General features: G+C 39.4%; 4 protein-coding genes and 1 long non-coding RNA gene across 5 annotated transcripts in view; 2 read left to right on the top strand and 3 right to left on the bottom strand.

Moving 5' to 3' along the window:
• The window catches only part of LOC117299385 (neo-calmodulin-like), a 12,250-nt gene extending 8,349 nt beyond the window's left edge, over positions 1 to 3,901 (bottom strand). Inside the window, exon 1 of the mRNA XM_033782923.1 lies at positions 3,781 to 3,901. Coding sequence (XP_033638814.1) covers positions 3,781 to 3,843 — 63 coding nt within the window. The 5' untranslated portion in view covers positions 3,844 to 3,901. The remainder of the gene's footprint in view (positions 1 to 3,780) is intronic.
• Positions 3,902 to 32,672: 28,771 nt separating this feature from the next.
• Positions 32,673 to 56,235, top strand: LOC117299655 (GDNF family receptor alpha-4-like). Its single transcript, XM_033783203.1, has 14 exons — positions 32,673 to 32,745; positions 37,799 to 37,933; positions 39,169 to 39,333; positions 44,225 to 44,281; positions 44,557 to 44,640; positions 46,317 to 46,641; positions 47,581 to 47,789; positions 49,625 to 49,729; positions 50,804 to 50,868; positions 51,850 to 51,958; positions 52,621 to 52,707; positions 53,589 to 53,722; positions 54,277 to 54,360; positions 55,932 to 56,235. Exons 1-14 carry the CDS (start codon positions 32,724 to 32,726, stop codon positions 56,169 to 56,171), a joined length of 1,821 nt encoding a protein of 606 aa, XP_033639094.1. The 5' UTR covers positions 32,673 to 32,723; the 3' UTR covers positions 56,172 to 56,235.
• An 18,980-nt stretch (positions 56,236 to 75,215) lies between these two features.
• On the bottom strand, positions 75,216 to 77,546 carry LOC117299520. Its single transcript, XR_004520083.1, has 3 exons — positions 77,455 to 77,546; positions 76,964 to 77,026; positions 75,216 to 75,578 (listed from the first exon to the last, which is right to left on the bottom strand). It is a non-coding gene; the product is annotated as an uncharacterized LOC117299520 (long non-coding RNA).
• A 1,009-nt stretch (positions 77,547 to 78,555) lies between these two features.
• Positions 78,556 to 123,044, top strand: LOC117299601 (DNA-binding protein RFX6-like). The gene is made up of 17 exons (XM_033783149.1): positions 78,556 to 78,568; positions 78,906 to 79,101; positions 80,069 to 80,192; positions 84,776 to 84,837; positions 87,246 to 87,323; positions 90,579 to 90,606; positions 104,230 to 104,337; positions 104,685 to 104,762; positions 105,229 to 105,392; positions 106,249 to 106,408; positions 112,097 to 112,238; positions 113,588 to 113,682; positions 114,619 to 114,736; positions 115,924 to 116,046; positions 116,877 to 117,620; positions 118,196 to 118,510; positions 119,762 to 123,044. The coding sequence occupies exons 1-17, from the start codon at positions 78,556 to 78,558 to the stop codon at positions 120,013 to 120,015; spliced, it is 2,802 nt and encodes a 933-aa protein (XP_033639040.1). The 3' UTR covers positions 120,016 to 123,044.
• Positions 123,045 to 123,875: 831 nt separating this feature from the next.
• On the bottom strand, positions 123,876 to 141,893 carry LOC117299393 (U11/U12 small nuclear ribonucleoprotein 35 kDa protein-like). The gene is made up of 5 exons (XM_033782933.1): positions 141,768 to 141,893; positions 139,022 to 139,182; positions 129,496 to 129,594; positions 127,660 to 127,873; positions 123,876 to 124,795 (listed from the first exon to the last, which is right to left on the bottom strand). Exons 2-5 carry the CDS (start codon positions 139,136 to 139,138, stop codon positions 124,092 to 124,094), a joined length of 1,134 nt encoding a protein of 377 aa, XP_033638824.1. The 5' UTR covers positions 139,139 to 139,182; positions 141,768 to 141,893; the 3' UTR covers positions 123,876 to 124,091.
• Positions 141,894 to 144,179: the final 2,286 nt, after the last annotated feature.

Below are 144,179 nucleotides of genomic sequence, written 5' to 3'. Positions count from 1 at the left end.
AAGTTCTTCAGTTGTCGTGTTTTCTCGCTCCGGTGCACGCGAGACTTGCACAGTCTATTTTGTGCATATACTCTCTTAATTTAATAGAGTGAAAGAGCATATGAAGGACAACTCATACAAGAGTATGTTGAGATACACCAAGTGAGAAGACTGGTCTTTGACAACACAAAAGAGACAACATCTTTTCAACAGGAATCATTTAAGAATAACCTAATCGCTTACTTTCCGAACTAACCCCCAACACTAACTATGAAGTTATCGAGTAAGAATTTACTTTCTGATGCTGAAGTTTTGATGGTGACCCATATCCAACTTCGCGGCATGGTCATCCTGCTGGTTGTTTAAAGGCAGTGGACACTATTGGTAATCACTCATATAGTATAAAACATTGTGAGAAACGGCTCCCTCTGAAGTGACGTAGTTTTCAAGAAAGAAGTAATTTTCCACGAATTTGATTTCGAGACCTCAAGTTTAGAATCTGAGGTCTCGAAATCAAGTATCTGAAAGCACACAACTTCGTGTGACAAGGGTGTTTTTTTCTTTCATAGTTATCTCGCAACTCCGACGACCAATTGAGCTCAAATTTTCACAGGTTTTTTAATTTATGCATACGCTGAGATACACCAAGTGAGAAGACTGGTCTTTGACAATAACCAAAAGTGTCCACTGTCTTTAACTTCAATGCTGGAAAGTGGTTGGTCTACTGAGCAACAATGCTTGACTTTCCATTGATGGACGACAGGACAATACTGCTTCGACTGGCCTGGCATAGCTAGTTCATTGAAATTGAATTTGACTCAAAGATGAATGGTGCGAATGAAATAAACCAATAAATCAAAAGTTACAATGTATGAGTTTATCACCGTGGAAGGTCAATTTTGAAAGCATTCATCCATGACAAATACCTTTAATACGAACATTTCTAAATGTCATTACAAACGGTTACAGACGCGTTTTATAGACCAACTTGTCCGACCCAAGGCAACGTGTTCCTTATTTTTTGTTTTCAGAGCTTTATTCCTTACTCGCTTTGACGTGCACGCATCAGGGAGCGGATAGGGAAATGGTATTTTGAGTACAAGTCCGAATACCTTGTCAGTTTAGTATCGAGCAGGGAATTTGAGGAACCCGGGCTTGTCTTGCCAGCCGGGTACGAGTTTGAGTACAAATTGAGCATTATCCAAACATGACTCGAATCAAATTAAGTACCACTTTATAGAGAAGAGTGTTTCACAAGGATTACAACCCCGCTGCCTATTTATCATATAGGATTCCAACACAAAAAACTGTGCTTTGAGCATTTTGAACATGAAAGAGCATTATGTTAATAGTGTTTCTATGAATAACTCTACTACATTACATTGTATTGTCATTGTAAACTGTACGGCAACCCATGTCAAACGACGTTTCCTGTCAGGTCGAATTGAAGTAAATAGTGCTGGGCTCTAGCTGGGGTATGATTGCCTTTTTGTGTGACAGCCTTGGGATCGGTGTTATAGCCTTTGGTTACATGACATTTACATAAATGACAATGTACACAACTCAGCATTTGGATTGATACTGGTATGGAGTTGGCGCATTGTGCTTTGTTGTTGGTAGCCTTTATTCAACACGGCATAAATTCAATGCTTTTATGTGTAGACCGTACAACATACCATATATTGCTGTCAAGGTAATGTAGGCCTACACGTTTTGTATTTCCAATACAAAGATTTTGCAAGAAGCCCACAAAAGCTCTAGAAAACATAACACATTTTGAGAAACATTTCAATTTGAAGTTAAGCGATTTTGTACAAAGGTTACAATCTGAGAATTATTACGTAACGTCCCCGACCACTTTTTAAATGATTTTTGAACATGTTATTTTTATTGTATTGTAGGAATAAATCGAGCAAACTGTTCCAACAACCAAAGGTACATGTGCTTTGTCATGAAGTTGCAACCAAAGTGGTACACACACAGTGATATACACACAGTGCTGGGGACTTGTTATTAAAGCCATTGTACACTTTCGGTACAGAACAACAACAAAAGTTCACAGATTTACAAATAACTTACAGGGTTTACAGAAGGTAATGGTGAAAGACTTCTCTTGAAATATTATTCCATACTATGCTTTACATTTTGAGAAAACATTTAAATAATAACAATTCTCGATAGCGAGAATTATGAATTTATTTTGAACACATGTCATGACACGAGGAAACGTGTGGAAACAAAGGTGGGTTTTTCCGTTAATTTCTCCCGACTCCGATGACCGATTGAGCCTAAATTTTCACAGGTTTGTTATTTTATATAGAAGTTGTGATACACAAAGTGTGGGCCTTGGACAATACTGTTCACCGAAAGTGTCCAATGGCTTGAAGCTATTCCATTAGCTGAATAATGTGTGTTTGGCAACCTTGCTGGGACCTTTGTTCCATTGGGTAACCATAAGCTGAATAATGTGTGTTTGGCAACCTTGCTGGGACCTTTGTTCCATTGGGTAATAATGTTCCCAAGAGGACTGCCTTTACCTATGCAAACAGTTCAGTTGTAAAAAATGTTCTCAGTGTTTGTTTGTTTTGTAGCCTTAATGTGAGTGTGGGAGTGTGCACGCAAACTATTGCGCTGCAACCAGCACAACACAAGAAACTAGTCAAAATTAAAATATGACTGGATTAGTTTCTTGTTTTGCTTTGGTCGCAGTTCCATCTTCAACTAATTCAACATGGAATAACGGCTGTTAATACAAGATTGTTGACCGCCTTCTTGCGGGAACCACTAAAAAATTCAAAAGTTTATACGTAGTTTTCCCCGCATATTATTTTCTTCGTATACCGGACCGGGGGGGGGGGGGGGGGTGGCGGCTAGAGACACCGGCTGTGCCAAATAAATGGACAGTAAGCTTTTTACATTGTGAGAAACGGTTCCCTCTGAAGTAACGTAGTTTTCGAAAAAGGAGTAATTTGCCATGAACTGGATTTCGAGACCTCAGAATTAGAACTTGATGTCTCGAAATCAAGCATCTGAAACCACACAACTTCTTGTGACAAGAGTGTTTTTCTTTCCTAGTTATCTCGCCACTTCGACGACCAATTGAGCTCACATTTTCACAGGATGGTTATTGTATGCAAATGTTGAGATACACCAAGTGAAAAGACTGGTCTTTCAATTACCAAGGGTGTCCAGTGTCTTTAAATATTACAAATGCATCATTCATTGGAAGATAACATTTACTGATAATGCCAACGATACCATTGGAGCATGGCGTTGTAGTTTCCTTATTTTGGAGAATAGTGAGGGGTAAAGGATTCATCCAGACACCAAACCGTATTTCCTGTACATTATTTGCTGGAAATTTTTCCCTTTTGCAATCTTTCCATTAAAAGTTGTTGCGAGTTTGATGCTATCCTTCGCATAATGAGATTTACATTGAGCACAATAATACTACGAGGATAACTATACACTAATCAATGGAAAAGTAATTTTTCTACGTATTTGTTCGCGACAATCAACATCTTGGATTTGACACTTACCTTCGGTGTCTTTGTCCCTGGACGCAATACAGAATTGATATGAGCCTTATTAAACTGAATGGTTGCCGCTTGTTTCTAAAATTGAGTTCGTATGACCATATGCTTGACTAATTATATTTAGGCTGGTGGTAGTGCTGCCATTGGCCATTATATTAATCGATTGAATATACCCTCATTCAGGTGTCAAACTGGTTTTGAAGTTAACACCACCACACATCCAACGAACGAAACATTATTTGAGTATTTACTGATGTTAACTTACCATGTTTCCAGTGGTTGGTGCTTTGTTTAATTCTGTCTGTACTACGAAATATTGACATATCATGTAAACGATGTATATACCCTGGCTAGTACCAGCATTAGTGACAACCTGATCAGTAGTATGCTTGACTGCGCACTGTTGGTGATGCCATTATTGGACTAGTATCAACCAGGAATTAAAGGGACGGGGCTTTATGCCAATAATATGGTTGCTGTTCTAAGACCTAAATGTTTATTCAAGTATGAATTAAAGTGTTAGGGAAAAGAACTGACATAAACAATGGTTTAATTTTTGAAATAGATGACGCTATAAATGGTGTCACATTATTGTTGATATAGAGAGCATGGGGAACAAGAAAAGGAAACGACACATTACAGAGTTGTTAGACGGTCTCATTCAGCGAACTGAAATGTGTCGACGAGGCCTTAAAGGATTGTTTGAAACCGGCAGATTGGTGGCCATGTGATAACTCCACTGCAGCTTTGCCTGGGTAGATTCATGTGGAAGTGTCGTGGTCGAGCAGTTAAGATCACCGAATTCAAACTCTGGTGTTTCTGATCAGCAGAGTGTGGGTTCGAATCCCCAGCCGTGACACACTGACACTTGTGTCCTTAAGCAAGACACTAATTGACCATTGCTTCGTTCTTCGGATGGGACGTACAGCCGTTGGTCCAATGTCTTGAGTAACGCATGTAAAAGAACCCAGTGCACTTTAATCGAAAAGAGAAGGGATTCGCCCAGGTGTTCCTGGCTGTGGCTGCAATGCGCCGAAGCACCAAGTTGTAAACCCTTATAAGGTGCTAACTAATTGGGTCTCAAAATTCATCACTGCAATAACATATCTTTCTGAAAGTTTGTATATACTCAGCGTCTTGAGTACTTTGTTTGGTAGATACGTGCGGTATATAAGACTTCGATATCAGGACTTCGATATTATCAAGAAAAAGGCTGAATTGGACATCCACCCGCGGTTCCCGGGGCGGGGGGGGGGGGGGGTGGGGGGGGCGTAGCGTAAAAGTATTTTTCATGCGTATAACCAAAGCGTAGGAGCATGAAATGCCGGGTTTTATTTTGTTCCTTGCAAATTTCCCCGCATGTTTCCATCCCCAAGACAAACATTAATTGACAATCATGTGTACATGGGGGACCCTGTAGTTGTGTGGGTTTCTATAACTAATTTTGGTGGTTTTTGTGGGTCAGATTTGTTTCGGTGCATAGAGATGGGTTCCCGGTTTTTCATCTTCACTGTCATCTGATGCTGTGGGTTTTTCTTTCTTGCAGTTTTTCCGTGTGTTTACAACGTTACCACATGGTTACCAACAGGCAAAACACACATACACCGCAAGAAATAGAAGAAAAATGCCCGCGGCATCCGACTCACTACTCTACACTTTCGAAGCAGTTAATTGGCACTTTCCTGGCGAGTGAGGGCGCACAACAAAGCGGTGAAATAAAGCTCCGATTTAGATGCAGTTTTTCAGTGGAGTTAGCCCGGTTCATACTTTCTGCGAATGCGAATGCGAAGCGAATCTTGACGCCACAAATTCGCAACGAACAATTTGCAGCAGCCCTCTGCTCTACTCCCTTGCGAATAATCGCTGCGAAAGGAGGGTGTGACGTCAAATTCACGTCAAATTCGCTTCGCATTCGTGTTCGCATGAAGTATGAACCGGGCTTCGACGCGACGAAGGACTCGACGAAAGTTCGACTTGGGTCAAGTCTACATTTTATGGGAAGTAGAGTCGGGCAGCGCGTAGTCTTGGTTCCAAGTCCATTGGTGTTGCGCGGTCACACACAACCATCGTTCCGATTATGCACGGCAAAAACTGTACACGCTTGTAATGAACGAACGCCAGCGGGCGCTCTGTTTCTCTGATTTAGATCTCACCATGGTCTTTTGGAACGACGGGTCTTAACTTTTTTATTGTTTTTCGGCAAATCTCCCCCGACTTTCCGGTGGAGCCAATCAGAGGCTGCGTTGCGGTTGGCTCATGAATAATTAATCAGTGTTGTGCATGCATGCAGTAATTGCGTTGCATGACTTCTGCTATACTCTGCATGTGTGTGTGGGTATATGTTTTTATCGGAGTATAATAATGTCCAGATCAGTAGGATTTGAAACTTTGCCTCATGGTGGAAATACGATAAAGAAAGGTTTGCGGTACCACCACAAACCTTTCTATGTATAATATCCAGATCCAGACTACTGCATTGCCATGATGCAGCTTGAAATGCTATCGTGGCGTTATGCTCCCGACGTGCCAGGGCCTACACTGATGAAGCCTGTATTGGCTAAATAATTTGCTTATAGTTAGCACAAAATAGTATTGCTTAGCAGAAACTGGTTACCAGCCAATTTTTAATTAAATTTGAAATGTTGTAGACTTATGCCTAGTGCACAACTAAATTTTTGGATAGTAATGAAATTTTGCCAAACAGATATTAACTGGTGGGCCCTGTAGTGTTATTCACAGTGAAAGTTTTTTAATCTTGGGGGAAGGAAATCTTGAGGGATTCAAAAGCGTCTTTGTGAGAATGTATTTTGAAACTTAAGCGTAGCTGCAGATCTTGGAACATAAGCGTAGCTTGACTCGGGATTGAAAGCGTACTTTTTGATATTGTAGCGTAACCTAAACGTATCTTGGAGTGTATAAGCGTAGCTGAGAAGCTGCGTAGCTTGGAACGTAACAGTATCTTTTGGAGCGTAAGTATATCTTGGAACGTAATTCATAGCTGCGTATCTTGGAACGTAAGCGTAACTTGACATGGGATTGAAAGCGTACCTTTTTATATAATAGCGTAACTTGAAGGAACGTAAGCAGATCTGTAAGCGCAGCTGAGTAGCTGTGTAGCTTGGAACGTTGACATCTTTTGGAACTTAAGCATATCTTGGACTGAAGCGTAAATCTTGGAACATAAACGTAGCTGCGTATCTTTGAACGTAAGCATAGCTTGACTTGGGCTTGAAAGCGTACCTTTTGATATTATAGTGTAACTTGAAGGAACGTAGAACTAAGCGTATCTTGGAACGTAAATGTAGCTGAGTTACTTGGAATGTAAGCGTAGCTTGACTCGGGCTTGAAAACATACCTTTTGATATTATAGTGCAACTTGAAGGAACGTAGACCTAAGCGTATCTTGGAACGTAAACGTAGCCGAGTAGCTGCGTAGCTTGGAACGTAACCATTATAATATTTTTTGGAATGTAGTCGTTACAATATCTTTTGGAACAACTCATGAGAAATTGCGAATTTTGATTGCTTGTCGAGTGGCGACTACTGCTATTCAACTCCCAGTTATTTGAGGCGAATGGTCGGGTCATAAATTCCACTAGTTGCCCAGTTTAATCATTACCTCAAAAATAACTCTTTATTCACAGAATTAATAAATAATACTTTGTTTGGCAAAATTATGCTTTGAGGGAATTTTGTTTTAGCATTATTTTTATTTCAACCTTTTAAAGAAAATTCTCATAATTTTGTTAAGCTACTCACACAATAACACTGCCAATGTAACAAAATGCGATATTCCTACGTTTTGACATCATCAAAATTACCTGAAAACTCATAACAAAAAGAAATTAGGGGGCCATGAATCAAAATGGAGCATATTGGAACGTTCGATCATAAGAAACAACGGAGTCGACACCCGCAAGCTGGGAGTTCATAGCGCCCGGGATTTAACACCTCCAACCCCCACGAGACACGGCATGGGCGGTACGTGATATCCCACAAGGCTTATTTCACGTTCCGATTGCTCCACGCCGTGGGGCCATACAAGCGTCCGTTTCACGGACTCTCTGAATGCTAATCTTACGTTCGATTTTTTACCATTATTTACGATTTCAAATCGTCACGTATCCATAATCTGAACCAGTAGTCTATACTTAAAATTTCACTGTTTTCCTTTTAATAGGCCTATAATGACCACGGAATTACTCTTTGAGCAAAGATTATTAAAAATAGAGCGCCGATCATATTGACCTTTGACTCGATCTAGTTTGAATAGTCATCTTCAATTCGTCACGTGATATGAATATTGCATACATTAAAAGTAATTTACATAGTCTGGCCACGCCTTCAATTTGCAAATGTCCAAGACTTGGTGAGCACAGGACATGGTGAGATCCGGAAATCAGAGAAACAGAGCGCCCGCTAGCGTTCGTTCATTACAAGCGTGTACAGTTTTTGCCGTGCATACGGAACGTTGGTTGTGTGTGACCGCGCAACACCAATGGTCTTGGAACCAAGACTACTGCTTCAGTAGACAACATTGCTTATCTTCCTGCGAAGCAGAAATATACAAAATACCAGTCACAATGGTACTTGTAACATGGTAGTTTGGCAGGTAACCTTATCTGGTAGCATGGACCCAAAAAGTACCTTATTAGTACAACAAATTAATGAAGACTAACTAGTAATTGTGTAAGTAGGCCTAGTATATATAGTACATTAATCTAAATACCAACAACAGTTTTGTATTCAGTAGCAATCTGAGGCTTGGAAAACTGATGCTTTAAGTTTTTCTTGTTATTGTCAACATCATTCTCTTCAAACGACATTAAAATAAAGAAAATGCAGAAATTCATTGTGTTCTACGTTTCTTATTTTTGGTATTAAAATGTATATCTTTAAACTGTGTGGGTTGGTCTATAGCAACATAACCTTTTGTTTGCGATGCGATGCGTAGCACATTCCACCCAATGCATTTAGACAAATAAATTAATTTATTGACTCGACCACCCAGTACCTTAATTCTTTTTTCTTAGGAGTCTAGCAAATTGAAACCATGAAGTTGTGAATCGTCAAGGCTGACGAAAAGTGGTATGTGATGAGAGAAGAAATGCAGCTGTTCTTACCTCCCTCTCTACAACGTGTAATAATGCATACACACACTGTGTGCGTGTGTACGTGGACAGACCCAAATCAGCAACCAGCCAATGAGAGCGAGGTATGCAAATCTTGGCCTTTACCATCCTGGAATTTTTTTTTTCGCACCCCCGCCCCAATGTCACCCCCGAGTGCCCCACTCCACAAGCAGGGTAGACCCAGGGAAGCTAAACGAACGCACCCAATACTAATTTTGGCGGCCATCTTGGCGGCCATCTTTGCGGCCATCTTGGATCTCTAGAGTTTTCCTATCTTTAGTCGGGACACAATTATGGAAAACCTTAATAACATAGTGCCACTTCCGTCTTGAGGGCTGTGTTTGGTGAATGATTCCAGGGGATTATGCAAACGAGATTACTTTAATAGTTATAATGAGCAGATTTAAATTTGCAAAAACACACACAAAAATATGACAGTATTGTAAAAATGCGTCAAACTTGATTGGATAAACGTGTAGGCCTAGGCTTCTTCTTCTTTTTTTTCTCTCAAATAATTCACTTGTAAAATATTGATTACCTTTTTCTAACTTGAGGTGGTTTTAAGCAAGGCAAACTTTCATGCTCATTGTTTATGTTTACATTTTGTTGACTGGACAAATTAAATAAATAGTTACAACCTCGTCCGTTTGTGGTTTGTGAAATGACAAAGCTAATTGTTTGTCTTTTGGGAAACCCGGACTTCAATGTAAATACCGGTATGAAAAAGAATCAATAATTTGCAAAAAACTTAAAAGACGTAACTTTTTCAGACTGGAATGCTGAAATATAGCCAAGAAAAGTAATAACAGCTAAATTAACTGCTGGTTAAAAGACTACAACAGCTTAAACATCAATATTCATTTGTTTCGTCACACAAATACGGCGATGCCATTGGTTAAAAACATTTTGACGTCGAACAAAAGCGGTGACCCCGCCGCTGCTGGGGTTAACACGCTGTGCGCATGCGCGAGTTGAGCAGCGCCATTTTATACGTGCAGGAAAGACGTAAGTGGAACCAGCCTATCCGCCTAGTTCTAGGAGTACTTCAAGACGCAGTTCCAAATTTCACTCAGGAAAGGTAAATCTATTTTGTTTTAAGTTCCATCTGTCGAAATGCATTTCCGTAAAATCCGCTGTTCTGCGTGAACGGTGTTCTTCGGATATTTGCACCTAAATAAAATACATATACAAAAGCTGCGAATTTCCTTCAGAATCTGTGCTAATACTGTGATGACGACACTTCGTTCACTTGCGTGTATTTCACATGTACATTTTCATGTAAAGGACCTGCGTACACTTGTCAGGCGAACGGCCACGGTATTCAGTAAACAGCCTACCACTCAAGATTAATTGGGAGCTAGTATTTTAATAATAGAGCAATACGATGTTCAAAAAGGATTCTAATCATTCCAGATGTATTTAAATCATAATAATCAATAATAATATTTCATTCATTCATTGTCTGAATGATCTGAATGAATGAATTCTTAAATTGCCATCCCATCCACACAATCTTTATATACATGAAACCTATGGACACGTGTTTCAAAATTGCCATCCCATCCACACAATGTGCAAAGCTGGTGTGATGTGTATTTAGACATGTATTTGCCGACTCAACAATACAGAGAGATACAGATAGTGCCAAATAACGTCAAATAATACTAGAGTCCCTCCACTTCTTGTCTATCTCTCTCCATACATGGGAGGTGGAATCATTTTTTAATTTTTATTAGAAACACACGTTTTTATGCCGACCCCAGCCATCTTGCGTTTTTGAATCTTGTCTTAGGTTTTTCATTCTCCCACGTTAGGTTTTTCATTCCTACGTCAGGTTTTACAATCACCGGGTAGGAGGGCAATTCCCACCCCCCAAATTTTAGGTCTGGGAAAAGTTTCCATATGGCGCCACCACTTTTTCATTCGATATGAAATAATATAGTATCTAATTTACCTAAATGAAATATCCTTTTTTGTAAAAATTAGTGAAAAAGTGGTGGCGCCATACGGAATGTTATCCTAGGTCTGTGCCCCCAGTTGCCCCCCCCCCCCCAATTTTGAAATCTGAACATATTTAGACTATACCAGAAGATAAAATGTTAAGTTTGATAAATTTGTGAAGAGCTATGATGGTGTAAAACTCAATGTTTCACACTTTCTACTAACTTGTACATTTCCAACAGATTTTTTGCATAGAAAGTTTGTCAAACCTTTCAAAACTTCTGAGATTGTTCTAAGGAACATGTTTCTTTTGGCAGCTTCTGGTAAAATCGCAGCGGTTGTGTCTGAGTATTGCACCCATCCAAATTTCTCAAAATACCGAATGCGCATGGACAAAAATGTAGCCCAGGATAAAATCGTTGAACGCCCGGTCAAAACACTTTATGACATTTTGGAAAACACAAACCACCATTTCAATGAGGTAGTACAGGGTAGATTGATCTTTTTGTAGGCCTATGTAGCGTGCAGCGACTCAGGTACCCATAAGTGGGCTTTTTAGTAACGGCATTTTGCATGCATTTTTCTCTGTGTTGCAAGGCATCCTGACTACATTTTTTGTTGATGCACAGAACCTTGTGTCTAAGACCCAATAATTGAGTAGACCCAGCGGAATCATAATATAAATTGTACATTGTGCATGACGGGCCCGAGGTTGGCAATTCTTTGGACGTTGAAACAAACAATGTGGGTCCCCACATTGTTTGTAAATCAAAAAATATCTGGACATAAATCTAAAACTCACAATATCGGGCGGTCATGTACAAGATGATCAGTAGTTTTGTTCTTGCTGAAATTTTTGGCATAAATGATTTGCATAATCAGTTGATCTTGCAGGAAAACTTTGTGCAATTGCAGATAGTGCAGGAATGGTTTGTGCTATCGGCTTATCTATTGTGCAGGAATAGTGTGCGCAGTTGGTCGATAGTGCAGGAATCGTGTGCGATATATGCTGATAGTGCTGGAATAATTTGCGTACAATTGACAACAATTGTTTGTGCAATTTGACGATAGTGCAGGAGTGGTTTAGCACCCGGACAAAATTGATCCATGCAGAGAAGCCTGAATTAGCGCGGGGTTGACCCAAATATTGAGCTTTGAACCCTAAATTTTGCTCATCAGCTTGAAACAGGGTCAGGCTGCCTTCTTGGTACCAGCTGCTGCACACTATTTATATCAAAAGGTCAATCTACTAGCATGTTTAGGCGCATTGAAACGGTGGTTTGTGTTCATGCTAGGTCTTTTTTTGAGATCTTTTGCCAGGGTGCTCGTCGATTTTGTCCAGGTGCTACGTTTTTTTAACAGACACATTGGTATTTTGAGAATTTTGGACGGGTGGGGCCCGTGTGTGGAGAACAATGCCAGAGGCCTTTTTTGTAATATCATTGGCACTGAACCACGTACATGTAAATCTGATTACAAAACACAGGGGTTTTGATCGAAAACATCCTTCCTGATTAAAAATGTTGAAATATTGTAGAACCCATTTATAAAGGCATAATAAGTGCAGCTTTTCTCTTATGTGGTTGATATACTGCCTCTTGTTCATTACAGAAACATTAAAAATCCCAAATGGCCTATTAAATGTCTTTTGTAAATATCCTTCTGTAAAAATTGTCTTTGTTCACCTCTGACTTTATGCTGCAATAATGTTTTTATCAATAAATTATTTAAAACCATTTCAATTCAATTCAATTATGGAAGTTCTAAATACTTTATTTGCAGATGTTGTTGAGCTACCAAGATGCTTTGATCTGAAATCAAGCATTATCATTAATTGTGTCAAAACACAAGGTCGGATCTGCACTCAAGCTTGCAAGAAAAAGAATGGAATCAGGTCAGTGTGTAGAATGCATCCAGAAATGGATCAAATTGTATCAATAAACATGTATTCTGTTAATCTATGCAAAGGTACTCTTTAGTTAACAATAACAGTGCCAACTGTTGCTTCAGTAAATATCAGTAATGATTGTTGTTGAGCTACCTTTCCTATGTAATCACAATCAGGGTTAAAATTTTGTTAATGGTTTTGCAAAAGTCATGCAGCATCAACTTATTTAAGTCCACTCAAGATCAATGGCATATTTTTATTGTTTATGTGTAATCCACATGATGTTTTTCGAATGGACCATGCAATTGCTACAGATAACGTAGTATCAAAAATCATTGAGGTCTTTAAGTGTGTGTAAGGATCGACGATAAGTTCACGTCCTTTTTTTGAAAGAGGATGAACGAAGGCACGGTATGAAAGCGCAGCTAATGATTTACGAAACGTGCCAACGAAAACAACGTTGACGTTGTGCAGCACGAATCACGTACTGCACAAAAACCTGATAAGCTCTGCAACTTCGGCTCGCACTCATCATACACGAGATGGCGCACCCGCTAGAAATTAATTCTGCAAATGTAGCGGTTCTTGGTAGGCGTCTGCAAGTGTAGGTCGACAGAATTTAAGTCGCCTTGTGGTCATACTCAGAGGTGGATATGACCACAGTGGTGTCGTCCCTTGTAGTTGTAGGCTGACATGAAGTAGATGGATTGGTCTTGAGGTAGAGCTTAGTTGGCCGCATTCTTTAGCTTACTTTGGTTGGTTCTCTGGTAGTTTTAGGTTCTTGAAAGTTAGCAGGATCTGGATAGGGACTTTTAAGGTTAGGACTAGGGTTGAGTTCAGGTTAAGGTTAGGGTTTGTAGTTTAGGTTGACTGTGGTCAACACCTCTGACTTGACTTCAAGTAGACTGTGATTTTGTTGGCCAACACTTGCAGACACTTACCAAGAAACCCCATCTAGGCCATCAAGCACAAGATCAGCAACCAATCGCGCTGCAAGCCATCAGCACACGCATGTCCTGCCACCATAAGACCTCTGCATCTTCCTGCCTTGTTTCTAAGGTGAACCATAAATACACAAGCCCGATGTTACCCTCTATCCAATTGTGGCGTTCAGGGTTTCAACAACCTACAACGAGACCAGACATTTTAACCAAGATCCTCCACCCATTAGTCGGCCTCTCACACAGCACCACACACTTATAGACCTCAATGATTTTTGATACTATTTTATCTGTAGTAATTGCATGGTTCACTCTAATAATAATATTAATAATAGTAAAAATTAATATAGCTACATCCATCAAAAACAATGCTCCATGGCGTTAATACAGAGAAACATTTAAAATATAGATAATCAGCAAAAACAACAAGATATAAAATTAAGTTTAAAATCAGCAAAAACAAAATTAAAAAATCAAGCGAACAATGACAAGCAAAATCATCATATATGAATTATTTGTAACCAATCAAATTAGGTCAATCATCTTGAGTGGACTTTTCACAGGAATCGGGGAAAGTACTGCGCCTTGAACACCCAGCAGGGTGGATATGTGCGCATTACAAGTCTTATTATTATTATTATTATTATTTCATTTTATCACAGCATGCAAAAGAAAGATCTCATTTTCCTTTGTGCCGGTAACTCCTCGAGCCGGGCTACGTCCCGTAGCCTTAGATCTCAAGGGTCTTTCTCAGGATCCTCGCTGTTCCCAAAAGCGCTGCCTTCTGTAATAGATCTACCCTCACATTTGTCCCTATTTCATCTAGATGTTTCCCCAGTGCTTTGGGAATGGTGCCAAGTGCTCCAACCACCACGGGGACTACTTTTACCTTTACCTGCCAAATCTTACGAAGTTCCCTGGCCAGGTCCTGGTACTTCTCGATCTTTTCCATCTCCTTCGAAGCTACCCTTATATCACCTGGCACAGCTATGTCAATGAGATGACACATCTTCTTCGTCTTATCTAATAGCACAACATCCGGACGCCTATGTTGTATAACATGATCGGTCTGAATGTTAAAGTCCCATAGGATCTTGACCTGGTCGTTCTCTACAACTTTCTCCGGAACATGGTCGTACCATTTCGCAAGTACTTTGACACCATACTTCTTACACAGATCCCAGTGAATCACCTTGGCCAGCTTGTCATGTCTTCCTTTGTCGTTCAATGATCTCTAATTGATTTGATCATTAGAAATACGAATTTGCTGTTAATGACCTTATAGTTCTGAGCAATAAATAACTGTGCAAATGGAGTGAGAAAGTGTGTTGGCTAGAGGCTAAGTATAGTTTAATGAGTCTACACTTCAGAGTCTATTCTCTGACTTAAACTATTTCACATAAGCCATTGTTAATGAAATAAATTAAATGATTTTGGTATCTCAATAATAAGTGTAGAATCCTAAGATTACCCACGCATGCATTTTGTCAACAATTTTACAAAGGGCCCAAAAAAAAGTTGAGCAAGGTTTGAAAATAATGGTTTGAAGACTATTCCCGGTTTAATCTTTGAAGTTTTACATACCAGTGAGGTAAAGATCTAAAATAATCTAAATTCCTTTTAAAAGTTTGTCTAAAACGGTTTGGTAAAAGAGTGTTCATTAAATTTAAAAACAAAATGCCTCTTCCTGGCTGTAAAGTTGTGTGAAGTTTTTGGCTGTTTTTTCATATTTTTGGCTTTTTGTGAAATTGCTGATGATTATAGTCAAATGCTTAACTTAGCTATGTCAACATTCATTTGGTGTAAGAACTTCTAAGAGCACAATATGTGGACCAAGAGAGGCCTTCAGCAAAGCTAACTTTTACAGATTGTACATTATCTGTTCACCCTGTAAATTTCCTGAAATGTATCAAGAGTTTTATCAAAGAGTGTTTAAATGATTTATATACAGTGCAGGCTTGAATTTCATCTCTGAAAGGGCAAGGCAATTTTCATTCTACAAAGGGCACTTCTATTTCCAAAGTTTAAAGTCAATGGGAAACTTTTGAAGGGGCACAAAGGCCAAAACCAGGGGCAAGGGAGTCCATGGCCGGCGTGTATTCCAGGTCTGACATTGTATGATTATTTTAAGGCATTGGATACTATTGGTAATTACTCAAAATAATTGTAGCATAAAAGCTGACTAGATTGTCGTGCAATGGGATGCTGTCAATAGTATAAAACATTGTGAGAAACGGCTCCTTCTGAAGTAAATTTGTTTGAGAAAAAAGATAATTTCTCACTGAAATATTAAAAGACATCAGGTCTGAAGCCTTTTGAAGTCATCTGAAAGCACAGAAATTTGTGCTGAAGTAACATAGTTTTTTAGAAAGAGGTCAATTATAACGAAACTGAAGCCTTTTATTAGTCTTCTGAAAGCACACACACTTGTGCAACAAGGGTGTCTCTTTCATTTTTGTCAAATAACTTTGTTGTCCAATTGAGTCAAAATTTTCACATACTTTGTTATTTTATGCATGTCAATGTCATGTACAGTGAACATTTTTTTTGGGGATACACAAAATGAGAATACCGCTCTTTGACAATATTACCAAACGTTTCCAGTCTTATAAAATGCAGAAATATTAAGAAAGATTATCATGAAATGTCTGCTCAGAACCATATGAGGCTTAATTGCAATAAGTATGGGTTTGGGTCTTATGTAATTTCTTTTGCATTTTTTTTTAAAGCTCCTGTGGTGAGTTGGGTTTATTGATCAAGACCAGTCTTAAAGGTAGTTGTGTGGCAAAAAGGGACAATCATTTTCAAAGTCAATTATTCATTTTTGATTTGTTGTAACTTATATGCGTTTTTTTGTTGTTTAACCATGGTCATAAAAAATATGAAATTGTAACTAATGACCTTATATATGTCTGAGCAGCAAATCATTGTGCAAACACTTTTTAAGGAGAACTTTTGTGGATCGAATGTAAGATTCAATGGTGGGTACATGATACATGTACATTGTAGTGACAAATACTTTCAGAGTCTATTCTCTGACGACTTAAACTATTTCCACCAAAGCCAATGGAAACATTGTAGGCCTATAGTTAATGCTAAACTACTTGTCATCATTCATTTGGTGTCAATCTTCTGACAAGAGAACATTATGGAGTAGTCATGGACCAAGACACGCCATCAGGAAAGCACTCAGTACTGCAGAGTCTGTAGCACATTCAAGTACATGTACCATCTCTTTCAAGCAATGCACAGAGTTTGCATCTTCATCAAAAGACAGCCACATGTATCAGTTTATAGTATAGTAACATTAATATTCCAATTTGCATTTGATCTTGTTATTGATTAGTTTGTTTGAAGACACTGGACACTATTGGAAAATGTCAAAGACCAGTCTTTTCACTCTGTGTATCTTAACATATGCATAAAATAACAAACCTATGAAGACTTGAGCTCAATTGGTCGTCGGAGTTGCAATATAACTATGAAAGCAAAAAAACCACCCTTGTCACACGAAGCTGTGTGCTTTCAGATGCTTGATTTCGAGACCTCAAATTCTAAACTTGAGGTCTCGAGATCAAATTCGTGGAAATTTACTTCTTTCTCAAAAACTACGTTACTTTAAAGGGAGCCGTTCTCTCACAATGTTTTATACCATCAACAGCTCCCCATACTCGTCACCAAGTAAGGTTTTATGCTAATAGTTATTTTGAGTAATTACCAATAGTGTCCACTGCCTTTAACACATAATTTTTATTGTATCGTGGTGAATTGGTCATTGTCCAAATTATTAAGTGGGTATTTTTATTGGAGTGTTTCTAAATTGAAGTCATTTTCGCCCTAGTCTTGTGTTGGCATCTGCAGCTCTCCTTAAAAAGTCTTTAACAAGAAGATTTTTGTATAGAAATATTTTGCAGATGATTTTTGGAGGTCAAGCAAAGTTGAGCTCCTCCATTTTGTTTTATCACCTTTTTTAAATATTCAGTAAAAGCGTTATCAACTTTTGAGACTTAATTTTCAAAAAAGTATGAATTATTTACATTTTAGACACTCCTTTGACCAACATGTAGTTTGTAGGCAATGATCATGACCAGGGGGCATGGAGGCAATCACCTTCGTTGCCTCCATGAAGAATCAGGCCTGAGTTTTGGGTATGTCTGTTCACTCTCATAATGACTTTTTCTGAACTTCATGTAACCAATTTTGTGCTCTTTCCCTCATAGCAGTCTTAAACATCTGCAATTTATGCAAAACCACTATATTTGTACCCTTTGGATATACTAGTCATGGGAGAGCAGGAAAGACTTCAAGCCTGAAGCCCTTTTCTTGCATCTGAAAGCACACATAAGTGCAACAATGGTGTTTATTCTTTTATTATTGTCTTGCCACTTCGATGACCAATTGAGTCAATTTTTTCTGGACGTTGACAAATACCAAACAGGTAAAATCTTGGGAACAATTGGAGAAGCCTAAAACAACATGACATGTCCTCAGTGGCCTTTAAACCACTCATCACATGAAAAGCCCTCTAGACATTGCATTTCTTATGAAAGGGAACAGACATCACCCAAAAAATTCACTTCAGCCGTCACTAAAAACAAGTTATGTAATTGGTTGTTAGGATTAATAAAGTAAATTATTATGTCTAATTCTTTTAGTGTAGGCCTAATGCACATGAATAATCTGCTTTCAAATAAAATAGACATACGTACATTTTTCTCTTTTTGCTAGTGATTTTTATATCTCGATGTAGGCCTACTATATTTACAATTCAGCCATGTGCTGTGATTGTGAATAAACCTTTTATCTGTCTATAATCATTCTTTCTATCTTTCTTAGAATCTGTGGAGCGCAACAGCCAGCGGCAACGTATTTCTTGTTACAGATAACATATGTTAAAACCAACGTTGACATTAAAGTCCGCTTTTAACTGGAAGTAAAGGTCACATGGGGTCAAACTCTGTGTAGCACTACTTAGAGTATTCAAAGTCCATCATTTGATGTATAGATTGTATTTTTATATAAAACATTCGTTTTAAAACATGTTTAAATTTGTTATTCCGTGTGTTTGGGCCAAACAGTAAAAAATCAAAGATAAAGTATCAACCAGGATTAAGGCAGGATGGAGCTCATTTGGACAAAACAGAGGTACACTTGGTGATAAGAACAGAATTACAAGTATAGCACTTAGGAGAAAAATAACTTGATCAGTGTGTGCTACGAACAATAACTTATGGAGCAGAGACAGAACTGAAAGAACATAAACTCTGCAAAGCACAGAAAGCACACAGAGCAATGAAGAGACAATTGTGCATCTCAAATAGAGACAGGATTAAATGCACAGAAACACCAAAGAAAATTGGAGGAAGAGAATGTTATATAAGGACAATAAAACAAGCTAAATGGAAATGGGCTGGACACACTGCCTGAAGAAATGACAACAGATGGACAACAAGAATATCGGATTGGCAACCAAGGATAAGGAAAAGAGAAGAGAATGGAGAGATGACATCAGGGTTTATGCACGAACAACATGGACAAAAACTGCAAGAAATTGAAATGAATGGCTTTTACATTTGGAGGGACATCCTACACAGCCTAAATGATGATGATGAATAGTGACAGCACTATGATGTAGCTGAAGAATGTTCAGTTTCAAGTTTCTAACCCTTAACATAACCCTATAACATACCTACACTCATGTCCAACACTTACAGACAACTGACTACTCTAACCAACTCTTACAGGCACCAACTCTAACTTACAGACACCAACTAATACACTTATAGATACCTACCAAGAAAACCCCATCCCAGATATTGAATGTAAGATCACATACCAGTTTCGGTCTCAAGCCTAGATGTACGGTGCAGCGCAATGTGGCAGATTTCGCTATTGCTCTCCTTAAAACGTCTCTGTTTTCTCTGTTTTCTTGCTATATTGGTTGTCTACCAGTATGTGAACTCCTGACAGCGTTGACCGTGGGTTGCATTAAACACACGAAGGTTCAATTAACTGGCTTTTCTGTCCTCGTTCCGGAGCTTTGTTTACATTCAACAAGTCATACTGAATACACGAGAAGATAAAGAACCTTACTGGTGAGCAGATTTACCGATTGGCCTACAGAGGCCGCCAGCATCACTTGACGGGAGTGGTGCTGGCACCCCCTACTGGTTGATCGGCACCGCCTCTACACTGCCACTCCTAGGCCCTTACTTGTCACAGAAGCAGGCAGCGAGCACCATCGCCTTCAAGTGAAGCCAGTGAGAACAAAATAGGGGGAAACTGTCCTGGTGGTCCCCGCTGCACCTAAGTCCTGTGCAGTAGTTGTTTTCCTCAAAACTGTGGGTAACTCCTTTTAGAGATCACAGTGGCGGGTGGACTGGCAGGGGTCCTTGATGAATGTTGCCGCAACCTGGGTGCTGTTACTTGCGGCAGAGGCGGGTCGGTCAGTGCTCTCCTTCTGGGTGCTGTTATCCACCTGAAAGGATGGTTCACTCCCCGTCTGGCCAGGTGTTTGGAGTTCCCGTGTCCTCTGCTCCACCGGGACGGTCCTGGTCGTGGCTACCCTCTGCCGCTGGGTTAGGTGGTGTCAGAGGCCACTCCGAGGGGAGATGGTCTTCTGTGTTTGGCCCAACCCCCAGGAAGAAGAGATCCCTCAAGGGGCTCAGTTCAGGCGGATGAGGTGACGTTGCGGGTTCTTGTGCGTGTTTCCAGCCTCTGGCCGGTGTTGTCGGTGTTCATTGGAGGTTGCCTCCGCCGAGGTTACCTCATAAGGGAGGGAGACGGGGGGGCATTCCGAGCTGTCACAATGTCCCTTTACTCACTGTAGGCCTATGCTTATCTCCCTTGTGTTCGATGGAATGGTTGGAGGGCGCTCCTAGTGGTCGCAAACCTCCCCCACTCCATTAGCTCCTCTTCCAGTGCCGAGGTGATGGTGGAACTGGCTAGTCTCCTGTCATCCCAACTCTGGTTCGTCTCCAAGGGGATCTGTGCCCCTGACGTAGACAAGATGGGCATGCAGCGATGGCTGGATTGGAGATGTGTGTTGTGTGTGTGTGATTGATGTCGAATGGGGCGGTTCTGAGTGGATCCGAGCATCCGGCGTAGGTGTGTTTGTAGCCTTGAGCATGTCCGAGTGGAGATGTGTGTGGTGTGTGTGTGATTGTATGTCGGACGAGACGGTTCCGAATGGATCCGTGGGTCAGACATAGTGTGGGGGCTGCTACCAAAGAGAAAGTTGTCTCACCCTGGACTGCCCCCAGTCCCTGAGAACCCTATCAAATTACTGGAGATAAAACTTCCCCCTTGTCCTCTGTTCCCTCCATGGACAATATATCTTCAACACCGATGAACAAGTGATGAACAGTTATGGAGACCGCCATTAAATATTTCAGGATAAAACTTCCCCCTTGTCCTCTGTTTCCTCAAGTTTTCTTAGTTTTCTAAAATATACAAATATTTTATGTAAAACACTGTCTACTAAACACTGTTTCAAGTAATTATCTGTAGAACAATATAAACTGCTAATTAGCATACTTCTAATTGCATTTCAAAGTAATTGATGATGTCACAACATTAAATAAAAAAAAATTGTTTAAAATCTACTACTAATTAGCATACAAGGTATTTTGCATATCAAAGCACTTGATGTATATATATTAGAAATCTCGTTCGAAGTATGACCCCATGTGACCTTTTCTTCTGTTTAAAACCGGAAGTTCAAATCTCTTAATTCAAAGGTTAATATCACAGCAACCAAAACAAGTTTACACATGAAACTAAATTCATCTGATAGTATGTATGGACCAGTATTTCTTTGGGGACGATGATATCAGTGACGCCACAACGTTAAAACAGCGCAAGAGAACTATAATGCATACAAGTCCCTTATGGACTCACACACAAAGTGCCATGTAAGAATTTTTGAATAGGTTCGCTGCGCTCCTTTTCCACTTCCTCTTCTTACTTCCCATTCTCTCTTTTCAAGGAACACCTTTTCCAGTTTAGTTTTAGCTTTTATTTAGTGTAGGTAGAGTTAAAAGCGCCTGGACCCCAGAAGAGATAATGGTCAACACTTAATTGTTGTGGGAGTACACATACACACAGATCTCCTGCTGGCGGAAAAGGCGTATCCCCACACTGCAGTATAGGTATTGGTCTGGTGTTCCAACTTACTCTTTCTGTCGTGTTCCTCAACCCTCTTGGGCTATATTATTAATCCAAACTGTTCCAATAAAGAATGCCCAGTTGGCAGCACGATTTTTAGATTATACAAACATCTGTTAAATTGTCAATATGTTTCTTGTGTATATTGTGACGGTCAGTGCATTTGCTATGTGTTTACGAAGTTATGCAACAGCGCGTGCGCGAGCTGGTCGGTGACTTGCACCGATCTACGCATGTGCTGTAGGCGGGGCGACGGGTTGGCCGTCGTGTGTGCACGCCGTGCGCACACACGAGGCTAATCAGTCTGCTGCAAGATCCCATAGAAGCCACAGGTACGTGTTTTTTGTTTTGTTTACGGGGTGCTCTGTACAATTGCTGTGCGCTACTTTTGCGTGTGGTTGATGCCATAGAGGATCTTGAGCGAGAGAGGCTCAAGTGGTTGACTGACGTGTGTACCAGTTAGCCGTGAAGGTTGGCAGGGTTAATTGACGTGTGTTCAAGTTACCCGCCGAGAGTCAACTAACGCAGCGTGCGTTGGTTGACTACCGCTGCGTGCGTGATATAGCTGCGTACGTGGGGTATAAGTAAATCTAGTAGAACAGTGCAGGCTGAGGTTGACGGACGTGTGTACCCGTCAAGGCTCGGGTGTACTGGTTGACAAGGCGCGGTGGTGGCGTTATAGTGGTTTTACGGGCACACCTGGTTGAACAGGGACACAGTACATGGTTTACTGAGTGATTTGTTTCTTCATTGTTATCTAATTCAGCCACTGGTATTCTGTGAACGATACTTGAGAAGACCAATATAATTAAACTGATTGATGTTTGTTGTTCTTAATTAAACTGTCCATTGTGATTTATTTTGTGCATTGATTACCTGTTATTATAAGAGCTAGAAAATTGACTACGATCGGCGGTATATTTCCTCCAAAACGGACATAGCTCCTTAACGCTCAGTAGCTTATTAATCCAAACTCTGAGGGTGAATGTAGGCCCGGGATTAAGTAGTAAACAAGTCTAGTCCGCCACAAATGGTGTCAGAAGTGGGATGATTGTAGTCGATTAAGTCAAGCTCTTTGTAGAAATTATTCCTCCTTTTTATTAAGAACAGGAAGTAGTACACAGGTCCAAGAGTTGGCAATGCAAATGTGGATTGTTGCTGTATTTTTGTTGGTTTTGGCAATTGTTGTTCTGATTGTGGTTTGCCTGTTGGCCAAGACTCGTTTGGAGTTGAGACAGATACGGCGAACTGCAAGGAATCAGAGTTTGACACTGTTGCAAATCCATAGTTTGACTAGTGAAAGTCCAGCTACTTGTAAAGATTAATCCTCCTTTGTAGAAAGAAGAGGAAATAGAGCACAGGTTCAAGAGTTGGCAATGCAATTGTAGGTTTTTATTGTTCTCCTGGTGCTTTTTAGCTGCCTTATTGTGTATTTTTGCAGTGGAGATTTTTTGTGTGTGGAGTGAAATCCAGCAACGGAGAAGAGGTAACCGTTGGTTGGCAACCACACGAGATACTGCTGAGAGGGAGACAGCAATGTGAGTTCTGGCAAACTTGTTTGTGGTAGATTTAATAGCTGAGTGGTTTACTGGCTGTGGTGGTTGACGTCACGGTGGTTGACGCTGTTGGACTGGAGGTAGATTTGATTCTGTTTTGTGTTGGGTTTACTGGTCGCCAGTTGGTTGACTAGAGGTATAGTAAACCAACATGAGTCAAGGTTCCAAAGTCCAAGAGGGTACCCCTGGGGTTGATGTGCAATTGCAGAAAATCCAAAACGGTTTACTTCGTGCAAAGTTGGACATGGAACTTTTGCAGTGGGAAAGGGACCACTATACTGAGATGAGTAAAGATCCAGAGACGTTGACACATAGGCAGGCCACCGATCTCCCAAGACAAGGGAGCGGTAAGGCTGTTAATGAGAATAGTCGTGTGAGGTTTCAGGTGGACTCGGAGGTTGACTTCCAAATCCCAGAGAAGACTTCTGGGTATGGTTCTGGTATGGGAATGAATCCATTTCAGGATATGGTTATGTCCTCCCAGGTGAGGCCCCTGATGAAAGATAGGGCGATGGGAAATCGAGAGAGTACCCCCCTAAGAGGCTATGTTTCAGAGACACCCGCCCCTGCTGAGGCTTTTTCTGTTGACAATGATGGAGACGATGCACAGTCTTTTGTGTCTAATCAGAGTTTTATGGAACAGGGTAGACAGAGTACAAATCCATTTATTAGGGACACAGATGTGGTTAGTCTAAAGAGGTTGAAAAGTCCCAAGGAAGTGGCTAACAATTCTGCTGAGGGAAGAGTGCTTCCTGTGATGAGTTCAGCTGTAACGGGTACAGTGCCTTTGAAGAAGTCGAACGTTTGTGTTGTAGAAGAGGGTAAGATGTTGGAGCGTAACAATCGGCGCCCAAATATCACCCCTGATAGGTATAGTGGCAAAGTTTGGTGGCGAGAATATCACCGACATTTCGAGTCATGTCGAGAGGTCAATGGGTGGAATGAAGAGCAATCAGCGAGGTATTTGTCAGCGAGCCTTCAAGGAAATGCTCTCAGAATTTTGGGAGACGCTTCCCCTGGTCACAAGCGTACCTATGGTGAATTGGTTAAATTACTAGAGAGGAGATTTGGTTCTGGAAGACAAAGCGAGAACTATCTGGTAGAGCTGAGACATCGTCGGCAAGGGCCGAGGGAGAGCCTGCAAGAGCTTGGTCAGGCTATCCATGAGTTAACGCTTAGAGCGTACCCTGAGATCCAAGAGGAGTCTCGTGAGAGGTTGGCCAAGAATCATTTTCTTGATGCAGTTGATAGTCGGTCAGTAAGGGAGGGTATAAACCGGGCCCGCCCAAAGAATCTGGACGAGTCAATCCGGGCTGCTCTTGAAACTGATAACTTTGAAAAGGTGGAGCAGCAGAGGATACTTGATGGTAAACCTCCTAAGATAGCGAGGGCAATAGACTCTGGTCTGGATCAGAGAGTAGAGAAGATGGAGGCCAATTTGGAGTTGACGGCTCAGACTTTAAAGACAATGGTTGACTTGCTGGGACGATTTTCAGGTCAGTCGGTTGAATTGCCTGCTCAGGCAGAAGAGTTCCCCCAAGAGAGGAAAAAGTTTGCGAGAGGCAAGGGGAAAGATTGGAAATGTTTCAATTGTGACAAGAAAGGTCATTTTGCCAGAGAATGCAAGGAACCCCCAAAGAAAACGACTTCAGATCAGGGAAACGGCAACCAGCCACACGGTGGACCCACGGGTCGGCTGGAAGTCGGAGAGGGTCCAAGAGGCAATACAATGGCAACTCAATAGTTGACGATAAGAGAAGAAAGGTAGAAGATGGGCAAAGAGTGATAAATCTGCCTAAGTCGAGTGTTGATCCCCGTTATGCTTTCTTTGTAGATGGGCTAGTCAGGGCCACAGATTGTCGATTTCTGGTTGACACTGGGTCAACCGACACTCTAATCAGCAGTGAGGTTTACTACAAAATTCCTAAGGAGCGAAGGCCCCTTTTGGGAGAGGGAAGCATACAGGTGAGACAAGTGGATGGCAGTCCACTTTCAGTACTGGGCATCGCTGAGGTAGAAATTCAGATTGGTCGAACCACCCAGTCGGTCAGGGCAACTTTCACAGAGATGCGTTGTCCTGGAATCTTAGGGATGGATTTCCTTGTACCCACAGGTGGGAAATTAGATTTTCAAACTAAGAGGTGGAGTTTGAATGGTGAGGACATACAATGTACCAGCAGTGTCGGGGAACCGTTGTTGGTCGTGTGGTTGTTCTTGAAAACACGGTGATTCCTGCTGGCTATGAGGCAGTTGTCCCTGGTACCATAGTGAAGAGAAGTAATCTTTTTGTAGGTCCAGCCCTAGTGGAACCTTTAGAGAGTGGTGGTGAACTGGCAAAGAAAGGATTGGTACTGGCCAGATCGTTGGTAGAGGCAGGGAACGACATTGTTCCACTGCGAGTGTTTAATCCTGGTAAGGAACAGAGAGTTGCCCGACAACCCGATTAGATCTGTTGAACATGTCTGAAATTCCAGACATGAGGAAAACATAAGTGATTTTTGTTATATAATTTCACCCAAAGATTCATACCCAGCGGGTGAAGGGAAGCTTAGCTCATGTTATATCCTTTTAAGTGCATTAGGGTGTTCGTGAGCCAAACATCAATAGCCCAGGTTGAGTATACAGATTTAAACACATAAGGGAGAGATGGAAGGTACGAACTACCAAGACGGACTGAAGTGTCCGAGAGCCTAAATTAAAGACACTGGACCCTCTATTGGTATAATTGTCAAAGACCAGTCTCCTCAAAATGTGCATAAAATGACAAAGCTGTGAAAATTTGAGCTCAATTTGGTCGTCGAAGTTGCGAGATAATAATGAAAGAAGAAAAAAAATTGTCACACGTCGTTTTGTGCGTTTAGATGTTATTTACCCATACACCGATGTGTGTTAAGACTGTTATACTCAGTATTTGTCCCGAGTCCTGTGAAAAAAATATCACAGGCATGTTACTCGGGTGGGATTCGAACCCACGACCCTTGCATATCTAGAGCAGTGTCTTACCAACTAGACTACCGAGGTTGCCCGGTAGCTAGAGGCAATTCGAATCCTATGTTTTGGCAGCGGGGATAAAGAATATTAACTTTTGGTTTTACCCATACACCGATGTGAGTTAGCACTGTATACTCAGTACTTTCCCCTGAGTCCTGTACCCATACACCGATGTGTGTTAGCACTGTATACTCAGTACTTTTCCCGAGTCCTGTGAAAAAATATCACAGGCATGTTACTCGGGTGGGATTCGAACCCACGACCCTTTGCCTTTAGATGGTTGATTTCGAGACTTCAAATTCTAAACTTGAGGTCTCGAAATCAAATTCGTGGAGAATTACTCTTTCTCGAAAACTATGGCACTTCAGAGGGAGCCGTTTCTAACAATGTTTTATACCATCAACCTCTCCCCATTATTCGTCACCAAGTAAGGTTTTATGCTAATCATTATTTTGAGTAATTACCAATAGTGTCCACTGCATTTAATGGCAGTGCTCTAATAGTAGAGCAGAAGTGTGGCTAATTTATAGACCTTATGCACATGACGTCATTTCAGTGGGGCGCCCTCACCTATAGAGGTCAAAAGGAGGTTGTTCATTGGCCAATCCTGTGCGCCGCGCGTACAAATCTGTGCGTTTCGATTGTTTCGTCACCGTTTTTCCACTAAGATGGCCGCTGGATGACGTCAATGCATAAGGTCTATTACTAACTTGATTACTATTCTACTACCTATAAAACATAATGATCCAAACTATGTGTAACTCTTTGGTCGAGGCGGCCGCTACCCATGCTTTGAATATTAAATACTTATGAAATCAGATTGATGTGTCATTGTTATTATTATGTCGTCCGATATATGGGGGGCATCCGGTCAAATTTGACACAAAAAGAGAAACAAAGAGGAGAAACAAAAGTTGAAATAGAGAGGACAGGGGACGTGTATGGCAACATTATAATGTAATGAAACATCTACATTATAAAAGCGCTTAAATCGCATGGGCGCCACCATGTTGTTTTCACGTTAGGTGGTGCCCGCAACCTGTTAAAATGATGCGTCCTGGGGTCAATGGACCCTTCCCATGAAATATGCTATATACATTCACGCATGCGTACAGACCCTGTTGGTTGGCAAACACCATAGAGTTGTGCACTAAGCAGACGCGTCACGCACCCATTAGCCGTGTACAAAACAGCGCGATTTTTCCTCATTTTGCCATCCAAAACGTTAGTGCGCACGCGCTATGTGCAATTTACATATTTCATGGGAAGGGTCTATTTCGGGGTACCCGTGGGTTGGGGATATGTGTTGTTTGTGACGTCACAGTCAAAGCGCGAGCGTGTATAACTTTGTGATTGAAATGAGTGCAGGCGGTCCTTTGTGATGCCCCAGTCACAGCGCTAGTAACATCGCGCGTACACATACAGTAAACAAAAGTTCAATGCATGGGATCGAGCTAGGCACGACGCGACGACAGGACGAAGGCTGGAGGGGATGAGCACGTTGTGGGACAGGGAGAAGGAAGGGGCACGCAGTGTGGTACGTCTGTTGGAAGGGGCGGGGGAACGGCAGAAAATTAAGGGAACATAGTAAAAGGGCTGGGAAAATAATACGGAAAGGGGAAAAAGGGACAAAAATGATGACATTGGACACAGGGAACAATAAACTGGACAGAGAAAAATACACGAAACGGAGAACCACCTGACTGGCGGGACCCGCGCGGAACGGGGAAAGTTATGGGCCGTAAAAAGGTGCACAGAACAATTCACGGGCGGGATGTAGGGAAGGAAGTACGGGTTAGATTTAGGATGGGTACAGGAGGAAGGGGCACAAAGTGGTATGTCTGCGTAATGGGGGACGGGCGGGAGAACGTGAACATGGCTGAATGGGGGGACATAAATTATGGGACCCACGCGAAACTGGAAAATATAAGTTATGGGCAAACAGTGGCAAGCAAAGAACAATGCCAATGCACGGGATCGCGGGACGGGAGGCACGGAGGCTTGGGTTAGATATGGGACGGGATAAGGAAGGGGCACACGGTGGGACAGGGAAGTGGGGAAAATGAACGGGGCTGGTGAGGGGGAAATAAGAAAGGGGAACAAAATAAACGAAACGGGATATAAACCGGACTGGGAAAGAACCACTATCGGGACCCGCTGGAAACTGGCAAACACTGGATGGGATTGACAAATAATGCCGAAACGGGAAAAAAGACGGACAAGGGTTAGTGTACGATTTAACAAAGCACTAAGATTCGTCTTAACTTTGGATGGGTTGTTTGCCACAGTGATTTGTATTGTGACCCTGCCCAGCCACGTTAACCCTCCCCTGTACACAGCGCTACACTTGCAGCATTTTATACGTAGAGCTTTCTAGCGGGGTTGACGCGCGAAGCGCGGCATCCCGCTAGTAGTAATAATTGCTCAGTGCGCCTATGCTCCAATCAGACAACCGGAAAACTGTTCACTAATCGTTCCTCAGTAACTTTTACGACAATATATTTTACAAACGTGGATAAGGGACAATGATGTGAGGCGTGTGTGAGCAGTATGAGTAATAACTGTAGGCTACCGTATAAAGCCGTACTTGATGTTATCATGGAGTCAGACTAGTATTCTGGTAAACAGATGAAATAAAGCATATAATGAGCGCCTGATATAGGCTAATTGCTTCTGTTTAGGTATTGTTTTGATTAGCAAAGGTGTGCTGAAAGGGACAAGCCGGCTCTAGAACCGTTCCACAAAAGCAACAATTAAATCTTGCCGATTTTGAGAATTTATCAAACAACGGAGTTACATGATTGTTTACTTGGAGCTGTGAAAGTTTTTTATGCAGGGCTGCATGTGCTTTGTGCTTGTCACGAAACTCGCACCATTACGCTCGATTTGTTTAAGTCTGATAACTTTTCCAATCTCACATTGCAGTGACTTTTCACTTGAGGGCGCTATAACACGTATTGTATCTATGGTAAATTCACGTTATGTCTGTGGGTGCATTGCAACACACTAAAGGCGCCTTTAGGCCAAAGTTCATGCGCCAATTTATTTTGTATAAGTCAACGTTTTGGAGTTATGCAACTCATAGATTTGTTTAATTACAACAATGTTTCAGAACCTGGGGGCTATGAGCCTCAGTTTGTGAGGAGATTTGATAATTTAAGACTTTCAATTTGGTACTATTTGGCTTGGAATGGGGGGAATGCCTCGGGGAAACTGCTGGAAAAAAATACATTTGTTCAGGTGTGTTTTTCAAGGGGTATTTAGCAAAAAATCCAAACAACTGACCTACCAAAACTTGAACGGGAAATCTGGAATTTAGTTGTCTTCAAAATTTCTGATTGGTTTTCAAAAGGCTGAGAGACTTTATATTTGTTGAGTTTTGAATATTTAGCATTTAACATTGGTTACTATGGGATTTTATTTAGTGTGGGCACCCTATAATACAAAGGTGGCGCCAATGTAGCGTGTATGTTGATTGCGTGTGTTTTGTGGTTTGTTTTTTTTCTTTCTTTTTTTTTTTTTTGGGGGGGGGGGGTGTTTACTACAGCTACAATGAAAAGACAACTGTTTTGATACATCGTTCATTTGGCTGTAAACAGTTCGTACAGTAGAAATAGTGTTGTTCCCTGACGTTATTTACATACTAAACGAGGATTGTGTCTCCTGATTAATTGTATAAGAGGGTTAGCATACAACTACTATTTATCAATCCATTGAATTATTCATACTAAACAAAAATTACAAGAAAATACTAATTTATATTTAAGCTACTCTGTTGTGTTTTAGTTTTATTCTAAATCAACTGTTTATCAACCAAAATGTTGCCAAAGAATAAAACACAGCAAACTTGATGGATGATAGTTCCCAAATGAGCTGTTGGTACTCATTGGTACACCATTTTTATGTCAAACGCGCAGTTCCCAGAACCACATTGTTAAAGATGCTACGTCAGATTTTTGGCCCCAAACATTAAAAAAAAAATTTTTTTAGTAAATGATATTTCAAGGAGTATCACCCGCTCTAACGACAAAGAGTTTAACTTTTACTTGTAATGGTCAGGAACCATGACACAAATTTAAAACGTTTCTTATAAAACACATAAGAATTGGTCACGTGATATATTGTCGGGATCCCGACCAAAACTAATTTTGCACTTTATTTCACTGCTAATAATTGGCGGACTTTTTCGAACAATGGCTCAAATGAAACTTGTAACTTTCATTTTGTAAACCAAAATTTGGGGTCAAATCGGCCAAAAATCTGACATAGCATCTTTAACCCCGTCAGAAACCCCACGATTATTTCCAAAGTGGGGTTTGATTCTTGAGCAATGACCGTGCGTACATCGTGGTGACACACCAACAGTGCACTGGCATTGAACGCAACACGTAGTATTAGGCACTTGTTTTGCTGAATTCCTCTCCAAAACACAGCAAATTTTGTGAAATTTGAGTTTGTTGAGTAGACTAGACGCTGCGCCTACACATACTAACGCAACTCGGACTCCTACGCGATTATTAGCCATGGACTATTTGTACGGCGACATGCGGTTGAGAGTACAGGAAGGATGCACTAAAAAGTACAAGAAGGCGCCTACGCATTGCGGTCAAGTGAAGACTACATAATGCAACAAGACTACGTGCAGATAAAAATAACAGTATAGCATACATGTTATGTATAGTCCCTGAGTAACTTCAACTTGCTTACAGTTCTACGATGGTAAGTCCTGTGTACAGCCAAGACGCGAGGAGCGGCTTGTGTGTTTAGCTGCAGTTTCTTGAGTTACGGTCGTCGTCATTGTAAGAAACCTTAAAGCCACTGGACAGCTTCGGTGTCAAAGACCAGTCTTCTCACTTGATGTATCTCAACATATGCACAAATTAACAAACCTGTCAAAATTTGAGCTCAATGCTCATCGAAGTTGCGAGACAATAATGAAAGAAGCAAACACCCTTGTCGCACAAGTTGTGAGGAATTCTAGGTGCTTGAAGTCGAGACCTCAGCTGATGAGGTCTCGAGCTCCATTCAAATAAATTATTTAAGTGAGAAATAACTTCTTTCTCAAAAACTACGTTATGTAACCATTTTTGTTGTGTAACTGATATGGTTGGAAAGATGTTTTAAAAGTGTAGAATACAAGGATCGATACAAATTTTCCTCGAAAATTGCGTGGTTTTCCTTTTACTGTGCGAACTAACACGGTCAGCCCTATGGTCGACAGTGGTAGTCGACGAGGTAAAAGGAAAACCGTGCAATTTCAACGAATGTTTATGTGGATCATTGTATTCTACTTTTACAACATCTTTCTATACATATGCATTTTAAAACAAACGGTTACAAATGCTTTTCAAAGACCAACTCGATCGACCGATCCAAGGCAACGTGTTCTTTTAACATTTAAAATATTGTAGTTTTTAATTATAACAATATCATTAGTGACTTATATAGCGCACTTCTCAAGAAAACGACCAAGAGAAAATATTAAACAATGTAAAAACCAATAAGGGATATAATACAATCATGGTCAAAATAACAGTTTTCACCGAAACGGTGCAAGTCATTCGATTATCTCTATTTCCATGATAAATATGTAACTGCCTCTAAACATCGGTTAGTATGGTGGTGGTCCTTCGGTACTATGTTGTATACCACAATCGTAATAAGAAGACAGGTAATTCAATTATTTTGAAGTTCTAACTTGGTAAAGTAGGGTATAAGAAGAAACTAAATTGTATACAACACATATCTGTAAACCCGTCTATAAACAGTATATTTGACTACTACCGTGTCTTTGTGTGTCAAGAAAACTGAACATATTAAGTTAAATAATGTAAGAGTAGGATATGCAAAAGTCGAGCTAGACCGATTTATGTGACGTCACAGTTTAGTCTACCATAGATCAGAATAAAACTATAATCCAAATAAGACAACGTGTGAGTATACAGTGATAACACACATCGGTGTAGATCGGTACAGACCAAAATGAACAATAGACGACTTTAACAAGCGAAAGCGCTGCATGTAAATAAGAAAGAGAAACGCCAGTTGGCATCAGTTTTTAATAAATCTATACTCACTACTGTAACAATGCATACTAATTATGTAAGGCAACATGTCACATAGCCACATAATACCTTATTAATATAGTTAGTATGTTATACAAGGTGCAAATATTTTCAATATGCCTCGTCGATTTCTGGCTTTGAAAATAATTGGGTTCCTCATAATTAATACACGGCGTTATACACAACGCCTAGCATTTATATAACAATTATTAGCAATTTCATTCCAAGCCAAGGTATTTCCTGTGCGATGCAAATGATATTCTGATGTCTAAATCTTTGTGTGGGTTTTGAAGTCAAACCCAGCTTACTCCTACACATTGCTAGTACCATGGTAACAGTGCATGTCAGATCTCAGTGTGTGTGCCTCTGTGGATGCTTGTATCGTGTGATCTTTCATAGGACGGCATGGGACGAGACAGTGAGGACTCATAGTGCGTGAGTGGACATCATAGTCCGGATGATAGGTGATAGCATGTATCATTAGACCATCCTGACTGTATACTGTGAACCAGTCGAGTTTCTTCAACCATGGATACACTACAATTAACAGGTACTTTGTCATATTCTATTTTGTATGTCATTCTTTAAAGACACAAAACACTACTGGAATATTGTCACGGACCAGGTGTATCTCAAACAATGCAAACAAATAATAAACATGTGAAAATTTGAGTTTAATTGCTCGTCGAAGTTGCGAGATAATAATGAAAGAAAAAAAACACTTGTCATGTTACGAAGTTGTGTGCTTTCAGATGCTTGATGTCGAGACCTCAAAATGTAATTCCGAGGGTTCGACATCAAATTCGTGAAAAGTTACCTTTTCCTCGAAAACTATCGTTACTTCAGAGGGAGCGGTTTCTCACACTGTGTTATCAACAGCTCCCCATTACTCATTACCAAGTAAGTTTTTATGCTAATAATTTTTTTGAGTAATTACCAATATTGTACTCTGCCTTTAACACTAACTTTAATAACACGTCTGACAACATGAATTGAACGTTTGAATTGATACTTCGTCATGGTTTGTCGAAAGAACAGTATAGTATAATCACACCTAACGGAATTTAAAAGCTATTGCTATACTATATGAACAACCTTCATTCTTGCCATAAGTGTTAAAATGTTCTCGAATAGTGTACATCTTCGTTTCAGCGAAATACTCGTGATATACTGCCGTAACTGTTCAACATTTTGTCTGTAAATCAGTGCAGTTTGCGGCAATTTTGTGTTAAAACAAACCTATATGGTTTGTAAATATCTGGAACAAACAAAACTGAATCCTGAGTATAGGATAAACCATTGACGAGTCTTCTTTACCGTTTTGTGAAGTTTGTTAAAGTTGATTTCCCCCGTTTAAACGAACAAGGTCCTCGCCCTCCCATTATGAAGTCGAATTAATGCACAACATGAATGCTCTTGGTGCATCAAAATCCCCCTTCCCCAAACAAAAGGTTAGACCGATGACTTAAAGGCCCTAAAACTATTGTTAGCATAAATACTTACTTGGTAACAAGCAATGGAGAGTTGTTGATAGTATAAACCATTGTGAGAAACGGCTCCCTCTGAAGTAACATGCTTTTCGAGGAAGAAGTAATTTTCCACTATGATTTCGAGACCTCAGAATGAGATTCTGAGGTCCCGTTGTGCATCTGAAAACTTTGTGCGACAATTGTGTTTTTTCTTCGGTTATTATCTCGCAACTTCGACGACCAATTGAGTTAACAATTTAACAGGTTTATTATTTTGTGCATTTTGAGATACACCAAGTGAGAAGACTGGTCTTTGACAATTATTACAAATAGTGTCCAGTGTCTTTGACGGGTTCATATTTGACTAAAGCTTTAGCTTTTAGGGCCGTGGGACTGTGAGCAACCTGGATGTCGGATTCGTCTGAATATTAAGCTTCAGCAATCAGATAAACATTACTCGTTTTGGCCCCACCCCCTTCACCGACCCAAAACCTTATATTCCTGATGACATGTGCCTAAACATTGTTATTGATGAATCAAGGACATACTGATTGAAAGACGTCCATGAGTTCTCACACGTACATTAAACAAACGTTGGGTAAATTAGTCGCATTCTCAACGGCTTCATTATTTGTGTGCAAAAGAACAACAAATAGTTTTTGAGCTAAAACTCGCTGTAAAATGACTAGGTTTGTTTAGATATGATACGTATCCACGCCTTCAAGTTATGGTAGTTGTCCAACGCTACTTTGACACATTTTACAGAACTACATGAAAACATAAAAACAGAAGTAACTAACATAAATATGATCATTTTATTCTTTATATGCAATTTATTCTTTGATTATATGTAAACTCAAAGTGTAAGAGAATGAAATTATTCGAAAACCATTAATGTTTGTACAACGACTTTCTCATTTGATAATGTGTTGTTGGATTGAGTGTGTTTCGGTATGCCATTCATTTTTTACTGCAACTGTCACATCTCATGACTAAAGCTGAATATAAACGTACACCGTATAGAAAAGCTAGTTACCATGGCTGTATTAAGGAGACAACACATTGACAAAGACCAATCTGTGTATAATTAACCAACACTTAATTTTTAAATCTTTGCACAATTAGAATGCACTGCTTTGGCAACAAATACTGAACTATTCTCAACAAGTTAACTCTCTTTTACGCAACCTTGTTTTGAGCTTAGCTTCTGTCCGCTCTATATGTGAATAAAATAACTGCTTAACAATGGTGGTAGTTTGATGCTACATCGTAATACTAATAATTGTTTAACCTCGCTTCTTGTTTAATTAAATCTGCAACATTGTGTCAATATCAACATTGTAGAAACTTAATATCACTGACGGCTTGATTGTTTGACTTAAGTGCGAGGGGGATTGCGGAATAATTAATGACGTGATGAGGCGTATGATTGTTATGTCGCTTCATTACTCCATTGAAACAAGCGTCAGTACAACAATGGCATTGTACATTGGGCGTGCTTGCTAATTCCCAGTACGAGCTCCCAGATAATGTATGTTTGTTTTAGGTAAATATTGATATTATGGTTGGCTGGAAGCCACGAGGCTTTGTCCTTTAATCAAACAAGGGAAGATTTCGAATTCAATCTGTCGAGGGATTCTTACACAATTTTATACAAAAAAAATAATAAAAAAAACTTTTAAAACCGAAAAGTTTGCAAATTGAGTTTCTCCAATAACAGCTGCTGCAGCATTTGGATATCTTCTCAAGGCATATACACGCATCGATATAATCACAATTTGGGAATATCTCTGTTGTCTTTATTTGAGACATTATTAACGATCGTAAGCTCATCCCTTTGAGCTTATGTCAAAATCTCACTTGAGATTCAGTTCTTGTTTAAGGTATAAGAATCAAAATTGCTTCCTAACATTTCCGATGGCGACAAACAAGAATCAAAGATGGTTGTTGCAATGCGATGTTGTTTTGAGCTTTTCCAAACAATCACAAAATCTCATACGTCATTCCCGTACGTCTTGTAGAAACTATTTTCAGTTGAATACTACCCAGTTTTAAGTTACTTCAAAATGTGCGGAAAATAAACGTGGAGGAAAGAGTGACTTTGTTCGGGCGGAAATCCAGGCCTATCCGTTGGGGGTAAAGATTGTGCTACAAGTAAAGCTGTTTGTTATGGCATGTATATACACCAATCCGCTTAGGAATGAGTCTGGATTATACGTAGCATCGTCCATTGGGACATTGATACACAACTAGATAGACCATCATCCATCCATAGATGCGTAAAGGCGGACTCAGTGATCGCGTTTTTGGACACTCCATTTTAAAATAATTATCTTATACTATTCAAGAAGAATTGGTAACGAGTAATTGAGAGCTGTCTATAGTATCAAACATTGTGAGAACGGCTCCCTCTGAAGTAACGTAGTTTCTGAGAAAGAAGTAGTGTTTCCACTAAAATAATTTATTTCGAGACCTCAAAATTGAATTTTGAGGTCCCGAATATAAACATCTGAAGTCACACAACTTCGTGTGACAACGGTGTTTTTTCTTTTATCAGTATCTCGCCACTTCGACGACCAATTCTTGAGCTCAATTTTTCACAGGTTTGTTATTTTATGCATAATATGTTAAGATACACCAGGTGAGAAGACTGGTCATTGACAAAAATAATTACCAACAGTGTCCAGTGCCTAAATGATTTTACACTCAGTCACTATTTAAAATGATAACAAATAGTGAACTGCTATTTTAAAACATGTTTAAAATACACGAAAATATTCGAATGTCCGTAGTATTTTGTGTTTTTTACGACTAAAAGTACTGTTCTATTGCAACACTTTTGTTTAATATGCCTTTTTATAGTTTTTCATGGTAAAAGGCCACTTAAGGATGCTTTTAAACAAGAACAGGAAATGTACAGGAACCGGCTGTGATATTTCCTTTCAATCCCACTTGCACTTAAGACATGACCATTCGACTCGGTCTAGTCTAACGTCCAAACCACAGTGCGCTCATTCAGGGAGGTATGGTAGATTGTATAGGAGCGGAACGCAGTAATGCATTTACTGTAGAGTACGGCAGATTCAAACCCAGTACACGTCAGCAACACATCAAACAGCGAGGCGTCTCTTCAAATAAAATCTCAAATTCGTTTCATCTTTGCAACCCAGTCCCTTATGATGTCTGATTTATAAATATAAAAATTATTTGAAGAGCCTTTGAATGGATAAATCTCCCCGGAGAAAACTTACTCCTATCTGATGTGGCTTTTTATGTGATATAATGGTTTCAATATACTGTTATAAAACTCATAAGCCTCTAACTTCATTTGTTTTCATTAACAATGAAAGCTAGAACTTAAAGACTTATAAATAGTTTACTATAAATGACACGTGATGTAGATTGAAGATGTCCCTATTGGCCACGTAGCTTACCCTATTAGAACCTTTGGAGTAAGATTTAAACGTTTCATTGTGCATCGCTGTGGTTACATTGGCTGCGTTACTGGTACCCTGGTGTAGAAATGTGTGGTTAAAGACACTGGACACTATTGGTAACTGTCAAAGACCAGTCTTCTTGTATCTCAAAATATACATAAAATAACAAACCTGTGAAAATTTGAGCTCGATTAGTCGACGGAGTTGCGAGATAGCTATGAAAGAAGAAAAAAACACCATTGTCACACGAAGTTATGTGCTTTCAGATGCTTGATTTCGAGACCTCAAGTTCTAAACTTGAGGTCTCGAAATCATAAAAGAAAAATTACTTCTTTATCAATAACTACGTCACTTCAAATGGAGCCGTTTCTCACAATGTTTTATACTATCAACCTCTCCCCGTTACTCGTCACCAAAGGAGGTTTTATGCAAAACAAATTGTAAAAAAAAGTAATTACCAATAGTGTCCACTGCCTTTAAGACTTAGGCACAAGTCACGTTTTATAATTGCCAATACAGGTAGTTCCATTTGTTTTGTTGTCTCTGCGTGAACAGAGGGGAACTAAGACTTGAAAACGCTTTATAATGATTAGTATGATTATATCAGCAATACATGTCGTGGCAGTTTCTAACGCCGCTTTGGCCTTGGGACGATCACGAGCTAACAATGTCATATCGTATTTTGTTTCCTTGACAGCTCTCCCAATAGTGATTTGGATTTTAACAACGCCTTGTGGAGCTGCGGACTGTTTGTACGCACAACAAAAATGTAATGAGAACCGGACGTGTGCCATCATGCTGACTATGGTACCGCAACTGTGCGGGAATTCAAGTAAGTAAGGCCTGCGCTTAACGTCGCACTTTTACCGTGTCGAACTCAAATAATTGGAAAATGGTAGATTAAACTAGACAAAAGAGCGACGTTTAGCGTAAACTTTTTGTTTGAGTTCGACACTGCCGTGTAGCAAGCCAAGCCCGTGCTACACGGCAGTTGCACGCCCTGGTGACAGACGTTGCGATTTTGCCGTGTCGAATCGAATTAAATTCTCATCAGTTGGGCAATTTTTAGTAACACAGCTCGAATTGTCATCATGTCACATGGCTCTTTAGCAAAGTTTTTTTTATCGAACTCAAATGATTTTCACACGACAAAAGAGCAGCAATTAAAACGAATCGGCGACAAACGTCGAATTTATTGAAATAGTTTGCCGCATTTAAAAGAATTCAAAATGGCGACGCGGGAAAACTGTTGCTAAAGAGTCATGTGACATGGTGGCATTTAGAGCTGAAAAACTCAAATAGATATTGTTTTCCATATATTGTTTTCCGTATTTACGTTTTGGCCTCATTAATACCATTGTTGGTGATTGGCGTTCATCGTCGTTTTTTTTTAAGAGTGTCAACAAAAACATTTGGCTTCATTCTGAAGTCTACAATATGTTTGTTCCAGTCAAAAGTATGTTCCATCCCATCCCAAATACTCCCACATACGGAGAATCTTCATATTATGACTATGGATAACTGCACATAAAACTTTTTTCAAATATTTGCGCATGCGCATTCCCAAATAGCGTCACCCGGTTGAGAATTTATTTTGATTCGACACGGCAAAAGCGCAACGTTTCGTGTAACTCTATATAAAGCACGACCGAGCTTGGCGTGCTACACGGCACGCCCTTACTGTGTCGAATCGAATTAAAATCTCAGTGGGGCGATGCTCTTTTGGAATACAACAAGTCAGTCCAAAATATTTAAAAAATGGTTGGCATCCACAACAAATGTGCACCGAAAGGGGTGACCATTGGCTTGAGTTAAGCCTTTTTTACAATTTGTTTTTAAGCAGTTCTCATCGGTTGATATTGTAGAAAGTTGTACTGTATTGTAGACAAGATATTGCAGTATTCGTGCATTATAAATACTCCTGTCACAGATTCTAACCCATTCGGTAAATGAAAGTTCCTCGGGAAAATTTTCAATTTTCAAAACTTTCATCTCTTTAGATATTGGCCTTGCCTCCAGCCACCTCTGGCATCCATTTGATCAAGGGATTGATTGTATTAATACTAGGTTCAGATACGACATGCCAGGCACCGGAGCCATCTCAGTGTGACAGCATCTTAGAAATACTGACCCAGAGTAAAGTGTTTGAAGGATGTCAATGTGATCCTTTCCAACCGTATTTTGCTGAGTGTGATCGAGTGTATAGAATGGTATTCAAACAACAATGCACAGGTAAGTCATAATAATCAATGGTCATTACTCATTACATGTATCAATGTGTAAATTTGGCTGACGGGGCTGCATACTCCTCAGGAGTTGGTAGGGCTTAAGAAATGCCTTGAATAATGCAGGCTGTTGAACCGTTTTGAAGAAAAAAAACATGAACATAAACTTTCTTTTGTATACATGTGCTATATATAAAGATAATCGCGTATTTGTATTTGTACTAATTGTTGCAGAGCGTATACTTGATTGTTGGCAGTTTAATGACGTCTAATTTGACACATTGGGGCCACAACAGTTCGAACTTTAACCCCAAAACGGAGCCATGTTAGAAGTAAAATGACAGAAATAAATACATCTCTCAATAGTACACATGCATCTGCTTGTGGACCTCGTAAATCGAATACTTCTTTTCCCATTGATTTTACGTTTGTGCGACGTCCCGGTTAGTTTGGTACACACCACACTAAATCAACACCAGGACGTCAACCCCGTATGACGGAATCCCGTTGTACGTGTAGAGAAACTCACACAAACAATGTAATAACCCCCCTGGTGATGTCAACGGAGAACGGTTTGAATCGGCATCTAACCATAGATCTGAATTGAGCTCCCTCATGTCGTATGTCTGATTTCTGCACATTCAATTGTCTGTCTCAGGTCTGTCTCAGACGAACCAAAATGGAATCTGCAGTTTTAATTGGCCGGAAATGCATCCCCCAAGGAACAAAATGTTGTACCTCTTCATGTGCCCCCTTCACTATTACCTAACTTATGACGATATAGTATTCATCTATAGGCGTATTAAAATGACCTCTCGACAGTCTGCATTTTGTATTATTGGTTTATTTAAAAACTTCCAAACTTGGCAGCCAGAGGCTGAATTGCGTTTAAAATTACAGAGCATAAGAAAATATATATACTATTTTTAAAATTACAGAAAAACATAAGGATATAAAAATGTTTATTTAAGTACAAATACAAAAAAAAAGATATTCAAAGACTAAAATACAAAAATACTTTCCACTAGGGAGGCATAACACACCTCTTGCTATAAACTCTGTTAAGTGCTACTATTAATTTAATATTTTAAAGGATCATAAATAAAAGCACGAAATAAACAATGGCACAACAGGAGCATGCAGCAGGAGGCAAGTTAAAAATAAATAGCAATTGCACCAGAAACATGTACATAATACAAACAAGCAAGGTCAAAAACAGACCAGAAACATGTTCATAATACAAACAAGCAAGGTAAACAAATTATTGCTTATTCAAGAGAGCAGTCAGGTGTGGAATGGGTCTGTTCTTATATCGAATAGTACGGCATCTAACAATGGATAACGTGTTGGAATTCCTCAAATTGTTATTTCTTGCTAGAGGGAGCCAGTCTCGGTGCATGGGGGAGTTGAGGAGGGTGGTACCAAAACCGATGGATAGTTTTTCCAGCCTATCAACCATGGGGGGAATATCAATTAGCTGACAAGTGTCCTTATAGGATTGAGTGTAAAAATGGTTATCACCAAGGATGACCCGAAAGGCTTTTTTTTGCAGCTTTTCGAGGCAGTCTTTTTGACTTTTAGTTAGACCACTAAACCATGCTGGAGATGCGTACTCAAGTGTTGGTCTCAAATACTGTAAATACACTGTTCAAAGATCTGCCACAGGGATATTACAGCGTTTTAATTGACGTAAAAAAGAAAAGTTTGCGGGTAAAACCTTTACACATATTGTTAATCGGGGAATCCCATTTAAGATTATCCTGAATATGAATACCTAACAGTTTCACACAGCTACTTTGAGCAAGGACTGAGTCCCCGATATAAAAATAAGGTAACACAAATGGGCCTTTCTTGAAGTTAGAACAGAAAACCTGGCACTTGTTAGGATTGAGCTTCATCATATTTCTATTAGACCATTCCTGTAATTGATCGCAGAGGCCAATAGGCCAATAAGATTGAGGCTCCTGGTAATGTCAAGTAATATTGTCCAGTACCGCTAGCCCCCTGGTAGGGGTATTAACAACCTGGCGGAGGCCAGTTGTCTGGCAAATTAAGTCTGTGTTGGCTTGGTTAAAATCCCCGAGAATCACTACTCCTGCGTCTGGATATTTAATTTGTAGCAAGTCCAACGTTGCAGAAATAATATGTTCCATCATTAGAGCTTCGTATGGGGAGGCAGGAGGGTGATAAATAGTACATATTATTAGGCCACTGTTCGAGGTAGACGCCGAGGACGTACCCAAGCCCAAATAATCTCAAGTTCATCTGGGATAGCGATTTCAACAATAGTTTGTATTTGAATGACGTTTCTAATATAAAAGGCAACCCCATCCCCTCTCAACCAAATAATTATTCAAACAAATAATTATTCATTTCGATTCACCGTTAATTTCTGCACATTTTGATCCTTTTGTGTTGCGCTACGATGTTGTTAGGTGGGTTTATGGGCACTTAAGTGGCTTAAGGTCGATTTTCAAAAGTTGCAAAAGCCCCTATTCACCCCAATTCCAGAAGGTAATCGCTTAAGCATCACACACAGACAAAATCAAGACAAAAGACACAAACTCGTTTCGTTTACTTCACCATGAAATTTATTGCCGTATCTTTAACTCTAAAACTGCTGGTATCGTGTCCTCAGTACTTGGTGTGTCCTTCATCACTGTCCTGAACGGCAAAGAGTCGTCTTCTCATACACTCTCAATGAGACCTCTGATCTGTCCCTGGTCAATCCCCTGTCATTTCCTGATCAGGATGCGTCGCAATCCCTCGAGAGTGGTGTCAGGCTTGATGGACTTGTTCACTTTCTTCTGCTGCAGAAGTCACCCTCGGACGGCCAATCCTTGGCAGGTCGTCCACATTTCCCTGATTTTGGTAGCGATTCCACCATTTTACTGACTGTCGGTGGTGACGTTGTAACCTGATGAGCTGCAGCTCGCATCAACATACCGGCTTCTATCAAACCAACGATCCGTCCTCTTTCCTGTTTGGTCAGTTGAGCCAACTTTCATGTTATCTTGAAACACCTTTCACTGTCGTACCATAATCAGGGATTCTGGCTCTTAACCCAGATTGATGTATGCCTCCCATCTTTGACCCCTTTGCTTGGTTACTGAGAATTATTGCTGATGTTCATCGCAACCGATTTATCCAACACGCGACAAAATCGTTTATAATCAGCGGGTAAAATAAAAGCTGATCTTACTCGTCACAATTCAACGATTTAGCTTGAATAGGGGCTTTTGCAACTTTTGAAATTCAACCTTAAGCCACGTAAGTGCCCATAAATCCACCTAACAATATCGAGCGCAACACAAGAGGTGTCAAAATATGCAGAAATTAACGGTGAATAGTAGAATAGTTATTTTTTGGCATACTATTTCAGGTTCCGATATATCTGACCATTTGTAAGTGTTTAGATACTTTATTGGCGCAGTTGAAGAAAACCCGATCCTGACGTGCCGGATACGGTAGTAATTTTTTTTGGAATGTGTCGCCCACCTCTGCGGCTTCTCTTGGATTTAACTTTATTCAGTTTGAGCTCTTTAAGGGTATCACCTGGAACATGAGTAGTTGAGTTATTCGGTGGTTTTAGGCTCAAAAGTTCTAATCTTGAATAACGTTGTCGAGACGAAACCCCGTCGCCATTTTTGAATAACGTTGTCGAGACGAAACCCCGTCGCCATTTTGGTATGGTCTCCTGTCCAAAAGTATAGTAGTTTGAAACGCTGGATGATGAGCGGTGGGCAGGGCACCAGCGACGTCACCCATCATGCCTGCAGCAATCGATATATTGTACAGTAACATGCACAACACGTGAACAAACATGGTGACTGAAATATATTCGGTTCTCTCACGAAGGAAACAAGTTCAGAGTCTCCTGATGAACAAATCCTTGGAACTACGACTTTCAGCCAGGACTCAAGTAGACTAGACAATGACTATAATTCAGGACGATACAGCAAACATAGACTTAAAACTAGACAATGACTATAATTCAGGACGATACAGCAAACATAGACTTAAAAAATAAAATAAAACGTACAAAAAAATACAAAACACGGGAGCTGTATCAACTGCGATGTGCCCGCGCTGAGCGCCCTCTAATGTGCGTGGCTGAAACTATTTAGTCGTATTAAAGTATTGTACAACCTACTGTTTTGGTAGTCCACCGCCCGCCCTGCCCCGACCGGCCCCGCCCAACCCCACCCTTCCTCACCCATACTGACTGGGGTGGAAATGCAAAACCTTTATAAACCTTTTACAGGCGAGCAATGTGTAAATAATGAATGGATGTTTGGATGGAATCCTCATCATCATCATCATCAGTCGGCTGCACAGCAGGCGGACACAAAGCTTTTCCCCATACTCTCCTGTCTTGTGCTATTCTCCGAATCTCAAGCGGGGAGAGCAGAAAATCCGGTGACACTTTGATTTGATTTGATTTTGATTTGAACTAATTTGGATAAAATCATGTCAAAAATACATACACAACAACGGGAGATGAAATAAGATAAACCAAAAATAGAACATAAGATCAGAACTAATCTTGCGATGTACTATGCGTATAAAGAAGGCGCTGACGACCTTGTTTGCGCCGGCTATCGGGATGGGGAGTACAGAGCAAAGATGTTGGATGTTGGTAGGCTTCCGCAAGATGTGTCCAACCCATCTGAGTTGTCGTTTTGAATGGTTTGAGTTAATGCACTTTGGTGGCTGATATTGTACAATTTGGTGTTGGTAATCCTGTCAAGACGTGTTATTCCAAATATGATTCGGACGTTCACAATTATGGAGTGCTTATAATACATCCGTTTCATGATAAAACCAAACCCAAAGTGTTTTCCCCAACTATTGTTACCTGAGATAAATAATTGATTTATGTTGTTATGACATTACAGCGTCTAGAGACCAGACTAGTCTTGATCTACCGACTGAAACTCAACAAACCAAACAAGGTGAGTTCATGTTTAATTTATGACTAATACCTTTCACTTCACATACCCCGTTAGCCTTGATTTCACGATGGGCCATTTTTTGCAAGATCGTGAGTCCGAGCATGGAGGCCATGGTCCGAGTAATTGTAAGTCCGACATGAACGAACAATTAGCTAGACGTGCCCTATCAACGAATCAAAGGCGTTCACATAGAAAGAACTCTTTGTGTCTATTTCCAGTTGAGCGTTTATCGTTCTTTTTATTTGACACAAATATTTGCATATTACACGTTACAGATTACATTCCTCTGTATACGTGGCAATTTCTAACTGCAACTGACCATGAAGAAGTACCCCCAACTGGAGGAATTCAAAATGGAGGTAATCATTGTACCGTGTAGGCTGATGTACAGTCATCGTTTGTTTATTCGGACCTTACTCATCGTCATCCTATAGACCTTTATCATGCCGCCACAACAGTGTTTGTATTCAATGTACAAAAAGAACCAGGCTAATAAATTTTCTTCCATTTTCAGTACGGTTACATTGGTTTGAATGTGAGAAAATCAAGAGTGCCGACCCTTGATAAAGGTCTATACGGATGATCGGGTGGATTTCACAAAGTGTTAAAGGCAGTGGACACTATTGGTAATTACTCAAAATAATTATTATCATAAAACCTTTCTTGGTAATGAGTAATGGGGAGAGGTTGATGGTGTAAAACAATGTGAGAAACGGCTCCCTCTGAAGTGCCATAGTTTTCGAGAAAGAAGTAATTTTCCCCGAATTTGATTTCGAGACCTCAAGTTTAGAACTTGAGGTCTCGAAATCAACCATGTAAACGCACACAACTTCGTGTGACAAGGGTGTTTTTTCTTTCATTATTATCTCGCAACTTCGATGACCTATTGAGCTCAAATTTTCACAGGTTTGTTATTTTATGCATATGTTGAGATACACCAACTGTGAAGGCTAGTCTTTGACAATTACCAATAGTGTCCACTGCCTTTAAAGACTAGTATTATCGAGTTTAGGACGATTTACTCGTCCTAACTGGGTCATTCCATGTCAGACCAACGCACTTGTTTACCTCATGGTTTCCGATGTTGATACAAATTGCTGTGCTTGTAGGTCAGAATGAGCAATGAATGCACACCAATTTTTAGCCAGATCCGACATACCATGTGGTCAGGGCAGAAACCAGTCAAATCTGACATTTTAAGGGTAAAATACCACCTTTTTGGTAAAAAATGTCACAACCATTTCATTTTTTCACATATATGCAAATTTGGTATCAAAATGATGAGAATTGCATGCTCAAATTTGCATAGATGTGATGAGAATTGACATGGTTATGAGATATTTTTACCAAAAAGGTGGTATTTTACCCTAGAAATGTCAGATTTTAGTGGTTTCTGCCCTGACCACATGGTAAGTCCGATCGGGCTAAAAATTTGTGTGCATTTATTGCTCAATCTGACCTACAAGCACAGCAATTGTTATCAAAATCGGAAGACATGAGGTAAGAAAGTGCGTTGGTCTGACATGGAATGACCCAGTTAGGACTAGTTCTTAGTAACCACTATTTTGTGTGTGAAATCGACCCCTGGTTTACTCCCTATGATAAGAGTCATTTTATATAATACTAGGGAGATGCAACCATTCTCACTGCCGTTATGTTACAGCAATGCCAAATGTTGGCTGGATGTCGTGTAGCGCCATTCAATGTAGCGCCATTCAATAGGAGCATTTCGGAGTTTATCAAAATCGGAAGACATGATGTAAAAAAGTGCGTTGGTCTGACATGGAATGACCCAGTTAGGACGAGTCAGCTGTGTTCTATTCATGGGAGACCTTTGTGACGCTAGGTGGCGCCAGACTTACCAGGTAAAATCCATCGTTCCCGGTAGTGTACACATGCTCAGAACTACGTAAACAATGGAAATTGACCTGGTACTTCACTGATGTACAATTGAGTTTTAAAGGTCCATTGCTTCACTCTAGTGATTGCTGGAAACGTTACTAACATTTGTTATTGTTCATCTTAATTCTTTCAGAAAGTACTTGCGTACAAGCTCTTGATTCATGTACCGGTGACGTCACCTGTAGGAAGCTGCTAGCCGAGTATTTGTCCCAGTGCAGTAAGGATAGGCTAACCAATACGTGTAGAACAACCCAATGTAGGACTAGTATTCGCTTCTTCTTGGATCATGTGTCTCCTATCTACACACATGCTTTGTTGTATTGCTACTGTACTAGCGCTGATTCCCAATGTGAGGTATTGAGACGAGGTTTGAATGCTGACTGTGCCAACAAGGGAGGAGAAGTTATACCAAACTGTCTGGAGTTGAGTGACCAGTGCTATGCATCTACACTGTGCAGGTCAGTCCACACACTGACTAATTGGCAACTTTTTAGATTGGCAAAGTCTGGTACCTTGTTTCCATGCATATTTATATCCATCATGAAGTAACAAACTTCAGGAACGAGTACAGACTAAAATGTTCAGTTTTGTTGTCAAGAATAAAATACTTGAAAGTCACCTGGAAATGGAATTTCGTTTTCTTCAAACATTAGAGTATGTTTATGAACAGTAAAATAATTTCTGGAGTAATTGTTTGTAACGATTAATATGTTTAGAAAATAGATAAAGTTGTTTGGGTGTGACTCCGCCTACCCCTTTTGTGACGTCAATCGAGGCAAACTTTGCCTCGATCGAACATCGAACACCGAACACACGTACGTGCAAGTACATGCAAGTCCTAGTCGTGAGTTTGTACGGTTCGAAAAAAAAGTAGTTTTTCTTGCATTTTCCCGGCAATGGCGGCCATGTGGGTCAGTTTTCAAAGTGGTCCGGTCCGACGTCTTTTTCCAGCGCTCTGGGCAGCAAACACTTCGAGCCGTCGTGCTTCGAGAATCCGGAACACACCACCATTTGGACATGAAGAGAAAAGTTCTTTTCTAAAACATGACGCCATCCCAACAATTTTTCCAGCTAGTGGGAAGTCGAAGAAGGTACCTGAAAGACGTAACGAACCTAAAGTAGCATTTGCTTAACGTGAACAAAATCGGGTGTTGTTTCAACTTTGAGGGCATGTTTTTAGCTTGCGCCAAGCGTCACCATTTTTTTAGAACCTTAGTTAACGGTTTATTTGTATTCCACTCATCAAAACACATATTTTAGTGATAAAAAAGCTTTACTTTGACAAAATACCACTTCGAGGTGACTTTAAATGTCCACATAACGTGATATGTTGCTCCATTCACCAGTCCGTATCTTACAATTAGATTATTACTGAAGGTATTTTAATCAATTTTCAGCACCAATTTCGAAAACTACAAAAAGCATTGCGCCATCAGCGACACGTCTGGGACAGGTTGTACACGGAGCTATGGTGAATGTCGCAATGCCCGGCTTGGTATTCTAGGCACGGTAGTAGCAGCAACGTGTACATGTATAGGGAGTGAGGGATCAGTAGCTACGAGATGTAAGCAACAACAACACACTGTGTCCGATAATTCATGCTTCTGTGAGTATCTGATGTTTTGTGCATTTTGGGGAAAACTAAAGCATTGACAAGTTAATATAGGCCAAAACTACACATTTTTAACTTTTGAAATAGTATCCCGATTAGGGGTAAAATAATTGTGGAATATGCTAATTTGCCAAATAATTAAAATATATATAGACGGTAGCGGTCTCAATTGAGCGTCCGGACACATCGGAGCCATCAAGGCCCAATGTCGAGGCTCTTCTTTAACCACTATCTGCGTTTAAGATTAGCATTCTCTGCCTACGCAACATGTGCAAGCGCAAAATGTATGGGCGAGATATGAAAGCGGAGAATAACAGAACGTGGAGTACGTACGCGCAGAAAGCAAAACGTCCCTGCTTACCCAATTTACTGTGATTTTCATTTTTGGCACATCACATTTGTCCATCCCATGAACATAATGATGGATCGATAGATTTAAAACTTGCAAGGTTTTCAATCAAATTACAGCAACACTTAAGATAAAGTAAAGAAATCGTGCTTGACCTCCAATATCCGGTTTAAAGAGTCTAAGTGAATTACGCGTCCTTAGTGCAGCGTGGTACGGCACTACTAAAGCTTGACTTTGCATGTAATGTGCGTCAACGATCACCAAGATCGCCTTTTATTGCTTATGTGCATCAAAGAGCGGTTCTAGAATAATTTGACCGTAGAACCGTAACACCGTAGAATTTAAATAGCCGTTTACGATACATAAATTAAGTAAGGACAGTAAAAAATTGTTTCTTGCGGCATTGTATTGTCATGTCGAGGTGTAAAGTCATAATTTTGAGACTATCAGATCTTCACAATGTGGACGGCCTTTCCAGCTGTCTGTATGAAGTGTAAGACCGAATCCGAACTGGCGTATATGGCTACGGCTAAGGCTGTTGCTAAGTGTGTTGCTAAGGACGTCCCATACTTCATTGCGTGATGACGCGGAAATCTAGCCGTAGCCGTAGCTGTAGCCGCCAACTTGGAAACAGCCTTTGCCTTCGATGTATTTCTTACAGCGACTCCGTTAAAGGCGACGTTGCCTTGGATCGGACGAGTTGGTCTACGAAAAGCGTTTGTAACCGTTTGTTATCAAATGCATATGGTTGGAAATATATTTTAAAAGTAGAATACAATGATCCACACAAGTTTGCCTCGAAATTGCGTAGTTTTCCTCTTACTTTGCGAACTAACACGGTCGGCCATATGTTATGGGAGTCCAAAATTTGACTCACATAAATGGCCGACTGTGTTAGTCGACGAGGTAAAAGAAAAACCGTGCAATTTCGAGGCATGTTTGTGTGGATCATTGTATTCTACTTTTACAGCATCTTTCTATCCATATGCATTTTATAACAAACGGTTACAAACGATACTCAAAGACCAACTCGACCGATCCAAGGCAACGTGTTCCTTTAAAGGCAGTGTACACTATTGGTAATTACTCAAAACAATTTTTGGCATAAAACCTTTCTTGGTGACGAATAATGGGGAGAGGTTGATGGTATATAACATTGTGAGAAACGGCTCCATCTGAAGTGCCATAGTTTTCGAGAAAGAAGTAATTTTACACGAAGTTGATTTTGAGACCTCAGATTTAGAACTTGAGGTCTCGAAATCAACCGTCTAAAAGCACACAACTTCGTGTGACAAGGGTAATTTTTCTTTCATTATTATCTCGCAGGTTTGTCCATTTTCACAGGTTTGTTATTTTGTGCATATGTTGAGATACACCAACTGTGAAGTCTAGTCTTTGACAATTACCAATAGTGTCCACTGCCTTTATTATTGCTCTGCTGTCCTTTTTATCAATGTATTTAATTTGTTCTGTTGTGCAGTACGAGCAAGCTATGCGTACTACACGCCGGCTGATAATGTGGAAGTTGTACACACCACCCAGATGTCCAGGTTGCGTATCAACAAACGTGTTAATTCTAACCAAGGTAATTAAGCCCCTTCTTATAACTGCATGTCAAATTATTGCTGCTTATTCTTCTCAGGACATGGTGAACAAAATGCTTTTCCTAACGACGAATTACTGCATTTCGTACGTCATGAATTTCTGTCACATTGCGACAGGATTACGTAACATTAACTGAGATGGAAGACGACATCTAAGATTATTCCCGACTCCAACTATATTTTGTGGAATTGATCCCTTCTTTTTGGTGACATGTCATAGTCTCGTACGATAGCTATCGTTTATTAAATTATGTTCTCAAAGCTGAAATAAAATTAATTGCATGGTCCATTTTTCGCCGATTTATTTGCCTACTTTTTTATGTTTTCGTTTGAAAGTTAATTCGCTTAGTGACAATATTGTGACACGAATGAATTTTTCTGTTGTTACTGATAGAATTTTTTAAAAGAACATTCATTCATACCTAAGACAGTTTCTTTATTCCTATTGGTGGAGAGCGCGTCACGTGGGGTGTTTAAACATTTGATAATGACCAGTAAAAAGTGTTGAAACATGGGCGTGACACGCGAGCTTGCACCTGTGCTTATAAGACATTTTCTTCATTCCTATTGGTCGAGAGCAGCGGCCGGGACAGTTGTGCCACATCACGCGATACGCGCGACGCGCACAATCTCCTTATAAGGAGTTGTTTACCCGAGGGTCTTACCATTTGATAGTTGGAGGGGTGTTGTGTTGGAAGAAATCATTGAACAATTTTTATATTTTTTGCATTTATTTTACTTTTCGACAAAAAGTGTTGATGTTTTTGACCGAAAGGATATTTATGAATGGGAATCAAAGTGTGTTGAATCGGTTTTCAACTAGTAGTTTAAACCCGCCGAGGCCTGGTTCTTGATAATTTACCTCGACTTCGTCTCGGCGTCTCGGTAAAATTAACAAGAACCAGGCTTCGGCGGGTTTAAACCACTAGTTGAAAACCTTTTCACCACACATTGATTCCCTTATTAAATACATTTGCGACTCACTACCAAAGTATCATTCTTCTTTAAACTATTCAAAGATTTTAAAAGATTTAATCGTTATTCTAATTATTGAGGTTGTGACGTCAAGCTTGGGAGTGGTAGCCATGATGTATACGTCAGAGCAGGGAATGTTATCCGGGTAAGTATCCGTGTACAAACTAGTCTGGTCCCCTGACCAAGGATTCCTTGACGCCTCTCGTTAAAAATCTTAGGTCAGGTAATACCCACGGTTAAAAATAGAGCATGACGCAACATGTCAGGGTCGGGGGTCATCTCCAGGGAAACCATGTCTGCACTAGTAGTTGCGATAACGTAACCCTCCTCCCGACGGCCGCTAGGTCGGAGGGTTACGAGATTATTTTGATCGGCAATTAGTGACAATCTGGTTCAACACGTATAATTTCGACAGCTAGTCACCAGATTTGCCCCATTTTTACCACTTTCAAAAATCATGACACTTGATCCTCAATCAAATGTCTTGAACACTCAAGTCAAAACACCTTAAAAAAAAATATTTTTGAAGACAAAAAGGACAAAAACTTACCAGATCCCGGAGTGATTTCCCAGGTGTATATATTTTGAACTTGTCGCATCGCTTTGCAAACGCTTTGTTTAGGCACAACGCCTGCATTGGCAATAGCTGGCATAAAAACTCCTGGATCTACGGCCGACAGGACTGACATTACGATTCCATACCGAACATCAACAATACTGTCCGAATGTTGACGACAACACGTTCGGAACATTTCGGATAACTTCGAAAAAGGAGGAATTCCTCCTTTTTGGTCACGTGATTTTGGGTGATACCGGACCCTAAATTCGACAGAGCCTAGTCGGAGATTTTTGGGTCTGGGAACCAGACTATGTACAAACAACAGTTTCTTCTCATGCATTCATCATGTCGGTTTTTAGGCCGTTGTCCAGTCTGTTCTTGGTCAGGATGAACACACGAGTAGCAACAAACGAACACGCTGGTTCGGTTTTGTCTCATTGTATTTGTTTGTACTCATTGTGAGTAGTTTCTGCTGTAAGTTTGTTTTGATGTGCTATTAATATAGTATCCTTATTATCTGTACATTGATGATATGGTATAATTGATAGTATGTGTCTCTCTTGCCAGATACCCGATGAGCATATAGCCGATTGTACACAGATTTGCCGGTGCTTGAGCAGTGGTTTTCTATCCGAGTGTTTCAGCGTACTCTGCAATGTAACGACATGTCGAAAGGGTACAATGCCTTGATGATTTCCCACCCCTCCTCGTCATGTCCCCAATCACAAAATCACAGTATGACAACTGATTTACTTTATAATATAGTACCAGATTATATTTTCCGCTGGCCTCTATTTGGTTATTTGGTTGGCTTAATTTCAATGACAACACCGCCTGACGGATGCAACCATGTATCGGGTTCAATCTCATCACATGTATTTGTTGTTTACTATATTTTGTGAGAAGCCTGTGTACAAGTGTCAACCTCACATTAGAAAATGTCTAATTTGGTAAAACTCTCCTTTGGAAAATGTAGTTCCAGATTTTATCAAAAATGCTGGGGATTAGTTTCTATTGCACATGTGTTTTTTTGTTTTGTTTTGTTTATGGACATAAAAAAGAAAGTATCAAAGGCGTCGTGTGTTTTTGAAAGCGCATAATATTATGAGCTACAACTATAGTGAGTAGAACTTCAACTGGTCACGTTTTCACGAATAGTATTGTTTGTTTATTTAATTTACCTTTAGCTGTGCTTCCTCGTTTAGACAAATTTCTCGGGGGGTGGGGCGGGTTAGGAAACAAGTTTGTCAAATGTCGTTTATTGGGTGATGGTTCTTATTTGAATGAAGTGTGTTGTTTGAAACTGTAACTCACTGATTGACTGTGACTCCATTACAGATACATCTTCTGGATTCGATGCTCATAAGGAATGTGTGTGGTCAGGATGCCAACGTCTCTGCATTGATACACAATCCAAGTTATTATGTAAGTAATATAATATGCCATGCCAGGGAGTTGTGTTTGTAGCCCTCACCCTCCACCCCAACACGGCTGGTCAAGTTTGTTTTAAATTAAGGATATACAAAAGGTGTTTTCATTTCATTCGAGGAGAGACTAAATACAAAGGGGGTTTGCTACATCTAACTACTTGCACACAGAAAACGGAACGATACTCAGGCCCTCACAGAAATCTCTTGTTCTTTGATAATTGCATGCAAGATCAGATTGCCTTTGTCTGTTTGTTTAGCGCTAAATTTGGCAACACAATCGTTCCGTATTTTACCATCTTGCCATGCACTAGTCCATATACTTATCGGATCTGACATGTATGTAACGTCTAGTTGAAGAGTTGTTCACCACGACTAAATTTTGCAATCATTTTCCGTGTGTCTTTTATTTTGTTGAACATTGAAACCTCCATTGAGATATGTTCTTAAACCTCGCACAGTATAGACGAAGCGACCTGTGACGTCACATTTTTACGAGCCACAGAGCCTGGAGGTCCTGCAAGCACGATTTGTACACAGTCTAATGGAAGAAAACATCAAATCTTATATTTTATGCAGATTGCACTGTACTTTTTAAATTTTTGATATGCTGAAGGGGGACACATCTTAAAACGTGTCCAGCATTTACTTTCACAATTCTTGGATTTGTATGGAAATTGCGACACAAAATGTCAACTTTCCCATTATGACCAGTGCAGTTAAATCACACTTACTGTAATGAAAGTTCACATGGTTTATACGTATTTGGATAAATGAAGTCTCGTGAACTGATATAAGTGTCATGGGTTGAAAACGAATATCACCCAGTGAAAACAGCCACATAGAAACGATAAATGATGTGAATTGTCCTTCTATCAGCACGTTCTCCTGGTCTACTACTAGCATACAGTGTTACGGAAGCAGAGCTTATTCGTCACCAACTACACGTTGAATTCAACATTTCAGTCATCAAAAAGAAACTGCATCAACTACTTGCAAGTATTAACACGCAAGTAAGTACAGGGCTTGTTTAGCAAAATAACAAATTTCATCTTCGACTAATTTCCAACCAACCTGGGCCCAGTTTCATAAAGCTGCTAAGTACAATAATTTGCTAAGCATGAAATTTCATCCTTGATAATAACAGGATTACCAACGTTTGTTGCATATTGCTTGTTACTGGTATTCAGCTGTTATTTGCTCTTCATGAAAATCACGTGGAAAGTTGGTTGGTAATCCTGTTTTTCATCAAGGGAGAAATTTTTATGATAAGCAAGTTTGTGTGCTTAGCAGCTCCATTTAATTTGGCCCTGGCTGCTGAACACAAAGCCACGAAATTTAACAAAATTACCTAAGTTTGTGACTTTTTCTTTGGTAATGGATTTTTTTCTAATTATAAACCAATATATTGAATTTAAATTGAATTTGATTTGAATTCAAGTGGTTTTAGATCCAAATCAGTTTGAGCATCATTCGAATAGTTTTTGACAAGTTTGATTGAATGTTGATCGTCTGGATCGTCTTGTTTTTCCATGTCACATTTTCTGTGCTATCTTGTTCTTTTTAGAATCCATGCCAACTTGAATATACGAGTGGTGCTGCTGAGACTAATGGCACCATTGCATTCTTCGCTCACTCAAAACGTCTACAGGTAAATTTACAATCCAGCTTCACTATGGTTCGATCAGTGAAACACGTAATTTCGTGGTTAACATAACTTGTAAACTTGCCCATCTTTTTTTATGTCGATTATCAAAAATGAAAACGGGTGCTGATTCCAATTGTCCGAGGGAAAATTTCTCTGTTGAGGAAGAGTTTGTATACCTGTTGAGGTGACCAGTGCGTGTGAGTGGTAGGCTATTTCCCTGTTGAGGTGACCAGTGCGTGTGAGTGGTAGGCTATTTCTCTGTTGAGGTGACCAGTGCGTGTGAGTGGTAGGCTATATCTCTGTTGAGGTGACCAGTGCGTGTGAGTGGTAGGCTATTTCTCTGTTGAGGTGACCAGTGCGTGTGAGTGGTAGGCTATTTCTCTGTTGAGGTGACCAGTGCGTGTGAGTGGTAGGCTATTTCTCTGTTGAGGTGACCAGTGCGTGTGAGTGGTAGGCTATTTCTCTGTTGAGGTGACCAGTGCGTGTGAGTGGTAGGCTATTTCTCTGTTGAGGTGACCAGTGCGTGTGAGTGGTAGGCTATTTCTCTGTTGAGGTGACCAGTGCGTGTGAGTGGTAGGCTATTTGCTTCTTTCTCTGTTGAGGTGACCAGTGCGTGTGAGTGGTAGGCTATTTGCTTCTTAACAAAGGGAGAAAAGAAGTATCTAAACAATAATAACTTAGCTGCTTTTATTTGGTCTTGTTTTGTTGTTGAGGTCGGCATTTGAATCTTAATCCTTAAAGTTAAAGTTAAATGAATGTTACGTAATTGGTAAGAAACAAAAATCGTGAAGATCACAGATTTACATAAAACTTACATGGTCTAATAATGATGATAGTAGAAAACATCCCTTGAAATATTTCTGTCTGAAATGTCATATTAGTTTGATGATAAATAAATAATCTAACTTCGCGTTTGGAGTTTATCGCTCAGTGAGCGTTTTATTGATTTTTATTTTGGCATCGTTGCAATGCAAAATTTGTAATCTGTTATTCACTATTCTCGCATGACCCAGATGGCCGATCGATCTCAAACTTATACAGGTTTGTCAGTTTATGTATATGGTGGATTACATAAAGTGCTTACACTGCCAGCAACTGTTTTGTTAGCAAAAACCAAGTCTGTATTGTTCATTTAAAGCCAATATTATACGCTTTCGGCACAGAAAAAAAAAAGTTCACAGATTTACAAATAACTTACTAGGTGTACAAAAGGTAATGGTTAAAGACTTCTCTTGAAATATTATTCTATGAAATGCTTTACTTTTCGAGAAAACATTAAAACAATTAACAATTCTCGTTGTCGAGAATTACGGATTTATTTTAAACACATGTCATGACACGGCAAAACGTGCGGAGACAAGAGTGGGTTTTCCCGTTATTTTCTCCTGACTACGATGACCGATTGAGCCTAAATTTTAACAGGTTTGTTAATTTGTTATATCAGCTGTAATACACGAAGTGTGGGCCTTTGGACAATACTGTTTACCGAAAGTGTCCAATGGCTTTAATGTTTTGCTACGTTAACTGCCTAACTTGATTGAAGTGTCCTTCTTTCATTGATTTCTTTATTATAGGAATGGGAATGTTTGAATCAGCTGGTTGATTTGGCGTCACTGATAAACTACAGGGCGCCCTCTGTTGCCACTGATGTTATCATGTCCATTGTGAAGATAGCAACTGTTGTTGAGCCCGGAGTATCGCCTGTGACTACCAACTCCCGCTCATGTGGTGTTTGGTATCACCACCAGCTTGACAAGAAATACTTGTTTTATTTATTTATCATCCTAACACTTATCCTATGGGTATCAGTATAGTAAATAAATATTTAATAATTATTTGCAAAATTAAAGATTTGAAAAATAAAACACATGTGCGACCGAAAAAGGCAACTGCACATTATGCACAACTATTAAAAATAAATGCAATACAGGTTACACCGTTCCGCCGGCTACACCGTTCCGCCGGCTACACCGTTCCGCCGGCTACACCGTTCCGCCGGCTACACCGTTCCGCCGGCTACACCGTTCCGCCGGCTGAACCGTTCCGCCGGCTACACCGTTCCGCCGGCTACACCGTTCCGCCGGCTACACCGTTCCGCCGGCTACACCGTTCCGCCGGCTACACCGTTCTGCCGGCTACACCGTTCTGCCGGGTTACGCGCGGCCGATATAGTCAATTTCATTTTTGACGACAAGTTGCCCACGCAGAATACGCAAAATCTCATGCAACCAATAGAATGCGTTGTCTTTGCGTCGTTATTGTTATCGTTCTCGTTATCCCTGCAGTGGCCAGGGACCGGGCCTTAAAGGCCGGTTCAACCCATATATATATAATTATAATAACTAGATCGGCCGCGCGTACATACGCAGCATTGCCTGTGTAGAACAAGTTTTGGTTTAGTCTGGTTCCCGGACCCAAAATCTCCGACTAGGCTCTGTCGAATTTGAGGTCCGGTATCACCCAAAATCACGTGACCAAAAAGGAGGAATTCCTCCTTTTTCGAAGTTATCCGAAATGTTCCGAACGTGTTGTCGTCAACATTCGGACAGTATCGTTGATGTTCGGTATGGAATCGTAATGTCAGTCCTGTCGGCCGTAGATCCAGGAGCTATTGCCAATGCAGGCGTTGTGTCTAAATAAAGCGTTTGCAAAGCGATGCAACAAGTTCAAAATATATAAATCTGGGAAATCGCTCCGGGATCTGGTAAGTTTTTGTCCTTTTCTTCAAAAATATTTTTTCAAAGGTGTTTTTACTTGAGTGAGGATTAAGTTTCATGATTTTTGAAAGTGGTAAAAATGGGGCAAATCTGGTGACTAGCTGTCGAAATTATACGTGTTGAACCAGATTGTCATTAATTGCCGATCAAAATAATCTCGTAACCCTCCGACCTAGCGGCCGTCGGGAGGAGGGTTACGTTATCGCAACTACTAGTGCAGACATGGTTTCCCTGGAGATGACCCCCGACCCTGACATGTTGCGTCATGCTCTATTTTCAACCGTGGGTGATACCTGACCTAAGATTTTTAACAAGAGACGTCAAGGAATCTTTGGTCAGGGGACCAGACTACAAGGACCGCTGTCTGCTGCCGCCACCGTCTTAAAATTATCATATTAAAAACTTTTCATTCGACTTTGGTATTGTTATGAACGGCAAATATGTAATTTGATAAGCGATTGCTTGTTTACCTTTGCTGTAAGGCTATTTCCTCCATGAAAAAAAATAAAGCTTTTAACATACCAACAAGTGTATTGGGAACAATAACCCTATAAAACAGCTATGAATCAGCACATCTCATTTCTCCGTAGGCCCTATTCATTCTGAATGAGAAACTCCACCTAGAACACGTACCCTCCCCCCCCCCCTTAACACCCCCCCCCCCATACACACACACACACGCTTTATAACCGGCCTTCTTGTATATCAATGGTTAAATTCGGCCATAAGATCAAAACCCTTTTGTAAATATATAACCTTTCAGGTAATTGTATTTTGGAAGTATTTATAGGTTTTCTCGGCCAATTTCGGAAAATGAGCAGCAAATTTAACCATCAAGCTATTCTATTTCGCGTGAAATCGAATGCTACTGAAAAGGGTCATTCGATTTCGTTTTATGACTAGTCAAATGTTATGTTGCGTCATCCGATTTGACAAAATAATCATTCAATTTAGCAATTCGTCAAAGCAGCATTCATATTCGCAGAAGCTTCTTGAGGGGTGTGTGTCACGAAAAAGAATGACGATACGCTAAATTTAACAGAGTGCTAAAGGAATTTGTCTCGACTCAAAACGAAATTGACTAGCCGAATTCTGAATTTGAAACGCAGTAACAACTGGAGAGGCAAAACAGCTTTAATTCGAACGCATGAAAATGAAATTGACTGCTATTTTGCCGAATTTGACCGAGAAAACCTATAGTAGGACACGAGGCGGATCAGTGCAACCGCAATGTCTAGGGTTCGATTTCTGTCTTGCCCAGTGGTGATACTCGTGTGCATCAGACGGGATGGATACAGTAGGTTCATCTTACTACATTGGGTACTTGGGTAGTATATATGATACAGGCAGGAACAGACAGTTCAGTGTAACACATCAACCGAAATAAACAAATCAGTTGTTGGTGACTTACCATCAGAAGGTTCAAAGTTCTTTTAAAGCCTGTGATCGTTGTCCCACAATCTTAAAGACAGTGTACGCTATTGGTAACCTGTCACAATTTGATTTCGAGACCTCAAGTTCTAAACTTGAGGTCTCGAAATCAAATTCGTGTAAAATTACTCCTTTCTCCAAAACTAGGTCACTTCAATGGAGCTGTTTCTCACAATGTTTTATACCACCAACCTCTCCCCATTACTCGTTACAAAGTAAGGTTTTATGCCAATAATTATTCTGAGTAATTACCAATAGTGTCCACTGCCTTTAATTGATCCAAACTGCGTATTTTATATGCCTTTTATAAATTTGCAATACGACGGGGAAACACCATAGTCATTAAAGTAGATAAGGCAGGAATCTTTGAAACGTAAATAGTAATACTAATCTTATTTGTATAGCGCTTTCTGCAAAAGCGATACAAAGCGCTTACGAAATACAAAAACAACCAAACAAAAAGATACATTTCGTGAAAGTTAATGACGTAATTTATTTAAGTGACAAGAACTATATTAATTATGGATACCCTTCTTGAAACTTGTTTAAAGAAAATTGTTCTACGTTTTGTGTTGTTTCTTAACAGTCGGCATTATCCGTTGACGGTTTTGCCTACGAATCAGCATTACGATGAGAAAAACTGACCAGGAGCGTTTACAATCTGCATCAAAGCGACCTGCCTCCAAGACAACCAGTACCATTGATGGTTGGAATTTTCAGTATAAACAAATAGATTTGAATTAAATAAAATAATCAAACGCATTTTATTCGAACCAGTGATACTCATTTAAATAGTGTCCTTTGCTGATTTATACTCTGAAACGCTTTCTAAATGTTAAATGACTACATGCAGAGCTTCGAACTTGAAATTTACAAACATTTTGGCTGGAAAGTAAACGTTGAACTTCATTTCCAAAGCGCAGTAACACAAAGTATAAAAAGGAGTTTAGCATGAGATAATTAAAGTGACGGATGATGGGACACGATCTGTAATGCATCACGTAATCAATGCAAACACTTCAGACCTCGTTTCATTGAATCCTGGAAACTAAAGTCAACTCAATTCAATTGGTTGATTCAATTGGTCGATTCAATTGGCTAAAAATGTGGTGATGGTATTATTTTGATACTTGAATTTATAAATGAAATTGAAACGGAGTTACTTGCAAGGGTGTAAGAGTTTTGGCAAACGAACTGTTGGTGAAGATGGTGTCATTTAATGGCAGTATGCTTTGGAATGCAGTTGTTGAAGTGTGGAACTTTGAAGGTGTTTGTTTCCGCATACAACTCGGAAATGTGTTTTTGTTAGAGTGTTTTTGGAAATGGGAATGACGTCATAATGGGCGTGGTTGTAAGCGTTCGTTTGTGGCGAAAAGGGGATGTACGTGTGTGTGTGTGTGGTTTTTGTTTTTGCTTATGAATGTGCGGTGTGACTGTACCATTGTTTGAATTGTTGCTGTAGCTGTGCAATATTTTTGGGTTTGTAATATGGACACTGTAATAGACGTTAAATATCCATCGGGAAAGAACAATATTCATTTCGGTTTTACCCACATACGCCGATGTCTGTTAGAACACAGATATGCATCGGGGATAAAGATTAAGGGAATAAAAGGAAAGCGGCGACTTCTTAAACGGCCGTTTAAAACTGGCAGGGTCGCTGCCGTGTGACAAAGGCCCGGGCCACGACCCTGCAAGATTTTGAACGGCCGTTTAAGAACGAGTCACTGCTCTTTTATCCCCATGCATAAATGCATTTTTGGTTGAAAGGCGCAGTAAGGTAAGAAACTCTGTAAAACTCGTCTGTTTCCGACGTGCTTGATCCCTCGTGCAAGAAACGTCTTGCACCAAGACTAGCGCGTAGTATCCGAACACAACCGGTTATAAACAGAGCCCCAGCTGGTCATTATCAACCGTTTAAACACCGCAACGTGACGCGCTCTCTACCAATAGGAATAGCAAAACTGTCTGACGTATTTATGAATATTAATTTTTGTTTTCACCCACATACACCGATGTATGTTAGCACTGAATACTCAGTACTCAGGGACACTTGATGGCTCAGTTGTAAGCATGTTAGTTTCTTTGTAAACCATCATCAAGGTTGGAATAATAATTGTCTTGAATGCTTGAAAAATGCATTGCTTGCTTTGTTATGCTGTTCGCAAGTTTCGGCAGATTTGGTCTCAGCATTTAGGCTTATTTGAGTCATGAAAGTTACGAGCCTTTTTTCCATTGTTGATCAACAGAAATCTGCCCAAAAAAATCGTATTGGTGGAGAGCGTATCACGGGGGTATGTTTAAACCTTTGTTTATAACCGGTTGGTGGCGGATACTCCGCGCTAGTTTTGATCCAAGAGACTTCTTGTTACGGGCGATGCATGCGCTGTTGGTGAGTTGGCCGCGTTGTGTGTGAAAAGAAAGTAGAACGTGTTGCTTCAAGACTATACGCGCATGCGCAGGAACGGAACCTGTAACTGTCGAAAATAGGCATGCAACATTTAGGTCCGGGCTACATTTAGGTGCCGCACAGACGTCACACATGTAACATGTACATCATACAGAGCTCAAGCACGTCGGAAACCATGCTGAAACGGATGTTTTACATACTTTATTACTGTATTACGTCTTTAACCAAAAACGTATTTATGAATGGGAATGAAAAGATAGCTACTAGTTCTTTCAGGCCGTGTAAAACCTTCCAGGGTCGAATTGCCGTGTCGGCTCGGGCCTTTATCACACGGCAATTCGACCCTGCCGGTTTTTAAAGGCAGTGGACACTATTGGTAATTGTCAAAGACTATAGCCTTCACAGTTGGTGTATCTCAACATATGCATAAAATAACAAACCTGTGAAAATTTTAGCTCAATCGGTCATCAAAGTTGCGAGTAAATAATGAAAGAAGAAAACACCCTTGTCACACGAAGTTGTGTGCGTTTAGATGGTTGATTTCGAGACCTCAAGTTCTAAACTTGAGGTCTCGAAATCAAATTCGTGGAAAATTACTTCTTTCTCCAAAACTATGGCACTTCGGATGGAGCTGTTTCTCACAATGTTTTATACTATCAACCTCTCCCCATTACTTGTCACCAAGAAAGGTTTTATGCCAATAATTATTTTGAGTAATTACCAATATTGTCCACTGCCTTTAAACGGCCGTGAAAGAACTAGTCGCTACCCTTTTATTCCCTTATTAATGTCGGGATCCTGATATTAATTGATTCGTTTTTGTGCCATGGGGGAAAGTTTGTGTACGTTTTTTTATGTTTATTTTGAAACGTCACCATCTGTCAAAGTTCTTTATATTCAGATAAAAATATTTTAAAAATCAACAAGATACATCTATCGGTAAAAAAATTTCATGGTCCAAAGCTATTTAAGGTTAGCCATTTGCAGTGATTGAGCTCGTTGTTAGAAGGAGAGAGATGGCTTTATACGTTTGTGTGAATTATGGGTGCGGTTATATGATGAATGCTCATTTTTAGTCCTCAGCTTCTTGTTGATATTGCGCGTGTCTGTTTGGTGAATCACAGAGATAGAGTTTGTGGTATGATTAAGTATTGACGTGGTTAGTCAATGGTTTCAGGTGGTTTGAAGATAGGTGTTTGGTCGTTGGATTCATTGTAGGAACAATTGCACTTCCGTGTGGTATAGGAATTCATGGCTAAAGATCACTGTAGTTTGGACTTGTGTCGATGGTTGATGTTTAGTTCTCACTGTTAACTGGGCTCCCGGGGAGGGGGGGGGGGTGTCACTTTCTGATTGAGATGTGGCCGACGTATGAAATGATGTAATTCCGTGTGAATAATTGTAATGTGTGATGGTCGTCAATCATGCTCCAGTATTTTGCATGACCTTGATGCCTCAAGGGGAGGGGGGTGACACTCCTAAAGAGAACATAATAGTTGCCGTCAGATGTGATGTCAATATTATTGCCAAGTTCAATAAAACGAACACTCCGTAGAGCACTTATCTTGTTTGAATTGTAAATACAATTAGCAGCTTATAACAATAACAATCATAATACTTCTTATAAATCGCGCATTTCACAATAACGTCTGAATTCACATTAGTGTCCTGGTTATTTTCGCCCAATAACAATCCTATCATCTTTCTCATGGCGCTATGGACTTTTCATTCACAATATCAACCTCGACCCATGTACCCGTTACTCCTGGGTGAAGAGAAGCATTTATTGACCCCTTGCACGCGCGTCACACGCGGCGAATGGTGCCACGCTTCCCATGTTGGTGGGCAAGTTAGGTTTACGTGTATTAACGCCGCGTCGCCTAAAATGCGCACTTCACTGCATACTCAATGCATAGAGTTATATATGAAAACGCACAGTGAAATTGCCCACCAGTATGGTTTTTATGATGATGACGTCAGGAGAAATTGGTAAATAGTCAAGCATTTTGCTCATTGAAACCAGTGCCATGACTTGGACCCACACTCCGGTGATTTAATCACCGGAACTTGAATTCGGTGCTCTTAACCACTTGGTCTTAAAAACTTACTTGACTGAGAATATTGTAAATAATATATAGTGTTCTTGTTAATTATTATAATTGTTTATAATAAAACTGTTTTGACCGTATCTATATATAAATTGTGGAAATTTTATGAATAATGTATTTTTGTCAGAAATTTTTTGGGTAAGTATTACAGACCAGTATTCTCACTTGGTGTATCTCAACATGCATAAATTAACAAACCTGTCAAAGTTTTAGCTCAAATGGTCGTCGAAGTTGCGAGATAATAATGAAATAAGAAACACCCTTGTCACATGAAGAATTGTGTGCTTTCAGCATGCTTGATTTCAATTCCTCAATATCTTATTCTGAGGTCTCGAAATCAAATTCGTGTACAGTTATTTATTTCTGGAAGACATCGTCACCTCAGAGTTAGCCATTTCTCACAATGTTGTACTTTACCAACATCTCTCCAATGCTTGTTACAAGCTCAGTTTTACGCTAACAAGTATTTTGAACAGTTATGAAAAGAGTACAGTGCATTAAAATCATTGTCAAATGTTTTGCAGATTGAAACTGAGTAAACATAATTACACCGTGTTTTTCTACGGCGTTATATATAACTAATATTGTTAATAGTCAAGTGTATGTCATGTAACAAATAACTAATGATATGTATGTACTTTTTAAGTTTTGACGATCCACTAATGAAAATATAACTTTTAACAAATCTTCATAAAATGATTTATTTATTTATTTATTTACTTGTTAAGATATCTATTTTATTTATTTATTTGTGTTCATCGCACAACCCTCATCACTATTAGCTCGTATACCAGAATGACTATTACATGACAACCAATGATCCTAAAGTATGTATGCTTGCTCCTATTACGACGCTTTAGTATAATAGTAAGTGTGGAACTAGCTCAAACATATTGTGTAAGAATTGATGAAACAATGGAAAGATTCGATAGTTTGATAAATAAGGGAATCAATGTGTGGTGAAGAGGTTTTCAATTAGTGGTTTAATCCCAACGAGGCATGTTAGGACTAGTCCTAACTTAGGACTAGTCCTAGGAGATATACAAATTGCAAGGATAGTCCTAAGTTAGGACAAGTAACTGGTCCTAACTTGAGATAAGACTAGTCCTAACTCTTTGTAAAATCCACCCCCGGTTCTTGATAATTTTACCGAGACGAAGTCGAGGTAAATTATCAAGAACCAGACCTCGGTGGGTTTAAACCACTTTAACTAGTTGAAAACCGATTCAACACACTTTGATTCCCATTCATAAATACCTTTTCGATCAAAAACCTCATCACTTGTTGGTCAAAAAGTAAAATAAATGCAAATTGTAGTTGTTAAATGATTTGGTAAAGCCCTCCGCCGCCTTCGGGTAAACAACTCCTTACAAGGGAACGCTGTGCGCGTCGCACGATCGCGTGATGTGGCACAACTGTTTCAGCCGTTGCTCTCGACCAATAGGAATGAAGAAACTGTCTTCAAAGAACAGGTGCAAGGTTGCGTGTCACGCCCATGATTTAACACTTTTTACCGGTCATAAACAAAGGTTTATACACACGCACGTGACAGGCTCTCCGCCAATAGGAATAGCGAAACTGAGGTATTTAAGAATGTTGAATTAAAACTATGAATAGAATTATTAATGCATTTTTTTAAAAGGATGGTTTTTTTTTTTATACAAATCGTATTGCTTCTTGATAATAAATCATCAAGGGTTGAATCGTTGTTGTTCAACCCAAAATCGCTCAAAGTTTTGTAATTTTCTTACCCTTGTTGGTTATTGTTTGAGAATACATCTTCCCGAGTAGGGCTTATTGTGCATGCATGTAGGAGAAATGACCGCATTTCAAGCTGATGGAAGAAACTTAACAATCGTACAAATAATTGTCATTTAGAAGCTCGCAAAATCCATTATAGCCCCTGAATTACTCACTCACTCAATTTTATTAGTCGAATATATACGACCAATGAAAAAAGGAAAACCCTGTCACCACAAACGAACACTTTCCGTGCATTTTCTCTTTATTGTCAACGTTAAATCCGGAGTTGAATCAAAATGCTTTCACCCAAACAACGATGTAGTTTACATTATTTATAACGACCTACCCTCACTCCCATACTCCTCCCCCTAAAAAAAAAATAAAAAATAAAAAATACAACAATGACATCAGAGGGTGCACAAACTTAAATAAAATCCCAAGGCGTACATTACACAGTGTTCAATGTTCAAGAATAATTGTAACGTTCTTTGAAATCTCACAGCTGAAGGGAAAGGAAAAAATGCTCATCCTGTCTCAGTGGACACTTTTGGTAACTGCTCAAAATAATTATTGTCATAAAACCTTTCTTGATTACGAGTAATGGGGAGAGCTTGATAGTTTAAAACATTGTGATAAACAGTTCCCTCCGAAGTGACGTAATTTTCGAGAAAGAAGTAGTTTTCAACGAATTTGACTTCGAGACCTATAGAACGTGAGGTCTCCAAATCAAGCATCAGAAAGCACACAACTTCGTGTGACAAGGGTGTTTTCTTCTTTCTTTATTATCTCGCAACTTCGACGACCGATTGAGCTCAAATTTTCACAGGTTTGTTATTTTATGCATAATATGTTGAGACTGGTCTTCGACAATTACCAATAGTGTCCATTGTCTTTAAACTGTTCTTCATCATCCTTCGTTCTTGAACGGAACAGTAGAAGCAGCATTGATGAAGTTGTTGAGTCTCGTTTGGATTGAGATTAGTGTCTCTGGTGAGGGTGTCTGGGTAGCTCATGGTGCCTCGTGATAATGGTCCGTCGTGTTATTCTCCCTTCAAATGAAACCCTCCCCCTAAATCGGAGTATTTTCCTCAATATGCCCTGGGCTTACTTACAGGGCAAAAATTATTATGTCATTCAGATCCGAAATACATCAAGTTTGAAGTAAAAACTTCCAGGTCAGGGAATTTGTTTGACAATGTACCCATTTTCCGTGGCTCGAAAATAATAGTTTGGAGTCATGGAACAATACTACGACATATTATGTCTTACAAAGAATGTATGAGGGCCTACATGTAAAACATAGTAGAACAAGAGGCTCTTCACACATTAGCCTACTCGCTCTATTTAGACGTACAGTTACCTCTTGCATTCATTCAAAAGAACAATCATGATTATTTTTGGAGGTGATTGATGCATATAATAATTATGACAATACAAATTTTATGTTTTTCTAATAAACTTCTTGAATCTCCAACAAAAACCACCTATGAATCTCTCGTTAAACGTCAACATTCAAAGAACAGTTCTGAGTTTTATATTCACGTCCTTTTAGAATGCAGCAATTGAGGGAATTTCGACAGCATGCGTGAAACATAAAGCAATACTATGTTTACTAGTTTTCTTTTACATATTCGTCAAGATCTTTAGAATTCCCAAGATTCTTGTGACTGAGTTTAGGCATGGAGGAAGAAATACTGATTGGTTTAAGTCGTGTTTTCTTGTTCATTATGGGAGAGGAATGTACGGTACTTGCTGGCACATGTGGATTATTAACCACGCGTACAAGATTCCAAACTGATTACAAAACTGGCTATGTGCTCATGCTGCTCATCAATAAATACAAGTAGTACTCAAAGGAAGAATAGCATGATAGCAAACTCCAACTTTGTTTTCTTTTTTTCTTTTTACTTATTTCGGACAATACAGTTAAAACAAGCACAGGCCGTCGAGGGAAAGGCAAAACTGTCCTTAAAAACGATTTGCCCTCCCAGACATAGCTCATAAAAAGGTAAACATTCATAAACTATACATTACACACTCTAAAAGTGTAGTGAAAATTAAAACAAGAGATACCAAGTAATATAAAATGGATCCGAAGTGTACTATACGTGCTGGTCTTCCTCCATCAATATTTAGATTGAGAGATGCTTTATCCATTGCGAAGACACTGCTTCTATTTGTTTGCCTGCGACCAACCCTATCACCCCTTCCACACAGGTTGTTAAAGTTTAACTGCCCTGTTTGCCACTTAGTAACCATTTCGAGTAGCCCAGTTATTTATTAAAATTCCGATTCTATGTTGAGATTGTGGTTGGTCTTTTGCTTATTGGTCTCCTTGTTGTGTGTGCAGCCGTTTGTTTGTTGCTTTTTTAATGTCGTTGAGGTTGACAGGCAAAGCAAAACCTGCAAGTACCCTGACTGCCCTAACCCACCGATGCTTATAAAACCTGCAAGTACCCTGACTGCCCTAACCCACCGATGCTTATAATGTGACACTCTTAATAATTAGTCAGGTTAAAGGCAATAATGGTAATTGCAAACCGCTTTCTGGAAAAAAGCAGTGGTCTAGCTTACGGCACTGTGCCGAAATTACCCATTAAGATCCCGGCCTATTGTTTTGAACACTTCCCAATGCCATATATGTTTATAGATCTATGGAGCGTTTGTATGCGTTCCCTGCTCTTAAACGTGTCCAAAGTCCAGAGTTGGCCTATAATGAGTGTAAGAGTACATTGTGTACTATAGGACACGGTTTGGTTAGGAGCCATCACTGGCTATTCATCAAAAGGAGACTGTACTTTAAGCTGACGGACCTCTCACGCTACATCAGTCTAGGATCAGCACTCCTTCATATCGCATGTATACCGAACCTTTTTACTGACAGTCTCTCTGCAACTGCAATATTTATCTGGTATTTATCCCAACCACCCGCTTCAAGACTTCGATCAAGACGTCTGTAGTCGTGTGTAGTCTAGTCCTGTGGGATTTTCCATGCGTATACCTTAGTGGTGTGAGAGAATTTAAACGACACCTTACCAAGTTCAGTCATGCTACGACTTTGTTTCAAGTTCTTCAATTGTCGATGTGCTCCTTCGTTCACATGGTCATACTAGAGCAAATCAAGAACGTAGACATCTAACAGAATCCCTCAGACGGTTCATTCCCTCTGGATCACGGCAGGAGAGTCCACACCTCAAGCACACCACAAGTCTCCCCAGAAAAAAATAACAAACTTCCACTGGGAACCGCAATCAAACTGTTTGCTGTGTTATACGAACCAAGTCTGCATAATACGAATAATTTGACCGAGGTATACTTTCAATCCGTACGAAGTATACTTTACGGATACAGGCGGGATTGGGACGAGGATGAAGCTGAACGGACGGGCAACATCACCGGGTCACTCTGTGGACCATCTACCCGTATCACCGCTAAAACGCACGGTCAGTGTTATTAGTCGTAGTCACATCGAACCCGTCAAGAAGTCTGCACGAATTGAAGAAGACTGCAAACTGACCAAACTGGGTAAGATATTATGTGTGGCCAGTAGACAAACCAGTAAATTCAGCCAACACTTGTTACCAATGACATGTACAGCTTAAAGGGCAGTGGACACTATTGGTAGTTACTCCAAATTATTGTTTAGCATAACACCTTACTTGGTAACGAGTAATGGGGAGAGGTTGATAGTAAAAAACATTGTGAGAAACGGCTCCCTCTGAAGTGACGTAGTTTTCGAGAAAGAAGTAATTTTTTACGAATTTGATTTCGAGACCTCAGAATTAGATTTTGAGGTCTCGAAATCAAGCATCTGAAAGCACACAGCTTCGTGTGACACGGGTGTTTTTTCTTTTAAAGTTACCTCGTCACGTCGACGACCAATTGAGCTCAAATGTTCACAGGTTTGTTATTTTATGCATATGTTAGGTACAGCAAGTGAGAAGACTGGTCTTTGACAATAACCAATAGTGTTCAGTGTCTTAACATACATTATTCTGTGTTCAAAAAAGCAACATGTTTTAACCACGACAGTCTCAATGAAGCATAATGTGATATTTAGAGGGGAATGGTTGCATTGATGTTACTGGACATAATGTGTGTTTGATTGTCATAGTGCTTGATTCAAATGAACACTTCGGGTGCGGTTTGTCCTGATGACATTTTTCCTATTTATAAAGATTAACACTATTTCTCTTCCATATGTTTACAACATGCTAGAGGTTTCTGGTTTACTCGTGAAATGATTCATTGTAATGAATACCAATTTAACCTTATCCAATTACCCAGTTAATCTAAATCAACCGATATTTGACTTACTATTGGCCGGCTTTATAGTCAAGTTGAAGCTTAAATTAAATTGCAAACAGGTATTTGGAAAGATGAATTCAATTATTGTTTCTCCATGGATTTGGTTATAATTTTTCCTAACACAAAACACAATGTCCATAGATTTACATTAAAATTATACCATTTGAAGTAGAAGGCTTCCCTTATTACTGTCCTTGCTAAGACGAAAATTATTTTCGTGACTTGCTTTACTAAATGTCACAAAAACTACTGCACTTCAGTAACTACTATTTTAAGGGAAGCTTTTTACTATTATCTTCAAACCGTGTTAGTTTAAAGTTAAACTGTTGACACGGGGCTTTGTGCTACAAACAGTACCCAGACCATTTGAGGCACTGGACACTATCGGTAATTACTCAAAATAATTGTTAGCATAAAAACTTACCTGGTAGCAAGCAATTGAGGTTGATAGTATAAAACATTGTGGGAAACGGCACTCTCAGAAGTAACGTAGTTTTTGAGAAATAAGTAATTTCGCACTAAAACATTTGAATTGATTTCGAGACCTCACGCATGTTTATTTCGGAACTTCGACGACCAATTGAGTTAAAATATTCACAGTTTGTTATTTTGAGATACACCAAGTGAGAAGACTGGTCTTTGACAATTACCATTTATGTCCAGTGCCTTTAAAGCCACAGTCGTCATTTAAAAAAGACACTGAGGGGAAATACAGGAAATGTTCGACACATTTCAAATGGCCGACAGCGCTTTTTGTTGTGGCTTAAAGGAACACGTTGCCTTGGATCGGACGAGTTGGTCACTCTATACAACGCGTCTGAAACCATTTGTTATGAAATGCATAATATGGTTAGAAAGATGTTTTCAAAGTAGAATATAATGATCCGCAAAAGTATCACTCAAAATTGCACGGTTTTCCATTTACGTCGACGAGGTAAAAAGAAGGCACGCAATTTCGAGGCATGTTTGTGTAAATCATTGTATTATACGTTTACAACATCTTTCTAACCATATGCATTTTATAACAAACGGTTACAAAACGCTTTTCAAAGACCAACTCGACCGATCCAAGGCAACGTGTTCCTTTAGTAATACAAATAAAGCCTTGCAATAGCGAACATTATCCACCCTTCTGGGTGTTCAACTTCAAGGCGCAGTTGGAGCTTACAAAACTGTCGAAACATACTCCGCATGAGTACTTAAAGACACCCTTGTCTATAGAGCGCAATATGTCACTTTCTAAGGACATTTCATTGAACAGTCTTCAACCATTTCAGAAAGTCTGATTTTGGATCTAAAAATTAAAATTATTTGCAGACAAAAACTGGGGGGGGGGGTGTTTTTCACCAAAGTTATGTAGATTTTAGTACAAAATTAAGTTGATTTTTGATATGTACCTACTTTACACACTCCAAACACTCATCGTCAACGATAAATGATGCTGTATTTTGATACCTGTTAACTTTTAGTTAGAAGCCTCTCATTTCTTTATCAAGTGTTTAACACTTATCGCCTTTTTATGTACAGGCTTTTGTCTTTGAAGCATCCCGGTTGTCTATTTAAATATGACTAAGGGAGAGGGTTAGGGTAAAGAATCGGGGGGGGGGGGTGGATGGGATCCGCAGTAAACCAAATTGTTCTATAATTGACTTACTCATGGTTTATCAAAACACTGCAATACAGCGGCTAAACGCCGAAATGGACAGTTTACAAAAATAGTCATTACAAATATTATTACATATAAAAAAAATATAAAATGTATAAACACTCAGGCAACAAAATATGTGATAGAAAACCGTTAAAAAAAACGACAAAAACATTTTGATAAGACTACAAATCAACCATCGCTCATGATCCGAAGAGCCTCGTCACACTTATAACGGTATTGGAGTGGGGGAAAATAGCATTATTTAGGAAATCCAATTTTGCTATAGACAGTGCAAGTCTCGCGCAGATTTGAACTTCCGGGACCATTGTGGTCCCAACCTTGGAGTTTTACGTTGGGGAGATTTTGTTTCGTCCATTACTTTAGTTTAATATAGTTTATGACCATAAAAATGGCATATAATGTTGTTAAAAATGTAATACTAATTAACAACATATATACAAATAAGAATAAAGTCAACATAATAACGAAGAAAAACCGATATTTAAACTTGACCTCAGGTCAGGTTACTTGTACAAAATTAAGAATTTGTGCCCATATCCGATACCGAAACTTACGCAGACGCTTGTTTTGTCCGCGCGGGGTGGAAAGCCTTTTGATTGGTCGCTTAGGCGTCGGCTTCCTCTTTAAAATGCGTCACGCGTTTATCTAACGCCCTTGCGACCATCGTGCGTCCGCGTATAAACCAGCTTTCAGTAGTTTCACATTCGGGCGTAGATTTACAAAAGGGGTTTCAAAACATTTAAGATCAAACAAACATCCTTGTCCCAGAGTTTTACTTTTGTCTATACATAGACTTTAACCGACAATTGAGTATTAGTTTAAAAAGCTAAAACTAATTTAAACAAGCTCTAATTGGTATTTTTGTTGTTCAGATTTGACATTAAGAAAAAATTAAAGCAAAGATTTGATTCATAAAAAAATTAAGTTCTTTAGTTGTCGTGTTTTCTCGCTCCGGTGCGCGCGAGACTTGCACAGTCAATTGACATTACAGCAATAAAATAGCAGTTATAGCAATTTGTATAATAAGTTATTTCCAATGAACTACCAATAACGTACCATCTGCAGGACAATGATTGCGAAGTGTCTCTGTAAAGCATTAAGATTGTCTGGTATTTAAACTGATCTTGGCGGCATATCTATAACATGGATACAATACTCAGTCTTTAGTTACACACGACTTTTTATGCTATTCCAATTTTATGAAATGCCTTATTGATATATTTCTTCGTTCAACAAGTTCTAGGTTATGGGTATATTCGCTTTATGGTGGACAATCCCGTTACATTTAATGTTCCCGATAGCTGATTGATTAGTTCACGAGATAAAAACCCACTAAGTTGAACGATGATTTCTTGAAACTTTGCGACTCTTTTAAGAGTCGCAAAGTGCTCTACCAAGTAACCTCACCAATGTGAACAGACATCACACATTGCGTGCTTCCGACGCGCGCGAGAATTGAATATGCATGCTGCAATCCACAGATTGCTTGTTGTGACCCATTTGCGCATTGGTCATATATTCATAAAATAGAGTTGCAAGTAAAAAATGCCACTTTGCCACCTGCCAGGTTCTTCCCTTGATAGAGACATTCTTTGCTAATTAAAATTCCTTTTACGTCCTTCGGTTTTCCAATCAGATTTGTTTGTTAAACCTGCAACTGAAACGTTGTGTAGATCGTACATTTAGCACAGACTGTATGCCTCTTGAACAAGTTCGTCATCATTATTTTTCAAAATTTCACTCAAGACATTTTCAAGACATCATTTAGGAGTTTATTTCTTTGTTTCTTTGTTTATGGCTTTGCTCTTACTGCCACAAGCTTACTTTTATTCTTAATATTTTTCTTCTTTTTTCTCCGTGCATTTATCATGTGTCTAATAGCATATAATATTTAAAAACACTAATGATAATTGCTTGAACATAATTGTTTGCATCGAAACTTACTCGGGAACAAGCCATGGAAAGCTGTTGATATTATGAGTTAATATTACAGTGTGAGAAACGGCTCCCTCTGAAGGAGAAGTAGTAATTTCCCACTAAAATATTTGAACTGAATTCGAGACCTCAGTTGAGGTCGTCGAATTTAAGCATTTGAAAGCACGCAACTTGTGCGACAAGGGTGTTTTTTCTTCCATTATTCTCTCGCAACTTCGGTGACCAATTTAGTTTTAAAAAAATTAACAGGTCTGTTATCTTAATAATGTTGTGATACACGATATGAGAAGACTGTTCTTTGAAAATTTCTGAATGTGTCCAGTGTGATTGGCACAACACTGAAAACATCACTTAGTCAATTGTCTAAAAAAAATTAGTCATTTACATGGTTTAATTTGACTAATCATTAATTGGTCACTCAATCAAAAGATTAGTCAATACACACTGAAATGACAAATTATAGTTTGTCTTTGAAAATGGTTTAAAATGACTAATTGATCTGGAGATTGGTAATACACGAAATTTAATTAGTCATCCAAGAAAATTAATTAGTCATGCAGCACAACTATTTAGTCTTTCAATTAGTCTGACAATACCAATAATTAGTCTTTTACACACTTCTGTTATAATTAGTCACTGTAAATTTATTGCAAATCCAACACAACTCCAACTGAAGCAACTTTGTTAACCATCAGTTCCTTTGAGAACAATCTGCTGAATAACTACTGAATCTCAAAAATTGTTTAACATTATTAAACAAACTTCAATAGATTTTTTTTTCCCAACTTGCAAAGTCAAAAAGTTGTTTTAACAACCCATTAGTCCCACCTACAGTACACACCGTGGTGACAGGACTTTAATAAAGCGGTATTTAAAGTCAAATTCAGTGATGTACCATTGTTTCAATCGACAGTGAAACAATTATGAAAGTAAACAAGTTATCACAAGTCTCTAATTTTACGTGAAAACCTGTAATTTTGTATGCCCTTTCAGTGCAAAATTTTGAACACAACTTCATTCGCTGCCAACAATAACTTTAAGAGGTATATTCCATAGAGGAATTTCATTGTTAAAAAGTGTAATTTAATACAGTTTAGACACAATATTATGGAAACTTAGTATACAGAACCATATATTGGAATTACATTCACATTGCACACGTTTTGGGGGTGCTAACAGATTTTGCACTGAAAGCGTATCAAATAAAGTTAAAACTTACACAGTTTAATAATGTAAGATTGGCCATGATGATTTTGTCTTTCTTTCACAAGTGGACTTTGACTACTGAAAAATAATTGTACTGTTTTATTTATGGTTAAAGATTTGCACAAAACTTACATGGTATAAAGATGGTCATGGTAGAAAACTTCCCTTGAAACAGTTTTGCTTGAAATTGCATAGTTTTTAGGAAATGAGTAAAACAATAGTATTTATAGTAGGGTCATATCTTTGGATTCCGTGACCATTTTTTTGCTACCTTTTTTTCTCGATTGATTTGACTTCAGGAACCATCTAAAAGAAAAATAAGCCCCTATGAACCTCTGAAATGTGATAGGAACTTTTTTTTTATTGCGCAATATGCAAAATGGCCGCCGACGCCATCATGAAAAACATAACTTGTAATAGCTCTGGCACCGTATGAGCTAGACAGACAAAATATATGTCCTTTTCAACTATATCTGGCATGCCAAATACACTGGAATGGCAATTGTAAGGTTTGGGGACCATCTTGACCTCTAAATCCAAGATGGCCGACATCTCCAACTTGATATACTAGCTATATGGAACCAGATAGGGAAAAAGAGGTGTATATTCCCACTATTTCTGCCATTACAAAATCCACTGGAATGGTAATTTTAGAGTTAGGGATCATCGTTGTCACAAAATCCAAGATGGCCGCCTCCGCCATCTTGAAAATTATGAAATGTGACAGCTCTGGCACCAGATAAACTAACAGAGAACAATCAGGGTTTCATTTTTAACATAAATCAATTATGGTTTTTGTTTTGTTTATAGGGATAATATTTAATAAGATTATTATCTAAAAATATCATTGGCCATCCTGAGTGATGAAAACCTATTCATGCCTCTATTATATTATTTGATAGTTAGAGTCTATGTCTGTCTAGGTCATCTGGTGCCAGAGCTAATATGGAAGTTATGTTTCAAGATGGCGAAGGAGGCCATCTTGGGTTTAGAGGTCAAGATGGTCCCCAAACTTTACAATTTCCATTCCAGTGTATTAAGCATGTCAGAGATAGTGGAAAAGGACATCTCATTTGTCCGTCTAGGTCATCTGGAGCCAGAGCTATTACAATTTATGTTTTTCAAGATGGCGTCGGCGGCCATTTTGAATATTGCGCAATAAAAAAAGTTCCTATCATATTTCAGAGGTTCATAGGAGCTTATTTTCTTTTTAAATGGTTCCTGAAGTCAAATCCATCGAGAAAAAAAGGTAGCAAATAAATGGTCACGGAATCCAAAGATATGACCCTGCAGGATAAATTATGATGTTTGAAAAAAAGTTCTTATTGAGCTTAAACTTTCACATGTTTGCTATTTTATGTGCATGTTGGGTCGTATCAAGTTTGTTTTTACATTTTCTTGGAAAGTGACCTTTTCTAAGTTAAACGTGCCAGTAGGCTTAAAACTGACTTATGAATACCAGTCTGGTCGTCAATCTTAAGAACACCATATTGATAAAAAGCAATTGTCTTCACTAGTTCTGGGATGTACTGCAGGTGAAATACAAAAAACGAGGAAATGTAGCACGCGACTGCTGTTGTTACATCATCAACAACAGAAACTACCTCGCCTTCTGCAACTCCTTTAAACTCTGTAGACACATGTGCCGATTGTTCATCCATTTCGATGTACACAGGATGTGTGGTGTCTTCATCCTTCAATAAATAAAAGTAAAAAGTAAAATTACTCAATATTGCTGTAAGCAACCAGATGTCTTATTCATACTTCAAGTAGTAAATGGCCAAAACTTTATTTATGCTACAATACAGCACATCAGTGCTTTGGGAAGCAATTTTGCAACATTTTTGTCTACAATTTGAGACCACTGCATGACATCACATAACACTATTAGTTATTATACAAGCATGAGAGGAATACAGAAAAACACGACAGTCCTTCTGCGTCCCATGTCAACATGGGATGCAGATTTTTTTGGGGTGCATATTCCACGAGTTCGTGGGTGATCACCCCCCCCCCTTTTTAAAGGAATAAACCATAAATAGGCAAGTTTTCCACAAAATTGTGCAAATTTGGATCAGAATAAATGCTCTAATCAAAAGTCCTTAAAATAAGTAAAACAATAACTATGATCTTTGACACAATACCTTGACCTTTGACCAAGATTAAAAAAAAAAAATATTCCAGAAATTTCATGAAAAAAACTCTGCTTGATAGAGCAGATTACCACGTACAAAAACCATTACAATTTATTTGGGGTCATAAAATGAAGGTTCTGTGGTGGTTTTGCCAGAAAGGAGGTGGGTGCATGCAAGTAGTATTCAGTTGACATACATTACCGCTTACACTAGAATAAAAAAAAACACTCGATCCGTGTTTTGTGTACCAAACATTATGGACACGCGTCTAGGAATCAGACATCTGGTTCCCAGACGCGTGTCCATATGTTTTTGTACGCAAAGCACGGATCAAGTGTTTTTTAATTTTAGGACAAACGTGTGTAGATAATTCTCCACGTTTGTCCTGGGAAAAAAATAATATGCGCACGCTCGTCACGTGTCGTGACTTCGCGATGCGTTCGGCAGAGTTCGGGGACAATCAGTATTTGTAGTGTAGAGGTAAAACAGAGCATTTGGGGACTGAATAACGGTAGGAATTTATAACTTTTGACATTTTTTGAGATTGCGGAGTGGGTTCTCTGGTCGCCCCCTTGGACATTGAGATATCAAAGGACACATAGAGCCTAATTTTTGCGAGATTAAAATAAAAATAAAGAGAGATTTTTGATTCCAAAATTCATTGAACAATGATTGAACCATCATTAATGCGTGAGAGATATAAACCTATGAGGTTACGGGAGACGATAGCCGGACGAAACCGAAATAGTTCTAGGAGTAGTAGCTACTCTAGTAACACACTTCTAGTAGTGGCTAAATCTCCCTTGTGCAACTTACATAGTATTAATGATTGGGTACGAAACGTCCTGCTTCGGGTAATCATGCAGAAATTTAATTTTGCCATCAATAAATATAAAATGTGAAAAACTGTTGACTGTGTCTGTGTAGGTAGGCAGTGAACTTACTTTGACGAGTCCATGGTGAAAGTTGTATGGGATGTATGTAGGCCTGTGTACATGCACGTCAACCTGAAATACAAAACAAAGGTTTCTTAATTAAAATCCTTAAAGTGTTTGGGTACTTTTTGTTCGACCCAAAACGCAATGTCCACAGATTTACATTTAAAGTAAAAATTAAACTTACACAGTTTTAAGATAATGGTGGTAGAAAGCTTCCCTTAAAATACTTGCTGTGGTGCTGTAGTTTTTGAGAAATGAGGAAAACAATGTCACAAAAATAACTTCGCCTCAGGATACAAACATTATTTTACTATAAAATTGTTAGCATGTACAACGTATGTACCAGTACATAGCAGTACTGGTATTTACTATTTAATACGAGACTCTCCTGAAAACATAGCTTTGCCCTTTGTGATTTTCACCTTTTTTCCAAAAACTTGGCGACTATAAATCATGCTAATAAAATTGTTCTTTGGTTTAGTTTGTTTGTGACTCACAGCTAATTTCTGAATTGCTCATAACTTGCCGTCACTGCACTGGTGACTGGCTCAACAGAAACCGGTTGCTCGTGTATGGTGGTGTATTTACTTAAAAGTAGTGTAGCAATAGCAGTTTTATACTACATACAGCAGTACAACATACATGTACTCCGCAGTACGTTAGTTCATGAAACTTTTTTGAGTTGAGATTGAAATTTGAAAAGGGAAACTAAAAATGTTGCTTATGTAAGTTAACGTTTGTTCATTCTCAGCCAGGCATGTCCTCTATGCGTTACTTATTAACATGTTATTATATTTGTGAATAATTACAACAGAATACAATAAATTAATTACCTTATTTCACATTCCACCACCCACCAACAGCACACGTTGACACGGACTATAACCTGACGTTCTTGTTCTGCTCTGCACTGTGTGGCAGCAGACGATCGAGAGGGAAAGTTACGAATCGCGCGGGCGATATTATTTTGCGCGACAGTGAAAATGACACGCTATTTTTCGATAATGGTTTTTGAACAGTGTAATAAACTGTGCTGAATTGCAATGCTGCGCGACCATCGCGCACTAAACAATATCGGCGCGAAACCGGCCTGACCGGGGGGTGCGATTTGTGTTCTGGCTGTTCTATTAATTGTACTCACCGTGCTGATTAATGACAGCACTGTTTACAGACTACCTCCCAAGGTTACAAGCGGCGCCCATGTTTTCCAAAAGTTGAAAGAGGAGTTTATTCTTGTATTAAATTTATTAATTAAGAAATGCCCTTTGATGAAGAATACACAATTGTATTTAATTCACAACCTCTTGATAGGGAGGAAGGGTCGGTGGCACTCGACCGAACGTTGTACGAGTAAGTTCTGTACAGGCTTTTGTATCGAGTGCCCGCCTTCGGAGCCAATTCAATTAGTATTTTTCTCACACATTAGTCGACAAATTTGTCATTGCTATGTCAGACTGGTCATTTCATATTTTGGAGAGAAACAAATTAGTCAATCAGTACTCTGTATCAACTTATCTACGGACAAAATTAGAAATAACAAATTCGTATTAGTCTTTAAAAAATATTGATTAGTAATTTCATTAGCTCAATTAGTAAAAATGTTTCCTATTAGTTAGTTCGGATTGAAAAATTAGTCATGAATGGAAAGACTAATTTTTATTGCGTAGTTGACTAATTTTTTCTCCAAATTGACTACTAGATGTTTTCAGTGAAGTTGCCAAAAGTTTTCATAGTCATCATTATTATTACAAATACAAATACTTCCTACGATAATAATGTCGTTAACATCCTATAATAAACCAGGAAAAGAGCGCGGACACGTTAGTAGAGAAGGTTACAGGTCCGAATATTGTCCCAAAAAATGTTGTATTTTTAATCAAATTAGCCTTATATGCTTACACTGGAAGTCATTTGTAACATTTCATTATGTAACAATTGTTGATTGTAGAATTAACACCAATACTAACTGAAGATGACGAAGATGCATTCCAATCAGAGGAGTCAGAGGAAGATGAAGATGAATCTGAGAATGACAATGACCTCAAGACCATCAAAGGAGACATCTCCTCAACCCATCAACCCAAACGATCTGTAGCTCAAATGATGAAAGATAAGAAGAAACAAACCTCATTAACATTACACTGGTAAGTGCACCGATACTCAAGAAACAAACCTCATTAACATTACACTGGTAAGTGCACCGATACTCAAGAAACAAACCTCATTAACATTACACTGGTAAGTGCACCGATACTCAAGAAACAAACCTCATTAACATTACACTGGTAAGTGCACCGATACCCATCTTTGTCAAACCATAATAATAAATAGCCTTTGAGAAAGATTCTGCTATAGGGTCCAAACGTCAGGCCACTGACCATTTTCGAAAGAGGGGACAGTAATTAATAATAACCCCATTAAGACAAATGCAATAACAACCGCCGCTCTGTATTGACAAAATTATCATCATTGCACCTGTAAGGTCAACATTATATTGAGGAATGAAGCTCCTTTTACACAGACCAAGACAATGAAACTTTAGTGATTAACATTCCTCCTTCAAAACTCTGGACACCTTTGATAAAATGTCCAGTACTTTTACTTGGTGTATCCCAGCATATGCATAAAATAACACATCTGTGAAAATTTGGACTCATCGAAGTTGCAAGAGAACAATGAAAGAAGAAAAACCACCCTTATTGTAAAAAATTGTATCCTGTCAGATGCCCAACAAAAAGCACCAGTACCTCTCCACTGCTCGTTGCCAAGAAAGTTTTTATGCTAGCAATTATTTTGAGTAATTGCCAATAGTGTCAAGTGCCTTTATCGAGTAACAACGAACGGACCTCTGTTTGTCAAGCAATGTGACCATCATAGGCCCTTTTCGAAACCACGGCTTCGGCTTTGGATTCGGCCTCAGGCGCCATTCCATCGTCTGAAGCCCCGAGCGCTTATACGCAAAACACGAGCAAATTGTCAAAACAACAGGTGAGGCCAAGCTAGCCAGAGCCGAATCCAAAACCGAAGCCGTCGTTTCGAAAAGGGCCATAGACTACTCGCCACTCAGTGCAGTCTCATGAATGGTACCTATTTACTTGTAAATGCCAACAGGTTGGAGGAGAACTATTGCATGTGTGAAGGCGTGTGTCTGCCTCGTTGTATTCTCTACGCACATTATCTGGACTTCTGTAGAAAGGAAAACCTAGAACCAGCTTGTGCAGCTACATTTGGCAAGGTAAGCTGGTCTCTGTCCTTACTCTATGGTGGGACTTACTTTGTATTGAAAGATTATTCTGAGAGGACACAATGTTCCAGACATTACTGTCATTTCCTGCTGTATCTCATAGTTTGATTGCAGTATTTGCTATCCTTTCAATGCTGGCTGTTCTTAAAATGGAAGGGGATGGTCTACTCGACCGGTATCGCGAATCTAAGATATGAAGGCTTTAGCAGACAGACAAAAAAATTAAAATAGGATACATACAGAAATAATACAATAATGATTAAAGACACTGGACAATATTGGTTATTGTTAAAGGCCAGGCTTCTCACTTGCTGTATCTCAACATATTCATAATGTAACAAACCTGTGAAAAGTTGAGCCTAATCGATAGTCGAAGTGGGGAGATAATAATGAAAGACACCCTTGTTACACGAAGTCGTGTGTTTTCAGATGCTTGATTTCGAGACATCAAATTCTAAATCTTCTACGTTATTTCAGAGGGAGCCGTTTCTCACGTTTTATACTATCAACCTCTCCTCATTACTCGTTAACAAGTAATGTTTTATGCTACTAATTATTTTGAGTAATTACCAATAGTGTCCACTGCCTTTAACGAACTGTGACAATTTAGTATTACATAATTTCGTTCAGACAATTCCATGCTCTGACCTTAACTGTAGTCCGCAAACGTTATTATTTTATCAGTGAACAAAAAGTTATTCGTTTGTGTATACACGTTTTTAATCCAACTACCAGGTTAACATTTAACTACGTCGGGAAACCATCCGTTCATTGAAAATGATACTGTTCCGGACTTTACTTGTAATGAGTCCGTTTTTCGAGTTGCAACACCTCGTTTTTTAATGTTTCAAAATCTATCCAAACAAGATGTGTGTTTCCAGCTTCGCCTCTGTCTAGTCCTGATTGATCTTTTCCTGGAAGACTCAATTAATGTAAAGCACATGTTTATGACGTGCCTATGTTTTATTACATGATGAGAGTTTTACTACTCGTCAGTACAATATTAAAATGAACAGAATCTTCGAAATAAACGATACACTGGTTCTGTATCATCATTAAAGCCATTGAACACTTTCGGTAAACATTATTGTCCAAAAGGCCCACACTTCATGTATCACAACTTATGTACAAAATATCAAACCTGTGAAAATTGAGGCTCAGTCAGTCATCGGAGTCTGGGAAAAATAACGGGAAAACCCACCCTTGTTACCGCACGTTTCGCCGTGTCATGACATGTGTTTACAATAAATCCGTAATTCTCGATATCGAGAATTGATAATTGTTTTAATGTTTTCTCAAAGAGTAAAGCATTTCATGGAATAATATTTCAAGAGAAGTCTTTCACCATTACCTTCTGTAAACCCTGTAAGTTATTTGTAAATATGTGAACTTTTAATTTTCGTTCCAAAAGTGTATAATGGCTGTAAGAAAGGGGATCCTAATTAACAACAAACTGTGCCATATCAATGATGCTTTGGTAAAACAAAATAATACGAGAGAAACATGCAGCCGGCCCCATGTGTGTCCAAGTAAGATTAATGCACAAATCTGAATATTGGAAGCAATAACCGAGCCGCAGCTAAAACTACAAGATATTTAGCAATAGTGTCTAGTGGAAAACAAAGCCGCCGATTCAACGTGTCCCAGTGCTATTGTTGGGGTGCTTTTGGTGCATACAGACCAAATTGAGCACTTATCTGTATTCATTCAGATAAGTTAAGCCTCTGTACTGGTCATTAGGGGAAGTATTACGTCTGCTCTGACAGTAGACAAACAATAGCGGCACAACAAAGGATTTAACTATCATTCTACAAGCTGGCATCATAATGGAAGCCGAATGTACACCATGTATTGTAGCTTACATAGATAATAATATCAATAGCATGACGTAGATGGATGTGTAGCGGAATACGGTTTATTACCCTTATCTAATGATTCAATGTGATTATCCGTTGTACTGAGGTCTATTCTAATGATCAGTTTGATCTGTGTTTGTTACCGCCTTGTCAGAAGATAAGAAGACGCGCTTCAATCTATCGCCGGTTACGTCAAATGCATCAAGACGGAGTTACTGTACTCTATGGTTTGTTGTGTGCGAATGTTTCCCCATACTCGTAACTTGGAGTGCTTGCTTACACTGAAGTAACACTCATCTGTTTTGTTTGTTACTTGTTTAAAACCGGGTTTTTTTTATAGGGCAGAGGGCTACTTGGTTTTTAGTTTTTGGTTATTGTTTTTTTAGTGTTGAGATACAAAATAAAAATGCGCTTGACTTCTTTATTAAATTTGTCTATCTAAGTTGCTGTAAGAGCGTGGCTTGCTATAGAGTAGGTAGTTGTTTTGTTAGTTTGTGTCCTTGTTTAAGCCCGTCACAGATACAACAAACTTAAAATAATATGGGGTTGGTTGACAGAGAAAGCATTTAACATGATGAAACAGACAAACAAATCTTTATGAGGTAAAGATCACAGTCTCATGATGATGACTAGAACAAACTAGTCGAAACGTTGAGACCAATTCAAGAACTATCTCCGCGGTAGTGCAGATAATTATGATCCTATAAGCTAAAGTAGTAGGTCCCAGCCAATTTTGTGTACCTTCCGCCCAGGAAGTAGTTAAAAAGCAGGACAGTTCTTTTCCCGAACATCCGATAAATCTACCACGAAACAAACATTGAGCATATTTAAAATGTCTCTGCGTACTGATCATAATACGTTCTGGTAAGTTGCTCGTAAGTTCAAAGAACTTTAGACATACGTTAACATACGCTGACGTACGGTAGAGGTACGTTACTCGTAGGTTGATATACGTTGATTGTCGGCTGAAGAGACGATTACGTATTAATTTGTGCCGTATGTCTAACCTACGCCTGACGTATAATCAACGAGTCTCGACGTATTCTGACGTAACCACCTTCTGTACAACTTATATGGCGATCGTGTAACATACATAATTTTAGTTTGTAATACTCTATCAAATAATTCGAATGAATAGGCTAAGGACACGTACATTTTTCCGATTCAATGCGTTGGGAAGTTGGACATTCTGGACTTTGACAGTTTTCGAACTATTTTGTGTAGGCCCATACGTCGGCATATACGTTCAGGCGATACGCCATGGTGTTATGTGACAGGCCCTTTCACAAACTAACACATTGTATTCGCATTAACTGTAGTAAATTATTTTTGGATGAAACATCAATCAATCATGTTGTTAACAGAAAATGCTTACTTTTGCTTCTCCACAAGTTCTTTGACCTGTCATGACTGACAAGTCGGTAGCACCATAAATTGGGCAATAAAACAGTAAAAGACCGATTGCAATGTGTCTTATTGTGTTTCCCAATGCGGGGGAAATGTGTTTCCGTACACGGCAATCCTTCTTTTCACCGCATCGAGGATTGTGTGTAGTGAATTTTGTTATGCACTATAGTTAAAAGTAGATAGTATTTTTATATCAAGTATAACTGCACAAAAGAAACTGACTTGGTAAACTTAGTTAAATTGTTGGGGGTAAAAAAAGACCAAATAACTAGAGCGGAATATGAACCTTCAACCTCCGGAACAACATACCAGCCCTTGCCGATATAGCTACCTTGCAGTAACGTTGGTCATCTCCCTGCGACACTTAAACATTTCAGACACAATTTTTGAAAGCACCTAAAGTGTCGTGGTCCCCCCCCCCACGTCAAAACCATACGAACTCTATAAGAGCTCAACAGAAGAACAGATAGGTGTCTTCTTTTAGAAGTTAGCATTGTTACCATCTCCCAAGTTTTCAAAAAATTCAACATAACAATAATGTAACATACATGGGGAAAACCAATTCAAATTATTTGGTTCAGTTACGAAATGGACAAAGCAAAAAATAACTTTATTGTCAATGGTTCTGGTAAGATAGGCAATGATGATATTGTCTTCCAACTCTAATTTCGCGACTGACACGGTATTCCAGAATCGAATAATATTGCTCATAAGGCTTGGTATGAATTAGTAAACAATCAGAAAGCAATGAATTAAATACTGACGTTATCATGCTAATCAAGTCAGCTCATACACTGCTACACATTAAACAGCCTTTTTATAGTAAATATAAGCAGCTGATTTGCTGATTGTTTACTAAGAGAAGAAACAAGAAAATCGCATTTCCGCGATCAGTCTTTAAGAATGCTGCCCTCTCTGGGAATGCAGCGAGTGTTATCTACTGATGTGATGTTGAGACGAAGCTTGCGAGTGAGCACTGACTTCAGAGGAGAAACCGAGACAGTACTTTATCACTTCTACCAATGCTACCAATTGTTCTGAATAGATGTGTACAACCAACTGTGTTCCATTTAATTTGACAATCATGTAAACTTGAGCATATGGGGTACTTTCAAACCACTGTAACCGCCTGATTAACGAGATCATACAAGGACAAGTTAAACGATTCGATCCTCGGTGAAGAAAATAATACAATTCTTTACTTAAGACAAGAAATGTTCGTAGTGTACTCATACTTTCGTAGTAACGCGAAGTAAAATGCTACTCTGCCGCGTCGTTTTATCTTTCCTTTCATTTTCTTGTCTTTGCCAGACGATTCGCCAGAAGTTTCCCCATCTTACAACGAGACGTCTTGGAACACGTGGTCATTCAAAGTAAGTATACAAGCTGATACAGACAGCAATATTCACCTCATAAGACACTGGACACCTTTGGTAATTGTCAAAGACCGGTATTAACACTTGGTGTATCCCATCATAACCATAAAATCGGTCATCGAAGTTGCGAGAAAATTATGAAAGAAAAAACACCCTTGTTGGACGAATTTGTGTGCTTTCAGATAGGAATAAAATACTTCTAGCGAGAAGACTTTTATTATTTTAGTGAGAAATTACCTCTTCCTCAACAACTACGTTTCTTCAGAGGGAGTCGTTTCCCACAATGTTTTATGCTTTCCAATGCTCTATACAAGTCAGTTTTTCAGTTAATATTTGTTTTGAGTAATTACCAAACGTGTACCTTCCCTTTGAGGACATTTTACTGCTTGATTGTTATGAAACAATGAAATTGTAATAAGCAAAGACGTAGTAGGCCTACATGCACGTCTTTGTGGTCGTGTGGCAAGCCTGTGTCAATGGACGGCTTCATTCAAGCCCAATTTGAACATTTTAACACTACTCAAACAGTGATTGTACTTTATTTTTAGTGTCATGTATTTCTTTAGTATCATCAGAGCAAAAGTAAAACTGTTTGACAGTTTTTACCAATCACTCTTCTTGCGATTCGTTATAAGGATTTCACCATATACACATTTATTATTATGTATAGTTGAAGAGCTACACTTCAGAACATGTTTGGTAAAGATTCAGAATTGAATGAGGCCATAGGGCATGGGTTTCCTGTACTTTACACAACCTGTTAGAAACATGTTGTATTTGATAAGTCAAAGAGCAGGGTCCTTTTGTGGTCCATACAAAACCCCAAAAGTTTTCTTCAATTAATCACCCCCCAAAAACGGGTTTAAATGTATTCGTCCATGCCAAAATCACCAAATTAATTGTTTTGTTTGCTTTACTGAGGGTTAAACTTCCATATGTGAAAACGTATATCTACGCGATATCTTGTACTTGACTCACCCTAAACGAAATTATTTGATGTTTTATTTTTCCAGTTACTGAGCGTGTAACTGGGCGTGAAATCATTGGCCGAATCCAATAATTATTTCACATTAGGCCGACTTGACAGGAATGTTACGAAAACGTGGGGATTTAATAGTAGTAAATATTAAAGGAACACGTTGCCTTGGATCGGTCGAGTTGGTCTTTGAAAAGCGTTTGTAACCGTTTGTTATAAAATGCATATGGTTAGAAAGATATTTTAAAAGTAGAATATAATGATCCACACAATTATCACTCGAAATTGCGTGGTTTTCCTTTTACCTCGGCGACAAACACGGTCGAAAAATTTCTGGGAGTCAAATGTTTGACTCCCATAAATGGCCTTAGTTAGTTCGCAAAGTAAAATGAAAACCACGCAATTTCGAGCCAAATGTGCGTGGATCATTTTATTCTACTTTTTAAACGTCTTTCGCACCATATGCATTTTATAACAAACGGTTACAAACGCTTTTCAAAGACCAACTCGACCGATCAAAGGCAACGTGTTCCATTAAGAGATGGTACTCTTTACCGAAGAGGTTTAAACCAACCGATCCAGTTTTGGCAACACTGTAGTTTGTTTTCTGTTATGTACGTTAGTCTGTGTTTACCGTTATTGATAAATGAGACAGTATCGGGAGTATGAGATACCATTAACCATGTATTAGCTCTAGCCAACCCGTTTATATTGACCGGTCATTTATATAGCATGCTCAACGGCTGTGCAAAGATCACAACCACTGTGCACTTCCGCACTATAAGGGAATAAACCCATAATGACGGACCCTTTCTGTGTGGCTAAGATTTACTGAGATATGGTGCCGTTTTACGCACACTTAGAGCCAGCAATGACCAAAATAAACGTATATGGTGCAGATGTGAATCGGGAGTTTATTCAAATTATTGACTAAAACTAAAAGCGTTGATTCTGGTTTTTGTTGTAACAACAACACTGAAACAAAACTGTGGTGCTAACATGTACACCACGCACACGTGTTGCCACATTGATACCCAAGAACGAATCCAAATTAACATCATAGAGTGTTAAATTAACACCAACAAAATTTTATGGGAGATGTGTGTCAATTCAAACACCTCAGTTTTTGAAGTGTATATCATCAAATTTGCCCGGACGCTGGCGGACACAATTGCATCTGACACATTTGTACCTGCAATAATACTATTTATTTATAGTTTCTTCCTATGTATCCACACCATAAAAAGCTTCAAACAATACTTCATGTATGTAGTCGCATTTATATGCCACTTTAGCCGGTATGTCTTGACCGTCTTACCTCATTGAAGTGATAAATTTTCAATGACACGGGAAATGTGTATCATATTTGACAAACAGTCCGCCTCGTATTATTTGTCTGAATGACATGTTTTGTACCATTTCCAACCAGATATCATTATTACGGCATTGGGATTAAAGAGACAAGCGCTTACTACCATTCCGTGTACTCCGGTAAAGGACTCACAAGGTAAGTCAGTAAGTCACCACTAAATATTGCAGTCAGTCACCACAAGGGATAGCTGTTAGTCAACACTAGGGATAGCAATTAGTCACCACCAGGGATAGTAGTCAGTCACCACTAGGGATAGCAGTTAGTCACTACTAGGGATAGCAGTTAGTCACCACTAGGGATAGCAGTCAGTCACCACAAGGGATAGCAGTTAGTCACCACAATGGATAGCAGTTAGTCACCACAATGGATAGCAGTTAGTCACCACAATGGATAGCAGTTAGTCACCACTAGGGATAGCAGTTAGTCGCCACTAGGGATAGCAGTCAGTCACCTCTAGGGATAGCAGTTAGTCACCACTAGGGATAGCAGTTAGTCACCACTAGGGATAGCAGTCAGTCACCACAAGGGATAGCAGTCAGTCACCACTAGGGATAGCAGTCAGTCACAACAAGGGATAGTAGTCAGTCACCTCTAGGGATAGCAGTTAGTCACCACTAGGGATAGCAGTCAGTCACCACTAGGCATTGCAGTCAGTCACCACTAGGGATAGCAGTCAGTCACCACTAGGGATAGCAGTCAGTCACCACTAGGAATAGTAGTCAGTCACCACTAGGGAAAGCAGTAAGTCACCACTAGGGAAAGCAGTAAGTCACCACTAGGGATAGCAGTCAGTCACCACTAGGGATAGTAGTCAGTCACCACTAGGGAAAGCAGTAAATCACCACTAGGAATAGCAGTCAGTCACCACTAGGGATAGCAGTAAGTCACCACTAGGGATAGCAGTCAGTCAGTCAGTCACCACTAGGGATAGCAGTCAGTCACCACAAGGGATAATAATAAGTCACCACTAGGGATAGCAGTCAGTCACCACTAGGGATAGCAGTCAGTCACCACTAGGGATAGCAGTCAGTCACCACTAGGAATAGTAGTCAGTCACCACTAGGGAAAGCAGTAAGTCACCACTAGGGAAAGCAGTAAGTCACCACTAGGGATAGCAGTCAGTCACCACTAGGAATAGTAGACAGTCACCACCAGGGAAAGCAGTAAATCACCACTAGGGATAGCAGTCAGTCACCACTAGGGATAGCAGTAAGTCACCACTAGGGATAGCAGTCAGTCAGTCAGTCACCACTAGGGATAGCAGTAAGTCACCACTAGGGATAGCAGTCAGTCAGTCAGTCACCACTAGGGATAGCAGTCAGTCACCACAAGGGATAATAATAAGTCACCACTAGGGATAGCAGTCAGTCACCACTAGGGATAGCAGTCAGTCACCACTAGGGATAGCATTCAGTCACCAAAAGATACATCAGTCAGTCACCACTAGGGATAGCAGTAAGTCACCACTAGGGATAGCAGTCAGTCACCACTAGGAATAGAGGTCAGTCACCACTAGGGAAAGCATTCAGTCACCACTAGGGATAGCAGTCAGTCACCACTAGGGATAGCAGTCAGTCACCACTAGGGATAGCAGTCAGTCACCACTAGGAATAGCAGTCAGTCACCACTAGGGATAGCAGTTAGTCACCACTAGGGATAGAGAGTAAGAAACTCCATCACATCATGTACAGAACAATACAAAGAAAGAGCCGCCATTGTTGAGATGGAAGATTTCATGTTGTGCAATCCAATCCAAGATTCACAACATGCTAAATTTATTTTTGACTGCATACTTTTCAAAAAGATAATGCTGTAATGTTACAATCTATTTTACCTCGAAATACCTTTATTTATAGGAGGTTGTTGATATATTCAACTTCAATATAAATTAAGGTAAGTTTAAAATAAGTTTGAAATTACCTGAAGAAGTGAACTACGCTTTGTGACACTGATTAAGAAGAAAGTTTGTGAATTAGATGGGTTTGACATGAAGCCAGCTCTACTACGACTCGTGCTGTGTGCCTGATATACCATACAGATAAAAACAGGACAATATCCAGCCATGAAAAAGGCATCCATGATGATAAATGATACGTCATTGCTTGATTGAACAAATATGGGAAAGATGGTGTAATCGGCTTATTTGAAATCTGAGATGGGTTGGAGCGGCCGTTGTCAATATTGACTCGGTGATAAAGGGTAAATTTATGAAGGACTGCGACGGTTGAGTTTTAGACTTCATGCTGACAATGTCCCTGTGCATGAATGGCGTGATGCTGGGGAGCCCATATCACAACAAACAATGAAGCGATATCACAGTAATATGAACCAAACCTGCAGAAAAGACTCAATTGACTCAGCATGTAAAGTGAACTCATGAAACAAATCACACCCCCTTAAAGCATACTAATATCAAATGTATACATAACAATAAACAAAATAAAGGCCTAATTCCGCAAAAAAACATGGAACAGCAAGTCCTCCGAAAATAAAACAAAAAAATAACAAACCCGGAATCGTAACTGTGCAACGAATAACGCTACAAGCAAAATGGTTTTTTTTTTAACTATGACATGTTAACATAAAATAACATACCAAGATGTACACAATGCCGTTATATGCCACTTGAGCATTGCAGAAAAAATAATTACAAAGCTGTATTTGAGTTTTGTTTCAGAATACTTTATACTAATATCATAGAGCATCGAATTGAATGAATTGAGACTTATTTTCACATAATGTCCAACTTCTGAAGGACATCCTCTTAAAAGGAAGGTACACGTTTGGTATTTACACCAAAACAAATATTAACTTAAAAACCGACTTGGTAACGAGCATTGGAGAGCTGTTAATAGTATAAAACATTGTGAGAAACGTCTCCCTCTGAAGTGACGTAGTTTTTCAGAAAGAGGTAATTTCTCACTAAACTAATAAAAGACTTCTAGCTAGAAGTCAATTATCTGAAAGCACACAAATTCGTCCAACAAGAGTGTTTTTTCTTTCATCATTTTCTCGTAACTTCGATGACCAATTGAGCCCAAATTTTCACAGGCTTGTTATTTTATGCTTATGATGGGATACACCAAGTAAGAAGACTGGTCTTTGACGATTACCACACGTGTACCCTCCCTTTAATGCTCCCCTGCATCCAACTCACTTTCCCTAAATCATCCCCTCATCTCTCCCTAAATCATTCCTGAATACGGGCATAAAAAAGACCCATTTCTTACATTTGTTTATATATAATTTACTAATTCTCAAAAGGTAATCTGGCGTGAGCTTTAAAATTATCAAATAGAAAAATGTTTTAACATCGAAATTATCACAAAACATACAGATAATAACATAAATAATTAATTTAATTTGTATTAACTTCTATGCTTTGTGCAGGTTCTCCGGTGCAAGACTCAATAATGAGGTATGTAATAATTCAGTTGTTTTATTTCAAACTCCTACACAAAGAGAATTTGGGAGCAAAAAGGCTCATCAAACTTCAGCAGTGGAAAACATAAACAATCATAAGAAAGAAAGAACTACTTGGTGTCTGATTATCCATGTTATTAGAGAAATAGTTGGTAATAACTCCTCATGGTCATTCATAGTTGAGTAGAGTTTGAAGGAACACGTTGCCTTGGATCGGACGAGTTGGTCTATACCGTTTGTAACCGTTTGATATGAGATGCATATAGTTAGAAGAGGTTGTAAAAGTAGAATACAATGATCCACACAAATTTGCCTCGAAATTGAGTGGTTTTCCTTTACCTCGTCGACAAACACGGTCGGCTATTATAATGGCCGACCGTGTTAGTTTGCAAAGTAAAACGAAAACCACGCAATTTCGAGGCAAGTTTGTATAGATCATTGTATTCTACTTTTACAACATCTTTCGAACCAAATGCATTTTATAACAAACGGTTACAATTAAGACCAACTCGACCGATCCAAGGCAAAGTGTTCCTTTAAATGTAGAGCAGGAACAATGGATACGGCAAGGTTGTTAGCAAAGCATTGATTTGGACTGGAAGAACTTTCGTGAATCCCAAAATTATATTGCGATGAGGAGAATTAAACTAAACCAAGCAACTAAAAAGAGCAGGGCTATCAGCCATAGATCGTTGCATCATTTTGTTGCCAAAATGCTCTCCCTTTGAAGGTTTCCGTTTGACAAACAAAACAAACCCGTGTACAGTTTACACGGTTCATTACTATCATGATAACTTGATTTTTCCCCTGCTGTATCAGAATGCTCGTCTAAAGAATGGAATCCTTCTATTGTGAAAGAAAAATACTTTAAAAAAAGAGCGAAACCTAAGTAGGCTTAAACATAGCCCTTCATTATTGTCATAATTCCGCATCATAATGAATGAAGCATTAATTAAAACACCCCTTGCAATGTGGCAGCACTGCGGAAATCACAATGAAGTTCTCATTTCGGGTCGACATTACTCAGCTATCCTATGATACTACCTTGTCCTGACGTTCACCATAATACTAGTCATGACATTTATTGGTATCCCGGGTGTATTTACCTGGTATTATGTATATTGCTTTAATTTACTTGGGCAATTATGGGTTACTGGGTATCAACATACCCAATACGGGAGCTTAAACACGAGCAAGATTCCTTAGCTCGGTCTGATCAAGTCAAGTGGCCCAAGTTGCCCCGAACTCGTCAAGTTGATCTCGACGCGTTTCTATGTAGCATTTATACTGATCTACAGTCATCATGTCGAGTTCTTTACCTGAGACTGTCATGTCGTCATGATGTTACTTTGGTTCGGTTGCTAGGGACTGTTTTAGTCTAGACACGGCTGCCTTATGGTGTAGTCGATGTCCTCACCATTGTTATACACTTTTGCCAGTAGCTACATGAAGTCCGTTTGCACACTATGCTTGTTAGGGCTATGTTGCAAGTACTCTATAATAGTTACATGAGAGAGGTGCAACTTCATCTAAGTGATCTAAGCCTCGACAGTTTGACGTCGATGGTGGTCAGGTGGTGGATGGGGACGGACGATCAAATAATTGCATAATATAGACTTGGTGCAAAGAACCGCTGCGTTTTTTTTTTTTTTACAAAATGCCGTTCGTCTTTTTTTTTTTTTTTTTTTTTTTTAATTTTCAAAACGAGCCTACAACTATGGAAATAAAACAAATTGCCAACATGCAATACATGCATTTAGGTGTGTCATTGCACACAATGTAATGTCATGAAAACGTCTATTGAGCTGTGAATGTTTGAATATTGGGGTCACCGTCGGTTCTGTGTTCCAAAGTTTAATTAACGTTGAAAAGTTTCACCATGATCATGCATGAGTCTGTCATATTGAATTATCGTGCAGAGACGTATCGGAGTTATAGCGCGCCAACCTCAACTGGATAGAAATAAATGTGTCATTTTCTGATTTGCATCCCGCGTTGTATTCATCGAGATTCTTAATCGCTAATAAAATCTCATTATTTGCTCAATGATATGATTTAACGAAAAGCACAAAGACCTTTAGTAGTTCATAATACTGATCAAATCAACAGTCACTATTAAACTAAAGAACTTAGACAAGGGTTGTGTATTCTTGAGCAATGTTGGTGCGAGCCATTACGCTTGTGTGATTGCTCTTATTATTTCTGGTAACCTATTTCTGGCCAGCAATCAGGGCACATATCAAGAGACCTCGTTTATTATTATCAAGTGTCATCGAGGCCAACCCAGCCCCTACAGTTTACCCATGCGTTCAAAAGTATGTTGACTTTACTGCAAATTTTTGACAATGTCACAATCGGTAAATATTGCAAACAAAGAAGTCGAAGATGAAATGATTGACAGTTGAGACTCTAAACAGTACTTTTGCACTTTTTGAAGTGAAATTCTAAACAAACGATCCGACGGCTATTTCCTTGTGTATTTTTGACTTTGGTATGTAGTTGTTACTGATTTTCATTCCTGCACCCATGACGCGACACGCAGTGACGTAACGGTGACGTAACAACCCGTGATGTAAAACAATTCGAAAAATGGTTCTATAAATAGAAAGTTTTTCTCCTTAGATCATGTGACCTGTGACATAACCCTTGCATGTAAGATGTGTACACTATTTGATTCAAGAACGTTTGAAGTCTCATATTGTATGGACTATGCAGGCTTTGTCTGATATTTATCAACTTATAATATGAACACAGGGGCACATGGCAAAAGTGTTTTCAGTTGTTATTTATGTGGAAATTATACCTTAGGCTATGACACAAAATGAAATAACTCCCATAACGACAAGTGAACTATCTCGCCTGCCAGAAAGGGCATGGAATAGGTTAGCAAATGCACAAACCCAACATTACTACAAAATTACATATGCTGTTTTGCAGCACCCCCCCCCCCCCCCAGCTTGCCGTGTCTGGTCATGAAACAGTCGTTGGTGGTTTTGCCATGTTGTGGGCAGACGGACGTGACTGTAGCGTTGATAACATAAACTAGTCTCAGATTGCTTAAGTAAACTCAGCACAATATTCATAGCTTTGTAGGTAAATAAAGAAATATGGGAACAGCAGAAAACGTTTTCCGCACGAATGATATGTTCCTTAGATAAATAAATAACTAATCGATGGAATATAACAGACAATAATCATAATATTAAAGTTAATTTTTAGTCAGGTCAAGTATCTGAGAGACACCCAACCTTGTTGTGTGTGCTGTGCAGCGTCGTGACCATTACTTGGGTATCCTGTAGACAGAAACAGGCAATGTATTTTGGGAAGTGCATCGAACAACTTACGTCGTGTTATTGTTTGTAAAAACTGCCACATTGGACTCGTTGGTGAACTAGCTTTCCTTGAAATAATGTTGCCGTCTTGGTATACATTTGAAACTGTTTTAATTGTGTATTAATCGAGTCTTTAGAGGAAGGTTATTAAGACCAACCAAATCATTTTCTTCAGACACTGTTTGCCAAACAACATTATTTCTTACGCGTTGCCAATCGTTTCTCAGCCATTTTGGCCGCAGTCAGTTGGTAGGTCTATAACTTCGTAACGTAAACTTTTGTTCAAGTTTATTGTGACCCTGTAACTTCATAGCAGGCTGGTAGTTAGGTTTGGAAAACGCCGATTGATTTTGTTCAAGGGCGGTAGCGCTTTTTTCAACGATTGAAGTTGTGTTCAAGTGAGAAATTTTCAAACATAAAAGTTGAAAACATGTTTTTTATTTAGTAGCCTTGTCAAGAGACGCACATACCACCTCATCATGAAAACAAACAAGGCAAAGTGTTAAAGCAATGAGCTTCATACCTCTTCCCTTAAAGAGCTTGTCTCCAATGGTTATTTTCTTTAACAATTCATACACTGAGATCTGGTCCATGCCTTTGGCCTTATTGATTTACTCGCGTACCGAAATGAAACAAAGAGCAAAGGGATATAATACGGCAATATCTGTTGATCACAAAGGCGCATGGATGGGTAGGAATGACCGGAATCTATGGGATGACGAAGGCCGTCATGTTTGTAGCATTTGTGTTGTGGGGGAAGAATATTTTAACCTTGGCAATTTGTATGATATCAGAATGTGTGAATCTTTTTTAATGTTGTTTTTCGTGCTGCCGTTGCAGTGTGTGGGTTTTGGCCGGCAGCGTGGTATGATGGGTTCAAAGAACAGAAGAGCTGTATAAAATGAATGCCTGTGTTTAGTCCTGAGTAGTATACATACATAGCTCTGCATGCTGGTATTAAAGGCAGCCCTGTAGTGAAATGACGCCATCGGGATGCAACGCGCGCCTTGCTTAAACCTAAAGGGACAACAATAACATTATTGGAAGGAAATAAACGTCACATTGACATTAAACCTTATGACCTTTCCAATTGTCTACCCCCCCCCCCCCAAAAAAAATGGGGAAAAATCAAACAAACAAACAAACAATAGAGACGGCGAGCCCTTAAAGATCAAAACCGCACGAGTTGACCCTTTGACCCTCGATCTTGAAAACTTGCTTTTGCAAACTGTGGATCGTCGAAGGCGAATATTGATCTATAGCTACCCGGTGGCTGTTATCTGCACTGTATGTCCGAGCATGGATCAATCTGAGTGATGATCAATAGGCCGCTACCTGTCTGTCATCATAACTTGCATCAACCTTAGTACAGGTAGCACTAAGCTCCCTAAAGTCCAATCAGCGTTTCGTAGATTTTTAGGTTTTGACATTTTGTACTGATCTTGAAATTCTAAAATCCTCTGTATAGGTGTTTGTCAATAATTCTATGTCTTGCTAGAGTTATTGAGACCTTATAACATTCAGTAGAGTCTAATGTTTTTCTCAGAATGACGATCGATACAATGGCGAAGGTAACTAGCATGTACACAGTTGGTTTATAACTACCGCGTACAGGAACACAATAGATCATGTGGTTTAATAGACTATCTATTATAATAGAGAGGTTTCGCAAGTCTACGATACATATACAGATACGTCGACACTTTGTGTGTTCACGTGACGCGTCTCCGCGACTATCGTATTTTGCATACACGTTAGCAACGGATACGGGACCTCATACACGTCGTAGAAAAACGGATACTGTTTTGCAGAATTTTAGTTGTATTTTTGTCAAGTAAGAAGACCGATGTCCTGCAACACGAGGAGGAGGCGAAGGGGAAATCACCGGAAGGCGAATTGCTCGCCTACTGAGATAGTCAAGTTAGTTGACCTTGTTTCATTGATTTGGTCGGTACTTCACGCAAAATCAACTGTGTTGGAAAAGTGCTGCGAACAACCACAGCGGTTCACCACAAATGGGATGACATGGAATCAAAGGCAAAGTAGAAGGCTGCCAAAAGGAAAACGCTGGTGACCGCTCAACTATAATATATCAAGTTGTTGTTGTTAATAATGAATACTGTACCAGCAAAATTGAATTGAAAAGTAACACAAATCAAGTACAAAAGTTGTTAAAATGTATAGACAGAAACCATCGTAACCCGCAAAGCCAAACAAAGCACCGACCAGACGAACTAAATTGAAACCCAAATAATTCTACACAACACACGGCTAAATTAAAATAACAAGTAATAACAATAGTAGTAAAAAATCATCATATCAACAAAAAGTCATACTAAATAAATACACAAATACACCGACCGACGCACAGTGGGCCAGGCCGAAACCAAAGTGCACCAAAAAGGGTGAAACGTGACCCTGCTAGTTTTAATTTTTTCAACACTTTTGAGGTTGCTTATTCCCCATGGGACCATTTTATGGGGAAATTAAGCAAAATATATATATATTGACTTGTCATGACCTCTTAAAGGTATGCAAATCCACAGAAATTGGCCATAAAATGAAAATAGTTGCAGAAATCTTCATAAAGCAAAATTAGACACCTTGCATTGAGTTACGGAGCTAAACTTTCACTTGGCTCTAGTTTAGGGTTCATATTTGAAGGAAATTAAATCAGTTTTTATTTTTGTTGAAGTTTTCTATGAATAAATACTGACAATTGTGTCAACATTGACATGAAATTTACGTTTTCTGTGTTCAGCAATACGGAAACTAAAGATTGCCGTCGATTGCTGCCTGAAGTCTACTCATTTCTAATAGAGCAACTTGTTTGCATCATTTTGGTACCAAATTTAGCTGCGACAACCTGCGATACACGATTTTAGAGCAGTTTTTTTGAAGCGATCACTGTACGTTTTCGCCCCTTTTCTGATTATTACATATGGCGCGCTCCACTGAGAAACAAGACACCCAAGCAAGGCTGCGCTCGCCGGAAAGGTGCAATATGATACCCCTATTTATGTCTGATTGCGCAGTTGAAATTTCAATGTACTTGGTGTCTCGTATGTTGTGATGAGGGATACTGCCGCTAGTTGTCTTTAAATGTATCTGTCAGCTGTACCACAGTGCACAATGGCGTCTTTACCAAGAAAGCGATTATTTGAATTTTTTAGTTCTGTTGATGATGCATCAAACATTGAAAACTCTTGTCGTGGTTGCTTAGAATTATTCACAGATGCAAGCAAGCAATTAGTCACAATTTTACCTCGATAAACAGACCATTACATCAGGACCAATCAAAAATCGGTATTTTGCTGACGTCATACTCCGATCTAATTATCACCATTGGATTCTACGGGTCGGAAAAGCTCAGTAGGTGAATCTTCCTGCACAAAACTTAATGATGTTTATTTTTGGCGCACTTTCATCCCATTCTGGCCCACTGTGCGACGGACCGACCGACGGACCGACCGACCGACCGACCGACCGACCGACCGACCTACCAACCAACCAACCAACCAACCAACCAACCAACCAACCAACCAACCAACCAACCAACCAACCAACCAACCAACCAACCAACCAACCATCCATCCATCCAACCAACCAACATTCTATCACTCAATCAATCAATTTATTGAAAATAAATATAACAAAAAGAGGTTGATACCTAGTCCAAATTTTCGCAAAGTTTGAGAAAATTTCGCAAGAATTGCTGGGAAAGCTGTTGTCCTTTCACATAAAGCACATTTTTTTGTAATATTTTGCAATAATTTACAAAAATTAACCAGGAAAGTTGGTCAAGAATGTTGAAAAGGTCTTAAGAAAACGCTACGAAGCCGAAAACACCCGACGTAGCACTAGTAAGGACTTACGCACTCGATTGAAGTTACGAGTGCTTCGTGAATATGACGCAACTCGCTAAGAACGAACTAGTAACTCGTAAGTGCTTACTAAGGCCTAAGAAGGCTTCATGAATAAGCCCCCCTGTATCTGTATCCGTACACTTGCGAAACCTCTCTAATTACACAAACACGTCCCGATCTTTGTGTAATTGTGTGATTCATATTAAGATCAACAATAGAAAACAAAATGTGAAAGCAATCTGTGGACAATAACAACTCCCTAAATACCATGTAGAGCGGTCAGCAGTTATCCAAATGCTGCGAAGTAAACAGTTAGAAGTAATCTACGTAGGCATATTGGCGTCGCTGGATCCATGCATACCATTGGACTCTTCGTATCTAACATAATATGTTCTAATGTTACAAAGTACTTGCTACTTTGACAATTTAATTTTTACCGCCAATGATCATTGCAATCAGTGTATTGGCACAAATGTATTAACACTTTATCTTCGTCATACTGCGAATAAGATTCTCACATTACAAACTCTGCACCAGTATACCTTGGTACTAGCCAAGTTTGCTATACCCATTCTTCATACATCGAGTCACAAAATAGTGTCTAGAATGCATTTGTTTGTACTTTGTCAGAGTAGTTTTAACTAAAAGTGGTTTAAGGATGGTATAAAAGGCTGTGTGGAAAATTATAAGTACACATGGAATGCAGACATCAAAACAAAGGCCATAACTTAAAGACACTGGACACCATTGAGAATAATTGTCAAAGACCAGCCTTCTCACTTAGTGTATCTCAACATATGCACAAAATCACAAAGCTGTGAAAATTTGAGCTCAATTGGTCGTCGAAGTTGCGAGATAATAATGGAATAAAAAACACCCTTGTCACACGAAAATGTGTGCTTTCAGAAGCTTGATTTCGGGACCTCAAAATCTAATGCTGAGGTCTGGAAATCAAATCCGTGGAAATTACTTCTTTCTCGAAAACTACATTACTTAAGAGGGAGCCGTTTCCCACAATCTTTTATACTATCAACAGCTCTCCTTTACTTGTTGTTTTTATGCTAACAATTATTTTAAGTAATTTCCACTAGTGTCCAGTGTATTTAACTTAACTTTACATAGGCTAACTGCATTTTATAAAGCTTTTTAATACTGTTTCAAAGCGCTGTCGACCAAATACATTATAATACAGAATAGAAACATGAGCAGAAATAGCAAAAAAACATTGCACCCTACTCACCATCAGATCCAAAATCAAACAATACCAAAAAACTGCTTAAAATATAAAAACATTTTTAATTTGTAAAAAGCACGACATCGTCATGCTACCATCTTTTATCTTCAAATAAACACAGTTCATCTTCAACTTTGGAAATGAATCCGTTGTGTGTTGGTCACTCCGAGTCCTAAGTCACAACCCGTCATTAGTATTATTAATCATGGTTTATTAAAAAACTTCAATTTCAAAATCACATTGAATTTACAAAATGTACAGTTAAAACATTAAAATTACAGACAGAGCAAAATTGGGTTTGACATTAAAAAAGGGTTGCATAAAAAGCACACATGAGTTCAACTTAGCGAGATAAATAGAAAAGTATTTATACAGAAACATTAACAATTTACACGAAATTTTCATGAAGAAGTTTGACCGTTGAAAGGGACTGCACTAGTAGCAAGTCGCTTGGTTTCTACAATAGGAGTTGTAAAAAAAAATGTGAGTTAAGTAGTGAACGGCCATTACCATCTCCATCCTTTCGTTTTAGGAAGCCACTCCCGAAATACATTACTGCTCGTTAGAAAGTTAGCAAATTTAAGACAAATGTGTTGACGGCGTTGCTGGAGGTTTTGTAACTTCAATAAATGAAGGGCATGATGGTATGAATCGTAATCATTATTATAATATTGATATATAAATTAGTTCATACACTGTGCGCCAAGATCAACCCTTTTGTAATTGTTGTGGTGGATTTTCGACACCAATAAACGTTTATCGACCCAAGTCTTTGAACTTTCTCAATTAAACCTGTACAATCAAATTAGTGACTAAATAAGGGTACTTATTGCAGTAATGAAGCGTATAGAGCAGTCGTGGATGATAGACAGCTTTGGGAGTGTGGTGAATTTAAGGCCGATAAGCAGCGAGGCTCCCTCGCCTCTCCCCACAGGAAACTCGTGCGTCAAATTTTCTCCGGCAATAATTAGCGCTCTCTAAAAGACATTAGGCTTGAGCGTACAAACAAGACACATCGCTCGGTCTGATGGATACTTGTGAATAAATGGTGGGGTCCCGTCCATCTGTGCTTCGTATCAATTGCTAAATTAAGCTGCTAAATTGACTTGGATATGCAGCAACCATTAGGGTTAGTCAATGAATGACCAGGGCTGCAAACCTGACGGCATAAAGGGTACATAGAGTTTCAATGAAGTAGCAATCCCGTTAAGTTGCTTCTTGTGCTTTATGCCACAGACTCTGGCTTCAACAAATCGCAAAATGAACAGTAATATTGATACGACAACTCAGTCCTGCACGCAGAAATAGTGCGACTTGCATTTCTCTTTTAATACAATTTTGTGTCAGGATGGACTTACAAATGAAACCAGTTTTGACTGAGTTTGTAGACGACGTTTGGGTTTGTAAGATGTACTCGTAAGAACGGTTAATTTGAGAGGAGGCAGCAATATCTGCCGCCAGCCCATACGAGAAACACCAGGGACAACCCCTTCTCTTATAATAGTAGGCCTATCTATATGTTGTTTTACGTTAATAGGGAGGTTTCGCACCCGAACGGATAGGCTATCCGTACGTTTAGCTATCCGTACTTACGTGTAGGAAGCAGGATATCAGTGTCGTCTGCACGTATAGCGGATAGCGAACTGGGCCCCTAAAACCCACTCGGTGAACGAGAATCACGTTGGGGTTTAGGAAGTGGAAAACGGATATCCGAACTGGCATCTACTCATGTGCGGATACGACTGGTGCTATATGGATGTTATATACTTCAACGCATGATGATCCGACCATAGCCTCAGCTGTAGCCGCCAGTTCAGACACAACCGTATTTTCTCATTCCAACCAGACTAACTTCAAACTCGTCACCTTTGATTTCTTTAATATGGACAGGTCCTCTAATAAGGCTAGGATGTAGGTGGATGACGAGTTACTAGCCCTGACTTAGGACTAGCATAAAAGTTGTTAATAACAGGGGTAAGATTATGCCGCCTTTTGGGTGAATTTTGTCTTTCGGTCTTTGAAATTCAGTCTTTTGTTTTCAGTTCCGACTTTTTAAGATCTCTGACTTTGGCAAACTTACTTTTGAAGCGGCGGGCGAGTCATATATTTTCTTATTACTAGTCCGCCGGGAGTTAAATGTTCCTTTTCACAATAAATGAGTGGTTCGGTGATAAATTCCCGAAATGATATTGTTTTAGAGTTCGCAAATGGTTTCATGACAAGTCCAGATTTGCGCTATATTTAACGAGGTCGCTATACAACTTGCTTTCATAGGCGGGCAGGGGAAACATAACTCGAGTTTCCAGGGTTGGGACACGCACTGTTTGCTGGGTCTAATCTCAACCCCGTTCCAGCTTAATCTTAAGCTAAATACTAACCTCGTACTCATAGACACATCGCTCTCGCTGCATATCACCCCCCCCCCCCCCCCCCAACTGTGCGTCGCCGACCGATCGTTAAATCACGAATATGTTATTACGAAGGAAGTTTTTTTTCTTCAAGCGAACCTCAAATCAAGAACCGATATAAACCAATTGTTGTTGATGGAAAAACATTATCAAGGACAGAAATTAAGGGATGATAACATTATCGTCAACAAATGCACACACAAAATGGTTACGTTTCGAAAATTGTTTGCATCATAGGCCTATAATGTGGGCTAGTACAAAAACAACTTGCATGTGACCCAGAACTTTGCTAGCGAGTCTGGCTAGCGAATGAACAATAGTTAAGGGAAATAGTTATAGTTTACGTGTTCACCTCCCGCGACGTGCCAATTTTCAGTTTTGGGGGTTCTTTTCAGAATTATTTTGTACCTGTAATATTAACGCATACGACAAGTCCTATAAGTTAGGGCTATCTACTTAGACATCGACCCCTGACTAGTCGTCTGTTTAGAGGCAATGAACACTATTTGTAATTCCTCAAAATAATTATAAGCATAACACCTTACTTGGTGACGAGTAATGGGGAGAGGTTGGTAGTATAATACATTGTGAGAAACGGCTCCCTCTGAAGTGGAGCAGTTTTCGAGAAAGAAGTAATTTCCCACGATTTTGATTTCGAGACCTCGGATTTAGAATTTGAGGTCTCGAAATCAAGCATCTGAAAGCACACAACTTCGTTTAACTCGTCCTAACTTAACATTAATCTCAAGGTCTGCATGCTACAGTGCAGGGTTGGTCTTCGTCCTAAGTCCTAAGATTAGTCTTAAGTTAGGAAGAGTTTTGTGAAATCGACGGCAGTGTCTTTAAGCATAAGTCTGAAAATAAAACTTCAAAATCAATCAAACAAGGCAGGGAGAGGTGTTTTGTTTACCATGGTGGGCCTTACATGACAGTCAATATGTGTTTATCGTCATCTTGATACTATAGATACTTTCGTTGCGGGATTGAAACTAAGTTTTCAAGATTAAAATGCGTTTCTTTTGCCACCTCCAAAGTAAAGAGTAAATCGTAGTGTGTGTAATTGACGGGCTAACTGTTAACTTAATTAAATTGTGTGCGTAATTGCCAAGCACTTATAAAGTGAGCATATCATGGCACAACTTGACAAGTTGATGTCTTGTGATTGCACGGCCATAGCTACAGCGTCAGGTAACGAAGGCTTACAAAATAGGAGTGGATTTTACACAAAATTAGCGTGAAAATGGTACGAATTCCTTGGTGACTGGCTAAAAATTTAATAAAGATACTAGCCCCATGGAAGACTCGATGCCTGGATTCTTTATTGGCAAATATGTCTTGCTTGATGTGGTAGGGTGTTTGCTAAGATTTTGACGACGAACATAAACCAGTTAATGTCAACCATCGCCTCTCAAGACATTGCAAGAAATTAATTTGGCAAAACACAAGTGCTTGTTTCCGATATTGTTGTATATCAAATATGCATAGTGTAAGCAATATCCATGTTGTACTTGTAGTTGGGGGCAATTGTAGCCATTAAGCTTGTCGCCTCTATAACGGTTCTGCCTGTTGTTCTATATTGACCGACACTCATCAACCTATCGCTCTAGCTGGTCCTACAAGCTGGATATTAAATTCTCAAGTGCAGACTTTGTAAGAACTAATTTACCCGGTTGATCGGATGAAGGGGACAGGATATAAATTGCTTCAGGAAGCAAGCTACACATCGTGTCAATCCGCACTTTTATCTTTTTCTCACTTGTACAAATCTTGAAGACAGTTTTAATTTGGTTCGCCCATACTTGACAATCCTTCCTTAGTCATTCTGATGCCTGGGTAGTTAAGGATCTCTTCTGCTTATCTTAAAGAACTCACTATGACTATTCTATTTCTATTTCTTTCTGGTAAATGTTCATAGTTTGGAGTTGATAAACGGGAAAAAGTTTGGTTTAATCTGTTATTAGAATATCAAGCGTGTTATGGGGTTTACCAAGCAAAACGACGTTGGTTTTTAAGATCAACAAATAACAAAATGAACTACTTGCGATGAATAAACCAATTGGAACTTCAATTTGGGCAAAACGGTCGGATGCTTTCGAACAAAACTCGATACACATACTTTCATAACAAAACTCCCAAAATAATAAACTTTTAACAGATAGGTCCAAGTATGAAATCTGTGTATAGGACTTGAAATGTAATTAATATATCTTTACTTGTTTAGTGTTTTATAAAAGAGAGGGTTGCTATAAAGAATACATTAGTTAAACATTTTTGGAAACATCAAAACAGGTATATATTTTTTTGCGAGTAACTTGTCACATCAAACTTTCCAACAGAATTTCAAAAAAAGAAGAAGATTGGGATAAGTAACAATTATGGCTACCGAGTAAACTTTCAGACGGGCCTATCTCTAGACCCATTAACTATGGCTCTCTATACTGGGCAACAGTTACTGGGTCATATAGACTATACATATACTTCAAGTCCACCTTCTTCAAGTCGTCCTCGTTTATCTTCAAATATATTTCCTACATTTAAGTAATGATCTAGAGTATAGGGGACAACTCTTTTCTACCTGTTTACTGTTTGTTTGATTGGCTGTAGGGTCTGATTGGCTGTATTGATTGGCTGTAGGGTTTGATTGGCTGTAGGGTTTGATTGGCTGTAGGGTTTAATTGGCTGTATTGATTGGCTGTAGTTGATTGGCTGTATTGATTGTATTGTCTTGATTGGCTGTAGGATTGCTATAATGAGTGATGTATGTTTTCTCTGATTCAGGGTGGTTTCACACGGAAGTACTCACTTGCCTCAAAGACTGGTACATTATTACCCGAGTTCCCGACTGCAGTATCTCTTGTCTTACCCTACAACATCCCAAAAGACAAGGTAAATTCTATTCCATGTCAAATACTCTAACCTCTTTAAATCAAAGACAATGTTGGTTACAATTTCAACCCAACAGCTGTCTACATTCCTTATATGCATGTTTTCACCTATTTTATGAGAATGTATATTTGCATGCACTTGCCTAAGACTTATAATGTAAAATAAACCATGGTTGATATGAAAAACACAGTGGAAAGGATGTGATCATGCAAGGAAAACAATGACGTCATGAAAAAGTATGACTGCTGAAAGTTCCCACACGCCCATTGTGTCTGATCATGTGACTTAACCAATTGGACATGACAGTTGCCTAAAACCATGTCATTATAATTGATTGTATTACACAGGTGGAGACGCTGCTCATGATGTACAAGACACACTGTCAATGTATTCTAGATACAATCATCAACTCTAACTTTGACGAGGTACAGATCAATCTAATATGCCATTAATATTTAAACAAAATGTATAGTTCGGGTTCTTTTCCAAGTTATAACGTTAGTTTTGAAGTTGAGTTTGCGTTACTGTGACCTCTCAACATTGGTCATATTTTGTTGAGCTATCACTTTAAAGCACCTTTAAGCCTTCAATCCAAAGCTGTACATAAGCAAGTTCATTATTATAAATAATAGTAGATATGAAATAAAAAACTTTATAAACAAAGATATTTAAAATACTTAGGGCGTTTTTTGTGTCTTACACCACAACAAACATTGTATGACAAAATAAATGAATACAAACGCTGACTGAAAGCACCCTTTGTGTTTATAACTTAAAATTCAAGTATATAGTACCTTTAAACCAAAGAGGGCTGTCCATTATTTTGAAAATAAAAAAAATTGAAAGAAATTATTCTTATACCAAGTAATATTCTTGTTTTTTCCCCACTAGATCCAGAATTTTCTTTTGCATTTTTGGCAAGGAATGCCTGATCACTTGTTACCGCTGTTAGACAGTTCGGTAATCATTGATATGATATGTATCTGTGATTCCATCTTGTACAAGACCACGGTGGAGATCCTCATTCCAGCCTCCATGCAGGAGATGCCAGAAGGGTAAGATTGAGTTCATCGCTTTCATCTATTATAGGATCATGCACGATGCGCACGGCTCAAAGAATTATACATTGTTTTAATCACTGGCAATCCTAAGCTGTTCTATCACCTCCGTTCTGAAACAACTTCACTGGCTCCCTATCTAACGAACCATCTTCAAGCTGATGCTCATTGTCCACAAAGCAGTTACTGGCAAGGCTCCCCAATCGCAGAACTACTTCAACGTTACACTTCGTCAAGGAATCTGTGGTCAAGGGGTGGATTTCACGAAGAATTAGGACTAGTCCTAACTTAAGACTCGACTAATCCTAGGGGATAATAAAGCCTTCAGGCCAGTCCTAAGTTATGATAAGTAACTCGTCGAGATAAGACTAGTCTTAACTCTTTGTGAAATCCACCCATGCTCCATGTTTCTCCTCATTTAACCCAAGTCTCGACAATCCTGGGGTGACATGTCTTTCTCTATAGCTGCGCCACGCATCTGGAACTCTCTACCACTTAATCTTAGACTATGTCTTTGTACCACACAATTCAAATCTCTTCTCAAAACTTATCTTATGTCACAGGTTTTCATAACTTATTTTGTTGTTTCTGTTTTCTTGGTTTTGTTTTTAATGTTACTGCGCCTTGAACGCCCAGCAGGGTAGTATAGTACGTGTGCATTACAAGTCTTTATCATTGTTATTATGACGATGGACACTTTTTATATGACTTTTAATGACCTCAGTAAAGTTGCATGATTTGTGATTGTTTATTTCAACTGTACATTCGTTATTATGGATGAATCTAATAAGATTTATTTCAACTGTACATTCGTTATTATGGATGAATTTAATAAGATTTACATTTCTTTCAGTCTTCTTGCAGATATACGAAAGTTTGCCAAGCATTGGGAGCAGTGGTTAAGTTCCTCATTAGAGCATCTACCAGAGTGTGTTAGCCAGTGTAAGCTGCCTGTTGCAAGACGTTTTGTTCAGTCACTCAGAAGACAAACATCTTTCCTCCACTTGGCTCAGGTGAAAAAAAGAACGGAAAACTCGACAAAATATATCAACAGAAAACATACCAACAACAAAATTGAAAGCAAACATTTAACGCAAAGCAAATGCTGAATGATGCTGAAAGATAGCAATCTTCCTTCACAGATAGAACTTCAGCTGCTTTAAAAGTACAAGATTCAAACTGTCTCTACCTAAGTACAGGATTCAAACTGTCTCTACCTAAGTACAGGATTCAAACTGTCTCTACCTAAGTACAGGATTCAAACTGTCTCTACCTAAGTACAGGATTCAAACTGTCTCTACCTAAGTACAGGATTCAAACTGTCTCCACCTAAGTACAGGATTCAAACTGTCTCCACCTAAGTACAGGATTCAAACTGTCTCTACCTAAGTACAGGATTCAAACTGTCTCTACCTAAGTACAGGATTCAAACTGTCTCTACCTAAGTACAGGATTCAAACTGTCTCTACCTACGTACAGGATTCAAACTGTCTCCACCTAAGTACAGGATTCAAACTGTCTCCACCTAAGTACAGGATTCAAACTGTCTCTACCTAAGTACAGGATTCAAACTGTCTCTACCTAAGTACAGGATTCAAACTGTCTCTACCTAAGTACAGGATTCAAACTGTCTCCACCTAAGTACAGGATACAAACTGTCTCTACCTAAGTACAGGATTCAAACTGTCTCTACCTAAGTACAGGATTCAAACTGTCTCTACCTACGTACAGGATTCAAACTGTCTCTACCTAAGTACAGGATTCAAACTGTCTCTACCTAAGTACAGGATTCAAACTGTCTCCACCTAAGTACAGGATTCAAACTGTCTCTACCTAAGTACAGGATTCAAACTGTCTCCACCTAAGTACAGGATTCAAACTGTATCTACCTAAGTACAGGATTCAAACTGTCTCTACCTACGTACAGGATTCAAACTGTCTCCACCTAAGTACAGGATTCAAACTGTCTCTACCTAAGTACAGGATTCAAACTGTCTCCACCTAAGTACAGGATTCAAACTGTCTCTACCTAAGTACAGGATTCAAACTGTCTCCACCTAAGTACAGGATTCAAACTGTCTCTACCTAAGTACAGGATTCAAACTGTCTCCACCTAAGTACAGGATTCAAACTGTCTCTACCTAAGTACAGGATACAAACTGTCTCTACCTAAGTACAGGATTCAAAATGTCTCTACCTAAGTACAGGATTCAAACTGTCTCCACCTAAGTACAGGATTCAAACTGTCTCCACCTAAGTACAGGATTCAAACTGTCTCTACCTAAGTACAGGATTCAAACTGTCTCTACCTAAGTACAGGATTCAAACTGTCTCTACCTAAGTACAGGATTCAAACTGTCTCCACCTAAGTACAGGATACAAACTGTCTCTACCTAAGTACAGGATTCAAACTGTCTCCACCTAAGTACAGGATTCAAACTGTCTCTACCTAAGTACAGGATTCAAACTGTCTCCACCTAAGTACAGGATTCAAACTGTCTCTACCTAAGTACAGGATTCAAACTGTCTCTACCTAAGTACAGGATTCAAACTGTCTCTACCTAAGTACAGGATTCAAACTGTCTCCACCTAAGTACAGGATACAAACTGTCTCTACCTAAGTACAGGATTCAAACTGTCTCCACCTAAGTACAGGATTCAAACTGTCTCTACCTAAGTACAGGATTCAAACTGTCTCTACCTACGTACAGGATTCAAACTGTCTCCACCTAAGTACAGGATTCAAACTGTCTCTACCTAAGTACAGGATTCAAACTGTCTCCACCTAAGTACAGGATTCAAACTGTCTCTACCTAAGTACAGGATTCAAACTGTCTCCACCTAAGTACAGGATTCAAACTGTCTCTACCTAAGTACAGGATTCAAACTGTCTCCACCTAAGTACAGGATTCAAACTGTCTCTACCTAAGTACAGGATTCAAACTGTCTCTACCTAAGTACAGGATTCAAACTGTCTCTACCTAAGTACAGGATTCAAACTGTCTCTACCTAAGTACAGGATTCAAACTGTCTCTACCTAAGTACAGGATACAAACTGTCTCTACCTAAGTACAGGATTCAAACTGTCTCTACCTAAGTACAGGATTCAAACTGTCTCTACCTAAGTACAGGATTCAAACTGTCTCTACCTAAGTACAGGATTCAAACTGTCTCTACCTAAGTACAGGATTCAAACTGTCTCTACCTAAGTACAGGATTCAAACTGTCTCTACCTAAGTACAGGATTCAAACTGTCTCCACCTAAGTACAGGATTCAAACTGTCTCTACCTAAGTACAGGATTCAAACTGTCTCCACCTAAGTACAGGATACAAACTGTCTCTACCTAAGTACAGGATTCAAACTGTCTCCACCTAAGTACAGGATTCAAACTGTCTCTACCTAAGTACAGGATTCAAACTGTCTCCACCTAAGTACAGGATACAAACTGTCTCTACCTAAGTACAGGATTCAAACTGTCTCCACCTAAGTACAGGATTCAAACTGTCTCTACCTAAGTACAGGATTCAAACTGTCTCCACCTAAGTACAGGATACAAACTGTCTCTACCTAAGTACAGGATTCAAACTGTCTCCACCTAAGTACAGGATTCAAACTGTCTCTACCTAAGTACAGGATTCAAACTGTCTCCACCTAAGTACAGGATTCAAACTGTCTCTACCTAAGTACAGGATTCAAACTGTCTCTACCTAAGTACAGGATTCAAACTGTCTCTACCTAAGTACGGGATTCAAACTGTCTCTACCTAAGTACAGGATTCAAACTGTCTCTACCTAAGTACAGGATTCAAACTGTCTCTACCTAAGTACAGGATTCAAACTGTCTCTACCTAAGTACAGGATTCAAACTGTCTCTACCTAAGTACAGGATTCAAACTGTCTCTACCTAAGTACAGGATTCAAACTGTCTCTACCTAAGTACAGGATTCAAACTGTCTCCACCTAAGTACAGGATTCAAACTGTCTCTACCTAAGTACAGGATTCAAACTGTCTCTACCTAAGTACAGGATTCAAACTGTCTCTACCTAAGTACAGGATTCAAACTGTCTCCACCTAAGTACAGGATTCAAACTGTCTCTACCTAAGTACAGGATTCAAACTGTCTCTACCTAAGTACAGGATTCAAACTGTCTCTACCTAAGTACAGGATTCAAACTGTCTCCACCTAAGTACAGGATACAAACTGTCTCTACCTAAGTACAGGATTCAAACTGTCTCCACCTAAGTACAGGATTCAAACTGTCTCTACCTAAGTACAGGATTCAAACTGTCTCCACCTAAGTACAGGATTCAAACTGTCTCTACCTAAGTACAGGATTCAAACTGTCTCTACCTAAGTACAGGATTCAAACTGTCTCTACCTAAGTACAGGATTCAAACTGTCTCCACCTAAGTACAGGATACAAACTGTCTCTACCTAAGTACAGGATTCAAACTGTCTCCACCTAAGTACAGGATTCAAACTGTCTCTACCTAAGTACAGGATTCAAACTGTCTCTACCTACGTACAGGATTCAAACTGTCTCCACCTAAGTACAGGATTCAAACTGTCTCTACCTAAGTACAGGATTCAAACTGTCTCCACCTAAGTACAGGATTCAAACTGTCTCTACCTAAGTACAGGATTCAAACTGTCTCCACCTAAGTACAGGATTCAAACTGTCTCTACCTAAGTACAGGATTCAAACTGTCTCCACCTAAGTACAGGATTCAAACTGTCTCTACCTAAGTACAGGATTCAAACTGTCTCTACCTAAGTACAGGATTCAAACTGTCTCTACCTAAGTACAGGATTCAAACTGTCTCCACCTAAGTACAGGATACAAACTGTCTCTACCTAAGTACAGGATTCAAACTGTCTCCACCTAAGTACAGGATTCAAACTGTCTCTACCTAAGTACAGGATTCAAACTGTCTCCACCTAAGTACAGGATTCAAACTGTCTCTACCTAAGTACAGGATTCAAACTGTCTCTACCTAAGTACAGGATTCAAACTGTCTCTACCTAAGTACAGGATTCAAACTGTCTCCACCTAAGTACAGGATACAAACTGTCTCTACCTAAGTACAGGATTCAAACTGTCTCCACCTAAGTACAGGATTCAAACTGTCTCTACCTAAGTACAGGATTCAAACTGTCTCCACCTAAGTACAGGATTCAAACTGTCTCTACCTAAGTACAGGATTCAAACTGTCTCTACCTAAGTACAGGATTCAAACTGTCTCTACCTAAGTACAGGATTCAAACTGTCTCTACCTAAGTACAGGATTCAAACTGTCTCTACCTAAGTACAGGATTCAAACTGTCTCTACCTAAGTACAGGATTCAAACTGTCTCTACCTAAGTACAGGATTCAAACTGTCTCTACCTAAGTACAGGATTCAAACTGTCTCTACCTAAGTACAGGATTCAAACTGTCTCTACCTAAGTACAGGATTCAAACTGTCTCCACCTAAGTACAGGATTCAAACTGTCTCTACCTAAGTACAGGATTCAAACTGTCTCTACCTAAGTACAGGATTCAAACTGTCTCTACCTAAGTACAGGATTCAAACTGTCTCCACCTAAGTACAGGATTCAAACTGTCTCTACCTAAGTACAGGATTCAAACTGTCTCTACCTAAGTACAGGATTCAAACTGTCTCTACCTAAGTACAGGATTCAAACTGTCTCTACCTAAGTACAGGATTCAAACTGTCTCTACCTAAGTACAGGATTCAAACTGTCTCTACCTAAGTACAGGATTCAAACTGTCTCTACCTAAGTACAGGATTCAAACTGTCTCTACCTAAGTACAGGATTCAAACTGTCTCTACCTAAGTACAGGATACAAACTGTCTCTACCTAAGTACAGGATTCAAACTGTCTCTACCTAAGTACAGGATTCAAACTGTCTCTACCTAAGTACAGGATACAAACTGTCTCTACCTAAGTACAGGATTCAAACTGTCTCTACCTAAGTACAGGATTCAAACTGTCTCTACCTAAGTACAGGATTCAAACTGTCTCTACCTAAGTACAGGATTCAAACTGTCTCTACCTAAGTACAGGATTCAAACTGTCTCTACCTAAGTACAGGATTCAAACTGTCTCTACCTAAGTACAGGATTCAAACTGTCTCCACCTAAGTACAGGATTCAAACTGTCTCTACCTAAGTACAGGATTCAAACTGTCTCTACCTAAGTACAGGATTCAAACTGTCTCTACCTAAGTACAGGATTCAAACTGTCTCTACCTAAGTACAGGATTCAAACTGTCTCTACCTAAGTACAGGATTCAAACTGTCTCTACCTAAGTACAGGATTCAAACTGTCTCTACCTAAGTACAGGATTCAAACTGTCTCTACCTAAGTACAGGATTCAAACTGTCTCTACCTAAGTACAGGATTCAAACTGTCTCTACCTAAGTACAGGATTCAAACTGTCTCTACCTATACTTGGCAAGCTCAGTGGTATAGTGGTAAGACATCTGTTAAAAAATAGCGAAGTCCAACCAATTTGCTGGGTTTTTTTTTTGTTCAAAGGACTTGGGAAAGTACTGCGTATACAGTGCTAAGTTCACATGGGTGTGTGAGTTAAACACAAATAAGAATCTTATTCCCTGATGCAAATAATCTTTCACATTATTAAAATAATCATTAATAAATGTATTGATTGATGATTGATATCTTCTTTGTAGACATCCCGCCCAGTGCTGTTTGATCAGCAGCTGATTGATCAGATGATTGCCGATCTAGATAAAGTGGATTTGAACAGCATTGGATCCCAGGCACTACTCACTGCTAATACCGATGAGTCTGATATGGAACTCAATGCTGAATGTAAGACACTCAATGTAAAGGAATAGAATAGAGTCCCAGGCACTACTCACTGCTAATACTGATGAGTCTTATATGGAACTCAATGCTGAATGTAAGACACTCAATGTTAAGGAATAGAATAGAGTCCCAGGCACTACTCACTGCTAATACTGATGAGTCTTATATGGAACTCAATGCTGAATGTAAGACACTCAATGTAAAGGAATAGAATAGAGTCCCAGGCACTACTCACTGCTAATACTGATGAGTCTTATATGGAACTCAATGCTGAATGTAAGACACTCAATGTAAAGGAATAGAATAGAGTCCCAGGCACTACTCACTGCTAATACTGATGAGTCTTGTATGGAACTCAATGCTGAATGTAAGACACTCAATGTAAAGGAATAGAATAGAGTCCCAGGCACTACTCACTGCTAATACTGATGAGTCTTATATGGAACTCAATGCTGAATGTAAGACACTCAATGTAAAGGAATAGAATAGAGTCCCAGGCACTACTCACTGCTAATACTGATGAGTCTTATATGGAACTCAATGCTGAATGTAAGACACTCAATGTTAAGGAATATAATAGAGTCCCAGGTACTACTCACTGCTAATACTGATGAGTCTTATATGGAACTCAATGATGAATGAAAGACACTCAAAGTAAAGGAATATAATAGGGTCACTGCTAATACTGATGAGTCTGATATGGAACTCAATGATGAATGTAAGACACTCAATGTAAAGGAATAGAATAGAGTCCCAGGCACTACTCACTGCTAATACCGATGAGTCTGATATGGAACTCAATGATGAATGTAAGACACTCAATGTAAAGGAATAGAATAGAGTCCCAGGCACTACTCACTGCTAATACTGATGAGTCTGATATGGAACTCAATGATGAATGTAAGACACTCAATGTAAAGGAATAGAATAGAGTCCCAGGCACTACTCACTGCTAATACTGATGAGTCTTATATGGAACTCAATGATGAATGTAAGACACTCAAATAGCAATAGTGCATGCTATCATAATCATCTTGCAATATAGGAACCAGAGTATGGTAACATTGATATCAATTGCAGACATTCAAGATGGCTGCACCATGATAAAAGTTCATTATGAAACAGTTGGACCAATACGTATTCTTACTTTCTATAAAGTTTGTCATTTTCTGCAAACTAAGAAAAGAAAAGCTAATGAATTGTTAAACACTTGTTTTTTTTTTTTTGAGCTGGGGATATTTATGTGAATGCCTGGGAAAAAACTCCAAACTTTTGCTGTTGGAACATCATAAGATAATGAGTAATATGTCCACCTGCCTATTTGACATAATTGACTTTAATATATCTTGCAGTTTTGAAGGAGTTCAAGGAGTTACTGAAGAAGCAAGCTACAGTAGAAGCCTTTACAGAATGGCTGGACCAAGTCGTAGAAAGCAAAGTTATTAAGGTCAGTTTGCTTACTTTGCTCACATTACACAATATTTGACTGAGCTGTACAAGTCCTGAGGAGAGAATGCTGGTTACATCATATGTTGTTTCCTTTCCAAATTAATATTGCAATGAATAACACATTACAACCAGTTATCATTTTAAAAATACTTATTCATAAATACCCAAGACAGTTTCGCTACTCCTATTGGTGGAGAGCGCCTCACGTGGGGGTGTTTAAACAGTTGATAATTACCAGCTGGAGCTGTTTTAAACCAGCTGGCTTCCGCGTGCTGGGCGCGCGTGTACGCCGATATTATCACGCGCAACGCAATTGGTAGTATAAAACATTGTGAGAAATGGCTCTCTCTGAGTTTTTGGTAAGAAGTATTTTCTCACTAAAATATTTTGAATTGAATTCGAGAACTCAGCTGAGGTTTCAAAATCAAGCATCTGTAGGCACACAACTTGTGCAACCAGGGTGTTTGTTTTTTTTTCAATTTTTCTTTTGCAACTGCGACGACCAATGGACCCTTCCCATGAAATATGCTAATTACATTCACGCATGCGTACAGACCCTGTTCGTTGGCAAACATCAAAGAGTTGTGCACTAAGCAGACGTGCAATCGCGTGTGCGTCACGCACCTATAGCCGTGTACAAAACAGCGCGATGTTCCCTCAATTTGCCAACCAAAACATTAGTGCGCACGCGCAATGTGCAATTTACATATTTCATGGGAAGGGTCTAATGGGTCCAAATTTGTACAGGTTTGTTATTATTTATGCCTATGTTGAGATATGGTGAAGACTGGTCTTTGACAATTACCAAAGGTGTCCAGTGCCTTCAAGGAAAGGGAAGGTGGATACAGTGTAACATTTTTCTATACCATTGACCATGAGGATGGTCTGATTTTCCTTGTACTCATTGGTTAATGACTAGCTGTCGCTGTTTCAGCCTGGTAAACAGAATGGGAGATCCATGAAGAAACGAGCCCAAGACTTCCTGCTCAAATGGTCTTTCTTTGGAGCTCGTGTCATGCACAACTTGACTCTCAACAATGCCCAGAGTTTTGGTATGTACAACACTAAGTAGAAGAGCATGGATGGGTATGACCACTTAATGTGTGTACCCTAGAATGGCTCTTTTGTTCATTTACTTAATTTGTTATGTTGAAAAAAGAAAAAGGGTACGTAGTACGCCATTGTGAGTGCACAATTAGCCATATTGACATGGTGCCTCAAAGACCTTTGATCCATTCGGTTATTTGGGAGATCTTTCATTAAAGTTAAGAAAAACACTGATTTGCACAGCCGTGATCTTCTGAATAGAGTTTAATTCATACTGGACCTGCCAATAAAACTCAAAAACTGTCATACATGAACAGTTATAAAACTGATCTATTGTTTCGATTTTCAGAAAGAAATGAGCACCATTTAATCAGAGTTTTACATTTAATTGACAAGTTATGATTGATTTGGGCTAATTAATTCTTAACACAATAATTTTGATTGCTACATACACTGTAGGTAATTGGTAGGAACAATTCAAGCTAGGGTTGTTCCTACCAGTTCAAAGTGCTCAGAATTCAAAGTGCTCAGAAGCTCTGGGTTATCCTTGACCAACACCTAACTATGACAAAGCACATCAATAAACATGTCGTGGTTCTTCCCTTCGGCTTACACATATAGGACAGATTATACAGCTTTTTGATGAACCAACAACAGAAAGCTTGATCCATGCATTCATGATGAGCCGCGTAGATAACTGCAGCAGCCTTCTCAATGAATTACCAGATTCAAAACTCAACAACATTCAACGCAGACAACATTTGGAAGCTAGGATGATCACCAAAACACACTAGATGAAACCATTTCCCAAATCTTACATCAGCTGGACTGGCTACCAGTAAAATCCTGGATAACTTTTATAACATTGGTTTTGATGTACAAATGCACACATGAAATGGCCCAGGTTTACCTCCGAGAATTAATCAGCAAATATCATCCATCAAGGACTCTTCACTCCAGCCACAAAGATCTTCTCACTCCGCATCCAGTTCCCACCAAATCATGAATGGTCAACGTGCCTTCCAATTCACTGCACCTGAATGGAACAATCTTCCACACCACATCAAAAACTGCCCCACCCTGGAACAATTTAAGTTGAAACTCAAAACCATCCTGTTTACTCACCAAAGCACACAGACACTGTATTGTATAATGCGCTCCATAACAATGTTTTATTATTATTATTTTACAGCTTCATTTCATCTGATTCGGATGCTGTTGGATGAGTACATTCTTTTAGCCGTGGAGCAACAATTTAATACTGAGAAGGATAATGAGCTACAGAACCGATTAGAGAAACACATGAAGGTTGCTGGTAAGCAAAAAAACATAAACCAAGCCATTTTAAATGAATGCTGGACATAAACTGTCAATCTATCAAGTTATGTGGCATTACACCTTAATGTAAAAACACACTAGCACTGCATGCAATGGCACACAACAATACCCAGTCCCTAATGCAATGGCAAACTATCATGTAAGTCCAGAATTTATCAACTTATTAAGTTAAAACAATAATTTCATCTTTAATGGCTTTAAAGCCAATGGACACTTTCGGTAAACAGTACTGTCCAAGGCCCACACTTCATGTATCACAACTTAAATATAAAATAACAAACCTGTGAAAATTTAGGCTCAATCGATGATCGAAGTCGGGAGAAAATAATGAGAAAACACACCCTCGCCGTGTCATGACATGTGTTTAAAATAAATCCGTAACTCTCAATATCGAGAATTGATATTGTTTTCATGTTTTCTCAAAAAGTAAAGCATTTTATGGAACAATATTTCAAGAGAAGTCTTTCACCATTACCTTCTGTAAACCCTGTAAATTATTTGTAAATCTGTGAATTTGTTTTCTTTTTTTTCTGTACCGAAAGTGTACAATGGCTTTAAGGATATTCTAAGTTGTTTATTGTATGGAAAGGTTTGCGGTAACACCATGTAATGACTATCTCTAAATGAGTTGGGGTGGTTCTGAAATAAACCGTTGGTTTTTACTTGACGTTTCGATCAGTATGCTCTGATCGTCTTCTGGAGAAAGCTAGTTGTGTATTGTACTTTACTTGCGAATTGTCAGTAGTCTCGATCAGTTTATATGAATTTATTATAATTCTTTTTAATTAAACTGTGTCTTAATTTCAGATCCAAACAATCCTCAGAGACCCTTATCCAATCAGCCAGGTACATGCTTCTTGGCCAACAGGAACATGTCTCGTACAACCCAAGGCTACCCTGATCAATCAGTCAAACGAGAAGACTATACAGAGCGCTTTGTACCAGGAACCTATCCAGGACATACTGTCATTACATCAGCAGAGAAGGATTCCTACAGTATACCAGGACATTATGGTACCCAGCCCTCTATGCCAAGCCCCGGTAGTGCGGCAAGAAGTAATGCCATGCTCACTCCTCCTATATCACCAATTGTTGTCAATCCAATGCGCAACTCGGTCATCAATCAGGGTCATGTGACATCCCGCAATCCACCCGCTCCAGCTGCTTTAGTTCCTCCAGCAATGCATCATGGGGCTTATCCATATCTGAGCCATGTTGGACAGAATCAAGATCCTTACTCATCGAGTCGATCCCAGAGCTACCTTGGACCCTATCAGGGTAGTGGTTGTTACCCACCAGCCATGTTTCATTCTAATTATGCCCCTACAGCCTACCATACTAAGAACGATGTGGAGCCTACACCTCCCTATCCTTACATGGAACCCCAGTATCGTGATGAAAGTTATTACACTAGTTGTGCTATGGGATCAAGTCATCATGTTGAAGGAGGTGTTATACAGTCAACCGGTTCTGTGCATGGTAGCAGTGCTTTCAATGTAGTTGGTAGTATACCATCTACATATGCCTTCACCAATGGATATCAAAATGGAGGTGAGTTCAATCTGTTCGCACGACAACCAAATACTGTCTAATAAAGCTCAGCCCTAATCCGTTGGTCTGATAGCAACCAGGACTACAACCAAAAATACAAACCATATTCAGATATGATGCCATTAAAACTTAGCTGTGTCTGGCATGATTTACATGCAAGTCATGTTTTGAATTTGAATGTTTCCCGTTTTCCGGCAGTTGCTGTTAAAGTTTAGAAAATCGGTCTGTCAATGTTAGTATCCCCCCCCCAAAAAAAAATGCACAATAAAACATATCATTATGATTATTGCAAGAGTTAGAAATGTCTACTTTGGCTTTATTCAGACAATATTTTGACTAGCCTGCCATTGTTTGTTTTAACCAAAAAATGTTTTAACAGTTGTATTTATGAGGGGTTCGTGGAATTTCTGTTTATGCTTCCAGTTGTTTTAAACATTTTGGCATGTTCATTGCCTGCTTGGTTTACTTCTTTCAAGGGAAAGCGCCACGAGCGTCTCTTTATGCAGATGTTGGCGTTATGTAAAAGCTTTTCATTGTAATTTTCTTGATCAATATACCTGTCTTGATCCCTACAGGATATTACTCTCAAGGTGCATACACACACAGCAATCCCAACCACAACAAAGACGTGGAACATGTGTCAGTCATTAGTAGTGTACATGGTCCTCGATCTCAATCAGACATCAATCCTACACAGTTCAATGAGATTAATGATCCACTCAATATCTTGGACCGTCCACCAGGACTTGGTCCACCAGGACTTGGTCCACCAGGACTTGGTCCACCAGGACTTGGTCCACCAGGACTTGGTCCACCAGGAATTGGACAACCAGGCAAGGATGCACATCTGTTTGGGGGTACTAGTCAGGCTACGTGCCATATTCCAACCGGTAACAACATTTCCTGAATGTTTTCAAAAAAATAATAGTCTGTTATCTTAAATAGGATGTTTGGCATGTTCATATCAAGCTTATTAATTTGAAGATGATCCAAAAAGCAACCAATGATTTGTGGGTTCTTCAAAAGCAATTTCACAAACCTTGACAGAATTTCAGGCAGACATGTATCCGAGTATCATGGCTGTCGTGACAGTTAAACCACAAATATAATGCCTTGGATTGGGCGAGTCCGTCTAAGAAAAGTGTTTGAAATGCATTGGTTTAGAATTAAAGATTTCAAAAGCAAAATATACTGATCCACACAAATATGCCTCGAAAATGCGTGGTTTTCCTTTTATTTTGCAAAACACGGTCGGCCATTTTGTGGAGTCAAAAAATTGACTCCACAAGATGGTGTACCGCATTAGTTCACGACGTATAAGGCAAACCATACAATTTCTAGGCATTTTGTGTGGATCATTCACTCTACTTTTAAATAAAACATCTTTCCATCATATGTATTTATAACAACTGCTTTTCATAGACCAACTCGCCCGATCTAAGGCAACGTGTCCCTCAAAGTTAACATTTCTGTTGGGCTAAAATATAGAAACAGACAATTTTAAGTAAATGGATCAAGAATATTGAATCTCTAGGATCGCGTTCCCACTGGATCCACAATTGCAAGATTGGGATCCCGCAACAAGATGAGTTGCAGGCGTGAAATCGCTGTCGCATTCCCACTTGAGTATGATCGCGCATTGATCCTCCTTTAGGGGAACGGAAGTGGGTTCAAAAGAACACTGTTTTGCAAGCAAATTGGGGGGTCTGATCGCCCTTTGCATTTCCACTAGACTTTTGATCGCCCATTAATCCAAAAGGGCGATCAGATCCCGCTTTAATCCTACTCCCGAGGAGGATCCAAATTGCACTGTTAGATCCTGATCGCCCTCGCGTTCCCACTGAAGCCTGTTTCTCGTTGATCGCCCTTTGATCGTCCTTTCGGGGTCTTGATCGCCCTTTTCTCGAATTGAGAGATCAATGCTGGGTCCAGTGGGAACGGGCTCTAGGTCGACTGGTAAACTGTATCAATGAAAACAATTCCACATATAGCGCCCTCTACAGATGAGTAAAAAACAATCACACAGTGAGTTTGTTGAGGGTAATAAAAAAACGGTTTCATTCAAACTGTAAAATTTATAGGAAATTTATCAGAAAACGTACTCATACAGTGATTACTTGCATCTTGTCTTTTATGTACAGTAGTTTCTCAATCTTCACAGTCGTCATCATGTAACGGACCACAACGACAAAATGAAGGATTGCTTGGTCAGACAGACTACCTTCCAGTCAGTGGAGTCAGCATGTACCATGATTCCACAGGGGAGATGAGACATTTAGGGTCCAATCAACATAATACAACACATCACCCTCAGTCTACTGGCACCCCTATTGTGAGTAATGAACAGGGATCGTCTCTTCCACCAATCAACACTGTATTTAATATAGATGGCTAGTAAACCTGCAAATATATGAATGAAAGTTCTTGGTGAAGTGCTCTTTGAATCTATCCTGGATTTTGTGATGCCAAATAAAAGGCTAGGACATGTAAATGCCTTTCTGTATATATTACGTAAATCTCATTAGAATGATACTCTCATATGACCTTTTATAAGTAAAAGGATTCAAACATTTGTGGTAAACATAATGGTCACATGACCAACATGTGACTGTTTCACATAGAGACAAAACAAACCCAAATCATGTGACTGTTTCACATAGAGACAAAACAAACCCAAATCATGTGACTGTTTCACATAGAGACAAAACAAACCCAAATCATGTGACTGTTTCACATATGGACAAAACAAACCCAAATCATGTGACTGTTTCACATAAAGACAAAACAAACCCAAATCATGTGACTGTTTCACATAGAGACAAAACAAACCCAAATCATGTGACTGTTTCACATAGAGACAAAACAAACCCAAATCATGTGACTGTTTCACATAGAGACAAAACAAACCCAAATCATGTGTAACTAGAAGCTGTTGATTGGATGTTATTTTGTATTCGCAAACGACCAGTGTTGTACAAGTAAACATATTTTGAAATGCAATAAATATATAATATAATGCGCAAATCAATTTAAATATTAAAACTTCAGTCGCTTGGACTCACCATCAACACACCTGGAAAATTTTGATCCAAAAGAAGTACACATCATACATTTATACAGTATTTCATTTGCATTAGTTACGCTAATGCAGTGTGCCAACATTTCATTTTAAATCGGGAATAACAGTCGAGGACTCTGTCTTCACTGCGTGGTACCCGTCGCAAGTTGGTGGCTGGCACTGCTAATGGACCTCACCTCCGACTCGGTCCTTTATAACTCATTAACACATCCCATGTGATTGAGTTTTTACCAATCACGTCTGGAAATAATTGTCCAAGGTATTTATTAATTACACTTATTTCATCCAGCTTTTCATACAAACCTTTATTTTATTCATGACTAGATTTATCAGTCATTCTGTGCACAATATGGATGTTCTTCTTATCTAATTTGAAATTAATTAAAATCAAATTCAGTTGCTGTCACACAGCAAAAAGTGTGTTTCTGACCAAAGGAATTATTTTGACAAATGGTAGTGGAGTCCATAAAATCTGTTTAACATTCTATTCAACATCATAACAAACTTGTGTTGCACATTTCAGGCACAACAGGATAGATGAATTATTAAAATGAAATTGAGACCGCACACCTTCTTGTTAAAATTTGCATTCCTGTTGGAATTAAAATCTTTAATTCTATCAATGACTCTTTTCAGACTTTTTTTTAGTAGTTGCATTGAACAAATTCTGTTGGTTAATTCTGAACTGTTTGCTTGAAACCAAATTGTAATTACAGCTCGCAAAAAGATATAAAATGATAGGGTTACTACAACTTCATATACAGACCTTGAATTGCATGCATGCCACAGAGGCAATGATGGCCCTCAGTCTTGGCCCTGGTGCACCGTACACTTTAACATTGTCTAATGGAAGTAAAGTGCCCTTTGCAAAAAAATAGATTGCCTTGCCCTCTCCAGGCCTGCATGCTACAACATTTAAGATTGCCTTGCCCTCTCCAGGGCTGCATGCTACAACATTTAAGATTGCCTTGCCCTCTCCAGGCCTGCATGCTACAACATTTAAGATGGCCTTGCCCTCTCCAGGCCTGCATGCTACAACATTTAAGATGGCCTTGCCCTCTCCAGGCCTGCATGCTACAACATTTAAGATGGCCTTGCCCTCTCCAGGCCTGCATGCTACAACATTTAAGATGGCCTTGCCCTCTCCAGGCCTGCATGCTACAACATTTAAGATGGCCTTGCCCTCTCCAGGCCTGCATGCTACAACATTTAAGATGGCCTTGCCCTCTCCAGGCCTGCATGCTACAACATTTAAGATGGCCTTGCCCTCTCCAGGCCTGCATGCTACAACATTTAAGATGGCCTTGCCCTCTCCAGGCCTGCATGCTACAACATTTAAGATGGCCTTGCCCTCTCCAGGCCTGCATGCTACAACATTTAAGATACATGTACATGTAGGCCTACTCCTGCTCAGGTCTCCAAGATAATAATGTGTTAATTGTAAAGGGATGTAAATATGTACATTGTAAGACTAGGTTCGGATTTCAGAACATGTGGTTTATCAGAGATTTGGAGGCTTGTACCCTCTAAAACAGACCATTCATTTTTGTACATCATCAATGCATTCAGACACAATAATAATTTATTTGCAGTACAACTGTACAATGTATGTCTGTAAAAATGATACAAAACAAATCTGGGTTTCAATTTGAAAAAAAAAACCAAGCAGAATGTTACATATAAGACATACTCAGGAGTCAATTCTGGACATGCCTTCACTGTGACCTTTGTGGTTGAGACAATACATCTCTACATCAAAGCTTATCTCTGCTATCAGAATGTATGACCTGTAATTTTATGTAAGCGGATTGCAGCTGATGTGGGATTCAAATGGTTACCACAACAGTTTAAAAATTCAATATAATTTAATTTTAAACAAATCAATTGTACATATAAAATAAAAAATGTAAAAAAACTGATTTAAAAACTCCGTCCAAAGTTCTTTATTGTCAAGACTGTTATTTTTAAGTTAAGTTATCATAATGTACATGTATTTAGTTCCTTTCATGTAATAATGTTACTGTATATTGTATTGAAATGTTTATGAATCCAATAAAGAGAATAACCTTGATGACATACATGTAATGTGTGTTTGTTTTATCTAGTTGGGTAACATGTTTGCATGGTGTTTCTATTCTACCTCTGTAAACCCCAGTTCCAATCCTGCATCAAACCTCACAAAAAGAAAGCCCCTGGCGAGGAAAACGGATACAGTGCTTGGCAATTTTGAGGGTCTCTTGATTGCATGACATTATGAGTTATCACACAAGTTTCTCGTTACCAAGGAAGTTTTTAAGCTAATTATATTTTTAGTAACTACCAAACGTGTCCAGCCGTCGATTTCACAAAACTCTTCGTAACTAAAGACTAATCTTAGGACTTAGACAAGTCCCAACCCTGCACTGTCGCATGCAGACCTTAAGATTAATCCTAAGTTACATAGGACGAGTTACTCGTCCCAACTCAAGGTAAGGCGAGTCTTAACTCTTTGTGAAATCGACCCCGGCCTTTAACTAGCAGACACTCTACAGACTAAAATATCCTGCCGCCGAGCCCTATCTTGGTGGTCTTCCTAATTTGTCAATTCCTTTATTCCGGGGTGCAAGCCAGAAGCCATAGAACGGTTAATTAGCTGCTGTATAGCTAGGGATCAACCCAAGTCTACGATACAACCTGGAAAGCGCAGCCAGGGGATCACCCTAAGGCGATGCCACTTTTTACTTCAGAAAACTGACTGAATTGCAAGATAGACTCTTAAGGTCCAGTCACACAGGCCTCGATAACGAGAACAAGAACGAGATTGTCAAAAAAGTACGCCCTCGATTGGTTGAATGAGCGTGGGCGTATTCTGTGCGGAGCAAATCAACCATAAGAATGCGTTCTCTTTGCGTCGTTAGCGTTATTGTTTTTGTTATCGCTGCAGTGTGACTCGTCCTTTAGGCCAAATCGATCTCTGACAAAACATAGACTGGTCTCTGATATGGGTTCTTAAAAACATGACAACCAAAACAAGAACCATCACACAGCTTTGTTGTATCGTGTTGTGTTGTTTTTTAACAAGATGACCAGGTTAACAATCAGGGCCCTATTTCATGGCTCTGCTTAATGACAAATTCTGCGCTTACGATCACGATTCTCAACTTATGTGCAATCGCTTAACTTCTGCACTAGCCTAGTAACCTGGAGTACACATAAGCAGAAGCAAAAATATGCCGCTAACCCCCAGCGTAGAATTGCTGGCGTCCGTAAGCGCCGATTCTGTGTTTACGGTAAGCAGAGCAAAAGAAATTGGGCCAAGTACTTAGTCAATGTCAAGTGTTTCTTGCTATTGACTGAGGCCAAGTTCCTTCCAAGTTCACAAGGACATGTCACATATTATTGCTTAACATACCTCAGTCTTTTTCCTGTTTAATCTTAATATCAGGATCCAGAGTGTTTCTTGTATTCAGCAGTCTTGGCATGTTGACAACACACTCACTCTCTGTCTTAATGTTAGAGTTTGAAACATCATTCCCTCCTGCCACTGTGCTCTGCTCATTATTGCTTCTACTTCTTTCTTTGTGACGATCTTTGTCTCTGTCTGTGTGAGCAGACCTCTCGCCATGTTCCCCTCTGTCTCTATCTCCGTCTCTGTGTCTGTGGGGAGACCTTTCACCATGCTCCCCTCTGTCTCTATGGGGAGACCTCTCACCATGTTCCCCTTTGTCTCTATCTCCGTCTCTGTGTCTGTGGGGAGACCTCTCACCATGTTCCCCTCTGTCTCTGTGGGTTGACCTCCCCTCATGTTCCCCTCTATTTCTATCTCTGTCTCTGTGGGTAGACCTCTCCTCATGTCCCCCTCGGTGTCTATCATAGTAACTACCACCATCTCTGTCATCACCTTTTCTTCTATCATGTCTACTCATGGCTCTGTATCCAGTAGATCGATCATCTCTATACCTGTCAGGGTTTCTTTCTCTCCACCTCTCATTACCTTTGTCTAGTACCTCACCTCTACTGTGGTGCTGTTGACTCACAATGATTGGCTTCCGGTGGGGCCTATCTGTACCTCCAAAGCGAAGTTGACCAGATTCTTTCCTGCCACCAAATCCACCTCCTGCAATATTAAGTTACCATCAAAGGTTTATACGTGCACAAGCTACAGCATTTCGGGCTGCTCATGTTTAAACAAACACGCTTGATTCTTAAAGACACTGGACACTATCAAACACCAGTCATCCCACTTGCTGTATCTCAATGCATAAAATAACAAACCAGTGAAAATTTGAGCTCAATGGGTCATCGAAGTTGCAAGATAATAATGAAAGAAAAAATACCCTTGTCATACGAAGTTGTGTGCTTTCAGATGCTTGATTTCGAGACCTCCAATTCTAAATCTGAGGTCTTGAAATCAAATTCATGGGAAATTACTTCTTTCTTGAAAAACTATGTTACTTCAGAGGGAGCCCTTTCTCATGTTTTATACTACCAACCTCTCCCCATTGTTACCAAGTAAGGTTTTATGCTAATAATTATTTTGAGTAATTACCAATAGTGTCCACTGCCTTTCCAAGTAAGTAAACTGGATACACAAACTAATTGCAAAATAGATTGTATGTGATGCAACTATTATCAGGGTACTTAAATTGTACTTACATGTATGTAATTTATTTGTAAATTAGTTTGTTCAATTAACATTGACAACACATTATAACTTGAGAGAAGGATGCATACTTTTTAGAAAACCCATGTGCAAACCCCACCTCCAATTAAGTAAGCGACCATTTCATAGATTCAAAGAGGAGGTACATTCTACATTTTAGTAATCACTACATGTATTTAAATTATTAATGGCATGAAGGGCAGGAAAAGCTTACTGGGTTAGAACAGCACATTTTTTGAAAGTATAAGGCAATTTAAGAATCGTGTTACTTTGAAACAGTGTCATCATGGAACAAGATACAGTATGTTTTCATCCCCTTGAGAGCTGTTACTGTTACATGTAGAAACAATTCTCAGATTATAGTGGATTCAAATTACAGAATATTCTTCCTGCACTGACATGATCATGTACATGTAGCTGCTCAAAACACTGTAATCTAAACAACACTACAGAACTGTATAAAGATCTACATTTATATACTGTAGAATTAGTAAATTGAACATTCTAAATTCTTAATTGGTCCGAAGTGAGTTCAAGTCTTATTCTGAGGTTTTCTTTCTTGATTTGTTAAATGTTTAATACATTGAGCACATGTAGTCTATCAAGACACTGGACACTTTTGGTAATTGTCAAAGACCAGTCTTCATACTTGGTGTCTCTCAACATATACATGTACACAAAATAACAAACCTGCGGAAACTTTAGTTGTATTGGTTGTCAAAGTTAAGAGATAATTATGGAAGAAAACACACCCTTGTAAAGCCAAACAAAATAATATATGTGTTTCCTAGTACACTGGCCAAAAAATTAGGGTCGGTAGGGACGAAAACACATTTTATTTTGCTAAATTATTTTATTGCTTCAAAACTAAGGGTAGGAACGAATGTTAACAATATTTTTGCCCTTGCATGTAAATTTCCAGTAAATTCAACAATGTCCAAGTTTGACTCGAAAATCTCTTAAAATGACACAGAAAATAAGCCCCAAAAAGCAACCGTTCCGAGGTCAGTAAATTTCAAGTAACACAAAAGCAGATTTCACGCCTGTAGTCGTTGTTACTTTGCGTGCGACAATAAAATACAAGAAACATTGAACGCTAGAGGTCATTTTGGAACAATGCAATTAGCGTATTAAGATAAAACGCCCTCTATTGGTAAATCTACGCAAACCGGCAATAAACGCATGGAGACAAGACTCGACGTGTCACGTGGGAATTTTAGCGTGTTTCCAGGCGGTGCAAAAGCGAGGGCCTAGCGCAGCCCGTCGGCGTACATCGCTCAATCAACATCTGTTGTGCAATCTAAAAATTGAGCAGCGCAATTAACAGATTGCTAGCATTACGAACTCGCTCGTGTAAATGCATGCAGCGACCTCCCAACACATGCTACAGGTCGTCCGTCCGTCGTTGCAACACTAGTACTTGATCATTCAACCATGGATCAACGACGTCTTTTCTCGTAAGAAAATGTGTATTTTCTAATGCTTTATTTTAAATTTGAAAACATTTTAGAAAAAAGGAAACATTAAATATAAAAACGTTAAAATCGTGCAGTATTTTGTCATATGGGGAGTGGGATCGGGGTTGTTTTATTTTATTTTGTATGTAAATGTATAAAATTCCGTAGGGTCGGCGTGTTTTTCTAGGGTCGGTCGGGGTACCAGAAACACACATATTATTTTGTTTGGCCTAACATGAAGTTGTATGCTTTCAGATGTTTGATTTCGAGACCTCACGAGTGAGGTCTCGAAATCAATTCAAATATTTTACTGAGAAATTACTTCTTTTTCAAAAACAACGTTACTTCAAAGCGAGCAGTTTCTCACAATATTTGATACTATCAACAGCTCTCCAGTGCTTGTTACAAAGTTTTTGCTTAGAAATATTTTGATTAATTACCAATAATATCCAGTGCCTTTAAAGTAACGTTACAGAATTGTTAAGAAACAAAAATCGTGAAGATCAGATTTACATAAAACTTACACGGTCTAATGATTATGATAGTTGAAAACATCATTTGAAATATTTCTGTCTGAAATGTCATATTTGATGAGAAATAAATAATCTAACTTCACGTTTAGAGTTTATTGCTCAGTGAGCGTTTTATTCACTTTTAGTTTGGCATCGATGCAATGCAAAATTTGTAATCGGTTTTTCACTATTCTCTCGTGACACAGATGACCGGTCGATCTCAAACTTCTACAGGTTGGTCAGTTTATGTATATGGTGGATTACATAAAGTCCTTACACTGCCAGCAACTGTTTTGTTAGCAAAATCCAATTGTGTAATGTTCCTTTAAGCATTACGTAATGTACTTACCCAGTCTTCTAGGAATCCATTTTGACAAGGTGCGTTCACATTCCCAATCAACTAGTAGATCCCGTCCATCTAGCGCCATGTGATTGGCCTCAATCCGAGCTCTCATTGCATACCTGTGCTTACTGTACTCAATGAAGGCATACTGTTTGGACATCCCAGTCACTATGTCTCGGACTAAGCGTAATCTAACGATGTCACCATACTTGGAGAAGATCTGTTCAAATACATGAAAATAGCCAAGTAAATGAAGATGTATTTTTAAAACCATGAACCTACATTTGTATAGGATACAATTTTGAGCACTGGAGTTTGAGCATCAATGTTGAATAATAATGTCACAGTAATTTTGAGCACTGGCGTTTGAGCATCAATGTTGAATAACAATGTCACAGTAATAATCTATTGTGGTTAACAATATAAAAAAGGTTCTGACACCCTTTGAACCCCAAATGACACTAGTGTCTTTCCACTAGTGTCTTTCCACTAGTGTCTTTCCACTAGTGTCTTTCCACTAGTGTCTTTCCACTAGTGTCTTTCCACTAGTGTCTTTCCACTAGTGTCTTTCCACTAGTGTCTTTCCACTAGTGTCTTTCCACTAGTGTCTTTCCACTAGTGTCTTTCCACTAGTGTCTTTCCACTAGTGTCTTTCCACTAGTGTCTTTCCACTAGTGTCTTTCCACTAGTGTCTTTCCACTAGTGTCTTTCCACTAGTGTCTTTCCACTAGTGTCTTTCCACTAGTGTCTTTCCACTAGTGTCTTTCCACTAGTGTCTTTCCACTAGTGTCTTTCCACTAGTGTCTTTCACAAACAACAAACAAAGGCCTGAAGAAATACCAGCAACAGCAACTATGTTCTTGTGGTTAAGGAATAAACATAATTCAGGCCAGGCTGTATATTGCAGAGGCGTTAGGGGATGCCAGCACAACTCCCTGTGGGAGCACTGCTACCGGCCCCTGCATGATGATCGGGGAACCCGCTCGCCAGAGAGGGCGCTTTTTGGCTTAGTTCTTCTTGTACTTGTGTATTTAGTATGACTTGTTGAGTGTAAATAAAACTCCTGAACAGGGACAGAAAGGTCAGTTAATTGTGCCCTCTTGTGTCATTAAACTGTGTGCACTGCAACCCCGGTCCAGGCTACAATACCATTATGCATACATACAATCGACCGATCCATTAATCGATGCAGCATTGCGTATTGACCAAGCACAACCCAATGCACAATCAAAAGTCAGACACTATTATAAACTCCGACATTCCTGCGCGTATGATTGGCGAGCGATGCAGAGCTCTGAAGAATAGCATTGGAGCGGCTCACGGCATTGGAGCGGCTCATGGCATTGGAGCGGCTCACGGCATTGGAGCGGCTCACGGCATTGGAGCGGCTCACGGCATTGGAGCGGCTCACAGCATTGGAGCGGCTCACGGCATTGGAGCGGCTCACGGCATTGGAGCGGCTCACGGCATTGGAGCGGCTCACGGCATTGGAGCGGCTCACGGCATTGGAGCGGCTCATGGCATTGGAGCGGCTCACGGCATTGGAGCGGCTCACGGCATTGGAGCGGCTCACGGCATTGGAGCGGCTCACGGCTTGCTCACACGTGCCAATGGGCGGAGCCTAAAGCCCGGTTCATACTTCCTGTGAATGCGATACGAATATTGCTGCACAAATTCGCAACGAAAAGTTTGCAGCAGTTGAACTCCGCTCAACTCACTTGCGAATATCACTGCGAAAGGAGGGTTGTGCATCAAATTCACGCCAAATTCGCTTCGCATTCGCATTCGCATTGGCATGAAGTATGAACCGGGCTTAATGGATGGTATAGATGATAAACAAACCTTATTGAGTTGGTCTTGAGATGTCATTGTATCTAACCTCCCAATGAAAAGTGTACACTCTGGGTCACCTTGTACTTTCTTATTGGGCTTGTAGATAGCCTGTACAAACAAAAGTCACAATTATGTAAGTTCACATGGTGAATGTGGAAATAGACTAGGATACATGAGAGCCCTCTGGATGTCTATTTAGGCTGCCTTGGATTCATTTGGACACCAGGGTTACTACACCACTACATAGTACACTCGGAGATATAGTAATTGCACATGGATGCCCTATTTATTAAAGTAGGGATCAACATACACATTATTCTAGTGTTGTTTTCATTGAAGTTGATGTCTACATGTTTGTTTGTTATGAAAGCCTTCATAATCTCACCAACATAAGACATAAAGTATGATTCGAAGGACTATGCAGTAGGCAAACCATTTATAGCCAACCTCAGTGGTGACTGTAGTCAAACACCTGTCCATGCCAACCTCACTGGTGACTGATAGGCAAACCCAAGCCAACCTCACTGGTGACTGTAGACAAACACCTGTCCATGCCAAACTTACTGGTAACTGTAGGCAAACCCAAGCCAACCTTACTGGTGACTGTAGGCAAACCCAAGCCAAACTTACTGGTGACTGTAGGCAAACCCAAGCCAAACTTACTGGTAACTGTAGGCAAACCCAAGCCAACCTTACTGGTGACTGTAGGCAAACCCAAGCCAAACTTACTGGTAACTGTAGGCAAACCCAAGCCAAACTTACTGGTGACTGTAGGCAAACCCAAGCCAAACTTACTGGTGACTAAGAGCAACTATAAATATAAATATTAATAGTAAACTTGCGGGTACAACCAAGGGTAAAAACTCTTTTAAAGGGAGTGGTGGCTCTGAAAAGAGCCGGTTGGTCTCGACGTTTCAAACAGTATACTCTGCTCGTCTCAAGCAGAGTACACTGTTCGAAACGTTGAGACCAAACCGGCTCTTTTCAGAGCCACCACTCCCTTTAAAAGAATTTTTACCCATGGTTGTACCCGCAAGTTTACTATTAATATTTATATTTATAGTTGCTCTTATTCTCCACACCATGCAAAGCTTCAAACACCATTTACTGGTGACTGCAGGCAAACCCAAGCCAACCTCAGTGGTGACTGTAGGCAAACCGTAAGCCAACCTGAAGGCAAACAAAAGCAAACATAGATGCCTTGTGTGTATACCAGGGTTCGAACTTAGCAGTCGCCCAGTCGCCAAATGCAAGTGAAAATAGGGGTGGGCGAGTCAAAACACTTTCTCACTAGCCCGCCGGGTGAGTCAAATATTTGTTCCTTTTCAGTGGCAAAATCCCCCCAAAAAAAATTTACTAAAGCTTTTAAAATAGTAAGTTTGACAGTTTTAGATATTTGCTAGATTTATTTTTGATGCAATTGGGATCTGAATTGGTCCACCATGCAGTATGCACAGCACATCAAGTACACAACACACAAAGCCACCTGACCAACATTCCGCAAGCTGTGATTGGCCGTTGATGGCTGTTGATAATTCCATATTCATGATGTTCTTGACTAGATTTAAATGCAGTACACATTCACGAACGGAGTAAAGAATTGCCGCACGTTGTGCATTATGCCTGCAGATTGTGAACATTGGACAACCTTGGAGGAATTCTAATAACATAGACAACTTTTGCCAACAGAGGGCCTTGTGTGGCAAAGTTTGTTGAATTATATCTCGATGAGCGTTGTTGATTGATCATTGATTCATGAAGATTTTGATTGTTGCAAACAGAGTTTAAAACGTTTTTGTTTGTTTTTTGTTTCAAAAATTCTGTCATCTGGAAATAGTTTTGTTTTTCTTTCAAATATAAGAGTATGCTTATGAACAATAAAACAATTTTGTTAGTAGGCCTAATTGTTTGTCACGATTTATATGTTTAAAAAATAGATAAATATGTTTGGGGGCTGACTCCGCCTACCCCTTTTGTGATGTAAATCGAGGCAGACTTTGCCTACTATGCGTAGAGTAAACACATGTACGGTCCAAGTCGTGAGTTTGTACATTTCGAAGAAAAAAAAATTGCGTTTTCTGGCAATGCAGACCAGGTGTATTGCTGCAGGATGCAGCAAAACAACTAAAGATTGGGTCAGGTTGCATATGTTTCCTGCAGATCCCAAATATGGGCAGTTGTGGGCCGTAAAAGTCAAACTCACAACAGCAATAGTGGTCCGGTCCCGATGTCTTTTTCGGTGCTGTGCAGCGAACAGCAGCCGTGCTTCAAAATCTTCAAATACACCACACACATTTGACATGAAGAGCAAGGTTATTCTAAAACATTACGCCATCCCAACAACTTTTCCAGAGTGGGAAGTCAAAGAAGGTACCAGAAAGACGTGGCGAATCTAGAGGACGGATGCCAAACTTGAAAAATGTGGGTTAGTTTGGCGATTCACCATGCAGGGTAATTCGGGTTAGTTTGGCGATTCACCATGCAGGGTAATTCGGGTTAGTTTGTCGATTCACCATGCAGGGTAATTCGGGTTAGTTTGGTGATTCACCATGCAGGGTAATTCGGGTTAGTTTGGCGATTCACCATGCAGGGTAATTCGGGTTAGTTTGGCGATTCACCATGCAGGGTAATTCGGGTTAGTTTGGCGATTCACCATGCAGGGTAATTCGGGTTAGTTTGGTGATTCACCATGCAGGGTAATTCGGGTTAGTTTGGTGATTCACCATGCAGGGTAATTCGGGTTAGTTTGGTGATTCACCATGCAGGGTAATTCGGGTTAGTTTGGTGATTCACCATGCAGGGTAATTCGGGTTAGTTTGGTGATTCACCATGCAGGGTAATTCGGGTTAGTTTGGTGATTCACCATGCAGGGTAATTCGGGTTAGTTTGGTGATTCACCATGCAGGGTAATTCGGGTTAGTTTGGTGATTCACCATGCAGGGTAATTCGGGTTAGTTTGGCGATTCACCATGCAGGGTAATTCGGGTTAGTTTGGCGATTCACCATGCAGGGTAATTCGGGTTAGTTTGGCGATTCACCATGCAGGGTAATTCGGGTTAGTTTGGTGATTCACCATGCAGGGTAATTCGGGTTAGTTTGGTGATTCACCATGCAGGGTAATTCGGGTTAGTTTGGTGATTCACCATGCAGGGTAATTCGGGTTAGTTTGGTGATTCACCATGCAGGGTAATTCGGGTTAGTTTGGTGATTCACCATGCAGGGTAATTCGGGTTAGTTTGGTGATTCACCATGCAGGGTAATTCGGGTTAGTTTGGTGATTCACCATGCAGGGTAATTCGGGTTAGTTTGTCGATTCACCATGCAGGGTAATTCGGGTTAGTTTGGCGATTCACCATGCAGGGTAATTCGGGTTAGTTTGGCGATTCACCATGCAGGGTAATTCGGGTTAGTTTGTCGATTCACCATGCAGGGTAATTCGGGTTAGTTTGGTGATTCACCATGCAGGGTAATTCGGGTTAGTTTGGTGATTCACCATGCAGGGTAATTCGGGTTAGTTTGGTGATTCACCATGCAGGGTAATTCGGGTTAGTTTGGTGATTCACCATGCAGGGTAATTCGGGTTAGTTTGGTGATTCACCATGCAGGGTAATTCGGGTTAGTTTGGTGATTCACCATGCAGGGTAATTCGGGTTAGTTTGGTGATTCACCATGCAGGGTAATTCGGGTTAGTTTGGTGATTCACCATGCAGGGTAATTCGGGTTAGTTTGGTGATTCACCATGCAGGGTAATTCGAGTTAGTTTGGTGATTCACCATGCAGGGTAATTCGGGTTAGTTTGGTGATTCACCATGCAGGGTAATTCGGGTTAGTTTGGTGATTCACCATGCAGGGTAATTCGGGTTAGTTTGGCGATTCACCATGCAGGGTAATTCGAGTGGACCGTCCGTGATGCGCAGCAGCCGCAGTGCGTGCAGTCTGCTCCGTTCTGTACTAGACATCATACCGATCAGGTACGCAGACGTACTGTACGGGGCCAGACTACACATTTCCTCTTCAAATATAGCGCCTCTATTGACGTCACGAACAACGCCCTTTGGGGTCGGGCCTACTCTTAAATTTGTAAATAAAATTCTCATTTTTGAGAACCTTAAAGGGACACGTTGGCTTCGGGTTGCGCTTTATTGGGCGTTTTTGGGCTATGACAAGCGTTTGATGTAAAATGATTACGGTTGGAAAGATGTTAAAAAAGTAGAATATAATGATCTACACAAACATGCCTTAGAAATGCTTCGCTTTTGCTAACTTTCTCGAAACAAAATGCTCTGCCATTTGTGGGGGTCAAGATTTTGACTCCCATAAATGGCCGCCAAATTCACTAGTCTTATTTCCAGTCGCAGCCGTTGAACTATACGACTGAGCAATTATTAACCATTTTACGAACCCCATTTGTATCTATCTCTTCCTCCATGGTTACCAACAACAAAAAACAGTTCATGAACAAAAATAAAAGGGCCTACGTTGAATTAACTTTTTATAAATCTATCTAAGCAGCAAGTTCAGCCCACGTCCCGGGGCCGAGCGGCTGCCGTCCAGCGGGCCATCATCCCCCGCGGCCAGACCTCCCCAGACGCACTGAACTCCCCGTTCTTGCTCGTACGATGTAGGATTTTAGCGGGGCCAGTCTAGTAATGCGAATACTTTGTACACGAAAGAATGTCTAGTACCCGTTTTACTAATACTAATAGTGCATGTGATTCTGTAGTCGTGTGTCTCTTTTTGCCTCGGGCCTTTGCAGCAAAAAGACGAGATTATTTAATACTAACTAGCGAGTGGAGTTGAAACAAAACTACAGCTAGAGAATTCATCCTCTCATAAAACATCTGCTCAGACATGTCGGAGAGGCGTTTACCGTGTTTACCGCGTAAGTATAGTATGCAATTGCGAGTCACATATACCCCACAGTTCGTTTTTAGATACAAAATTACAGGGACTTTACTTCTCTGTCCTTTCTCTAATCTGTTTGCATGTACATGTAGAGTCACAGGGCAACAGGACAGTGGTGTCTATCTAATACTAGTCCATCGCCATAGGATAGATGTCACTTGTCTTATTTGCCAACATGATCCTTTCTTCGGGGTATACATTCATTGTTTTATAAAATAATGTTGATGTCTATTATGGGGATGTAATTCCTTGACCTTGGTCTTGGACGGTACTATTTGAGGTAGCTCCTGTTTACATTGCTCAGAATCATTTGACAGCAAAATTTACTGTGCGATGCATCTGAACAGGGAGCACATACTGCAAATGGTAGTTGGCAAGGAAAGCTAAAATAAAGTAATACTCTTGTCCACAAAAATGAAGCCTCCATAGGCCCTTTTCGAAACCACGGCTTCGGCTTTGGATTCGGCTTCAGACTCCGTCCTCTTGTCTGAATCCCTACGCAAAGCACGCTCAGTATTGTCCAAACATCTGCTGGGCCAAGCTAGCCCGAGCTGAATCCAAAGCCAAAGCCTAGGTTTCAAAAAGGGCCATAGTCTAGAAGAACTCTTTTCAAAAATTACAAAACAAAATCAGAAACGGGGAACAATTTTATTATTTTGTAACATTTTTGTATTGATACTTGATTGCCAGGTCACAGTGAAAGTTGGGTGGTGATGTGATTATTGAAGCCAGTATGGACAAGAAAGAGTACACGTACATCAAAGAAGTTTTCCAAGCACGGTTAGATGACAACCAGCTTCTTCGCAGGACAGGAAAACTCTGCTAATTAGGCCTGGGCGACCAGTGAAAATTACTAATCGACTAGTCGCACCTCCATCCAATAGTTGCGACTACGACACTAGTCGCGACAAATTTTTAATTATCACGATGCACTGTGGCAATGTGTGCCGCAAGCACAATATAGTCTAATTCAAGCGGAAAAGATTGAAGATTTGTGTCACTGATGTCTGACTGTGTTCTGTAAGTAAATTATGTTGTCATGAATAGTAATGAGCGACTAAATTGGTTCACCAAACAGGTAGACACAATTTTTTTTTTACTATTTTTGTAGCACGTTTAACCGGATAGTTGAAAACAATAGTCGCGACTCGACTAAGGATTCAATAGTTGGAGTCCGACACTAGTCGCCCAGGCTTACCGCTAATGGTGCAAGGATGGCTTCTACCCACAGCCGCCATCCCCCCCCCCCTAATACCACCACCACTACTACCAACAGAAGAACTTGTAGCAAAACACAAATCCAGATTTTCCACTTCTTCAATTTAATTTCCACAATTTGGCTACAAAAATGTCTGTACAGGTGTGCATAAGACATAAGGTCAGTGAATTGTTAGCATTATTGGCAAGTTCTAGAGTTTGTATGTAATCAAATAGAATCTTTGTCACAAATTTATAGGAACTTTATAAAACAATATGGTCAATTTATTGAGACATGTTTTTACAATTCACAGCAGTACACGATGTATTTGCAAACATTAATTAAATTTGTCCTTTGTCAAAGAACACTATAGTCCCATGCAGTATCCTTAGTAATAGTTGGTGTATCTCCTCAATGACAATTTGGGCTAAATTTGGCAATAAAAGCTGCAAGAAACAGTGAAAGAAAAACACCATTGCAGTATAGAAACAAGTCCTTTGACATGCCTCTCATCATGTAGACTTTATCAAGTGAGTTTTATGATCACAATTTAGTAATTACCAACATCTAAGGTATAAAGTCCCTTTAGAGAGACCAATGCCTTAAATCGAGTGATTTGGTTGTAAAATGCATTGTATGGTTAGAAAGGATGTTTTAAAAGTAGAATAGAATGATCAACACAAGTATGACTTGAAATTGGGTGGTTTTCCTTTAAAACTTTTACTTATTCGAACTAACATGGTCTGCTAGTCAACAATATGACTAGTTCTAAAACATCATTCTGACCATGCATTTTATAACAGGCATGTGGTTTGAAATCAAAATACACTTGCAAGGGTTAAGGTTAAAAAATTGAAATGGCACTGTGTTTATCAAACTTGTTGCATCTATGATCCATGTCTCTTTATGAATACAGAATAAAGATATTTCCGATAAATTTATTTGAATACAGATTGTTTATGTTTTTGCATTTTGTTGTTCTTGTGTGTTTTTTGTTACAAAATATCGAAATCTCAAATAATACAATAAATATGATTGTATAAACAATTGGCCATGTACTTCAAATTAAACTTAATCATATGTCGTTGTGATGAAAACAAACTCTGCTCACATCACATTCAATGATTTGTTGACGTAAGTAATGTGCAAAAAAAAATAATAATAAGTTTAAGTATTGACATGTGTTAATTTAGGAATAAGAATCTACTTGTTGACAACGGGAAATATTGCCATTTGTTAAACCTGTTTTGCATAAATCATGTGTAAATGAAAGTTGAAACTATCTGGAAATATACCCCTGATTTTACAAACACAGTAACCAGGTAGTGTTACTCTATTTCCAGTACCATTCTGACATGACACATGTTGTCTGTGAAGGCTGGCTGGGTGGCAAAGTCATTTGTTGTGTACATCATGCTGCCCTGGTGTACATGTCATCCCTGTGATGTCGTGCCAACTCTAATGGTGGTCCAGAACAAGGTGCCTCAAGATCATTTCAAGTATAAACACAACAATTTTTGAAACAATTAACAAAATAAAAATTGTATATGGAATATAAAACCCATGCACTTGATGTTGATTCATTAAAGTGACATTTTAGCAAATACTACCTCCCTGCAGCCGATTTCTCACGAAACTTTACGCAACTGCGTGAGTCCACTTGCGCAATTTTAATGGCGCAAGTTGCTCCATAAACGTTGCACAAGTGGACTTACGCAGTTGCGTAAAGTTTCGTGAAATCGGCTGCTGGTCAAAGACATGATGTTATTAGGATATGGCTGTTCAGTGTGAAGTATTTTGGTAATGCAACGTTGGCTAAGGAGGCTGTTTACAAGTCACTACAATGAATGAAAGCTTAAATTTGTGTTTCCTTATTAAATGTTTGTTTACACATTTACTTTGTTTCCTTTTTTTTTTTTGGGGGGGGGGGACACAGATCAAAATATCATGTAACAAAACTGGACTGCTTTGACAGTACATGTGTATATTGTTATACATGCACATGCCATTGACAGTATGAAATAATCAGTCTCTTACTGCCAAGTTTGAGAAGTATTCATGCGGCCTTTGTTTGCAGCATGACCTGTCCTGTTGTATTGGCATCTCCCTACAGTTGGTACAAACCCACCAGCTTGGCAAGAGCTTTGCGGAGGTGGATGATGTGGACTTGGAGGTGCCGGGTTTGATGAGGTCTCCAAGATGTTTACGCCAAGTCCTGGCATCTGCTCACATAGTACCTTCAACAAGAAATTGAAAACCATTGATATAACTTATTATATTAGTTCTCGAAAATTCTATTTTTTATTGTTTGAAAGGTCACACTTCTTTGAAAGAATTTGGGTTGACTTGGGTACGAGTTGACTTGGGTACAATATTTTGGGTAAACTGTTAAAAATATACAAAAAACATTTCATAAATCTGTACTATTTTTAAAATGTACTTCTACAATTTTTACAAAAGCCCTCCCTTTCCCAGCCAGAACAACGACTCTTTTAATTGTTTGTAGCATCAAAGTAAATTAGGGTAAATTATGCCAAGTCATTAGTACGCTGGGCACTCGATTCAAATCCCCACCCCCATCTATGCACCGAGTGAATAGATCTACAAAATTATATGTAAACTAGTCATAGTACATGTACATTATGTACTCTCACAACTCAGTGCTGCGGCTGTCTCATGGCTGTGAATTTACGTGTCATGTCCACAATAATAACTAACAATAACATTGCATTGGGTATAAACAATCACGGTCCGTTCTCTCTCTCTCGTCAGCTAGTCCATGTCCCACTACATTATTCTTACCCTGATTGGCGTGTCCTTTCCTTCTTTTTGGACGTGTCTTCAATCATCTCTTTGCGTAGAGCAATGAGCTGAATCTGTGTTTTTCGGCGATCCATTTTGACAGCAAAATGGTGTGTTTACATTTCACACAACGTCGTATGGTAGAGAACGGTATATTACCTCGTGTTCTTCTGGTAGGTTTACCAGGCCATTGGCTACGGCGCCAGCCTAACTGCTGTGCATCGCGCATAAACGGACGATCGTTTTGACGGCTTGAAAAGCGTATATATTTCGCGGGCCATGTTTCGGGGTCAGAGGTCAGTGTTTGTTTTTTTTAATTACCATTCACTAATTACAACACATTAAATGTGTTTTATTGCAAGAACAACTCTTAATAAGTATAAGGAACACCCTCAAACGTGAAATTTTGTGAAATCTGAAGGCAACGTGTTCCTTTAATTAACTGTTTATTCACATTCCACTCATCAAATCAAATTAATGACAAAAGCTTCATTTTGAAAAAAATACCACTTCCAGGTGACTTTAAATATAATGTGCGGGCTAGTGAAAAAACCTGCAGGCCATCAAGAATTTTGGTTGATTCGCCCGCCGGGCGATTGAAAAAAAAAGTTAAGGGAAACCCCTGCATACCTTGATGGCTCTTTCAACTGCTCTATCATGAGGTCTAGTATCTGTACCATCAATGCTCCCAGCTTTCAGTGGACAGTATACACAAACAAGAGGCTCCCATCGGGCACCAGACTCCATGGCTTAGTTCGTAGTATCAATGCTGGTTTTTCTGTATCATAGGCCTACATGTGTATTTAACAAATTGGGTTAATGGTTAATACATTGTGTATTTTTATTATTACAGACAGCTTGAAAAATGCAATCATAAGGTTTTAGAGACTTACATACATACAGTATTTGTATTTGGGTGTCCGAGTTACAAGTGTCTAACAAAAAAAAAACCAAGGTTAAATTAATGTTTGTTGTTTTGTTTTATAGGGGTAGCCATGATGACGCTTGACTCAAACTGCTTCTTTGCCTTAAATACACAAGGTACCTTCAGGAGTTGAAATCATTACCTTTTGTTGAGTGAAATTAAAAAACATCTCCCAAAAATGAAATTTCTGCTCAGTAATCACTGTTGTTTTTCTGTAGCGACGCACGTTTTTTGACTTCTTAATATGCTCAACGCTTTATTTTTTGGGTCACGAAGCGCTGTACACGCAGGTACCAGCCTACTAGATCGACGAACTGCCGAGCTGCGGCCGAGTCGGACTAAACCAATCTGTGAAAGGGGTGTTACAAACAAGGCAGTGCGGCAATGCGTGGGCGCTGTCCGTTTACAATACCCGCCATTCAGGCATATAGCTTGCACGCACTACCTTTTAACACCCCTTTCACAGAATGGTTTAGTCTAACTCGGCCGCAGCCAGCAGTTCGTCAATCCAATATGCTGGTACACGCAGTTCAGCGCTTGGTGACCAAAAAAATAAAGCGTTGCGCATATTAGTGAGAAGTCAAAAAATGGGTGATGCGGCAGAAAAAAACCCAGTGAGTACCGAGCAGAAAATTGCATTTTTTGAAGATGTTTTTTTTAATTTCACTCAAAAAAAGGCAATGCAAGCATTTATGATATATGTACATATTGAGTGTGTTGGGAAGGTTTTGGTTGTGTAATAGTACAAAGGAAACTTCAGTTATTTTTATTGGTGGCTTTAAATGGTCGTAAATATAAAACTTTCATCTACACCGATTTAAAAAACGTATAGCGTAAAGGAGGTCCAAAATATTAAACTAGACCCCTATTAAAGGCTCACGGGGGGCCTTATATTTATAGTTTCTAGAAGTAGCCTTGTGATATCTCCAGATTCTTATCAATGTCTTGGGACAAAATATTTGTTAAATAAACCGTAATTGAATGAGATTGTTGATTTATTTTGCATATACTAGCTTCTGAATATTCAATAAAATACCAACCAATGAAAGGTTTGAAAACATATGACGTCTCTCCAACACTATTCGAAACCTAAATGTCGTAAACGCATTAAATTAGCAAAATGTAAATAGTGGAGTATCACTCGAAACAGAAAAACTAAACTTTTTAAAGATTTCAACACACGAATCACACGAGTCACGACACGATGAATGAAGTGTAAGTGTCATAGTTGTGATAATCCAGGCTGGAGGGTTACGAGATTGTTTCGAGCGGCAACGGTTGATCTGGTCCAACACGTACAACTTCGACAGCTAGTCTCCAGATTTGCCCCATTTTTACCACTATCAAAAATCATGACAAAAATTCTGAGGGTACGAACTTAATACGCAATGTCATGAATGTCTAGTGCAGCCTGCCATAATACTCAAAACACCAATTGAGGAAATATTTCGAAGAAAAATTGACAAAAACTTACCAGAACCGGAGCGATTTCACAGGTTCAAATGTCAAACCTGCGTGGGGCGGATCTTCGGCTCTACGTGTGTGATGTGTAGTTCAAAAGGTCGTGGCAATGCGTGGGGTGGTGTGCACAGTTGCGGGGCAACACAATGAACCCCACCTTTTGAACTACACGTCACACACGTAGAGCCGAAGCTCCGCCCCTACAGGTTCAACATTTTTGAAACTGTGAATTTCGCTCCGGTTCTGGTAAGTTTTTGTCAATTTTTCTTTGAAATATTCCGTCTTTGAAATATTCCGTCAACCAATGGTGTTTACAGATAGTACTGTGGCAGGCTGCATTAGACATTGCGGATTAAGTTCGTACCCTCAGAATTTGTGTCATGATTTTTGAAAGTGGTAAAAATGGGGCAAATCTGGTGACTAGCTGTCGAAATTGTACGTGATGGACCATATCAACCGTTGCCGCTCGAAACAATCTCATAACCCTCCAGCCTGGCGGCCGTTGGGAGGAGGGTTACGTTATCGCAATAAATAAGTGTCATTGTAAAAATGTTGGATAGATGATTTAAAAAAATAATAATTAAATTTTTGATTGTGAAAAATTTTCCTATTTAGTTAGGCTGTTATCCTACTGGCATGACTGGTTTGGAAGAGTGAAAACACATGACACCAGGAATCAGGATAGGATACATCCTCAAGTCACTGTCTGTCAAGACACTTTAGCAAGTGACAAGACCAAGAGATAGGCCCTACTTAGCCCACCTTGTTGAGCTGTTAATGGCTCCGCTTTTACATCGGTCTCATCACTGTCACCAGCAGTATTCATGGTAATGGATGGTGACACTGACAGTGATGAAACCGAGGCCCTACCTACCTATCCCTTTTTGTACAAACGTACAAATGAGTGAAAAAGTGGTGGCGCCGTACGGAAAGTCCTTTACAAAACTTGAATTACAAACTAGAACTTGAGCATGTCCACTTCACTTTTACCTTGGATGTTTATGTTCCTGCCCTGCCCTGCTCCTCTGGGGCCCAGCTGCTCATCTGCGATGACTCAATCGTCGCGACATCATGCTCGAACTACTGTTCAGCTAGCTAGCCGTGTTTCCGGCCGGGTTTCTGGCCCGATGTCTGGCCGCGTATTCAGGAAATGGAGGAAAATAGAATCCATGCAGTTAAAGGTGGTAACATTTCGGACCCCCCTCTTTTCTAATTTTAACGAATTTTGTAATTAATTTATGGTTTTACCAGTAACTTTTTTTTAAAATAAGTATAAAAGAAAATATCAATGACCTAACTCTAACTCAGAGGTAACATTAAATTAAAAGGTAGCATAAATTTAGTATAAGTCAAGTCAACTTAGGTCAGTAATTATGTGAACAAATTCTAGTGGACACTAAAACCTTTTACTTGGTAACGAGTAATGGGGAGAGGTTGATAGTATAAAACATTGTGAGAAACGGCTCCCTCTGATGTGACGTAGTTTTCGAGAAAGAAGTAATTTTCCACGAATTTGATTTCGAGACCTCAGGTTTAGAACTTGAGGTCTCGAAATCAAGCATCTGAAAGCACACAACTTCGTGTGACCATGGAGGAATAAGTGTGACCTTGCTCTATGGTGTGACAAGGGTGTTTTTTTTTTTTTTTCATAGTTATCTCGCAACTCCGAAGACGACCGATCGCGCTCAAATTTTCACAGGTTTGTTATTTTATGCATATGTTGAGATACACCAAGTGAGAAGACTGGTCTTTGACAATAACCAATAGTGTCCACTGCCTTTCATTCGCTCGGCCCCACAGCGGCCAGTCTATCCAGGAGCGCGAATTGTTTTTTTCCAGGATGGTAAAGGCCAAGATTTGCATACCTCGCTCTCATTGGCTGAGTCTTGCTTATTGCTTATGAATTATTCATTGCAAAGTTGTTGCATACAAGCTTAGGCGCGTGTGTTTTGTACACTGTATGTACATGTATGCTCGACTCTATAACACGCCGTGTCTGATCTATGTGAATGTACAGTACACGAGTATGTGGTGTACATTTATTACATCCATGACATCGCACACTCAAAAAGAAGTTTGTCTTATCAGCCATTCCGTGGTATTTGCGCTTCATAGTGAAAAATTTAAAATGGTTATTGTTAAAGTTTTTACATTTATTTTGGAACAAGAACACCTAGTGCTTCTTCTTCTAAAAAGACTTTATAAAAATATTCTTTATTTTTTTTGCGACAGCCTTGGGAGTAAAGGGTAAAAAGTGTACACAAAAGTCTGAAAAATCCTTGAAATTCAGGTTTTGAAAAAAAAATCATGAAGCAATAGGTGTTCAGATTTAATCATTATGTATAAACAACAAAGAGTCATTAGTAAGGACCGCCAAAATTAAATATGCCTTTTTGAACTATTAACTTTTGAAAAATGGGAGTTAATTTTTACCCTCGTTTTACTGTCACGCGAGTCACAAAAACAATGATTATAGTATTTTTTCTATTATAGACCCATAACATTTTTTTTCTTCTCTCTCATAATAGTGGTCTTTTCAAAGGGTCTTTCAAGAATGAATTATTTTTTTTTACTTAGGCCTTCTACCTAAAAAAAAAAAACACCCTCGAGTTTGTCACGCGAGTCACGGCAAATGCACTTAATGCACATGGTTAGCAAAAGCTACCAAAGTATTCTGGGGATGATGTCTATGGAATGTTACCAAAGCACCCCAGCCCACTGGAACATACTACTATGCCCAATTTTTTGTTAGAACAAGGAATTATTAGTGTACAATTATAACTTGGCACATTGTCAGCAGATCATGTTGAACTACATGTACACTGCATACTGCACTGTACAATGTGCTCACATCTGAATAATTTACCTGCATTATTTAAATAATACAAGGAATGATAAACTTAAAACAAGAACAAACAAAAATATTTGATGAAACTGGATATTTTAAGACAGTATTCTTAAGTTAGATTTGGAGGGGGGCATCAATAAAGAAATTACTTATCAGAATTTACATGTACTCAGCCTAACACAGTCTAATGCCATTAGAACTCCACACCAAAATTTGTGGTTTCTTAACCACTCTGCCAAGCATAGTGAGAAAAAAGTCCTTTACCCAATCACAAAACAATATAATAATTTCTAGTAAGGGTTCTCTCTATAGGTTTGCGTGGTTCTGAAAAGAACCGGTGGTTTAACAACTCAACGTTTCGACCAGACAGTGTTGTTAAACCACCAATTCTTTTCAGAACCACCCCAACATTACCATGTTTAAGTCAAAGCCTGTTCAGATTATTTTTCCTTTAAATGTTGCTTCAGGTGTTTCTTCCTTTTATGAAAAGATTCAATTTCAAGTTCTGAGTGTTCTGAATGAAATAAAATGTTCTTGTTATGCAGTATCCTGTT

The sequence above is a fragment of the Asterias rubens genome, chromosome 14 (genome assembly GCF_902459465.1).
Source record: "Asterias rubens chromosome 14, eAstRub1.3, whole genome shotgun sequence".
In the NCBI taxonomy this organism is placed as follows: domain Eukaryota; kingdom Metazoa; phylum Echinodermata; class Asteroidea; order Forcipulatida; family Asteriidae; genus Asterias; species Asterias rubens.
Note: the sequence above shows the minus strand (reverse complement) of the source record. Positions and strands in the feature narration are given on the sequence as shown.

Coding starts and splice junctions, on each gene's coding strand:
- LOC117299655 (XM_033783203.1), top strand. CDS start 32,724: ATGGATACACTACAATTAACAG. Junction 32,746..37,798: donor GGATACACTACAATTAACAG/GTACTTTGTCAT, acceptor TTTCCTTGACAG/CTCTCCCAATAGTGATTTGG. Junction 50,869..51,849: donor GAGCAGGGAATGTTATCCGG/GTAAGTATCCGT, acceptor CTCTCTTGCCAG/ATACCCGATGAGCATATAGC.
- LOC117299601 (XM_033783149.1), top strand. Junction 79,102..80,068: donor ACCTCATTAACATTACACTG/GTAAGTGCACCG, acceptor AAATGCCAACAG/GTTGGAGGAGAACTATTGCA. Junction 105,393..106,248: donor ATGCAGGAGATGCCAGAAGG/GTAAGATTGAGT, acceptor CATTTCTTTCAG/TCTTCTTGCAGATATACGAA.
- LOC117299393 (XM_033782933.1), bottom strand. CDS start 139,138: ATGGAGTCTGGTGCCCGATGGGAGCCTCTTGTTTGTGTATACTGTCCA. Junction 129,595..139,021: donor CAGTTGAAAGAGCCATCAAG/GTATGCAGGGGT, acceptor TTGTTTGTACAG/GCTATCTACAAGCCCAATAA. Junction 124,796..127,659: donor ATGGATTCCTAGAAGACTGG/GTAAGTACATTA, acceptor TTAATATTGCAG/GAGGTGGATTTGGTGGCAGG.